General features: G+C 49.3%; 25 protein-coding genes and 2 non-coding genes across 27 annotated transcripts; 10 read left to right on the top strand and 17 right to left on the bottom strand.

Annotated features, from left to right (window-relative positions):
* Nucleotides 1-7,985: 7,985 nt before the first annotated feature.
* On the bottom strand, nt 7,986-11,171 carry EI90DRAFT_3114716 (uncharacterized protein; the record flags this gene model as incomplete). The annotated part of the gene is made up of 1 exon (XM_039062697.1): nt 7,986-11,171. The coding sequence occupies one exon, from the start codon at nt 11,169-11,171 to the stop codon at nt 7,986-7,988; it is 3,186 nt and encodes a 1,061-aa protein (XP_038923933.1).
* An 11,465-nt stretch (nt 11,172-22,636) lies between these two features.
* On the bottom strand, nt 22,637-23,379 carry EI90DRAFT_2902211 (peptidase S8/S53 domain-containing protein; the record flags this gene model as incomplete). The annotated part of the gene is made up of 2 exons (XM_039054084.1): nt 22,637-23,227; nt 23,290-23,379. Coding segments are annotated over 2 exons (681 nt in total), but the record flags the coding sequence as incomplete, so codon positions are not given.
* A 14,171-nt stretch (nt 23,380-37,550) lies between these two features.
* EI90DRAFT_t9 lies at nt 37,551-37,624 on the bottom strand. The gene has a single exon. It is a non-coding gene; the product is annotated as a tRNA-Ala (tRNA).
* Nucleotides 37,625-39,719: 2,095 nt separating this feature from the next.
* On the bottom strand, nt 39,720-39,793 carry EI90DRAFT_t8. Its single transcript has one exon. It is a non-coding gene; the product is annotated as a tRNA-Ala (tRNA).
* Nucleotides 39,794-57,359: 17,566 nt separating this feature from the next.
* On the top strand, nt 57,360-57,800 carry EI90DRAFT_3010867 (uncharacterized protein; the record flags this gene model as incomplete). Its single annotated transcript, XM_039056412.1, has 1 exon — nt 57,360-57,800. One exon carries the CDS (start codon nt 57,360-57,362, stop codon nt 57,798-57,800), a length of 441 nt encoding a protein of 146 aa, XP_038923935.1.
* Nucleotides 57,801-59,895: 2,095 nt separating this feature from the next.
* On the top strand, nt 59,896-60,753 carry EI90DRAFT_3010868 (uncharacterized protein; the record flags this gene model as incomplete). Its single annotated transcript, XM_039056413.1, has 6 exons — nt 59,896-59,920; nt 60,100-60,227; nt 60,281-60,424; nt 60,485-60,568; nt 60,610-60,622; nt 60,677-60,753. The coding sequence occupies 6 exons, from the start codon at nt 59,896-59,898 to the stop codon at nt 60,751-60,753; spliced, it is 471 nt and encodes a 156-aa protein (XP_038923936.1).
* A 3,945-nt stretch (nt 60,754-64,698) lies between these two features.
* Nucleotides 64,699-65,207, top strand: EI90DRAFT_3010869 (uncharacterized protein; the record flags this gene model as incomplete). The annotated part of the gene is made up of 3 exons (XM_039056414.1): nt 64,699-64,906; nt 64,930-65,018; nt 65,073-65,207. 3 exons carry the CDS (start codon nt 64,699-64,701, stop codon nt 65,205-65,207), a joined length of 432 nt encoding a protein of 143 aa, XP_038923937.1.
* A 6,770-nt stretch (nt 65,208-71,977) lies between these two features.
* Nucleotides 71,978-72,410, bottom strand: EI90DRAFT_2901512 (HSP20-like chaperone; the record flags this gene model as incomplete). The annotated part of the gene is made up of 2 exons (XM_039054067.1): nt 71,978-72,085; nt 72,150-72,410. The coding sequence occupies 2 exons, from the start codon at nt 72,408-72,410 to the stop codon at nt 71,978-71,980; spliced, it is 369 nt and encodes a 122-aa protein (XP_038923938.1).
* Nucleotides 72,308-73,201, bottom strand: EI90DRAFT_3028120 (uncharacterized protein). The gene has a single exon (XM_039058039.1). The coding sequence runs from the start codon at nt 73,017-73,019 to the stop codon at nt 72,750-72,752; it is 270 nt and encodes an 89-aa protein (XP_038923939.1). The 5' UTR covers nt 73,020-73,201; the 3' UTR covers nt 72,308-72,749.
* A 688-nt stretch (nt 73,202-73,889) lies between these two features.
* Nucleotides 73,890-74,643, bottom strand: EI90DRAFT_3010871 (uncharacterized protein; the record flags this gene model as incomplete). Its single annotated transcript, XM_039056415.1, has 3 exons — nt 73,890-73,961; nt 74,166-74,232; nt 74,318-74,643. The coding sequence occupies 3 exons, from the start codon at nt 74,641-74,643 to the stop codon at nt 73,890-73,892; spliced, it is 465 nt and encodes a 154-aa protein (XP_038923940.1).
* An 832-nt stretch (nt 74,644-75,475) lies between these two features.
* On the bottom strand, nt 75,476-77,505 carry EI90DRAFT_3028124 (kinase-like domain-containing protein). The gene is made up of 7 exons (XM_039058040.1): nt 77,350-77,505; nt 77,222-77,271; nt 76,646-77,101; nt 76,368-76,583; nt 76,228-76,306; nt 76,025-76,159; nt 75,476-75,965 (listed from the first exon to the last, which is right to left on the bottom strand). Exons 1-7 carry the CDS (start codon nt 77,357-77,359, stop codon nt 75,919-75,921), a joined length of 993 nt encoding a protein of 330 aa, XP_038923941.1. The 5' UTR covers nt 77,360-77,505; the 3' UTR covers nt 75,476-75,918.
* A 613-nt stretch (nt 77,506-78,118) lies between these two features.
* Nucleotides 78,119-78,943, bottom strand: EI90DRAFT_2882787 (uncharacterized protein; the record flags this gene model as incomplete). Its single annotated transcript, XM_039053933.1, has 2 exons — nt 78,119-78,749; nt 78,819-78,943. Coding segments are annotated over 2 exons (756 nt in total), but the record flags the coding sequence as incomplete, so codon positions are not given.
* Nucleotides 78,944-82,478: 3,535 nt separating this feature from the next.
* On the top strand, nt 82,479-84,352 carry EI90DRAFT_41307 (uncharacterized protein). The gene is made up of 4 exons (XM_039067583.1): nt 82,479-82,560; nt 82,608-82,700; nt 82,758-83,517; nt 83,579-84,352. Exons 2-4 carry the CDS (start codon nt 82,635-82,637, stop codon nt 84,049-84,051), a joined length of 1,299 nt encoding a protein of 432 aa, XP_038923943.1. The 5' UTR covers nt 82,479-82,560; nt 82,608-82,634; the 3' UTR covers nt 84,052-84,352.
* Nucleotides 83,944-84,899, top strand: EI90DRAFT_41219 (uncharacterized protein). The gene has a single exon (XM_039067582.1). The coding sequence runs from the start codon at nt 84,059-84,061 to the stop codon at nt 84,605-84,607; it is 549 nt and encodes a 182-aa protein (XP_038923944.1). The 5' UTR covers nt 83,944-84,058; the 3' UTR covers nt 84,608-84,899.
* A 1,020-nt stretch (nt 84,900-85,919) lies between these two features.
* On the top strand, nt 85,920-88,514 carry EI90DRAFT_41819 (SprT-like family-domain-containing protein). The gene is made up of 8 exons (XM_039067592.1): nt 85,920-86,225; nt 86,285-86,776; nt 86,829-86,993; nt 87,046-87,720; nt 87,770-87,849; nt 87,900-88,042; nt 88,101-88,162; nt 88,216-88,514. Exons 1-8 carry the CDS (start codon nt 85,996-85,998, stop codon nt 88,349-88,351), a joined length of 1,983 nt encoding a protein of 660 aa, XP_038923945.1. The 5' UTR covers nt 85,920-85,995; the 3' UTR covers nt 88,352-88,514.
* EI90DRAFT_3028139 (uncharacterized protein) lies at nt 88,246-88,671 on the top strand. Its single transcript, XM_039058041.1, has 2 exons — nt 88,246-88,532; nt 88,585-88,671. Exons 1-2 carry the CDS (start codon nt 88,348-88,350, stop codon nt 88,664-88,666), a joined length of 267 nt encoding a protein of 88 aa, XP_038923946.1. The 5' UTR covers nt 88,246-88,347; the 3' UTR covers nt 88,667-88,671.
* Nucleotides 88,659-90,365, bottom strand: EI90DRAFT_3114732 (kinase-like domain-containing protein; the record flags this gene model as incomplete). Its single annotated transcript, XM_039062698.1, has 9 exons — nt 88,659-88,868; nt 88,924-89,154; nt 89,206-89,280; nt 89,340-89,516; nt 89,576-89,584; nt 89,639-89,674; nt 89,732-89,868; nt 89,929-90,151; nt 90,231-90,365. 9 exons carry the CDS (start codon nt 90,363-90,365, stop codon nt 88,659-88,661), a joined length of 1,233 nt encoding a protein of 410 aa, XP_038923947.1.
* Nucleotides 90,366-92,900: 2,535 nt separating this feature from the next.
* EI90DRAFT_3114733 (uncharacterized protein) lies at nt 92,901-95,695 on the top strand (the record flags this gene model as incomplete). The annotated part of the gene is made up of 7 exons (XM_039062699.1): nt 92,901-92,958; nt 93,007-93,103; nt 93,154-93,468; nt 93,517-93,613; nt 93,677-94,529; nt 94,599-94,943; nt 95,004-95,695. 7 exons carry the CDS (start codon nt 92,901-92,903, stop codon nt 95,693-95,695), a joined length of 2,457 nt encoding a protein of 818 aa, XP_038923948.1.
* Nucleotides 95,597-97,509, bottom strand: EI90DRAFT_3028147 (uncharacterized protein; the record flags this gene model as incomplete). Its single annotated transcript, XM_039058042.1, has 2 exons — nt 95,597-96,764; nt 96,816-97,509. 2 exons carry the CDS (start codon nt 97,507-97,509, stop codon nt 95,875-95,877), a joined length of 1,584 nt encoding a protein of 527 aa, XP_038923949.1. The 3' UTR covers nt 95,597-95,874.
* Nucleotides 97,510-99,437: 1,928 nt separating this feature from the next.
* EI90DRAFT_41922 (uncharacterized protein) lies at nt 99,438-100,399 on the top strand. The gene is made up of 2 exons (XM_039067594.1): nt 99,438-99,964; nt 100,054-100,399. The coding sequence occupies exons 1-2, from the start codon at nt 99,527-99,529 to the stop codon at nt 100,201-100,203; spliced, it is 588 nt and encodes a 195-aa protein (XP_038923950.1). The 5' UTR covers nt 99,438-99,526; the 3' UTR covers nt 100,204-100,399.
* A 27-nt stretch (nt 100,400-100,426) lies between these two features.
* Nucleotides 100,427-101,896, bottom strand: EI90DRAFT_3028152 (uncharacterized protein). The gene is made up of 5 exons (XM_039058043.1): nt 101,434-101,896; nt 101,260-101,373; nt 100,982-101,197; nt 100,755-100,910; nt 100,427-100,696 (listed from the first exon to the last, which is right to left on the bottom strand). Exons 1-5 carry the CDS (start codon nt 101,879-101,881, stop codon nt 100,566-100,568), a joined length of 1,065 nt encoding a protein of 354 aa, XP_038923951.1. The 5' UTR covers nt 101,882-101,896; the 3' UTR covers nt 100,427-100,565.
* A 2,842-nt stretch (nt 101,897-104,738) lies between these two features.
* On the bottom strand, nt 104,739-106,519 carry EI90DRAFT_2987361 (kinase-like domain-containing protein). Its single transcript, XM_039056009.1, has 2 exons — nt 106,422-106,519; nt 104,739-106,241 (listed from the first exon to the last, which is right to left on the bottom strand). The coding sequence occupies exons 1-2, from the start codon at nt 106,493-106,495 to the stop codon at nt 104,996-104,998; spliced, it is 1,320 nt and encodes a 439-aa protein (XP_038923952.1). The 5' UTR covers nt 106,496-106,519; the 3' UTR covers nt 104,739-104,995.
* A 406-nt stretch (nt 106,520-106,925) lies between these two features.
* On the bottom strand, nt 106,926-108,930 carry EI90DRAFT_3284555 (uncharacterized protein). Its single transcript, XM_039066930.1, has 3 exons — nt 108,345-108,930; nt 107,958-108,278; nt 106,926-107,902 (listed from the first exon to the last, which is right to left on the bottom strand). The coding sequence occupies exons 1-3, from the start codon at nt 108,489-108,491 to the stop codon at nt 107,093-107,095; spliced, it is 1,278 nt and encodes a 425-aa protein (XP_038923953.1). The 5' UTR covers nt 108,492-108,930; the 3' UTR covers nt 106,926-107,092.
* Nucleotides 108,931-109,453: 523 nt separating this feature from the next.
* EI90DRAFT_3114738 (major facilitator superfamily domain-containing protein) lies at nt 109,454-111,630 on the bottom strand (the record flags this gene model as incomplete). Its single annotated transcript, XM_039062700.1, has 12 exons — nt 109,454-109,552; nt 109,618-109,662; nt 109,723-110,072; nt 110,133-110,295; nt 110,347-110,423; nt 110,478-110,606; nt 110,653-110,717; nt 110,780-110,924; nt 111,085-111,238; nt 111,298-111,396; nt 111,457-111,507; nt 111,562-111,630. The coding sequence occupies 12 exons, from the start codon at nt 111,628-111,630 to the stop codon at nt 109,454-109,456; spliced, it is 1,446 nt and encodes a 481-aa protein (XP_038923954.1).
* Nucleotides 111,631-113,172: 1,542 nt separating this feature from the next.
* On the bottom strand, nt 113,173-114,807 carry EI90DRAFT_2902436 (uncharacterized protein; the record flags this gene model as incomplete). Its single annotated transcript, XM_039054092.1, has 5 exons — nt 113,173-113,497; nt 113,551-113,890; nt 113,952-114,519; nt 114,573-114,653; nt 114,703-114,807. Coding segments are annotated over 5 exons (1,419 nt in total), but the record flags the coding sequence as incomplete, so codon positions are not given.
* A 449-nt stretch (nt 114,808-115,256) lies between these two features.
* Nucleotides 115,257-116,901, bottom strand: EI90DRAFT_2987367 (uncharacterized protein). Its single transcript, XM_039056010.1, has 9 exons — nt 116,763-116,901; nt 116,631-116,707; nt 116,425-116,567; nt 116,244-116,370; nt 116,104-116,187; nt 115,884-116,048; nt 115,680-115,828; nt 115,479-115,627; nt 115,257-115,416 (listed from the first exon to the last, which is right to left on the bottom strand). Exons 1-9 carry the CDS (start codon nt 116,833-116,835, stop codon nt 115,364-115,366), a joined length of 1,020 nt encoding a protein of 339 aa, XP_038923956.1. The 5' UTR covers nt 116,836-116,901; the 3' UTR covers nt 115,257-115,363.
* Nucleotides 116,902-117,246: 345 nt separating this feature from the next.
* On the top strand, nt 117,247-118,777 carry EI90DRAFT_3028180 (mitochondrial carrier domain-containing protein). The gene is made up of 3 exons (XM_039058044.1): nt 117,247-117,381; nt 117,441-117,693; nt 117,746-118,777. Exons 1-3 carry the CDS (start codon nt 117,262-117,264, stop codon nt 118,627-118,629), a joined length of 1,257 nt encoding a protein of 418 aa, XP_038923957.1. The 5' UTR covers nt 117,247-117,261; the 3' UTR covers nt 118,630-118,777.
* Nucleotides 118,778-119,094: the final 317 nt, after the last annotated feature.

The following is a 119,094-nucleotide window of genomic DNA, read 5'->3' on the forward strand; positions in this document are numbered from 1 at the left end:
CTTCTACCATCCAGGCTACTGTCCAGCGGAACTTTGCACTATATTCCGGGGAAGATGATCCAAGGAGAGGATAGACCATGATGCCACCATTTTCGCACTCCTACTGTGGTACTCAAAGATTCCCCCCATCCCAGATCGCAACACCCAGCTCTTCATGGTCCATCAAGAAGCCGATATGCATGGTCAGTGTCAATCTGGTGTCATTGAACTTAAGTGCATCAAATTTGTGTGCCCACTTGCACCTCGGATTGAGGGCGAATGTCCTCCTGGGTTAGTTGGCAGAACCTGTTTTAACACCATCCATTCATACTATATCAATGTCTATTCAAGCCGATCCAACTATAAACGACTTTATCCATGTGGAAACCTATAGCTTCCTTGGTGACAAATATCGTCTTATTCCATGGCCAATGCTATGCCCCCTTTGCATCCACTCAGTTCACCCTTCCACCTAGTGGACAAATTTCACTACCCCCCATTTCTCTACTAAATTGGCCTCTCGAATGCATGTGGTATACCACTGTAAAGCATCAGGATCTGATAAGATAGAGAATACGATCCAAAGAGCCCACTGAGTCTGTAATTGTCGCAAAACTATTATGGGTTCTGGCCCCAAGCTCGATACTAGGAGATATGGGACAAAATTGATGTTTTCAGGATGCAGTCCAAGATTCGGAGGCGCAAGCAGAGGTAGATGGCTGTGGATGGATATGACACCATTGACGATCAGACCATGTTGGAATTGCTCAAGCTAACACTGTACAGTTCTCCAAAAAACCGTTTCGATGTTTGGCACTTTTCACTTGATGGGCTTATAGTATTATGGAAACATGTTCTAAAATTCCCATAAAATCATGGAATATTACTTGCTATCTCATCTACAGATATACAAATTATCTAAGCAATATATTTATTTTTGGTAAAGTTATTTGATTTAAAAGGTGCCCATGTCATCGAAATGGTTTTTTGGAGTTGATTTTTGGGAGAAGAAAATAGCATTTATTAATATTTGGTATAGCCACCCTTTGCCTTAATCACTGCCTCAATTCTCCTAGGCATACTTTCAATCAAATTCTGACAAATCCTTGGCTCTATCTTGTCCCATTCCTCTTGAAACCGATCCCACAGCTCATGAACACTATTTGGAGGTTCTTCATACTCCCCAAGCTTCCTTTTCACATGATTCCATAAGTGTTCAATTGGATTGAGGTCTGGGGACTGGGAGGGCCACTCCATGACCCTAATACCATGATTGTTGAACCAGTTATGGGCCCTTTTGCTGGTATGTTTGGGATCATTGTCCTGTTGGAAGAGGACATGGGCAGGGTTCTTGCCATAATATGATAGGGTTTGTTGGAGTTCATCATCCAGGATTTGGCAGTAAAGCTCCCCATCCATCCTCCCATCAATCTTGCATGCCATCCCAACCCCATCCCACATCATACATACCCACACCATGACTGATCCACCACCAAACTTTTTGGTCCCTTGCACCAGCCTGTCACTGAGAGGCTCACCCACCCTCTTCCACACCCATTTCCTCCCATCTGAGCCCAGGCGATTAACCTTGGTCTCATCTGACCACACCACTCTCTTCCAGTCCTCCAGAGTCCACTCCTTGTGGCTGATTGCAAAGTCCATTCTGTTTTTTCTATGCTTCCTGCTCAGCATAGGCCGCTTCTTCTTCACCACTGCTTTCCAACCAGCTTCCTTCAAGTGCAGGCGGACAGTCTCAGGTGAGAGGCTCTTGTTGGTAATTTTTCGGAGCATTTGGGTGACTTGGGAAGAGTTGTCAGCCTTGCCAGAGTTAATGAGGCATTGGGCATGGTGAATGTCAGTCCCTGACAGCTTGCGTGGACGCCCACCACTGGGCTTAGGGACATCAGGACGGTGTTGAGACCAGAGCCAAGTGATAGTGGAAGCTCCATGGCCAGTAGTAGATGCAATCTGGCGAGCACTGTGACCAGAATCAATGAGGGAAAGGACTTGTGCAGTTTGTGAAGCAGATAAGGCTTGCATTTTAGATTTGGGGGCATTATAATGCAAAATCCTTTGGTATTTATGCTCCAGCGATGTCAGTCTGTTTACTAGTGTGTACAGTAAACAATGTCACATGACTTGACATGTGATATTTTGTTTTTTAGGTTGTGCCAGGTGCACTCCAAAAAACCGTTTCGATGACATGGGTGCCTTGTAAATTAAATAACTTTACCAAAAATGGACATATTGCTTAGATAATTTGCAGATCTGTAGATAAGATATTAGGTAATATCCCTTGATTTTATAAGAATTTTAAAATGTGTTTCCATAATGTTATAAGCCCATCAAGTGAAAAGTGCCAAACATCGAAACGGTTTTTTGGAGAACTGTATGTGGCATGTGGGGTGGCCTGTTGCCGGAAAAAGAGCAACCACCTGGAACACTTTGACTCACCAGACCATGCCGCCAGGGCACGGTCTCTCATAGTTCAGCACCTTGGAGATCCAAGGTCACAATGGTTCTTCAACTGGCCTGTGTGGGAAGGCCTCCCAGACCCGTTACCAGGGACAGAGGATCAAGACTCTTATTTGCAAAAACTAACGTGGCCTGGACCACCCACCTCCAGTCAAGATCTCTCCACTCTCAAGCTGGTCGAAAGGAGGCGATACCATAGAGCTTTCTATTACGTGGACATGGGACGATTCATGACTCATAATGAAGCTTCAGATGTAGTGTTGGAAGACGACACAGATCACCATCTACTACAGCCTAACCAACCAATGGTCATCGACGACGACATCGAGCTGCAGAACAAGGACCTCACCATCCACGACCTTGCTATCCCAGATTCCTTTCCTCCTTCCCCAAATGGCCTGGAACTGGTAATTTGTTGTTCATGCCAAATTTTGGGATGCCATCATCCTTGCCGGTTCCCCTTTCCTCAACCGCATCGTCCACCTCATCCTCCCTCTCGAACGCCTTGAGCCTGGCTCATTGGCAGAGACTCCCAAGAGAGGAGAGGAGGTTGAATCCTTACCCCAAGTCCAGAAGGTTGCATGTAGCAAACCATCCTGATTGATCACACTGGCATATGCTGTCATATCTGTACATACCCAATCCCAATCCGACTCCTGGACCCCCATCTTCATCACCTCTGGAGTCCTACCCTATCTCCATCTGCTCCGATATTCACCTTTGGACCGAACATCACTCCTCTCACCACCCTCCTCTTACTCCTCCTCACTCCTCACATCACCTCCACCCTTCTGTCCCTCTCCTACCCTACCTCCACCTGCTCCAATACTCACCTTCAGACCCAACACCATTCCTCCTCCACTCCTCTCCCCACTCCTCTCATCACTCTCCTCCCTCTGACCCTCTTCTGCCAAACCTCTGCCAAGTTACGACCTTCCACTGCATTCCCATACCCTGTACTCGGACACCGCTCATACCTTTGCTCCAAGATCCTGTCTTAGTCCCGACCTCGGACTTTGACTCCACCTCAGCCTAAGTCCATTGCATTGGTGACCTCATACTACATAAACACCATTGCCAACATTCCTCGGACTTTCAACCCTGCCTCCACAACCTCTGTAAGCTCCGCAACCTCCGAGCTCCATGGATCATACTTGTCATATCCGTGCATACCTGACCCCGACCCGACTTCCGGACCTCCACCCTCTTCACCTCCGGAGTCATAACCTACCGCTGCCGTTCCGATACTCACCTTCAGTCCTGGCAACACACCTCCTCCTTACCTCTCGCTACGCTTCCCCCGTCCGCTCCGATACTCACCTTCGGACCTGACTACTCTCCTCCGCCACCCTTCCACCAAGTTACGACCTTCCACCGCTGTTCCGTACTTCGCACTCGGACACCGCTCGTACCTTACTCCGAGCCTCCGTCATAGTCCCTACCTCGGACTTTGACTCCACCTCGGCCTTAGTCCATTGCATTGGTGACCTCATACTACGTAAACACCATTGCCAATATTCCTTGGACTTCCAACCCCGCCTCCGTAACCTCCGTAAGCTCCGCAACCCCCGAGCTTTGCGGACCGCCTTCGGCGCTCTCGCCGCCTGTAATGTATTTCTCGCATTTTCCCTTCATCCCTATTTGGACTACTGCTTCTTTCTATTCTAGCCAGTTAGTCATCATCCCCACTTCCCCTCATCCTCCTGCCCCTCTGGGCCTCGCCCTCCCTACCTCCTTTCGGACGTATCACAGGTCTTGCCCTATGACCTTCGGTACCGCTCCGCTCCCCCTACCCTTTGTTCCCGTTTGGACGTCTTCGTTCCGATTCGGTCACCCTTTGTTCTCTTTGTGCTTTTGCCCCTTCCATTATATATATCGGCGCTTGTACATACTCGTTTTGGTTTAGTCCAAAATCAACCTGAAATGCCCCCTAGAGACTTCCTGCTCACCTACTGTGAAATTAAGGACCAAATGGACAAACAGCAATGGCACAGCGCTCCACTTGAGTCGCTGAGGCCAAGGTCCCTCCACGCTAAGTCTCCGATTCCACTCCGGAGTCGTCCGTTTCCACCCCATTCTAACAATACTTGGCACTTTCACCGCTTGTAATGTATCTTTTGTGTTTCCCCCTCATCCTTATTTGGACTGCTGCTTCTCTCCATTCTAGCCAGTTAGTCATCATCCCCACTTCACCTCATCCTCCTGCCCCTCTGGGCTTCACCCTCCCTATCTCCTTTTGGATGCACCACAGGTTCTAACCTATGACCTTCGGTGCTGCTCCACTTCTGTCATCCCTTTGTTCCCATTTGGACACATTTGTTCCGATTCAGACCCCCTTTGATTTCCTTGTGCTTTCGTCTCTCCATTATATACAGGCGCTTGTACATACTCGTTTTGGACCTTCAGTCTAAAATCAACCTGAAATGCCCCCTAGAGACTTCCTGCTCACTGCCTCTGAAATTAAGGACCAAATGGACAAACAGCAATGGCACAGTGCTCCGCATGAGTCACTGAGGCCAAGGTCCCTCCTTGCTAAATCTCTGGTTCCCCTCCAGAATCATCCACCCTTGCCCAGTCCTAACATATGCGAGACAAGTCGTACAACTCTGGGGCCAACTCTTACCATCTGGAGGACCACAGCCGTGAAAGATCTTGGCGTCAGGAAGCCTCCTGAGACTCGCTGGTTCAGAGGGAACCTTGAACGAAATCGAGACCCCCGAGTGCAAGGGGCCCCTCATCGAGCTTAGTGCCATATTGTCAGAGACGGGATTATTGTCAGAGTCGGAAGTACTGTCAGAGGACAAACTGAAGATGGATTGGGTTTCTGTCTGAGTTGGGGTCGGAGATTGTGGCAGAGGTCTGTTGGAGCGCATGTGCAGATATGCGGGCAGAAATATGCGGCACGTCTGGAAGCGCTGTTCAAGGTTAGCAGAGTGGGATCGCAGCCTCAGCGACTCAGGTGGAGCGCTGTGCCCTGAGCTTGACATTTGGGGGAGATCCCATATTTACAGACTGACACTTACAGTGGACTTCAAACAAGACTTGCGGGCAGAGCGGACCTGTAGGAGGAGTGTGGACTCTGCGAGCACGGACTCAGAGGGGGGGAAGCCCCCTTTGCAGAAGGAGAGACTCAGACCAGACAGGGGGGGTACTCTAGTTGATTTCAGACTGAGGTCCCCAAAAGTATTTACAAGGTATAAGTAGATAAGAGAAATCAAAAGAGGGACCGGTCGGTCCGGTGCGGAAATAAGCGGAAATGAGTGGGGACTTGTCAAACTAAACCAAGGACAAGAACCTGGGAAATGGGAGGCAAGGAATGAATAAAGTCAAAGCGGATCAAGTACCAATATTGACAGATTAAATGAATGAATAGGAAAGTGCAATAGCACACAGATCAAATGCCAATATTGGGGTGAACATAATAGGCACTCGGCAAGGAATGAATGTTATGTTGCCGAGTGACAAAAATGGCCAGAGGACAAAAGCGGAGGTCAGCGCGCGGCGCCGATACAAGTCCGCAAATAAGTGGGGTCGGTGCGGTGCCAACACAAGTCCGCGAACAGAGGTTGATCTGTCAGCACTGTCACACAAGGACAGCATGAAGGCCAACAGAGGTACAGAGGGGAGTGGGAGTGTTGACCTGGCCAGAGGTGTCAAGGGCAACCAGAAGTGGCCAGAGGGTGCAGAGATGGGCAGAGGGCACAGAGTGGGCAGAGGGTGCGGAATGCACGGAAGCAGGGCATGGCTGTGACCACATAGTGGGAAGCAATGAGTGTGGTTCAGATGGAGACAAGGCTGGCATAGGAACCGGAGGGACTGAATGCCGGGAGCGCCAAGGGCTCGGGAACTGGAGGTAAGGTCGGAATGCCGGCAGGGTCTAGGTTCTGATTGTTGGCCCAGTCTCTGTCAGGGACAGCTCCGAAAGCGGTGAGGTCCCAGTGCGAGGGACTCGATGGGACAGGTGTCGGCTATGCGTAGCGGCGGTCCCGTCGTGGGGTGAGCGTCCCCGACCACTTGGGCTGAAGTGGGAAGTTGAGTTATCATTAAAAGGGAAAAGCTATGGTACTTACCTGAAGTGGGAAGTTGAGAAGAAGGCTGCTTCTTCTGTTCCCACCCCAGGCGCTATTATATACATGCGGTTAGGGTCACGTGGGAGAAGCCATGTCATCTCCGCACACAGCTGCACCTCCCCGGGTGTCTCCGCAGGAGATCCCGGAGGTGGCTGCTCAGTAGGCAGGAGTGTGCGCGGCGCGTGCGGCGATCAGGGGAGCGGGGTTAGGTACATAGTGGTACATGGAGAAAAGGGAAATCGACCGTAGAATAGAAATAGAGAGAAAGGGGGAAAGTGAGGAAAGAGGGACGGGGGGTGATAGTGGGGAAAGCGGAGTAGGGCAGTACGGTGCGGGGTGCGGCGCAGGGTCAGGCGGGTGTGCCCTGACAGTCTCACGCAATAAGGCAGGGGGCCAGACATCGGGTTGGGGGCTGGTTAGGATGGGTTTCGGGTTGGCGGATTCACCTATCGGCATTGGTTCGCTGCTGACGGTGTAAGGGGGGCAAGGGATCTACCACCCTAACGAGAAAGAGAGGGGGCCACAGAGTTGGTAGTGCTCGGGGGAGGTTCGGATGGTGAGGAGGGGGGAGGAGAAATGGTCCGGGTGCGATGTGATAAAAATGATAATCTCATAAATCTCACTGATAATCAAACTGATGGGAACTCTGTCCCTGCACTATGTCTTGAGCCTCTTTGGCTTCGTATTCGCCACTCTGGGCGCTGGTAAACTTTGCTAGAACTTCATGTTTGTTGGGGAGCACCTCTCTCTGTTGGGGGGAGTCCTTTTTTTTTGTAAATACAGGAAAGAGGGTAACTATAAATATGAAAGAAATACGTGGAAATCCGAATGATCCGACGGGTTTAGGACGGCAACAGATCCACAAGGAACAAATAAGAAAAAAGCAATATCAAAGAAATATTGATGTTGTTAAGGAAATAAAGAACCATGGCGATCGCCTCAACCGCTGAACCAAATCCGTCGCTCGTAACATCGTTCGACTCGTGTTAACAAGGGCTTTCCAACGATACCAGATTCGTCCGGATCGGTGGAGAATTGATGGAGATACAGGGGGAGCGGCGGAATATGCGGGTGACAGTTGCCCAATTTGGAAACTGATGGTTGTCCGTGGTCAGGAATGGCTTGAAAAAATCGGGAAAAATATGGGAAACGTGGAAGGGGTATATGGAACAGTGGTAGATGTGTTTCGAGGGTGGGGTGCTTGACATGGGTGGTAGAATCGCGATAATCGGCTCGTTTGCGTGGTACCGGCTGTGCCCGCCTACATCAGGCCTAGCTCTTTATCGTGGTCCCTCACGATATCCTCAATCCTCCTAACAAATCACCTCGGTCCAACAGTGTGAAATCCTGCGCAAAATAAATAGTCTTCTGGGTATCTGCTCCTGTGCCGACATGTGACATCTTCAAGTCTTTGCCCTGTCAGATGACTCTGGCCTCTTTTTGTGAAATCGCCTGTGAGCTCTAGGCTTTCGTGTACATGACTAGCCAACTGGAACACTCGGATCTCTCTGGGATCCTTCGGCTATCAAAACCGCTTTGACACAATGTCATCAATCTCATGAACCGTGAGATGTGGATCTTTGGCCACCACGCATGTGGGTCATCAAACATCGTGCTACGACTTCTCCAGATGACCGGAGGGCCTTTATGTTGAGATATACTCGCGACTGCCAGCTCAACGCTGCGATAAATTTTGTTGACTTTGCCATATGGAACTCGATGACATTCAAGGCCGGGAGGCCTTAGCTCTTTGAGCTTGCGCTCACCCGTCTCTGACTCTGGGCTACTCTGCGACTCTGTGTGCATCGCAACTGTGTTATAGCGAAGGCCGGGAGGCCTGAGCTCTTTTGACTTTGACTCTCGTGCATGTGTTCGGCCATCAAGCATGGTCAACTTTGGGCTGTCAATGCTGGGTGACTCTGGAGCGCTCAACAATACCTCAACTGACATGATATGATCACTCCCCTCGCTAGGAGGATCCTTGGGCTGGGTGATGCTATTTGACATAGCGGAAGCGACGTGGCAATAAACCGATTCTGGGCAAAACTTTGGATTTGGGCGATGGCCGGGAGGCCTTAGCTCTTTTAGCTTCAGCTCTCTCCTCGCTGATGTGGTCTCTTCGATGCTCGAAGCTTGACATGGGCACTCTGGCAGTCTGACTGGTGTGCAATCAATATGCGATTCTGGTATGCAGGACTCAGACTCGACTTGTGCTCGATCTGAGACTGGGACATCGTCCTCTGACGATAACTCTGGGATATGGACGCTAGACTTGGCTTGGATTGAGGCGCTATTCATTGAGCTGCCGTGATTTTTGTCTGGTAAGTCCGTGCACAATGTACTTCGCACGAGTGACTCTTCAACCTGACTATCTAGGTCTAGGATCGTCGTCGGTTCCTCGTCTCTGGGAAACTCTGAGACTTGAGCAATCTCGCTCATTTCGGCATCAAGTGGACATTCTGTGTCATTCAATTGCGTCACTGTGCAACCTGCAACTTGCACACATCTCTGCGGCATCATGGCCACTGCATCTGGGAGAACCACAGGTCGAATGGGAGGATCGGGAACATTGGTGTGCCGAGCTCTCTTTCCCATGACTAGCGTTTGGAAATCGCAGCTAACTTCGCTTGATTTGGACTTGTCGCCACGCAAATAGACATTTTGTCTGGAACTTGGAACTAGGCACTCCGCTTTTGTCACATCGTTTGGGTCAGCCAAAGCAAGGACTGGCTCTTCTGCTTCTGACGCTCTCATCTGAGGCGTTTCCACGGGTTCTATGCACTCAAGGTGGAGAATCACTGCTCCAGCCTTCGAGTCCGCTGGGAGTTCATACATCTCCTCTATCACTTCTGCACAATCGCACGATGCGTTCAAATCGCTCATGATGTTATCAGGGTGCTCGTCTACTCGCTGAGTCATCAAAGGATCAAGAACTTGCAAGTTCTCAGACTCCCGGGCCACGCTTGGCTCAAACTCGATATGTGTCAACGCTTCGCCAATCTCAGGCTCAGCCTCTGGACTCTGGGCCATATTGCCTTCGCAGGCGGCTTGCTTTCGCGTCGAAATACGCGTCTGGGTCGTCATCTGAGGCTCTCTGGCCCGGGTGTCATCAGGACTAGTCTGATCTATCACAACTTTGGCGCTTGGAGGCACAGTCGGTGTAGCCTCAAATATCTGTCGACTCTGCGACTCAGGGATCATCTCTGGCGGAGGTACATCGCGTCTTTCAACATCTGGATCATCCAAGACTGTTGGGAGCATCGGTGTTTCGTCAAATGAGTGATTCCGCGCATAAAGACTCGGCTCAGGCTCGATATTCGAAGCCAACACACTCTGGTCTGAACTATGCCTGTAAATCGATGGCATTTCGCCCATACTAGGCATCATGTACTCTGGGGACGTCGTACTTGAACACTCTATAGGGCAGGCATTGAACTCGCCACATTCCCAGTCGCTAAACTCGCAACTCATTGTGGGTTCACAGACTCGGTGCAACTCTGTGCGCGAAACCGTTGCTCTACGGCTGGCAATCTCTCGGATGATTGGGGACATGCCACCACTGCCGGCATAAGGCAGGGAGGATCCATCTGACAACACAATTCTGTTGTTAACATCAGTCTTGAGGACACCGCGCGCCAAGAATTCCTTGGTCTCTGGACAGTCTTGCAGTCTGTGGCCATAAGCGTCACACATGTAGCATCTAAAGCTCTTGTTTGGCGTCTCCTGATGCACTGGCTCTTGTCGCTGGAGCCATGCAACTTGGAGAGAAAGTTCTTCGATCTGCGCTGACAACTGGTCCACCAGGGACTTTGTAGGCACTCGGGTCTGTGCTGGTGCTGGAATCTGAACATCAGCACACGGCTGGGCATCACTCTTTGGGCTAGACTTTGTGTCTCTCAGCGCTGAACTCGCTGATTCACTGGCAATCGACTTGGTTCTGGTCTCTTGCATGCGGCTGCGACTCACGTTGTCGCCTTCTGAGTCTGGGCTCGGGTCAGCTATGGAGGAACCGTCCTCTGAGTCTGGATCGGACATATCTGCGTCGTCATATGTGTCTGATCCGTCAGAACAATCATATTTGTCAGGGCTAAGCAATGACTTGGCAACTTTGACAACATTCTGCATCTCGGGTGGCTTGGTCAAGTCAGACCACAAGCGCTGCACCCGAAGCTCGCTCTTGAGCTTCTTCCTGAACTTCTTGGGCAGTCCGGAATAAAAATAGTCATCCCGGTCTATAGAACTCAACCGGTGGCGTGCTTCAAGTGATGTCGCGATAATTTGGAACTTGCGACGGTATTTCTCAAGATGAGAAAGGCGCTTGATCTTGCGCTCTTTCTTGACGAATTTGCACATGTCTTTCGTGTGGTAAACGCAGTCCTCGGACTCGGAGGAGTAAAAACTGCGGAGCTCATCTTTGAGGAATGTCCAATCGTGGGTTTCATAACCATCAAGCGTTCTGATGAACTCAGCCTCCCTCTCCTTGCAGTAGGATGTGAGGTAGAGGCACTTCTGCTCGTCTGTGAGCTGCGAAGTCTTGGCTAAAAGCCGAAATTCCCGTAAGAACTTGTCAATGTTCTTCCCCTTGAACCGGGGCGCTTCCCTGCTCCGAGGGCTTGGCATACATGGAACCTCAACGACCAATGCCATGTCTGGTAGCTGTCTGGCTCGTCGGGTGACTGTCGTCGTCGTCGTGGGGACACAACAAGGAGGAAACTCGGTGACACTCTGGTCAAAAATGCGCGAGTCTGGAATGGTAGGTTCTCTTGAGGCAACTCTGGCCAAACAAATGTCTTGGGTCACTGGTGAGGGACTCTCTGGTCACCTCTGGGTACTCTGCTGTCGCCTCGCGTCGGCAGAACAGCGCTTAATGTGAACTTGGGGAAAAACTCTGTAATAACACTTTTTGCGGCAACTCAGGCCAAAACTTCTGGTAAGTATGTTCCAAACTAAATCGTGGGTTGTCTGTGCGTCTTGTAACGTCGGTAGAAATGTGTAAAGCGTGTATGAAATGAAAGTATGATGGCCACAAGCCCAGTAGGAAATTGAGTGAGCACGCAACACTGGGCCCCTGTAAGGACCACCAGAAATGTAAGGGGGGCAAGGGATCTACCACCCATGACACATATCGATCCCCTTCAATGTCCTCAGCTCTGTGCGTTGCCCCTGTTGCCCTGCCGGTGAATCCCACCTGGGTAGTGGACATCAGCTCAAACATGTGTCAGGGACGTGTCTGGGGTCGAGAGGGCCCGGGGGTAATGTCCGGCACTGAGGCCGTCGCGGGGTGTGGAGCGGGCATGCGTACTGGTGGGCCCGATCCGGGACAGTGGTCCCTGGCCACTCAGACTGAAGTGGAGAATGTGTTATTATTATTAAAGGGGAAAACTATACTACTTACCTGAAGTGGAGAATGTGAGAAGAAGGTTACTTCTTCGGTTCCCACTTCAGGTACATTTATGTACATGCAGCTTGAGTCACATGACGGGTGCCACATCATCCTCGGAGGCAGCTGCAGGCATCCGGGTGTCCCCGTGGGGGATCCCAAGAGCGTCCGCTGCATGCGCGTGTGCTGGGCACAGCGGGAAGCTGTCCGGGGTGTGTGGGCCGGACGGGTCAATAGTACATCGATACAAAGGAAGGTGGTCCGTGTAGATAGAAAGAAATAAACAGGAAGAGGAAGATGAGAAGAATGAAATAAAGAAAGGGGAAAGAAGAGGGAAAAGAAAGGGGAGGAGAGGGAGGAAGGAGGGGGGAGGGGGATAGACAGCGGGGAGCGGGTGTGGTGTGGCCGGGTGGGTCCGGGTGGACCCAGGTCAGGTGGGTGTGCCCTGACATCACCCCCTCCTTAAGCCGCTTCGCCTCCAAGCGGCCAGGGGGTTCGTTCTCTCCCTTCCTGGGGCGTGGGGGTGTGTTTGGTGGAACTCCTCGATCCGGTCAGGGGCATGGATTAGTTGGTCTCGGGGGAGCCATTCATTCTCTGAGTTCGGCCAACCTGCGAACTTTACTAAATACCAGAGCTTCTGGCGTAACCATTTAGAGTCCAGTATTTTTTCCACTTCATATTCCTCCTCTCCATCTACGAGTTCTGGGCCTGGGCGGGGGTCGGGGGGTCGTTCCGTGATCTCGTCCGGGCGGTAGGGTCTTACGTTCGTCACAGATACGACTGGGTGAATTTGTCAGGGGACGGACCCGGGTCCCCATGACCCCTCTCTACAGTCCACAGTCTAGCCTGTAAACACAGCCCATCTCAGGGCATAACTACTGTGGGTAAGAAAGTGTATAGATAAATGAAGAGTAGGCTACACTTGCCTACTGTGGGTAAGAAAGTGAGAAGAAGGTTAACTTCTCACTTTCCCACAGTGGCCCCAATATGGCGAAAACTTCCGGGGATACCCGGAAGTCACATGAGGTGGGATCCGGGGTCGGATCATGCGGCGCGCGGAGCGTGCGGCGCAGGAAGTGCGCGGGAAGTGGAGCGGGTCCGGACGCGGGTCCGGGTCCGGGCTAAGTCAGGGTATGTGCCCTGACAGAATTCCCTTTTGCCGTGCAGTGAGCTGGAGCTTGACAGCAGCTGGGGAGACGACCTTGACAACTTTGAAGGGGCCTAGCCACTTATGGTCTAGCTTCTTGGTCGGGCGGTCAGTCGTATAGTTTTGGGCGCTGAGCCAGACTCGGTCACCCTCCTGGTACTTGGGGGCTGTCTCTCGACCTCGGTCATAGTAGTGGGCCATCTCGTCCGCTGCGTGCTCCAGGGCCGCCTTCGCCTCTTCCTGCATCTTCATCATCCTGGACGAGAAGGCGTCGGCGGCTTCTACCTCAGACGTACGTGTGGGCTCTGTCCCCATCCTGGGATGCTGCCCGGTGTCAAGCTCGAAGGGGGTTTGATGGGTGGACGAGTGGACGCGGTTGTTGTAGGCAAATTCTGCCAGTGGGAGCCAGTCCGCCCAGTCGTCCTGGCGGTGGTTGACGAACACCCGAAGATAGGCTTCGATTTCCTGGTTAACCCGCTCTGTCTGTCCGTCAGTCTGGGGGTGGTAGGGCGTTGAGGGGGTTAGCTTGACCCCCAGGAGATCTGCAAGTTCTTTCGAGAAGCGCGAGACGAAGGCGCTCCCTCTGTCGCTAAGGATCTCTTCCAGGAGCCTGTGGTGCTTCCAGACGTGCTCTAGGAAGAGCTGGGCGATACCAGCCGAGTCCACGGATGTCACGGTGGGGATCGCGTGGATGTGTTTGGACAGACGGTCCACTACAACTAGGATGGCATTATAACCTTTCGACTCTGGGAGCTCTCCCACCATGTCTACCGAGATTACCTGCCAACGGTGGGTGGGGACTTTATTTGGGGTGAGCTTCCCAACCTTCCATGCGGGGAAGGATTTGATGCGGTTACAGGTGTCGCATCCACGTACGTATCGCCCGACATATTCTGCCATCCGAGGCCACCAGTAGTCACGGGAGACGAGCTCTAGGGTTTTCCATCGCCCTGGATGTCCTGTCGCCCGCGCGTCGTGGTGTAGCCGTACCAGATCATGGCGGAGTTGTGGGTCTTTTGGAACGTACACCCTGCCTCGGTAGAGGACCAACTCTCCCTGTCTCTCCCACTCGTCCGACCTTAACGTTCCTTCTCCCAGTTCCCTCATGGCCTTTACCACCTGCTTGTCATGATCTCTCGCTCCTCGTACCCTCTCTAGGATATCCGCCTCCTCACCTTCCACTGAGACTGCTTCCGTCGCACGGGCCTCGAACCAGGCCGGTTGGAGGAGGGTCAGCCCCTCATTGTCGTCCCTTCCCTTCGGGTGGTCAGCGCGGCGAGAGAGTGCATCTGGTTTCCCCATGAGCTTCCCTGGGCGGTGGACGAGGGTGAAATGGAAGCGGGAGAGGAAAAGGGACCATCTGGCCTGACGTCGATTTAACCTCTGGGCCGTCCGGAAGTAGCCCAGGTTACGGTGGTCGGTGTAGATCTCGACTTTCTCCTCAGCACCTTCCACGAAGTGTCGCCATTCCTCGAGGGCTCGGACGATTGCATTTCTTTATCGTACACTTCGTAGTTGTGCTCTACGTCCGTGAAACTTTTCGACATGAATGCTACCGGGTGGAACTCTCCATCCGGTTGGAGTTGGGAGAGGACCGCGCCGGTTGCAAAGTTGGATGCGTCGCACTCGAGCCTGAAGCGGCCGTGGTCGGTAGGGAAAGAGAGGACAGGGGCTGTGGTGACGGCTTCCTTGAGGGCACGGAAGGCATCGTCTTCATCTGGGCCCCAGTTCCAGGTTTGGGTCTTCCGGGTCAGCCTGTGAAGGGGGCGGGCCTTCTCAGAGAAGTCTCTGATGAACCGGCGATAGAAGTTTACGAATCCTAGGAAGGATTGTACTTCTTTCACCTTGGTTGGGGGGGGCCAGTCGAGGACACCCTGGATCTTCACCGGGTCCATTGCAACGTTACCCTCCAAGATAACGAGGCCCAGGTACTCGATCCGGGTTCGCTCAAACTTACACTTCTCTGGCTTAAGGAAGAGCCTCCTTCTCCTCAGCGTCTCTAGGACTTCTCGGACGACCCTTCGATGTTCCTCCAGGGTGACCGTGAAGATCAGGATGTTGTCCATGTAACAGATGACAACCTCCCGGTCGATGAAATCCCTCAGGATGTCATTCATCATGGTCTGGAAGGTTGCTGGGGAGTTACACAGGCCGAAGAACATCACCATGGGCTTGAACAGCCCCCGGTTGGTCGTGAATGCCGCCTTCCACTCATCTCCATCCTTGATCCGGACGTTGTTAAACCCCCAGCGTAGGTCCAAGGCTGAGAAGTATTTGGCGTTGCGGAGGCAGGCGAGGACGTCTGAGATGAGGGGGAGCGGGTACGAGTTCTTCACCGTGATCTCGTTCAGCTTCCTGTAGTCCTGGACCAGGCGTAGGGACCCGTCCTTCTTCTTGACGAAGAAGACTGGTGCTCCCATGGGGGATTTGGACGGCTGTATGCGCCCGTTCTGTAGGTTCTCGCGTAGGAACTCGTCCAGCTCTTTCTGTTCCGGGCGCGAGAGTGGGAAGGTCTTCCCCCTGGGCAGTTTGGCATCCGGTACCAGGTCTATAGTGTGGTCCCAGGGCTTCCGGGGGGGGCAATTGGTCAAAGGCTTCTTTGGAGAACACATCCCGGAAGTCCTGGTAGTGCTCTGGTACTAGCGTCTCAAACGACACAGGCTCAGCCTCCGGGTCGCGGGCCTCTTGGGCCATCCGCTGCGAGGGGGTCGTGGTGGCTCTCAGGTCATGGCCCCAGCTTGGGGGAATGATAGCAGCGTAGATCCCATCCCCAGGCTCCAGTACTGGGTCCTGATCATCTTGTATTTGCGGTTGTCTGCAGGAGGATGGGCAGCGGGACATGACGACTCTCTGTCGTACCCAGTCCACTTCTGGGTTGTGGTGCAGCAACCACGAGTGTCCTATGATGAGGGACTGGCGCCCGAGATTTGCAACTGCGAAGCGTGCCCGCTCTGTGTGTCGCCCGAAGGTCAGAAGGGCTTCTAGCTCTTCTGTTATAGCTCCATTTTCGTTCGGGGTTCCATCGACATTACGGACGGGAATGGGCTGGGGAAGGGGGGTTGTCTCTAGGTTGTGCTTTCGGACGAACTCGGGGCTTACGAAGTTCCCGGTGGCTCCTGAGTCCAGGAGGGCTGACACAGATACCGACGCAAGGGAGGTTAGGGCGGTCAGTTTCACTGTGAGGTTAAGGGATCTGGGGGACTGCTTGGAAAGGACATAAATGGCTGGGGGGAGACTGCTACCTCGGGCGTTGCTGCCCTTGGGGTCTTCTCGTTCTCACGGGTGGAGGATGCGTTTCTCCTCTTTTTCTTCGTGATGACTCGGTGAAACTTTGGCATTGGCATTGGCTTACACGCGCTGCGGTATTTACACGAGCTATCTTCTACGGGCGGCCGGGACGCATCCCTTACCGGTTGCCTGCCTGAAAATCCCTCTGAGGTTCTTCCTCTGGTTCCCCCTCCACCGTCTCTGTCCCTTCGGTCAACTGTCTCTTCAGCCCTTCCATCAGTGTTCTCAGGTCTTCCAGGTGGAGACGTCGTACTCGGCTGACCCTGGGGTGTGGGCATTCTCGCGCAAGATGACCCGGGGTGTTACAATTGTAGCACCGTCTCTGGTCAGTCCTCGACCTGTCAAGATCCATCGGCTGGGGGCCCGTCCCTGGTGTAGGACAGGCTGCTGGGGTGGGGGGTGGAGGTGCGGGAGCAGGTCGTGGGGGGGTCTGTGCAGGTCAGGCCTGGGATGGGGTCGCAGTCAGTGGAGGTCGAGCTGGCAGGAATGGGGGTCTAGGTGGGGGTGCACATGGTTGGGTGGCTTGGAAACGTCGCCACTGGTTGTCCAGAAGCGTGGCTTCGCGGTTCCACTCAGTCCAAGTGGTGGGCATGGGGCGGAGGCGGTATATACTCTCCCTGAGCCACAAGTTAATCGCTTGCTCAAACCGGTCGACCAGCCCGACATTGCCTAGCCTTGAGGCGGGTCCCAATATCTCGAACTCCTGGATGACCTTATCCACGGAGTCAGTCCCTTGGCGGATGGCTGCCAACTTCTGCCGAGCTGTGGCCTCCTGGTTCGGGTCTTGAAACATGGCATCGAGTTCCATGTTGAACTCGTCCATGGTTATGGTGGGGGAGCTGGCTGTCAACAGGGTGATCGTCCGTTGTGTCGCCCACGCCCCTGCGGGTCCTCCCTTCATGTAGGAGAGGACGAGGGGGATCTGGGATAGTTCGGTAGGGAACTCGGCTGCGTGGACATGGAAGTAGATCCCGCACTCGGCTTTGAAACGATCAAGGTCTTCACTGGCTCCCGAGAAGGGAGTGGGGGCAGCGACCTTCGGTGGTTTGGGTCTGGGCGCGAGTGTGGGTACAGGCGCGGGTGCAGGGGCGGGTGCGGGTGCAGGTGCGGGTGGGGGGTGGTTGCGGGTTTGGCTCTCCACAATGGCTTGGAGCTCCTGGAAGCGGGCCAGCAGGTCATCATACTGTTCTTCTGACACCATGGCTGGGGAGATGGGGGAGGCAGGGGAGATAAGGTTAAAACCTTCTTCTGCTGTCAGGGACGCGTCCAGGGTCGAGAGGGCCCAGGGGTAATGTCCGGCACTGAGGCCGTCGCAGGGTGTGGAGCGGGCGTGCATACTGGCGGGCCCGATCCAGGACAGTGGTCCCTGGCCACTCAGACTGAAGTGGAGAATGTGTTATTATTATTAAAGGGGAAAACTATACTACTTACCTGAAGTGGAGAATGTGAGAAGGTTACTTCTTCGGTTCCCACTTCAGGTACATTTATGTACATGCGGCTTGAGTCACATGACGGGTGCCACGTCATCCTCGGAGGCAGCCGCAGGCATCCGGGTGTCCCTGTGGGGGATCCCGAGAGCGTCTGCTGCATGCGCGCATGCTGGGCACAGCGGGAAGCCATCCGGGGTGTGTGGGCCGGACGGGTCAATAGTACATCGATACAAAGGAAGGTGGTCCATGTAGATAGAAAGAAATAAACAGGAAGAGGAAGATGAGAAGAATGAAATAAAGAAAGGGGAAAGAAGAGGGAAAAGAAAGGGGAGGAGAGGGAGGAAGGAGGGGGGAGGGGGATAGACAGCGGGGAGCGGGTGTGGTGTGGCTGGGTGGGTCCGGGTGGACCCGGGTCAGGCGGGTGTGCCCTGACAACATGGCCGTACCTGCATTCGTGGTCAATGTCAGAGACCAGGTTGAGACAAGGGAAAGTCTCCATGGTGGAAGGCTTCGGCCTCAGCGACTTATGCCAGGAGCGCTGTGCCAAGTAACACGTCCATGCCCTAACTTACTAACTGGCAACCAGAACTGAAGGGGGGTAAACTCTAGTCGATTTTATTACTGAAGTGTAACCTATGTACAAGTTGGATATATATATAGTTACAGCGAAGATGGGTCCACAAATGGCGGAGCCGAGCCGAGCGGAACTAACGGGGTTAAACATTAGCCGACTGAATATTACCGACAAGTTGGGTTACGGGGTTAACAGAAAGGCAGGCGATAACCCAGAAATGGAAAGGAGGGATAGGCCCGAAGGTGGGCTCTGCAGGGCAGGCGAGTGTATTGCCCAGCAGAGGCGGGAGTGCGCTAGCGGACGTCGGAGCTGTCCGGAAGTCTTTGGGGCTCCATACTTAGGGAGGCGTAGGTAATAAATTGAAAGGAGGGGGTGGTGACCATCGAGGGGTACTGAGGGGATTGCAGAATACGGAAGCCCTGAGGTTAGTGAAGAAGGAGCAGAGGTAGACTGGAGGGATCGGAGGGATCGGAAGTTGATGGCTGGGGATGGATATGACAGTCAATCTGGCTGCACCTCCTCTCCAGGCCCCATATCCAGCACCACCTTCTTACCATCACAGAAACATGCCACCTTCTGTCAGGGCACACCCCGCCTGACCCCGCGCCGCGCCGCCCTACTCCGCTTCCCCGCTATCACCCTTTGTCTCTTCTTTCCCCTTTTCCTTCTTTCTTTCTATTTCCTTCTATGGTCGACTTCCCCTTCTCTATGTATTACTAACACACCTAACCCCGCTCCCCCGATCGCCGTGCCCACCGCGCACATTCCCGCTCACAGAGCGGCACACCTCCGGGATCTCCCACGGAGATACCCAAGGGAGTGCGGCTGTGTGCGGGGATGACGTGGCTCCTCCCACGTGACCCTGACCGCATGTATATAATAGCACCTGGGGTGGGAACAGAAGAAGCAGCCTTCTTCTCAACTTCCCACTTCAGGTAAGTACTGTAGCTTCCCCCTTTTTAATGATAACCAACTTCCCACTTCAGTGGTTGGGGACGCTCACCCCGCAACGGGACCGTCGCTACGCATAGCCGACACCTGTCCCATCGAGTCCCTCACGCTGGGACCTCGCCGCTTTCGGAGCTGTCCCTGACACCTTCCTACATGTCCTCATTGCGTCCACGTGATGATCCTTATGATGATCCTTCCAGTTGGCACCATTCACGATCTAGGAGCTGTTCCCCACATCAAGACGATCGTCAACGGCGTGCCTCTCATCCATCCCAACACAGTTGGTAGAGACTGGGGGGTGATGTTATAGGAATGGAGTCTCCCATGACCGTGTTGACTGAGCATCAACCACAGCAGGTTGTCAGGGGATGGTCCCCGGGTCCCCATGACCCCTCTCTATGGCCCACAGCCTAACCTGTGAACAGCCCTGTCCAGGGCACAACTCTACTGTGGGTAAGAAAGTGATATAAAAAAAGGGGCAAGTAGATACACTTGCCTACTGTGGTGTCAGGGCACGCCCTGACATGCCCCACCCGACGCCCGCTCCACTTCCCCACTCTGCACTGCACCTTCTTCCTTTCCTCTTTCTTCCTTCTTTCTTTCTCTCTTTCTCTCTCTTACATGGACCACCTTTCCTGCTGCTCAATGTATGTATCACCGGCATGCATGCCCATTCCCCCTCCTGTATCTTACCATCCCCATATCGCCGTCACCGCCACCACGCTCACCTCGCACCTACAACAGACCCTCTCGGGATCTCCTGCAGAGACACCTGGAGAGCCATGGCTGTGTGCAAGGGTGATGTAATCGACCCCGCATGTATATAATAACAGCTGGAGTGGGAACCAAAGAAGTAGCCTTCTTCTCACATTCCCACTTCAGGCAAGTAGTGTAGTCCTCCCCTTTAATGATAACTCACATTCCCACTTCAGACTAAGTGGTTGGGGATGCTCACCCCACGATGGGATCACCACTACATATAGCCGCTATTCGTCCCACCGAGTCCCACATGCTGGGACCTTGCCACTTTCAGAGCTGTCCCTGACATGTGGGTAAGAAAGTGAGAAGAAGGTTAACTTCTCACTTTCCCACAGTGGCCCAATATGGCGAAAACTTCCGGGGATACCCGGAAGTCACATGAAGGATAGGAACCGGGCCCAGAGCATGCAGTGTGCAGAGCATGTGGGGTGGAAGCGCACATCCAGGTCCGGCTAGTCAGGGTGTGTTCCATGGCAACACTGTGGGAAACAGTCTGGACACCCCTCCAGACAGTGGCCAGCTGTCATGGCCCCACAAAGTCCCTGCCTTTCTACCACTTCTATCATCTGCACCCCCATTCTTGCACCCATTATTTGTGCCTGTTAATCGCACTGTTGTCCATCACTTAGCAGCGCCGATAGTGGTTCCTGTCTACGGCCCCATAGTGTCAGGGCACATACCCTGACTTAGCCCGTGTCCGGACCCGCTCCACTTCCCGCGCACTTCCTGCACCGCACACTCTGCATGCCGCATGATCCGACCCCGGATCCCACCTCATGTGACTTCCGGGTATCCCCGGAAGTTTTCGCCATATTGGGCCACTGTGGGAAAGTGAGAAGTTAACCTTCTTCTCACTTTCTTACCCACAGTAGAGTTATTGCCCTGTCCAGGGCTGTTCACAGATTAGGCTGTGGGCTATAGAGAGAGGGGTCATGGGGACCCAGGATCCGTCCCCTGACACATAGCGGCACCTCCTTCTTTCTCCTGCCACCACTTGAGTTCCTCAGCCATTCAGCCGACACCATTTTATTCTTATTCATTCGCTTAACTTACTAGCAGTTGATATTGTCGCCACTGATCCGCTCCTTATTGACATTTGGTTTATTCCTTTATTGACACTTGGTTATTCCTTTATTGACATTTGATTTATTCATATATTGACATTCTGATCCGCCACCATATTGGCGCCTAGATTGTTGGCCTATTCATTCTGCCTCCCAACTTCGCTGTCCTCTGTTCCATTCATTTCTTCTGTTCCATTTCCCTGGTCCTTGTCGCTCTTTTAGTTTTGTCGCACTTACCATTCCGCTCCTGTCCCATGCCGGACCGACCGGCCCCTTCTCTGTTCTCCTTTTGTACTTATACTTGTAGTTTACTGTCAATGTACCTCAGTTCAAATATCGACTAGAAATCCCCCCAAAGTACTCTCGTCTTAAGTTTGCCTCTAAGTTTCATCCCCACCTGAGTAATGTTGCCGCAAGGTCCTCCCGCTACCCTGAAATACAGGACAGCCTAGAATGTGTGGCACAACGCTCCAGCTGAGTCGTTGAAGCCAAAGTCCCACCTCCCAAGATGCCTTGCAATGGAGTTGCACATTAGCTAAGTGACCACTCATGCCGCTGCACTCTGCTCCGCTTCCCACGATCACCTCGAATACCGTTTCTGACACCAGCACTGTGCACAGACATGAGGTGGACAGCCACACTAACCCAAAGACTCACATCCAAAAAAGTATTTTGTTCCTCAATGATTTATTGGTCAATTCAATCTCAAAATATATATTCTGGAAGCTATTCAAAGGGGCTATCCATCTGTATAAAGTGCATTGAGACTGTGGGAAACAGTGCTGACACCCCTTCAGACAGTGGCCAGCATTGTGCACAGACAGTTGAGCAGCCTGAGGATTGTCATGGGAAATCAGATTCAATTGTGGCATTATGTTTTGAATGTCTACCCTGAATAAGATAAATTTGATTGAATTATAGAATCATCCCAGGACATCCACTAGTAAATACCCCCATTAGATGGCTGACTAGGCTGGTTCATAAAACTATTTTTCCACATTATTGCGAATTTCTCAGATTTTATTTGATACAGGAAACCTTGTTTTTGTTTTTATGTGGTTTTATTTGCTGTTTTTCTTCATTTTCTGGACCATCTTTTAATCTCTAGACTTGAAAGCTCCTGTGGATGTTCAGCTCATTGACTCTGTTCTTCAGTATTTTTCTGATATTTTATTTTAATTCATTTTGCTGAGTTATGATTTTATTACTGTTTTTATTTCTCGTCCGTGAGGTTGTATGATTTTTATCTAATTTTCCGAGATGATTTCTGGTTGTTTTAGTGTTGTAATTTTTGCATTCCTACAGTGCTTAACTACATCGCTAGTTTCTCCCACAACAAAATGAATTACAAACACATAAACAACTGAGTACAAGAAGTGGGTAGGAAAAGGGGAAAGTTTGAAAAGGCAGGTCCTGCAGAATGTATGTCTACTTCAATTTCAATGGGATGAAGTCACCAACTGACTACCCCCAAGTTTGTGGTGTCCTTAGGTGGATTCCGAACTCATGCAATGGCATGTCACTCCATGTTCTTGGTTAGGGCATCAGGACTTTGAGCATGTTGACCTAACTCGATGGCTAACACCCCCACAACCCCTGCAGCTGACACGTCAGTACTGCTCAGCTCTATTGAATCGGTCTCGCTATTGGTCCAGGCACTTTTAACCCTGACACCCAGGTAGAAAGCAGTGATGGCATGTCCCCAGTTGGAGAAGGTTGCGACATTGCCATCGTTGTCAATAGCATCAATGGTGTCAACTCCAGCAAGACGTTGAGGACTGAAATCTCCTGCATTCATGCTTTGATCCCCTGCACCTATTACAATGTGCAACCCATGGTTTATGAGAGATTGGATGACTTGGTCCAAGTAATTGTCCCCAACTAAGCCGGCAGATAGTACAATGATGGAAGGGCGTTCACGAAAGCCGGATTGTTGAAAAGCCCAGCTGAGGCTTCTGAGCAGGTTGGATAGATATCCCACACCACCATCGTCACAAGTCTTGACCAAAATAACCTTGGCACCAGTTGCTGGGCCATACCCTAGCCCCACTGCCTGTGTGGCAACATATGTGTCATGACCGTTATAACCATCCTTATATGGACCAAAAATCTGCATACACAAATAGGTATGAGTGAACATATATGACACAGAGTGTGTAAAGAGATATGCACCTTACCGGGAATGACCTGATTCATACCAAAGCAGCTGTGCCGACGGTCAACGCCAGCACCTAGGATATAAATATCCACTCCACTTCCATCACATCTTTTGACCAGGTTATCCCCTATTTTAGCTGCAACATCGTTGCACTCTGTCACGTCCCTCTCATTCACTTCGTGGAGGCCATGGCCAATGAAAGTTATTGTTGATGAGCGACACTTGATCTCGGAGCTGGACTATAAGCGGGAAGCTCAGTCTCAGCTAATATGCGTGAAGAACTAATATATTACCTATAAGTGGGAAGCTGAAGGTAATGTACATATTGTAAGTTACAATAGTAAAGGAAATAGTAATAAAGGAATGTAACTAACCTCAGTCTCAGCTAATATGCGTGAAGAACTGAGGGAAAAGGAAATGAATTCAAATGAATGAATGTATCCGTGGCCTGGCATGGGTTAGTCCGAAATATAAAAGAGGTGTTGTGACTATGTCAAAAACCCGGATCGAAGGGGGAAATGCGTGAGTCCGAATGCAGGTGGGGCTCAACTAGAGGGGGAATCCAAGAGCTCCGGTGGTGGACCGAAGCTTCTCCAGGAAGCCCGGTTCTGCTGGATGGTACAAGAGGCTCTAAGAGGGATGCGGCCTCAGCGACTCGGAGGGAGCGCTGTGCCTCCGTTACGTCTCAGTTAGTCCTTGTATTTCTTATGTCTGAGGTATCTTGTAGAACGGAACAGGATTCACTCAGAGGGACTTTGGGTAGCATTTTAGTCGAGATTAGAACTGAGGAGTTACAGGTTCTAATCTATGGGTATTTATAAAGGGGAGTGGAAAGGACTTAGCCAAAGTCCGAATGACAATGGGACGACACCGAAAGGTGCCGAATGATACTGAGAGGTACCGAAAGGTCCCGAACGATATCTTTTAAACAGGGAACCGAGGTGTCGGACCATAGAGGGCAGACCGGAAATGAATGGGAACGAGAAATGGGTAAGGGGGGGTTAGCCGACTGAATGGTAAGGAGAAAATAGTCATGCTAAGAGTGGAGGGTGACTAATAAGTGATGACGTGAGTGGGGCCACCGAAGGAAGCAGGTAACTCTGAAAGCGGAGTTGTGTATCCGAAGGATGTTGGGTGACTCAAATAGATGAAATGGGTGGAGAAATGGTTTAAGGGTGTGTCACGGGATGTCGGAGGTCCGTCGGGATATCGGAGCAAATCTGGAGTCTCTGAATGTTCCGACTTGGAACCGAGCTTCCGGGATGGGAGTGGCCAAGGCTCGGTGTGCCGCAACCAGACCGGAGCTGAGACAGTCAGGAGGGGAGGTGACTTGGGGAGTGGGGAGGCGTGGTGTAGGGGATGGTGAAATTGTTAGGAAGGTGTGATGTGGTGGGAGCGCACGGGGTCGGGATTCCGGGATATGACAGACTAAGTAGTCATGCTACTGCAGGAATGTGGCTGTATGAAAACTCGTCCGGCCTCCCATAGCACATAGTTCCTCCAACATGTTAGAAACCACCTCCGCCTAATGCAGGCATTTAGTGTAATGGTAACACACTCTTGGTACCTATGCAGGGTTCTGCAGTTCGACTCCCAGAATGTCCATATTTTAGCATTTAGGTTCCCAAGACCACGTGTACAAATTCCAACAGTTATGCCATCAGCTTAGCCTGTCGTGGTGCAATAATAACAAATTGAGAGAACGTTTTCTTGATCCCATTGCAGAAAACTACAAGGTAAACGGTTGAGAACTGAGGGAGATACAAGTGGTGGCCCATGCCAGCACATGTTTTGTGTGTGGGAAATAGTGTCCATGGCCTCATACAGGCTGTTTGACAACGTGTGCCAATAATATAAAGTATAGGGGACGTTTGTAGGCGTTCATTGAAACAGACCTGACGAAAAACAAACAAGACTTGACAAAGATACGAATGTACATGCTTTTTTGTTGTGAAAAATTGTGAAAAACCGTCCCACTGCCTCATACATCCTCATTCGCAATGTGCTCCAATAATACCAAATAACAAAAGAGTCAGTGAAAGCCTCTTTGCAAAATATGACGGGAAACGAATGCGAATTGACAGAGATACTTATGTATATGCTTTTTTTTGTGAAAAAAAATTCCACTGCCTCATAAACGCTGACTCGCAATGTGCGCCCATAATAACAAATAGCAAGGGCATTAGTACAAGCCCATTAAAAGAGACCCGACGAAGAGCGAATCATAATTGACAGAGATACTAATGTACATGGTCTATTTGTGGAAAAGTCGTGCTATTTCCTCATACACGCTGATTCACGACTTACACTAACAATACCAAATAGATAAAAAGTTGGCACGGGCCCATTGCAAAAAAATTTGACGAGAAACGGTCAAGAACTGACAGAGATACAAATCCAGTGTCAGTTCTGCGCATGATCTGTGCGTGGGAAACCAGCTCCAGCGCTTCACAGATGTCTTAAAAATATGTAAAAATACCTAATACTTGCGCTAATAATATATCAAATGGTACGTAAAGTTATAGAACATTTGGTGCTGTATTAAGCGAGATATAAGATTAATGCCATACAGTTTGTGTGTGGGAAATGAGCAAAATCGCCATAATCTCCTCGGGATCGCCGAACGATGAGTTGGAACAATGATACGAAGTGTAGAAGACATTGAGACGCGTCCATAAAAAAAAACCCGAGGAGAAACGGATGAGAATTGACAGAGATATGATAGGTTTATGTGTAAATCACCTGTATATGTTCAGGAAATCCACATAAGCGAATGAGTTTCACCTCCCACAACTTTTGCACACACAGACATTTGCACAAAAGTACTAATACCCCCACTCAAAACCAGCACCTCCCTCCCATGGGAGCAACTCTTTTTTGTTCCCATGTGACTTTGGCATACAAAATAGATAAAATAGGTAGATAAATAGATAGCTAAATAAGTAGCTAAATAAGTAGCTAAATGGGTTCAAGTAGTAATGTCTTGCTGTATCAGTCATTTTTTATTGTTTTCATTAATGGGTGTGGACCAATAGTAGTAGCAATACTTTTGTATTAGTCACTTTTCAGTTATGCTTTTCCTATTACAATGTACAGTAAATACATAGATAAATATGGATTAAATTAGTATTAAAATCTGGAGATTCCAAACATGGGTAAAGGTTTTAAGGTAAAAATTCGAAAAAAAATTCATGGCAACATGGAACAACATGAAGTAAAATGTCAGGGCCCGGCCTGGGACCCGGAAGTACTCTTATGCTATGTGGGCACTCTATGCGGGCACTAAGTTGAGAAGAAGGGTAACCTTCTCAACTCCCTGCATGGCGCCCATAAAAGGAAAGACTGTACAGTTCCCCAGTTGAGTGGTGTGACTATGGGGAGGGTCCGGGTGGCAGTACTCAGAGGGCATGGGAACATTCTGGGCGAGCAGCTCGCCCAGAACTGTGGCAGTGTCTGGAGGTCTTCTCACACTTCCGTGCTCACACAAGTGTACAGGGCAGTGAAACAACAACTGGTAGAGAAGGGGAGGAGGTGGTGTGGGGTCAGGGCTTGGGTGCTGGGCCCTGACATAAAAACATCCAGAAATAAAATCAAGATGTTCCATATAATAAAATCTGAAAAATTTGCCACAATGTGGGACATATCTTTTGCAGTTTTGCTGAGTTTCTTCCCCCCTCACTACTTTGTACTTTTTTTTTTGTCTTCCATGTACCAATGAAAATGTTTTCAGAGCTGTGCAGGGGACACGTGCAACGCACGCACTCTAGTAGTAGACAGGAAAATGGAAAAGATAATTGAATATTAAGGGAATTAGGGTGGAGGTGGGGGAATGGCCAATGTTTCTCAATGATTTCAAGCATTATACTCTGCCATGTGTCAGGGCACATACCCTGACTTAGCCCGGACCCGGACCCGCATCCGGACCCGCTCCACTTCCCGCGCATGCTTCCTGCACTGCATGATCCATGCACCACATGCTCCGGTCCCTGGATCCTACCTTCATGTGACTTCCGGGTATCCCCGGAAGTTTTCGCCATATTGGGCCACTGTGGGAAAGTGAGAAGTTAACCTTCTTCTCACTTTCTTACCCACAGTAGGTTGTGCCTTAGGATAGGCTGTTTACACACAGGGCTGTGGGCTATAGAGAGAGGGGTCTGTTAAAGAAATGGGTTAAGGGCAATCCATTTCTTTCCGTCCTTATAGACGACTTAGAATCGTCCACCTCATGTATGTAGGGCGGTTTAGTCGTGTAATTAGAATTGTCCGATGGCTGTGGAGCTTTTGACAGAAAGCTGAGGCCTCGCGGTGAACGGGAGTCTGTTACGACGGATACTTGGCACTCATTACGTGAGTGTACCGTGCGTGGGTGTATAGGATCACAGGTTGAGAGAATGTCCAGAGCGGGACTAGTCGAGGACATAGGGCTAGCAGGTACTTGGCGCTCGAGGGAGCGTACCGGTAGCAAGTGAGATAATGACTCCTTGAGGGAGCTTCCTGAGAATAGGTTGACAGGTACTTGGCACCCAATTGGGTGTACCGGCAACGAGTGATGTTCTAGCTCCTTGAGGGAGCTGCCAGAGGCTGGGTTGACGGATACTTGGCACCCAGATGGGCGTACTGGCAACAAGGTATGAGACCATTCATCTGGCGGACGGTCTGTATATGTGTCAACGGGTACTTGGCGCTCGTAAGAGCATACCGGTGACGGAGGGGTTAGTCGATCGTAGGTCGAACGACATGTGGTGGGTTCGACAGCTATTTGGCACTCGCGAGAGCGTACCGGCGACGAAGGGAATGGGCTTGTATCGAATACCCATCCGTCCGTAGAATTAACCAGATGCTCACCGTAAGGTGAGACAGACGTGAGTCGTAACAAAAGGTGATTGTGCATACCTGAGTTGAGTCACGCGCGAACTCGATGATCCGTGGCTAGAGTCGTCAACCTCGGCAGGGATGACCCATATAGATGGTGACCGAGACATACACAATCTTACACAGACGATACAGTGTTGGCACAAGGAGGTTTACAGTTGTTGCACAGAAGAGGATGGTGTGTTATTCGTTCGGTTCCGTCTTTTCGGCTGTTGCCATACATAAACGTGACGCTAACTATTGAATAAGAAATGATCGCAAGAAATCTCGCGAAATAGAATAAATATTCCGGCCAGCACCAAAACCCGATAAGGGAAAGCTTAGCGCAGAGTGAACGTGTAAGAAAGGGGGGTAGCGGGGAGAAGGTAACAAAGAGAAGGGAGGATATGGAGAAGGAGGGCCCGCCATGGTGGACGTTCAGTCGACACGGTCACAAGAGACTCCATTCCTATAACAGGGTCCATCCCCTGACACCATGGTGCTTTCAAGGGGATTTTTAATGCTTATAAAGATTTTGGGGATTTTACAAGCCATTGTAGATAACCATATCCAGTATGCACCTACTATGGGTAGCTTGCAAGGCTGGCATCTCTGTCAAATCTCCACTGATTTGGAAAATCCATCACTTACAAGTACATACAAGCTCTGGCTAACATTCTGTAAGGAAATGTATAACCTTATAGCTAGGTATCAGAATGAAGAACACACATGTTATGTCGCATGTAAGCATATATATTACCACATTCAAGTTTTAACATGTGTTGTCATGAATATTCACTGAACATGGATTGCATGGGAAAAGGGAAAAAGTCGACATTCAGAGTCTCTCAGGAGCCTTAAAAATATGGAAAAATATCCTGAATGCCCGTGGAGAATATTCTTCTTATAGTACCAAGTTTGAGAGAAATTGATGGCATTTTTGTCAATATATTTGCAAGTTATGCCGATTGATGGCAACACAATGAATAAAGTTGACGATCTCCACAACGGCTGAACCAAATCTCTCCGCTACAGACTAGTTCGACCCATTTTGATAACAGCTTTCCAATGATACAAAATATGTGTAAATCGACGAAGAAGGGGAGAAATGGGGGAAATACTGCTGGAGCAGCCTGATATGAAAGAAGGTCGACGCGAAACCAAACCGTCCCTTTCCATGCCTTTTTTTGAGCCACACTAACTTCTCCTCTCCTCCAGCTTTCCAACGAGCTCAATTTTATTCAAATTGGCCCAGTGGTTCTTGAGGTACCACCATTGACAGGTGCTGTCAAGTCCACATGAGATTCAGCATGGTGTTGAATCAGAACCTCTACTAATATTTGTCCATTCAGCACGAAAGTGGGCATGGTAGGAGAGCCAATCGTGCTCTATCGATCGAGCATAAGAACGTTGGGGATAAATGCATAGTTGTGGAGACTGTTGAGTAAGAAGTTGAAAGTTATGCTGTGCATGAGAATCCTGCTTAGGAACTGAAAATGGTTTCAGAAAAATAGAAAGAAAATTGGAAAGAACAAGTAATGTGGGCCGTAAATGGATGTGCAAATGGAGGCAAGACTGGGCCTGTGCGCTGTGTGGGCTACAGTGTAAAATCCATAAGAATAGTTATTTTGTGGTGTATGAACCTTTCCCTGTGAAAACAAACAGAAATATATGCTATGGTAGCTTCAAGAACATTCCAATTGGGTTTAAGAAATGGAAAACACTAATAAAAGAAATTGAAAAAGACAGAACAATAAGAAAGTTGCCTGGAAACCCAAACTTGTGTTGGAAGCCTCAACCGCTCCCCATAACCATAACCGTTCTAACTTTACACCATTCAACTATACTAAACCTTAGCTTTCCAACGCAGTTGGTCTCATTCCAAATGGTGGAGAAATGAGCAAGATAGTATGGGAGGAGCGGGGAATACATTGTGCATTTCCCCTATCTCACTGAACAGTAGTCCAAATGTCCTGAAAGTTTGTGCACTACAATACATGTCCTCAAAGTAAGCTTGACATATTTTCTCGTATTTTTTTGACATCTGAGAGGCACTGAACTTTGACCTTGCATGTCATTTCCCACACACACCACTCCCATGCGGTGTTGAGTGAACCGAGAATCACACATTTCTCCATCAGTTCTCAACCATTTGCCATCGGGATTTTTACGATAAATTTCTCTCAATCGCCTCTCTATTTCGTATTATTACTCCAACTCATGATTCTGCATGCACACAGCTCCAGAAGTGGATTGTGAATTAAGGAAATCGTTACTTGAACATTTGAATTGAAAGTGAATTGTCAGGACGTCTCAGGACATCCTAGGATGTTCCCATACCACCCCTATACACTTTGAAGCATTTAAATTGTATTTACTGGATATGTTTGTGCACAAAGCAATGCTCCATGCCCTCCTGGGAGTGCCCTGGAGTACCTGGCCAACTCTGGAGGAAATGAGCTGTTCCTGGACCAGCCAATCTCCTCCTGATTCTCCCAGTGCTCTCCATACTCCAGAGCACTCAGGAGCATAATGTCAGGGCACACCCACCTGACCCGGGTCCACCCGGACCCACCCAGCCACACCACACCCGCTCCCCACTGTCCATCCCTCTCCTTCCCCCCTCCTCCCTCTCTCCCTCTTTCTTCTCTCTCTCTTTCTTCTCCTTTCTTTATTTCATTCTTCCCATCTTTCTCTTTCTGCTTATTCCTTCTATCTACATGGACCACTTTCCTCTGTATCAATGTACCATTGACCCGTCCAGCCCACACACCCTGGACGGCTTCCTGCTGTGCCCAGCACATGCGCACACCGCAGACGCTCTCGGGATCCCCCACAGGGACACCTGGATGGCCGTGGCTGTTAGAACTGGGCGAGGGCGGACAATTCCGGAGGGGAACCGGAGACTTAGCAAGGAGGGACCTTGGCCTCAGCGACTCAAGCGGAGCGCTGTGCCATTGCTGTTTGTCCATTTGGTCCTCATAGGAGGCGAGCAGGAAGTCTCTAGGGGGCATTTCAGGTCGATTTTAGACTAAGGTCTAAAACGAGTATGTACAGGCACCAATATATATAATGGGAGGGCGAAAGCACAAGGAAACAAAGGGGATCCGAATCAGAATGAAGGCATCCGAACGGGAACAAAGGGAAGACCGAAGCGGAGCGGTACCGAAGGTCATAAGGCAGAACCTGTGGTACGTCCGAAAGGAGGTAAGGAGGGCAAGGCCCAGAGGGGCAGGAGGATGAGGGGAAGTGGGGATGATGACTAACTGGCTAGAATGGGAAGAAGCAGCAGTCCAAATAGGGATGAGGGGAAAATGCGAGAGATACATTACAAGCGGCGAAAGTGCCGAAGGTGATCCATGGAGCTCGGAGGTTGCGGAGCTTATGGAGGTTACAGAGGCAGGGTTGAAAGTCCGAGGGATATTGGCAATGGTGTTTACATAGTATGAGGTCACCAATGCAATGGACTAAGGCCGAGGTGGAGTCAAAGTCCGAGGTAGGAGATATGATGGAGTCTCGGAGCAAAGGTACGAGCGGTGTCCGAGTATGAGGTATGGGACAGCGGCGGAAGGTTGTAACTTGGCGGGGGGTCGACGGAAGAGGGCCAGAGGGGAGAGAGAGGAAGGAGGAAGGAAAGGTGTCAGGTCCAAAGGTGAGTATCGGAGCAGACGGGAGAAGAGTAGGAGGGTGACGGAAGGGTGGAGGTGTTGTGGGGAGGAAGCGGAGGAGTGGGAGGAGGAGTAGGAGGAGGGTGGTGTTCGGTCCGAGGTGAGTATCGGAGCGGATGGAGATAGGACAGGAGAGGGACAGAGGAGTGGAGGTGGCATGGGGGGGTGAGAGGAGGTGTGGTGTCAGGACCGAAGGTGAATATTGGAACGGACAGTGGAAGGGTAGGAGAAGGACGGGAGGGTGGAGGTGGCATGAGGGGTGAGGGGAGGTGTGGTGTCAGGTCCGAAGGTGAATATCGGAACGGACAGCAGTAGGGTAGGACTCTGGAAGTCGGTTTGGAGTTCCAGGAGCCCGGAGCGGAGGTTGGGATTACATGGATATGACAGCGGCTGTCTCCGAGGATGATGTGGCACTCGTCATATGACTCAAGCCACATGTACATAAATGTACCTGAAGTGGGAACCGAAGAAGTAACCTTCTTCTCACATTCTCCACTTCAGTCTGAGTGGCCAGGGACTGCCGTCCCTTTCCGGACTTGCCAGTACGCACACCCGGTTCACACCCTGTGAGGGCCTCTCTGCCAGGCGATACATCCGGACCCCCTCTACCCCAGATGCGTCCCTGACACATAACAATTTTTTGCTGATGTTCTGAGAAGAGCAAGTGAAATTGGTGCCTGGGATGGCCTGCATCATCAGCTACAAGTTATCAACCTGGGTAAAAATGAGGACTATGAGTATATTGGGATATTAATTCCTACTGTACTAGAATTGTGGGGAGGTCGGATCAAGGAACTGATAATGGATTCAGCCTGTGAGCATACATTATATCCACTCTTTCGGACCCACCTGTTAACCTGGCTTGCCCAAAGGGAAATGTGCAACTGGCAACTGGGAATTATTTGTCTTACTGGGAGAAGTGCAAGGCTCAGGGCTGCCTCTTGGCTGGTGTTTTATGAGAGCGAAGTCCAAAAATCCAAAAAAAGGTGGCAAGGAACTCATGCTTACAACATGGCTATGTCACTTCCATGATAAGTGGGGAATAACAGCAAAGGTCACCCACTCGGACAAAGGCCGGAGTGAAATCAATGCCTTCACCCATGTCTTCCCAGATGCAAAATATCAACTATGCTTCTGGCATGTCTTAAGAGCAGTCAAACAACGTCTCTCAATCCTTCGGCATCAACCTGCTCCATATGATCCAACACAGGCTGTAGCTGAATTCCCATTTATACATAAGTCCAATATTCATGCCTCTTGTCATATCCGTGCATACCCGACCCCGACCCGACTTCCGGACCTCCACCCTCTTCACCTCCGGAGTCATAACCTACCGCTGCCGTTCCGATACTCACCTTCGGTCCTGGCAACACACCTCCTCCTTACCTCTCGCCACGCTCCTACTACTCCGCTCCCCCTTTACAACACCTCCACCCTCCCATTATCCTCCTACGCTTCCCCCGTCCGCTCCGATACTCACCTTCGGACCTGACTACTCTCCTCCGCCTGTCAGGGTTCAGCACCCTGCCTTAGGGTGCCCCGGACTCCCCACCTACTTTACCCCCTTTTATTCTTTGACTGTTGCCTTGTTGTTGCCTTTGTGTGTTGTGTACACGCGCGCACGGGATAGCGCGGGAACTTTCTGAGCGAGCAGCTCGCCCAGAATGTTCCCACGGGTCACAGCCACAGTTCTGGGCGAGCAGCTCGCCCAGAACGTTCCCACACTTACTGGGCACTGCCACCTGGATGTTCCCTCCGGGTCACACTATACAACTCTAGGAGCTGTATAGTTGTGGGCATGTGACCCATTCCTTTATATAGCAACCATGCGGGGAGATGAGACCTTTACCCTTCTTCTCATCTCATGCCCCGCATAGTGTGAGGACAGGCTAGATGGGGGTTGAGGTCAGGGAGCCTCCGAGTCCGAGGCCGGGCCCTGACACCGCCACCCTTCCGCCAAGTTACGACCTTCCACCGCTGTTCCGTACTTCGCACTCGGACATCGCTCGTACCTTACTCCGAGCCTCCGTCATAGTCCCTACCTCGGACTTTGACTCCACCTCGGCCTTAGTCCATTGCATTGGTGACCTCATACTACGTAAACACCATTGCCAATATTCCTCGGACTTCCAACCCCGCCTCCGTAACCTCCGTAAGCTCCGCAACCCCCGAGCTTTGCGGACCGCCTTCGGCGCTCTCGCCGCCTGTAATGTATTTCTCGCATTTTCCCTTCATCCCTATTTGGACTACTGCTTCTTTCTATTCTAGCCAGTTAGTCATCATCCCCACTTCCCCTCATCCTCCTGCCCCTCTGGGCCTCGCCCTCCCTACCTCCTTTCGGATGTATCACAGGTCTTGCCCTATGACCTTCGGTACCGCTCCGCTCCCCCTACCCTTTGTTCCCGTTCGGACGTCTTCGTTCCGATTCGGTCACCCTTTGTTCTCTTTGTGCTTTTGCCCCTTCCATTATATATATCGGCGCTTGTACATACTCGTTTTGGTTTAGTCCGAAATCGACCTGAAATGCCCCCTAGAGACTTCCTGCTCACCTACTGTGAAATTAAGGACCAAATGGACAAACAGCAATGGCACAGCGCTCCGCTTGAGTCGCTGAGGCCAAGGTCCCTCCATGCTAAGTCTCCGATTCCACTCCGGAGTCGTCCGTTTCCGCCCCATTCTAACACCTCTCAACCAATGGGATCAGCTCCCAGCACACATTGTATGTCCAGAATACCATATTCCGGTGCTAGCTGACATAGGAATATTGTCAGAGGCATGAAGCTGACATAAGAATTGTCCACTCATTCATACCTTGTATTTCCTTTAAACTCCAAGGCCAGTCCATCAGCATCGGAGCACTGTTACCAACAAAACCACTTGATGGCACCATATGCAAAGGGGATGTGGAAGGAGTTTCTGACAGTGAGGCCGACAACAATGATGATGTTGATGATGGTAACAGCGATGGCAAGGGTGGTATATCCTCACCCAGTGATGTCTGGAACTTGGTAACAAAGGCTCTCAATGAGATGCATGCAGGTCAGCAACATAACCGATATAAATTAATGATACTTACCTCAGTCCATAGCTAATGTGAATCCTGATGAGCTGGAGACTGAGGCAGCAGATGAAGAGGATGCACCTGACTGGGCATTTGACACAAATGAGAAATGGTCCACCGACCCTGACTACGAGTTTTTCCCTGCTGCCCATCATAAACAACTTCTCTGCATCCTAGCACAACATTTCTGTCGGCACCCATTCTTTCCTACTCGAAGTGGCACTCACCAGGATGCTTCCCAGATTTGCGAAGCATGTGTACGTGAGATGTACACCTTCTGCAGAAAGTGAGGGTTAGTTGATGTTTGGGGCTATATGTGGACATCATGGTACACACCTGCAATGTGGAAACTATGGGCATGGTCCAGTCTGAAGAAATTCATGTTGCTAGCGCTATAGACTTATGTCATGAATTCAACTAATGTAAACCAGGTGACTGGATGAATGACATAAAATGGACAAGCCTGGTATTGAACCCAGGACCTCTAGTGTGCATCCATACACTACTCGCCTGTTATGCCAGGGAGGTTACTCCATCCCTGATGGTTTATTCCAACACAGTTCCCCCTCTCTTCTTTCCCACCTTCGAACAACAATGACAGCAGAGAAACATTGGCAATATCTCAAATATATGCACCTTGGATTCATGCACTGACCCCGGCTTGACCAGACAATCTATACAATGATTGTGAGTGTAATTCCAGCGATAATCGAAAAATCGATTGACCTGGATGGTGGGTGGTACCTTGGCTGAGCACCACCATTAAGGACATTCCAAACCCAAGCAAAAAAATCATGGCTTACTCTTGCAGCTTGGCAGTCTGGTGGCATGGACTATGGGATGGATGTTGTGAGATGGGTGTGTAGATGTGGGGCCCAACAACTACAAGTGCAACATTTCTGCAAGCACTTAGTTCAGGCTGTTCAAGCAACAGGCCTGCTCCCATCTAACTTCTTTGAAACTCTCTCACAACGTTGCACCATGCTGATCTACAGACTTGCACATCTCCACACCAAGTCAGCAACTGATGGTGGAGGCTCTATTTCAGATGGTGATGACATTTGGATGGATGAACGGGGCCAGTTATTGAGAGGTGCATGGAGATTTCATGTGACCCATGACTCTTCTCTCATACCCATGACTGAGATGCTGACTAAGCACCAGCACTTGCCATCTCCTGAACATGGGAATCCTCTTAACAAGAAGGTAGGGATATCCCAAATATGAGAGACTGATTGTGTTTCTTTTGTTAACATGTAGCTTAAAATATCAATATCAGACATTCCATCATCAGAGGCTGATGTTGTAGGTTATGGATCAGACACTGACAAAGTATGATAGTCAATTTACTGTGAAAATTTGCTGACTTTATTTATTTCAAATCCAGACAGCCAACAAGGAAGAAGAAATACAGGGCTTCATGAAAAATCTTGAGTGCACACTGCAAATCCTCACAACCCAAACAACCCACAGCAACCCCAAATGGGCCAAGGCCATCACCTCAACACCACTATTCACTAGTGCAGCAAAGGTAATCAGGGAGTACATCAAAGTTGTGGACAGCCACGAAGCCCAACCTGGCCAAAGAGTACCAAAGAGCGAAGGGCATCCCCATACACACTCTACCACCAAGTCTGAGCTGGAAGGGTAGCGATAGCGTGTTGTCAGGGTATTCAGGTCAGCTGGCTCAACAAATTACTCTTTCTAAGTTTTCTCATACAACATCACTTTTGACTTAGAATGCAGTTGGGCTCCCAGAACTCCGAAACTGACTCCGGAGCCCTACTTCCCTTCCGTCACCTTCTCCTTGCTGACTCCCAAGAGGTTATCCCACCTCTGGCTCCGACACCACCTTTGGTCCAACTCTGGAACATTCCGGGTCCGACCTCAACCTTGACACCTTCCAGACAAGCATGCAACACCTATGCTCCTGACTCCGGACCTCCGCTCCGGAATCCCATTCATGTCTCCATCTCCAGAACCTCCAGTCTTAGCTCCAACCTCAGACTTTGACCCCACCTCTGGTTAGCTCATTCCATTTAATTACCTTTGCCAATATTCCAGAGTTTAACTTCCAAGTTCGGACTTTCCAGACTTACTTCAGACCTTGCAACTATTGGATTGTCCCATTCAATTCCGCTATACTCCCTCATTCCTATTTGGGCTGCTGCTTCCTTTCTATTCAGTCAGCTAGCCATTCCTGACTCCCATCCTCCTTCCTTCCTCCTTGGGCCTTGGCCCTTCACTCCTCCTTTGGGAAACACCATTGAGTGAAACCCTTGACCCTCAGTGTTGTTCCTCCTTCCAGCTCCCTTTGTCTCCTTTCAGAGTACCCTTGTTCCTTTTGATTCCAGACCCCTCCTTATATACAATGTACCTAGTAACTTGTAACCTCAGTCCAAAATCGACTTGATTCTCCCCTAAGAGACTTCCCCTCTGCTAGATCCGAAATTAGGGACCCCCAGGACAACCAGCAATGGCACAGCACTCCACATGAGTTGCTGAGGCCAAGGTCCTTCCACACTAAGTCTCTGATTCCATTCCGGAGTCATCCGAATCCGCTCGATCTAACACATCTACACTTTGAAGAGGGAGCTCGAGCAGAAAGAATACCTGAATGCCAACTCATCTTACTAGTGAGAACACCTTCAATCTGTTGGAATTTGCACGTGGTCTGTTAGGGAAACCTAAAAGTTGGACATACTGGGAATCGAACTCCAGTCTTCTGGATCGCGAACTCAGTGTGCACTGCCATTACACCATACACCCTGTTAGGCTGAGGTGGTTATTTCAACACACCCCCTTCACATTGGATTGACCATGTGATCCACATTTGACCCAAACCACCGGGGTTCCAACAACCCGTGAGCCATCACCCCCTGAATTTATATTCAGGCCGGACTTACTGCTAATCTCCTACATGTCCACATCATGTGGTCTGAAGCAGCTGGATTTGGGTCCTTAGTGCTCTGAGCTACACCCCCTGAAACTTTGTCAGGCCGGTGAAGGAGTGGAGCTGGATCACCTTATGTAACCAGTTTCCTACGTCCAATAATGATATTAGAGTTTGTGCTGATTTGCATACTGACCGTGTTTTGGTTGCCAAATATATAATTGTTCACTGTCTAAACAACAATAAACACCCCCCAACGATCTCACCTGACGTATAGATCGTCTATGGATAAAATTCTATATTGACTTTACTATGATTTCTAGTCAATATTACACCTAGATATACCACTTTTCAGTAGGACGTGATTTTCCTGATAATTTACTGAAGGAAAACTACTAATTAAATAATTCTGCAATAAAAGTTACTCAATACAGGAGTGACCAAACTGCTCTTTCTATCGCTTAGAGTGCATGCTAGTTATCTAGCAGGTTCAGGATCGCTCACTTTTCTCCTGTGGTGTGATAACCAAGTATTGCTGAGAGATTATTCAATTAAGAAGTCCCTCCACCAAATTCTCACTAATTCTCACTATGACACTTTTGTTCAGCTGTGTCTAACTGACCCTAACTCACGCTTAGAGTGACGTGTTAGTTTTATATTAGCTAACAACTAATATTTGCTTTTATCTTTTGGAGCAAACGAACCAACCACTGGTGAGGAGAATTAAACTTTTATTTCTACCTGAGGTTTGAGAGGGGGCAGAAGCGGCGGCCTTTTATGCTTTTCAGAGACCTCTCTACTCCCACGCCTCGCACTAGTTACATGTGCTACATTTGTATTATAGATAGTTCTAGAATGATATAGGGGCTTGGGCTGTGTAAGCTTAATAATGGACTTAGGACATGACTCAGCAATAAGTAATTCATTTCTTTGTCTTTTGGGCCGATCTTAGCGGGATCTTGTAGCGCTGAAGCTATGCTCTACACCGCCTTAATTACGAACGGTTATCTTTAGAAATGACTCGGCTATAAAGGAACTTTCTAGACTGTTCTCTAATTGACCCCTTTTTTGTGAAGCCGCATCATTACTAATGTTCTAGAGCCTTCCCAATTAATTAACTGATCCGCAGACTTCTGAATCACTTTATGCTTATGATCCGAGATCCAGATCATTAATCATTCCTTTGTTCCGATTTATTTGAGCTTAAAATCAAAAGGTTTTGATGAATCATGGGAAAATATACAAGATCCGGTTTTTTAGCATTTTCTCCTCTTCTGATGCGATCAAAAACTGTCCGCCCGCGCCGGGGAATACTCTGTCATATGGTATTCGGTCCGCCAGACTTCCAGGCGCCAATATATTTCCCTTGAGTCACATTACTTTTTGTAAGAATTAGCAAATAAATATATATGAATTATAAGGTGTTTCGCCGTTTGAGCAATATCTCCGTCAGTTTTGAAGCTTTTAGAATGAAACAAAACCGTGGATAAGGTTAAGAAACAGTTTTTCCAGATGGTAAAAAGATTACAGTCAAAAGTTTACTGGTTCCCGAGATATTTACATTTCTTTCCCAATGTTCCTTCTTATTCTGCCGTCTATGTGCTATTTTCTTGTTGTAGGGATATATTCTTTGAATATTACACCTATGCCAGGTTCTAGGCATGCTTGTAGTAGATTAAATCTCATGCTACATGGGTGTAGATAATTTATAATGATCTTCTAATGTCTGTCCAGTCTCATAAAGATCATGAGATCTGTTAAACATCTGAACTTGTCACCTGTTTGTTGACTATTCTGATAGATCATTGTTTTCTTCTTTGAATATTATTTCTCCTACACCGGCTAATTTAATGCTTGACTTCACGTGCCCAGCTCACGTGGCAGCAACCAGATTTGGGTGTGCTTGGTGTATTCCGCAGAATGTCCACCATGTTGGAATTTGCACATGGTCTATTAGGGAAACCTAAAAGTTGGACATACTGGGAATCAAACTCCAGTCTTCTGGATTGCGAACTCAGCATGCACTGCCATTACACCATACGCCCTGTTAGGCTGAGGTGGTTATTTCAACACAATCCACGTTGGACAAATAAGCCATGACAACACACTGGTATGCGTATCTGTGTGTTCATATCTTTACAGATATATACCCTTTTGCTTTGTGTGCTGCATGTTTTACTCATTCACAATGCTCCAGCATTCCATGGTGGTAGCACCTCCCATTATTTTTGTTTCATTACTTTCTACACCCCTTCACTCCTTCACCGCACATGTTATGGAAATGGGAATTTCCCATTTTAGACTCTTATGGGTTCTGTATCACATGATTTGTATAGTAATAGAGTTTAACCAATCAATAATCAACAAAAACCCGCTGCCACACTACCTGTTCAACAACATGTTAAACCATCTGTGAAACCACCTGTAAACCCTTATGTCCAACCCCCTTCCCTATTCCTGCACCGGAACAGACAAAAATGGGCGCTTCTGGCCCCATTTTTGTAACAGTGCACGTGCGGTTACAATGTTATCTTGCTATCAACTCATACTTGCTTCCCCTATCTTCAGTGATATGGACATTGTCATATCCATCCACAGCCATCACCCTCGACCACCTCTGCTCCTCCAGATTACCTCTGCTCCTCCAGATTACCTCTGCTCCTCCGGATCACCTCTGCCCCTCCGGATCACCTCTGCTCCTCCACCACTAACCTCAGAGCCCCCAGTTTCCGCAATCACCTCCAACCCCCCAGTGGTCACCACCTCTCCAATTCAATATATTACCTACACCTCCCTAAATACGGAGCCCTGAAGCTCTCCGGACAGCCCCGACGTCCGCTAGCGCATTCCCACCTCTGCTGGGCAATTCACTTGCTTGCCCTGCAAGTCTACCTTCAGGCCTATCCCTCCTTTCCGCTTGTGGGTCATAACCCGTCATTCCATTAAACCTGCAACCCGACTTGTTGGTAATATTCAGTCGGCTAACATCTATCCCCGTTAGCTCCGCTCTGCTCGGTCCCGCTATTCACAGGCCCACCCTCGCTGTAACTATATATACTTAACTTGTACATAGGTTACACTTCAGTGATAAAATCGACTAGAGTTGATCCCCCTTTAGTTCTCATTGCCAGTAAGTAAATTAGGGCATGGACGTGTAACTTGGCACAGCGCTCCTGGTCTGAGTCACTGAGGCTGAAGCCCTCCACCATGGAGATGTATCCATCGTCTCACATCCAGTCTCTAACACTGAGCCTTTTCCTGCATTTGCTGATCTTGGGTGCATCGGTATCAGAAGAAGAAAGCAGGAAGCTCCCCCCTGACTCCCACCCGCTGTATCATATCATGGTACCTAAAGAACACTCAGCCCCTTTGTGTTATTACCAAAATCTTCACACACCTCCATCTATAGCCAAGTATATCCTCACATTGTGTAAGGGATGGACAGGGATCGGATGATGCGTGCAAAGCGCACATTTCCTTTATTCTTTATTCTTTAATATTCCTCATAATAAACAATGTATAACAACTGTATATATATATATATATATAGTGTCCAGGGTCGGGAAAAAGAGCTTAGCTCTTCTCCTCCCCCCCTATTGAATACTAGCTCCATACAGTCTACATTATCGACAGTCTGAGGATTGAGGAGTCACCAAGGCTGGTGTCAGGATCCGGACCCCAGCTGGGAGTGGCCGGAGGGCGAGGCCGAGTGTGGAAGCTGGGGTACTCTCCCCAGGTGCTAACTCCTCGAAGTCGCTGAGGGGACTGGCCTCAGCCTTCACAGGGAATGAGAAGGGTAAGCTTCTCAGCCCCCTGTGAGGCCGACACAAAAGGACCCTAGGAACTATACAGTTCCCGCTTGCTGCCGACTTTCCATAACGGGTGTGACCCGTGGGAAAGTTCTGGGCGAGCTGCTCGCCCAGAACGTTCCCACGGTTGTGGCTGTACATTTCTGGGCGAGTCGCTCACCCAGAACGTTCCCACGGGTTCGCGCGCGCGCATCATTATGTGAAACAGTGGGGGGAAGGATAAGGGGAATGGGGAAATGTGGAGAGAGGGTGGTTAGGAGAAGGGTGAGGGTGTCTGAGGGTGAGTGGGGTCAGGGCTGTGCCCTGACAGCTGGCACCCTGTCAGGAACATGTCAGACGTGTATCCAGATGATCTGCAGGGTGTGCGAAGTCGTCCGGGCTCATAAGGTCGGAGGGGCGGGACTTCAGCTTCAGTGACTTGGGTGGAGCGCTGCGCTTCATTCTTACGTTGTTGTCCCAATTTCAGACAGAAGCCTTACGATGAGGAGAAGAGTCTAGAGGGGGAATCCAAGTCAATATACGAACTGAGGTACATCCAGTGTAACCTACATGCATTATAAACACAAGTAACTAAATAGGACTGGCCCAGAAGGAGTGGTGGATCAAGCACGATATTAATGAATGAAGAAAGAGACAAATAGTTAATATCGGAAAACTTGGTCAACAAAAGGCAAGCAAGAACAATGAGTGACAAAGGAGGAACAATAGTCCGCAAGTGAACAAAAGAGAAAAGGCCATCCGGCCGTCTAGCAAGCCATCCGGCTGGTGGGCGGACAACAATGAAGCGGGCAACCTAGGTTGGAAGGTACACATGTGGGGGAGGAAGTGCAGATGAGGGTGACAGGTGGACGGATGGATGGATGGATGGTGATGATAGCAGGCAGGACGGGCCAAGTGGCACTAGGACGTGTAGATGGAAGTGACAGATATGCTGGGTCATGACACACCCCAACCAGCCTTACACATTAGGGGGTTTCACGGTTGACTAAAGTGGGCTAAACTGGATCCAAAGTGAAATCTCTAAAGTGGCATGTGAGTGACAAAACTGGACCTAAACTGCATCGAAACCGGCCACTTTGACTTGGGGCTCAAGAGCCCCAATTGGCCTAAAGTCAATTTTCTAAACTGAATCTAAACTCGGGCTTACCGCTGATAAATCTGTGAGCCCTGAGAGTGTGTCTACTATACAGTTCTTCATCCCAGATCACCTGTCCGCTTTCATCAACCCCATCACCATCATCTTGTCTCCACTGTCTCCACTGTCACCTACTCCAACATGGTCTTGGACTTCAATGGGAACTATCATAGCATAGGCTGCTAGGGACATGGAGTACGTGGCTTTTCTCTTTCTCCTTGTTCTCTTTCATGCAATTACCATGTTGCGGACACTTTGACCTCATGACAGAGCACAAACATTGCGTTCATACCACATCCATGCACTCTCCCTCAGTTCTCCAACATGAGACTGAGGTGAAAGAACATCCATTCATATTTTCCACAATCCCAACCAACCTGTGTTATGTTCATGTATTGTAGCTACATAATCATAGGTTGTAATGTCACTCATTCTCAACATCAGATTGGGCAGTGACCGGTGAGCTAGGGTGCTTCAATAAACAGGCAGATTGGATGCGGTATTGTTCATTTTGAGAGTTGCTGCAAGTGACATATGTACAATGTGAGACATGGATGAAAACAAAGGTGGAGGAAGGGTGCTGTCGGACAGTTGGATCAAATTGCAGTAACACGTGAAGGATGCAGCACTTATGCAACTCAGAGAGTTGCCCAAGCTTGTGCAGTTGTTATATAATACAGCGTGGTAACTGTCAGGGCCCGGCCTCGGACTCGGAGGCTCCCTGACCTCAGCCCTCATCTAACCTGTCCTCACACTATGCGGGGCATGAGATGTATAGTAAAAGAAAGGGAATATATACACTTGCCTATGCGGGGCATGAGATGAGAAGAAGGGTAAAGGTCTCATCTCCCCACATGGTTGCTATATAAAGGAATGGGTCACATGCCCACAACTATACAGCTCTTAGAGTTGTGTAGTGTGACCCGGAGGGAACATCCAGGTGGCAGTGCCAAGCGTGGGAACGTTCTGGGCGAGTTGCTCGCCCAGAACTGTGGCTGTGACCCGTGGGAACATTCTGGGTGAGCTGCTCGCTCAGAAAGTTCCCGCGCTATCCCGTGTGCGCATGTACACAACACACAAAGGCAACAACAAGGCAACAGTCAAAGAATAAAAGGGGGTAAAGTAGGTGGGGAGTCCAGGGCACCCTAAGGCAGGGTGCTGAACCCTGACAGTAATGGACTTAGGGGAGCTGGGACTGAGGCACTTTTGATGCACTTCAGACCAGAGCACCGTGAATGCCCTATTGCAAAGTTCTAAACTGGAGCTAAAGTCGCTCTAAACTGAGGTCTCACGTGAGCCAAAATTTGGGCCAGTTTAAATGCAATTTAGAATCCAGTTTAGACTCAGTTTAGTGTCAGGGCACACCCGCCTGACCCGGGCCCACCCGGGCCCACCCGGCCACACCACACCCGCTCCCCGCTGTCTATCCCCCTCCCCCTCCTTCCTCCCTCTCCTCCCCCCTCTTTTCCCCTTTTCTTTCCCCTTTCTTTATTTCATTCTTCTCATCTTCCTCTTCCTGTTTATTTCTTTCTATCTACATGGACCACCTTCCCTTGTATCGATGTACTATTGACCCGTCCGGCCCACACACCCCGGACGGCTTCCCGCTGTGCCCAGCACGTGCGCATGTAGCGGACGCTCTCGGGATCCCCCACGGGGACACCCGGATGCCTGCGGCTGCCTCCGAGGATGACGTGGCACCTGTCATGTGACTCAAGCCGCATGTACATAAATGTACCTGAAGTGGGAACCGAAGAAGTAACCTTCTTCTCACATTCTCCACTTCAGGTAAGTAGTATAGTTTTCCTCTTTAATAATAATAACACATTCTCCACTTCAGTCTGAGTGGCCAGGGACCACTGTCCCGGATCGGGCCCGCCAGTACGCACGCCCGCTCCACACCCCGCGACGGCCTCAGTGCCGGGCATTACCCCCGGGCCCTCTCGACCCCGGACGCGTCCCTGACATTTAGCCAACTGTGAAACCCCATATTGCCTATAGGCTTCGTTCCCTGCATTATTCTCAGGGCCCACATCCACAATGTTTTCATTGCCCAATGAGGTGATCTGGACAAAATGAACACCTTGAAAAAGGATTGTGTGTGTGAGATATTCCTCTTCTTTGGCGGCTTCTAGTTTGGCATAAAAGTCCTCAAGTGTAGGCAGAGTTTTGACAGTATTCAAAATTCTGTCCTGTGCTTCTGCCCATTCCCTATGCTGTCAGGCATCAAGACATGAGGCACAGGCAGAGGATGGGTAGGCCGGAACTGGTCAAGACCTTTGGTTTTCCAGCAGCAGTGACAGAACATTGAAGAAATTCATGTTGCCAGCACTATAGACTTATGTCATGAATTCAACTAATGTAAACTGGGTGACTGGATGAATGACATAAAATGGACAAGCTGTCAGGGACAGTGCAGGAGAGGTGGGGGCAGCGCTGGCGGCTCGGGCGGTAGTGGGGTAGCGGGGCGGTATAGCGGACAGCCCTCCCTCAGACTCATGTCCCTCCACAGCTTCTTAGGCTGAAGCAGAAAGTGTATTGTTATTAGGATGAAGGGCTAAACTGTCAGGGACGCGTCCGGGGTCGAGAGGGCCCGGGGGTAATGCCCGGCACTGAGGCCGTCGTGGGGTGTGGAGCGGGCGTGCGTACTGGCGGGCCCGGTCCGGGACAGTGGTCCCTGGCCACTCAGACTGAAGTGGAGAATGTGTTATTATTATTAAAGAGGAAAACTATACTACTTACCTGAAGTGGAGAATGTGAGAAGAAGGTTACTTCTTCGGTTCCCACTTCAGGTACATTTATGTACATGCGGCTTGAGTCACATGACAGGTGCCACGTCATCCTCGGAGGCAGCCGCAGGCATCCGGGTGTCCCCGTGGGGGATCCCGAGAGCGTCCGCTACATGCGCGCGTGCTGGGCACAGCGGGAAGCCGTCCGGGGTGTGTGGGCCGGACGGGTCAATAGTACATCGATACAAGGGAAGGTGGTCCGTGTAGATAGAAAGAAATAAACAGGAAGAGGAAGATGAGAAGAATGAAATAAAGAAAGGGGAAAGAAAAGGGGAAAAGAGGGGGGAGGAGAGGGAGGAAGGAGGGGGGAGGGGGATAGACAGCGGGGAGCGGGTGTGGTGTGGCCGGGTGGGCCCGGGTGGGCCCAGGTCAGGCGGGTGTGCCCTGACATAAACTAAGTTAGGGTACTTGCCTGAAGCAGAAAGTGAGAAGAAGGTTACTTCTTCGGTTCTGCTTTTATATACAGGTGGGAATCGGTCATGTGAGGGTGCCATGTCACCCCCAGATGGGGCCAGGATATTGCGGGTGGCTCCGTGGGTGATCCCAAGTGCCAGAGAGAAGAGAAATACAAGTAGAGGGGCAGGGTGCATCCGGCGGCACGGTACCCCTGCTACCTGGCATCGGATGCATTGTCACAGCCATGCATTCCGGCCCATTAGCCGCCCGAGCCCATTCCCACTATGCGAGCGTGAGTGCGAGCCCTGACCTCAGCCCTATTCTCCCTGAGGACTCCCTGCTCACTCCCCTGCTTGCCCCTAGGCTCCCCTGCACCTGGCCGACTCCCCCACAGCCACACCAACCTCCCTGCCCCAAGTCCGCCTCTGGCACTGTGCCCAGCGCGACTCCTCTACCCTGCCCACTTGGCCCCTACAGGGCCGCTACCATTCCCGCACCCGACTCTGGCCCAACTCCGAGTCCAGCGCCACTATGATACCATCGCCACTATCACGGCCCTACGCTCCTTCCTTTATTTATCTGTTATTGTTTGTTTTGACCTGTTAGAGATGGGCGGAAACGGACGACTCCGGAGTGGAATCGGAGACTTAGCGTGGAGGGACCTTGGCCTCAGCGACTCAAGCGGAGCGCTGTGCCATTGCTGTTTGTCCATTTGGTCCTTAATTTCACAGTAGGTGAGCAGGAAGTCTCTTGGGGGCATTTCAGGTCGATTTCGGACTGAAAACAGACGAGTATGTACAAGCGCCGATATATAAGGAAGGGGCAAAAGCACAAGGAGAAACAAAGGGTGACCGAATCGGAACGAAGACGTCCGAACGGGAACAAAGGGTTAGAGGGAGCGGAGCGGTACCGAAGGTCATAAGGCAAGACCTGTGATACATCCGAAAGGAGGTAGAGTGGGCGAGGCCCAGAGGGGCAGGAGGATGAGGGGAAGTGGGGGTGATGACTAACTGGCTAGAATAGAAAGAAGCAGTAGTCCAAATAGGGATGAGGGGGAATTGCGAGAAATACATTACAAACGGCGAGAGTGCCGGAGGCGGTCCGCGAAGCTCGGGGGTTGCGGAGCTTACGGAGGTTACGGAGGCGGGGTTGGAAGTCCGAGGAATATTGGCAATGGTGTTCACGTAGTATGAGGTCACCAATGCAATGGACTAAGACCGAGGTGGAGTCAAAGTCCGAGGTATGGACTATGACGGAGGCTCGGAGTAAGGTACGAACGGTGTCCGAGTGTGAAGTACGGAACAGCGGTGGATGGTCGTAACTTGGCGGAAGGGTGGCGGAGGAATGAGAGAGGGGAAGGTAAGGAAGAGTAGTCAGGTCCGAAGGTGGATATCGGAACGGACGGAGATGGCGTAGGAGAGGTAAGAGGAGGGGTGTGTTGCCGAGACCGAAGGTGAGTATCGGAAAGGCAGCGGTAGGTTATGACTCCGGAGGTGAAGAGGGTGGAGGTCCGGAAGTCGGGTCGGGGTCGGGTATGCACGGATATGACATGACCCTCGGTCATTGCCAGCCGCTGTGCAGCCAACCCCACTCCTTATTCATTCATGTTTGCTTCCGGGCCCTTCGGCCTTCGGACCGGGTCCGCTCCCATTCATTCTTTCCTCCTATATATATCCTGTATACTACATTATAGTACTTTAGCTCTAATATCGATTTGACCACGACCCCCAAGTCCTGACCCCAGCAAGGCAACCCCAGTAAGTCTGAAATGAGGGCCAAGAGACAGCTAGGGGGCACAGCACTCCTTTAGAGTCGCTGAGGCCAAATGCCCTACCCTTGGGCCTTGTTCACAGCATCACGACCATCGTGGCCTGCAACGGCGACCTTCGGTGCCGACCCCGGACCAGTGTCTAACATGCATCCAGGCTACAGGTATGAAGGAGAAGGTCATCCGTGTAGAGAAAGAAGGAAAGGAAAGGGAGATGGAAAGCAAGGAAGACAGACAGGAGAGGGAGAAGGAGGCAGCGCAGCGCAGTGTGCCCTGACATGTCAGGGCACACCCGCCCGACCCGCCCCGACCTGGGCCCACCTCACCCAGTACCTCTTCTCTCATCCTGCACCCTTCCTTCCTGTTGGACCTCATGTGACCCAAGCTGCATGTATATAAACACACCTGGGGTGGGAACCGAAGAAGTAACCTTCTTCTCAACATTCCCACTTCAGGTAAGTAGTATAGTTTCCCTTTTAATAATAACTCAACATTCCCACTTCAGTCTAAGTGGCCAGGGATTGTTGTCCCACATTGGGTCTGCCAGTATGCACACCTGATCTACCCCCTGTGAGGTCCTCAGCACCGGACGCTACATGCAGACCGCTTCGACCCCGGATGCGTCCCTGACATGACACAAGCCTGGTATCAAACCCAGGACCTCTAGTGTGCATCCATACACTACTTGCCCATTATGCCAGGGAGGTTACTCCATCCCTGATGTGTTAGATCGGGCGGATTTGGACGACTCCGGAATGGAATCGGAGACTTAGTGTGGAAGGACCTTGGCCTCAGCAACTCATGCGGAGCGCTGTGCCATTGCTGGTTGTCCTAGGGGTCCCTAATTTCGGATCTAGCAGAGGGGAAGTCTCTTAGGGGGAATCAAGTCGATTTCGGACTGAGGTTACAAGTTACTATGTACATTGTATATAAGGAGGGGTCCGGAATCAAAAGGAGCAAGGGTACTCTGAAAGCAGACAAAGGGAGCTGGAAGGAGGAACAACACCGAGGGTCAAGTGTTTGACTCAATGGTGTTTCCCAAAGGAGGAGTGAAGGGCCAAGGCCCAAGGAGGAAGGGAGGAGGAAGGGAGTGGGGAATGGCCAGCTGACTGAATAGAAAGAAAGCAGCAGCCCAAATAGGAATGAGGGAGAATAGCGGAATTGAATGGAGCAATGCAATAGTTGCAAGGTCTGACATAAGTCCGGAAAGTCCGAACTCGGAAGTTAAACTCCGGAATATTGGCAAACGTAATTAAATGGAATGAGCTAACCAATACAATGGGTATAAGCGGAGGTGGGGTCTAAGTCCGAGGTCGGAGCTAAGACCGGAGGTTCCGGAGACGGAGACGCAACCGGGATTCCGGAGCGGAGGTCCGGAGTCGGGAGCATAGGTGTTGTGTGCTCATCTGGAAGGTGTCGAGGATGAGGTTGGGCCTGGAATGTTCCGGAGTCGGACCGAAGGTGGTGTTGGAGCCGGAGGTGGGATAACCTCTTGGAAGTCAGCAAGGAGGGGGTGGCAGAAGGGAAGTAGGACTCTGGAAGTCAGGTTCAGAGTTCCGGGAGCCCGGAGCGGAGGTCAGGATTGTACAGATATGACACTGATGGTTATTCCAACAAACATAAGATGTGGAGAATGAGCTGAGCTGGATTTTTGGGGTTATAGCGGCAATGTACACAATGTAAACAAGGACAATTATGGATAATATTTCAAAATATGGAGGCAAATAGAGCAAATAAACAAAAGATATTCAAGAAAAAGTCCAGTGCATGTGCAAGGACATGTGACCTATTGTCTGTTCCACTATGGGGTGTTACTAGGTTTACTGGGGTCGGGGGCGCAGAGTCCAAGTCCAATTTCCCATGCTCAGTTTCTAATTTTGATTCCAGATCACGTGCACTTTGACTCCCAAGCCTCAACATGCTATCCCATGATGATGGCAAAGTGTATTGTCCTCATTGCAAACAAAGGGTTTCCTCTCATACCTTTAGACATCATCATAATGCTCATATGCCACATCCTGTCAATCCATTGGACAATTCCAGTGACATGCCACCCCAGCTTGAGGTGGATTCTGAACCAGGTTATCTCAGCCTGGAATAGCTTTCTCTGGGTTTTGGCCATTTCTTAATGCCAACTCTGGGGGTATCCCAAACCCACCACAGACTGATGAAAGCACAGCTTCAAAATAATTCCATCATGACTCCAAACTTCCAAGTTCTGGTGCTATATAGAAATACCCACGTTCATTTCATGCAAGAGAATGGTATTGTATATACACATTTTAATTGCTAGGCACTAGTCTTGCCTGGTCCGCACTGCAATCAACAATGGCCCATTGTTGAACGGTACCATATTTGAACCTACCAACCATAGCGCAAACATGAGGTCAACAAATTTGACACTCGGCCCTTGAGTGGACAATGTAACTGGATAGGATGCAGAAGATATTGCACTGTTAATCCCTTCAAGCACACATGTTACAACTGCAAGGAGATGTTGGCAAGCGGGAAGGAGGTTGTTTGGTGGAATTACACATTCAAGGATGAGTTGAAGTTGTCCGCAGTGATCATTTTCACCACCACATGTGTCCAGATTTTCGCCTTCATATCGGAATATCAACAAAAACCGTGGTTACCCCAGTCAAAGACTGCTGCACAGAATCCGAGTGCGACGACCCAAGTTGTTTGCCAACCAGGTTTTTTCCACGGAACAAAATGCCATAGGTAAAACACTGCGATTTAGTAAACAAGTTGACAGCCTCCAGCTTGATCGGCCCCCTTCCCACAGTCACTTGGGCCAGTGTACGAAACCTGCAATCCAGTATCCCTGATCTCCACATCCTCATCAGCATTCTCAGTCATTCCTTGCCCAGGAGGTTTTTTTTCTCCAATTTTTTTCGCAAAGACCCAGCAGGTGCCCTTCCCTTACCCTTATTTTCAGGATCGGGTGGTCCCATCAGAGCTCCAAACAAACGTTTCCGTTTTGAACTTGGTGCAGCAACGTTTGAGACGTTGTAGGCAGGATAATCGCCCACGCACAGACTCAGCTTGGATACCCGTTTTCACGACTATAAAACCACTTCCATTCATGCGACAACTCGGTACGGAATTTGGTACCTAAAAATATTCCTAATTCGTACGATTCTGACGATACCAAGAACGCCCCAATCGGTCGAGATTTGACGGAGTTCTGCATTGAACAGGTTAGGCACGGAAAGTCACGAGTATGTGCGGGCGTGGGAATCTCAAGTGGCAACCCAGAATTCCAGCCTCACTCGTTCCCACAACGTCTAATAAATTGGTAAAAATGCTTATCGGCTGCATGAGAGTTATCTCCGGCTGAATTTCCAGTTTCGGCTCATAATTCCGTAAATCCGTTGAGATATTGCTTATTTTCTTTTATTTTCATATTTCACCATCATTTCAGTTATTGATCAATATTCTTTTATTGATACTGTTACCCTTTTTTATTATTTCGCCTAATAAGGTATCCAGGTGCCATATGGTACCAATATTCCCCATCTATTCTTTCTAAAAATAATTATTAGATATAATCCTGTACATACCGGATTTTGAAAAGAAGTTCTCCCCTCCCCCATTTTCTCTAAGGCGCTAGGACACATCAGAGTTAGTGTGAGTGTGTCAGGAATTCCAACAGTAGGAGTAAGGGCAGTCGTCTAGCCCACAAAGAGTGGGTAGTGGATACTGAGCCCGGACCTTGCGGAATTTCTGGAGAATTTCCTGGAGTTTTAGGATCGAGGCCAGTGGAGAAAGAAGTTTTTGTGGAGAGTTTCCCCCACGAGCTTGGTTGGCGCTGAGAGCCACTAGCTCTCTTGCAACATCGGAGTCAGCCGCCATGACAGGTAAAGCACCCAAGTATGTAATGTTCTCAATCATCCAGTGAGTGCGTTTGGCAGAGTCCATCATCCATTTTGCCTGGACGCCCACATTAGAACCTGGGCAGGGAACATGAAAGTTGTTGAAATGATGATTGGAGTCATCAAAGTGCAGGCACACTTCGAAGTGCAACTGTGCCTTATCCTGAAACAAAAGTGAGTAACTTGTTAAGCTCAACCGAAGTCTTATCTACCTTTGCACTATATGTGCCCACATTTAGTCCAAATTCATGTGTACTCCCATCCGCAATCGTCCTCACTTGACCAACAAAGTGAGCAGTTGCTAGTCGAGCACTCAATGGCTCAAGTTCATCAGCCCGAATCCCGATGTTCTCTACCATAGTTGCATCAATAATCATATTAGGGCCATTGATGGCTTCTTGACCTTCATTAATGATGATCAAAGCGCTGGCCACATATGCCACTACGTCCTCCTCGGCATTGTCTTTCATGGGCAATTGAGTGTAGACTGACAGCTGTCAGGGCACACCCGCCTGACCCTGCGCCGCACCCCACGCTGCACTGCACTACTCCGCTTCCCCTGCTATCACTCCACATCCCTCCTTTCCCATTTTCCCCCTTTCTCTCTATTTCTATTCTATGGTCGATTTCCCTTTTCTCCATGTACCACTACATACCTAACCCCGCTCCCCTGATTGCCGCACGCGCCGCGCACACTCCCACCTACTGAGCGGCCACCTCTGGGATCTCCCACGGAGACACCCAGGGAGGTGCAGCTGTGTGCAGAGATGACGCGGCTTCCTCCACATGACCCTAGCCACATGTATATAATAGCGCCTGGGGTGGGAACAGAAGAAGCAGCCTTCTTCTCAACTTCCCACTTCAGGTAAGTACCATAGCTTTTCCCCTTTAATGATAATGCAACTTCCCACTTCAGACTAAGTGGTCAGGGACACTCACCCCACAACAGGACCACCGCTACGCATAGCCGACATCTGTCCCATCAAGTCCCTTGCGCTGGGACCTTGCCGCTTTCAGAGCTGTCCCTGACAACAGCCCAATTTCACACACATTCGGTTCATCCATAGGTCCTTCCCCTGCCAAACACATGACAAAAGTTGATCTCACACCGTCTAGCATAGCACCTGAGCACACTGGGAAGATTCCACTGATTGAACTGGAGGCCATTACACAGCAAAGAGTAGTAAGTGAGTAGTAAGTTTGTTGATCCTTTGCTGGATGCATTCTGCAAGTCCTAAATTTCTGTTTTATACACCTCAGACTGACCATGGTTGATTCATGAACTGTCAAGTTCACTCCACATTTGACCTGCAATCCCTATTCTCACAACCGCTGGCCCCAGCTTTCATATCCGCTGCATTGCATGTCGCACTCATAATCCATCCACACCCGCATTTGGTCGATTCATGACTTAGGCACGATCCACCTTTCAACCCCTCATTTTACTCCACGTCTCACTTGTGATTTCCCCACATCCGCGATCGGTTGATGCATGACTTAGGAACCACCTTTCAACTTCTCATTAAACAAATGCCCAATCCTTTAAACAAAATAGACATAACCATTTTTCACCACCCATCATATCTACATAACTAAATCCCTCCACTTGTTGTGTCTAGCAAGTCCCATTAATGTCAACCCAAAAGTCTTTTGTATACTACATTCGCCATGTCTGATTTTGACCCGGGCAAGAACAGCATCCCATGGGATCTATGTCGCACACGGCTTAGGGCAGTGTATAGTTGCCCATGTGCAAAGACATCTTCCCTGCAATCAATCACCACTCGATCCAGAGTCAGACCCTGGCAACTGTTAAACATAGTGGAGTAAGCTAACTTGAGTGGGAACTGTTTTCGATGGACTGTATATTTTGCATAGTTCGGTTTAAAGTCAAAGTTGATTTGGGGGATTAGATGTGTTCTTCAACTCTCAGACTGTCAATTTAGAACTTGGACTTCGATCCAACGTGCCATGGAATTAACAATAAGAATGCGTTGATTCTTGACCAAACCCCTAGGAACTGAGAGGTTCCTCATCAACACACAAATCATGCCTCGTTTTAGTCTCAACTTGTGGTTTGGTGCTTCATTCAAGGTGATCATAGCCAGATAGCCGGGGTCCGCTGCAACATGGTCATCGTTGATAGTACCATCGTCATCCACTACAGAGTCGTAGCTGAAGTGGATTGCTACAAACTAAATTGAAACGAAATTTACTCAAATGGTAAAGTACTCACATATGTTACCTGGTAGCCTCTCCAGAATTGCCATGTTGAAGTCTTCAACTAAGGCATTTAACGGAGTCAGAAACGCTCTCTGCACTGCAGTATGTGGTGTGGATAGGATCTCATCTGGAAAGAGAAACGATTGGACTGAAGACATGTCCTCAGTATGTGAAAAGAAGGTAGAAAGATCAAGTCAAGTTCCTGAATAATCCTCCCCAACACTATCTATGAACTGCGATAAACCGGGATCCAACGCACTATGCATTGGAAGAACCAACTCTAAGTGGGTAAATAAACTCCAAACAGACCAACTTAGAATCAATGTGCAAAAAGTTGCCATTTCTGTTCCAAATTTGACAATGGGTGCAACTTGGCAAAAGTCACCGACCCCAACTACAGTTTTCCCTCCAAACGGAAGGTCCAATCCCATGATCCTTCAGCAAACATCATCAATCACTTCCACCACACCCACGTTAAGCAAAGCAATTTTGTCGATAATGAAGAAAGGCGCAATTTTGATCAGATCTGTGTGTTTCGAATTCAGTTGCAGACTTGAGACAATATCACTATCATCCTTAACCACAGGGATTAAGAAACCACCATGTGCTGTCCAAGCACAATCGTAATTCAATGCAGCTAATGCAGTGGCACCGACAACAAAGGGCAAATCGCCTCGACTCCATGCATAGTGAAGAAGAGCTTCACATACATGAGTTTTTCCCCGACCCACATGCCCAGTCAGAAAGAAGAAAGAGTGCGCTTCCTCAGTATGTTCATATATTGCATTGAACAGTGCAGAGTAAGCGTTCCACTGTTCTGGCATAAAGGAAGCCACCATTTGGGTGCTTTTTCCCTGTAGAGCACCTCACAGTGGACAGAAATGATCTAGTTGAGCGGAAATTTCAGCAGAACAAAGAGTCACTTGAGGGAGATCAAAGTCAAGTGTGGATTTGCCTCTTTCCTGCAGTAATTTTTGAATTTCCAGCAGGGCACGCATCTTTGCAGATTCATTGATCGGACTGTTGACATTCCCTGCAAAGTCTCATGCCAAGTCATCACCAAATTTTTCCCAAAGGGGAATCACAGGCGAGCCTTCAGTGATCAGCAACACAAATAGGAAACACAATTGTGCTGGTGATTTAAAATCCGCCACTGCATCCTGTAAAGCACTGAGACCTTCAGAGTCGGTTGCAAATAGTCCAGCGGCTTGAGTGGCTTGCTGAAAAGAAGGATGGAGCACACCATCAATGCAGCGTAAAGTTTCGAAGGATCTTGCTGGAAAGACCAACAGTAAAGCCTGAATGTAAAAGATTTTGCCCATCCCTGGCCTCACTGATTGAATCCTCCAAATATGACATTTTTTCCGTTTCACTGCAATTCGAGGAGGAACATTTGGCAATGAGGCACTTTCCCTCCAGTACTGGATCGATGAGTTCAGCAAATCCTTTCTCAGTACGAAAACTTGTAATATTCCAGGAAATGAATGTTGTCGAAGATTGGGTCCACAGGATGATTGAGGTACAAACAATTCTTCATAGATACCATTAACAACCATAAGAGATATATTGGATCTTAGTGCAGCTGCAGTGCCGCCACCAGGATCGTAGAGGAACCAATTTGCAGGATGGCCACCTCGAAGGCTCGGCATGATGCGGTGATATGTTCGACCAGTTACACATAAAGAATAAGGGCCTAATAAAAGAAAGTCAAGATAGATCACCAGTGGTGCTAAAAAAACACACCTTGGAATGAATGAAACTCACTGGATACTCCTTGTGCACTGAGGTTGAAGAGATAGTTCAGTGATCAGGAGCCTTCACCAGCATCTGTGGGGAAATTATTTGCAACCGAAACGAGAAAATTGGGCAAAGGTGGTAGAGGAGGCAGCACTTTGGAGCCATTTCGACAACACCAACCCAAATATTCACTTTCTAGCAGGAGCACACCACAGTATTGACACAGTACTGACCACCATCGTGAAAGAATAGGATTGGGTTGATGAGAGGCAAAAAGCCGCCAGTGCTCGGAACAGCTGAGGGAAGGATTGATGGGTGCCAAAGAGCCATCAGATCCATTGGCATGATTGGGAGTGGATGAAGAAGCAGGTGGGTTACTAGGGGTGCCGAAGTTCATAAAGGACCGGTTCGAACCGGTCCCGGACCAGGGACCGAACCACGGTTCGGTTCAGGCTTGGTCCTGTGGCGGTTCAGTTCTGGTCCTCTAGGTTGAGAGGAAAATCCGAACCGGTCCCAAACCAAACCGGACTGCAGGACCGCTGAAGATTTCAATCTTATATCATGTACATATAAGCTGCAGAAGCATTAATAAAATATTTCATTTGCAATTTTACAGTGTTGAGTTTACATTCGGGGTTGGCCAAGAAATCGCTATACAACTTTGCCGTCACAACTTGTTAAATCCTACTAATGGAGACACTCTCTGGTGGTGAAAGTGGGTGGCACATGGACCCTGAAAACCCAATGCTGGGTCCAGATGGTAATTTGCGTGATGCTGCTGATAAACTGGATCAATTTTTTTATGTTGGAAGAACGACCTCGAAACCCATATTTACATATATTTGTATTGTATACCTTCCTAATTAAGAGTCCACCATATTCTTGTCCAGCCGCCCTCAACTTAGTTTTCTCTATAGGTTATGAGCCCAGGCGGCTCGCCTGGACAAGCTTAGGTATCAAGGAAGTCCGCCCGACTCTCGTGGCAGTTGGTCAAAGTGCAGTTGACCGCCTTCATAAGTCCTCAGCGGAGGCAGGGGCAATCCCCCGTATCTTAAGTCCCATGCAGCATTTGTCAAGTCCTGTACACCAGGCATCCTTTTAAGTCCTTTAAGGCATTGTTTTTGGGCACTGAAGTCCAGCCTGGCGCCCAACATTAAGGCCGGTGTGTGGCATTCTTCAAGTTTGTGTTGGGCATGCAAGTCCAGTCCGGCGCCCATTTTTAAGGTCGGACTTGGCACCCCTTCATCACCCCCTTGCTCTAAGTCCTTAGACAGGCATGCAATACTCCTTATTTCCCCTTCCACTCCTTGCCACGAAATTTGCTTCTCACGGCCACCGGAAATTTCCCTTCAGAGGGTGAAATTTTCTTCAAACTGCTTGCTTCCCACTCTTAATTTTTCACTTCCCACATGCCCGCTTCTACCCCCTTTGACAAACTCAATGACGACAATTACATGGCCTGGGCAATGTATATGAAGGCCTATCTGGTAAAGGACCTTTGGAACGTTGTATATGGTGGACAGCCATGGTACATCAATTTGGAGGCTAACACCCCAAATTGAGGGTGAGTGTTGGAATAACCATCAGGGATGGAGTAACCTCCCTGGCATAACGGACGAGTAGTGTATGGATGCACGCTAGAGGTCCTGGGTTCGATACCAGGCTTGTCCATTTTATGTCATTTGTCCAGTCACCTGGTTTACCTCAGTTGAATTCATGACATAAGTCTATAGCGCTAGCAGTGTTGAATTTCTTCAGTTTATAGCCCTTCGGACATCTGACCCCATTGCCCCCCAATTCTGAAGGCTACAACCCAAATGATGATTTGCCGACTATTCATCGCACTCCTAGGCCCAAGTGGATTGTGAAGCAAATCATGTGTGAAAATCCAATTGAGGCTTTGGAACAGCAAAAACTCACTGCAAGGAACAAAAATAAAAGGGCAACCAAGCTTCTTCCTACTGAAACATCCAGGGAATCCTCAGTATCAGATGGAGAAGTAGCCAAAGAACAAGTCATTTTGAAGAAGCGCAACAAGCATGGCCACAGGAGGAAAAAACGAGCTCGAACTGACGATGCAGCAAAGATTCCGGCACCCATGTCTGGGTCTGAAAATGAGGTGGATCGGGACAGTGATGATGAGATTGCACCTGGGGCCAATGAAGATCCAGAGGAGTTTGCCCATGGAGATGCATGTGCTGCCGAAGCCATTAAGTTATCTCAGAAAGCACAGCGGCTGCAAGACCTCGAAACTGTGTTTACTGAGGTCATCCAGGATGGGCAAGAGAGCTATCGGGTATGTCAAGTATGCCAGTAAGTCTCAATATCTATCAATCCACTAATAAATGATCACTTACACACAAAAGATCGGCTTATGACAAAGGGAGACGATCAAAACAGTTGACACCACACTTTTCTGTTGGTTCCGGCTCCAGCACACTTTGCAGGCACATTTCCTGTAGTGGGGGAGAGCACTGGGAGCTCTATCTGAAGCAGTGCAACTCCCTTGGGATCCCACCTGACAATAGAGCAATTCCCAATGCTGTAAGATTGGAGCAAAAGCAAGCTCTCATTGCAAGCGAGTGAGTGTTTGAATTCCAATTCATTTTGGCACTAATCTCTCATGTATCACAGGAAAAGCCAACAAAGAATCACACATTTCTATCACCCAGCTGATGATGAGGAACCATGGTCTGTGGAAGGCTTGCTGCGTTGGGTTGAGGACCTAATCATCGAGCATGATCTGGCAAGTGTGCTTTTTGGCTATATGGCAACTGACATCAACTACGAACAGGGCTTTGATTTGGTTGACTCAGCATCATTTTGTGGGCTAATGAAGTTCCAGGCACATGGGGGCCTCAGCACTACATCACACTACAAGGACAAGGACCTTCCTCACAGAACAAAAATGACGCAACTTGTTCTTGCACATGCAGAAACTGTCACAAAAAACTTGAAGAGTAAACTTCAGGTATGTCATCACCGCATGGGAGTCACTCATAGATATTTACTATATGATTATAGGAAGCACCTGGCCTTGTTCACTTCACCTTCAATGTGTGGACCTCTGCAACTATGAGGGGTTTTCTTGGTACAACATGTGTTAGAACTTGCGGATTCGGACGACTCCGGAATGGAATCGGAGACTTAGCATGGAAGGACCTTGGCCTCAGCGACTCAGGCGGAGCGCTGTGCCATTGCTGGTTGTCCTAGGGGTCCCTAATTTCGGATCTAGCAGAGGGAAAGTCTCTTGGGGGAATTCATGTCGATTTCGGACTGAGGTTACAAGTTACTAGGTACATTGTATATAAGGAGGGGTCCGGAATCAAAAGGAACAAGGGTAGGACAAAAGGAGACAAAGGGAGATGGAAAGAGGAACAACACCGAGGGTCAAGTGTTTGACTCAATGGTGTTTCCCAAGGGAGGAATGAAGGGCCAAGGCCCAAGAAGGAAGGAAGGAGGATGGGAGTCGGGAATGGCTAGCTGACTGAATAGAAAGGAAGCAGCAGCCCAAATAGGAATGAGGGAGAATAGCGGAATTGAAATGGACAATGCAATAGTTGCAAGGTCCGGAGTAAGTCCGGAAAGTCCGAACTCGGAGGTTAAACTCCGGAATATTGGCAAAGGTAATTAAATGGAATGGGCTAACCAATACAATGGGTATAAGCGGAGGTGGGGTCAAAGTCCGAGGTCGGAGCTAAGACCGGAGGTTCCGGAGACGAGACGTGAACGGGATACCGGAGCGGAGGTCCGGAGTCGGGAGCATAGGTTTTGCGTACTCATCTGGAAGGTGTCGAGGTTGGGGTCGGACCCGGAATGTTCTGGAGTCGGACCGAAGGTGGTGTCCGAGCCGGAGGTGGGATAACCTCTTGGGAGTCGGCAAGGAGAAGGTGACGGAAGGGAAGTAGGGCTCCGGAAGTCGGAGTTCGGAGTTCCAGGAGCCCGGAGCGGAGGTCGGGATTGTATGGATATGACAACATGTCACTTCTTGGACACCGAATGGAATGTCCACTCTGAGCTAATGTCCTTCTGCGAGCTTGATGGACCTCACATGGGCGAAAATATCGCAAATAAATTGTTGGCAGAGATCACTAAAATGGTACCAACAATGAAGGCAAGTGTTCAACTAATTCTCTACTCATCCAAGTTTGATACTAATCATTCAACGTAATTACCTCATAGATTGGGTACATTACATCTGACTGTTGGAATATGGGATGGAGTAACCTCCCTGGCATAATGGGCGAGTAGTATATGGATGCATGCTAGAGGTCCTGGGTTCGATACCAGGCTTGTCCATTTTATGTCATTTGTCCAGTCACCTGGTTTATATCATTTGGATATCATGGAGTAAGTCCGGGAAGGCAACGTGCAATTTCTTCACCAACAATGCATCAACAAATGATGCAGCAATGCATGTCATGAGTGAGATTCTCAGTGAGGAACACAACACATGATGGGATGCAAGCTGTTACCATGTTAGGTTTGTCATGTTTGTCATGCTGAACTCTCAGCTTACATAGTTAGTGCATCATCTAGATGCATGGCCCATATTGTCAACTTAGCACAACAAGCATTTATTCGTGCTCTCACTGGCAATACTGATGGTTTTGTAGAAACTCTCGGTGGCAATACTGGTGATGACGATGAGATTGAGCTGGCCACAAGCGGACTTGAGATTCCTATGGATGGGGGCACTTTGATTGGGCCATTGTTGTCCCGCATCCGGGCCCTAATTGTTCGTGTGAGTATGATTCTACTGTGACAATATCCCAATCTGACATACAATTGCAACAGATCCGAAAGTCACCTGGCGCAAAACTTTATTTGAGAGAATGTTGTGCCAAGGTATCCATTAAACCACTGGAACTCATGATGTATGGGAACACACGCTGGGGATCATGGTTGATCCTTTTGAACCGATTTATTGAATTGTGGCCAGTGCGACGTTACCTTAAGTTATTGAGTTATTCTCTCATAACCTCACTTTTCTGATGATAGGCTATTATGCATTTCATTGAACATGCTGACCGCAAAGACTCTGTACCAAAGGCAAAGGGTCGTACACCTAAATACAGTGCATGGGTGTTCAGCGATAATGATTGGAATATGATGGAAATAATCAGAGATGCGCTCAAGGTATGCTCCCACCACTTTTCTCTGCTAAACACACATAGCAACTCTTGTGTATAGGTTGTGGGTCATACCCAACAATCATTCTCTGGGACTTCGAAGGCTTCAAGTGCTCCATACTTACTCTCAGTCTATGAGGGGCTGATTACAACTTGGGAGGGGATGCAAAAAAACCCGAAATATACCTACTGTTAGAGACTGGATTGAGATGAAGGAGATGTCTCCATGGCGGAGGGCTTTGGCCTCAGCGACTCAGACCAGGAGCGCTGTGCCAAGTTACATGTCTGTGCCCTAATTTACTTACTGGCAATGAGAATTAAAGGGGGATCAACTCTAGTCGATTTTATCACTGAAGTGTAACCTATGTACAAGTTAAGTATATATAGTTACAGCAAGGGTGAGCCCATGAATAGCAGGACCAAGCGGAGTGGAGCTAATGTTAGCCGACTGAATATTACCGACAAGTCGGGTTGTGGGTTTAACAGAATGACGGGTTATGACCCACAAGTGGAAAGTGTTAGAACGGGCGGAAACAGACGACTCCGGAGTGGAATCGGAGACTTAGCGTGGAGGGACCTTGGCCTCAGCGACTCAAGCGGAGCGCTGTGCCATTGCTGTTTGTCCATTTGGTCCTTAATTTCACAGTAGGTGAGCAGGAAGTCTCTTGGGGGCATTTCAGGTCGATTTCGGACTAAAACCAAAACGAGTATGTACAAGCGCTGATATATATAATGGAAGGGGCAAAAGCACAAAGAGAACAAAGGGTGACCGAATCGGAACGAAGACGTCCAAACGGGAACAAAGGGTAGAGGGGGCGGAGCGGTACCGAAGGTCATAGGGCAAGACCTGTGATACGTCCGAAAGGAGGTAGAGAGGGCGAGGCCAGAGGGGCAGGAGGATGAGGGGAAGTGGGGATGATGACTAACTGGCTAGAATAGAAAGAAGCAGTAGTCCAAATAGGGATGCAGGGAAAATGCGAGAAATACATTACAGGCGGCGAGTGGGGCGATGTTCGGTCCGAGATGAGTATCGGAACGGACGGAGAAAGGGTCGGAGAGGTAAGAGGAGGGGTGTGTTGCCAAGACCGAAGGTGAGTATCGGAACGGCAGCGGTAGGTTATGACTCCGGAGGTGAAGAGGGTGGAGGTCCGGAAGTCAGATCGGGGTCAGGTATGCACGGATATGACAGAAAGGAGGGATAGGCCCAAAGGTAGACTTGCAGGGCAAGCAAGTGAATTGCCCAGCAGAGGCGGGAATGCGCTAGCGGACGTCGAGGCTGTCTGGAGAGCTTCGGGGCTCCGTACTTAGGGAGGCATAGGTAATATATTGAATTGGAGAGGTGGTGACCATCAGGGGGGTCGGAGGTGATTGTGGAAACCAGGAGCTCCGAGGTTAGTGGCGGAGGAGCGGAGGTGGTCGAGGGTGATGGCTGTGGATGGATATGACACCTACATCTATGATGCACTCGATGCTGGCATTGCTATTATGGGGAAATATTATGATGAAACGGATGTGTCACCTCTTGCCATTCTCAGCACAGGTATGAAACATCTTGCATAAATCAAAACATCTACTTATTGCCTACACTCTATCTAGTTCTTGATCCAACAACAAAAGATTCCTATATCAACCATTATTTTGCACTGCAATACAAATGGACTGCGATGCAAAGTGTCCAGAATGTTGTATGTTACTCCGAACATTCAGAGCTTCACTGTCACTGATGACTACAAGTTTATTGAATATCATTCTACCTACATGACTCGGTCCACTGCCTCAAATGGAACCAGGACGATTGGAGGCGACGTTGTATCTATAGCAACCACTCCCTTGACTGATGAAATACCCTATGGTCTTTCTTGCCATCTTGCAGCCAGTCAAGCTTGACGAGCTCAAGAAATAGTTAGCGACAATCCTGGTGCAGAGCTCACATGCTATCTTAGTGATCCACTTGAATTACCTGGCACTGACATCCTCAACTTCTGGATGGTAAGTATTGTTAGTTCCAATGGTATTGTTTGCTGAACTAACCTATACTGATTCCCAGAAAGAAGGCTCCGCATATCCAGTCCTCAGGTCCATTGCCCAAGACATACTCTCGGTCCCCGCATCTTCTGTCCCATGTGAAAGGGCATTCTCTGCCACAAAACACACTGACAGCGACACCTGGAGTCGTCTCACCCCTCTGCATCTCGGTGCTATCCAGATCGCCAAAGCCAACATACAATGGAATCGCCTTAAGGAAGACAAGGAGAGGAAGGCTTCAGAGGAAGCGAAGGTTCAAGAGTGGCGGGAATTTGAGGCAAATCTTATCTTGGATCATGCAGAGAGAGAAGGAATAGATCTTGAGTTTTGATGCTCAGTTGATAGTACCAGTTCCCACTATACATACTATCATACACACTCTCTTCATAATAAGATTTCCGGGATGGTCTCAGGACCGAACTGAACGGTCCCAGGACTGTAACTGTGGTTCGGTTTGGTTCGCCTACAGTTTGGTCCTGGTTCGACAGGACAGCAAAATTTGGGATGGTCCCGGTTCTGGTCCTCGAAAAATCACCCAAAGACCAAACTGAACCGGACCGTGGCACCCCTATGGGTTACCACTCACACGTCTTCATTGCTTGGAGAGGTGATCCCACTGGCAACGTAAATCCGCAGTGCTCGATGATTCAAGAGCATGCCATTTTCATGAACGGACCGCTTCAGTGTGGTTAGACATGAATGAGCACAAAGGATGAACCACTGAAGACCACACCAGTTAAGAACCCTTGCCTAAGACAACTGAGAACTGGTTCAGACTGAGGTTGAGACAGCGGATGGCAGAAGTTACAACAGGGCAAAGGCCGATCCATAGTCAGCATGGTAGGATAAGCAGTGGGAAGGAGCCAATCAGGAGCCATTGGTCAGACAGAAATGATTATTTATACTAGAGGGCATTGTAGGTGGGCACAGCCAGTACCACACAAATGAGCCGATTATCGCGATTCTACCACCCATGTCAAGAACCCCACTTCCGAAACACATCTACCACTGTTCCAGATACCCCTTCCACGTTTCCCATATTTTCTTCGATTTTTTCAAGCCATTCCTGACCACACACAACCATCAGTTTCCAAATTGGGCAACTGTCACCCGCATATTCCACCGCTTCCTCCATATCTCCATCAATTCTCCACCGATCCGGACGAATTTGGTATCGTTGGAAAGCCCTTGTCAACACGAGTCGAACGATGTTACGAGTGACGCATTTGGTTCAGCGATTGTTTCGATCGCCATGTTTCTTTATTTCCTTAACAACGTTAATATTGCTTTGATATTGCTTTTTTCTTAAGTGTTCCTTGTGGATCTGTTGTCGTCATAAACCCGTCGGATCATTCGGATTTCCACGTATTTCTTTCATATTTATAGTTACCCTCTTTCCTGTATTTACAAAAGAGGACTCCCCCAACAGAGAGAGGTGCTCCCCAACAGACATGAAGTTCTAGCAGACATTACCAGTGCCCAGAGCGGCGAATACGAAGCCAAATAGGCTCAAGATATAGTGCAGGGGCAGAGTTCCCCATCAGTTTGATTATCAGTGAGATTTACAAGTTTATCATTTTTATCACATTGCACCCGGACCATTTCCCCCCCCTCCTCTTCATCTGAACCTCCCCTGAGCACTACCAACTCTGTGGCCCCCTCTCTTTCTCGTTAGGGTGGTAGATCCCTTGCCCCCTTACAGCATGCTTCGCATTGCAATGACCTGCACAGCATTCATGGAAGAATGAAGGATAATGCAGAAAGTGCATTGAATGATATGTACAGTGAAGAAATGGTACATCAGAGGAATCAGCATCGGAAGTTATGTACAACAAAATTAAGGCTTTGTTCGGGTTGAAGAAACTGGTTTCTTCGACCTGTTTCTTCCAGTTTCTTAATCCATCATTTGCGTGTTTCTTTCTCGCTTTTTCTTCCTGATTCTTTCAGTTTCGGCAAGAAACGAGAAGAAACTGATGACTGTTCGGTACACAGTTTCTTCATCATAGATCCTTTTATAAATTTTACAATGGAATGCAGCGACATTGAGACTTGTGAATTATGCCCCCAAAGCAGAAACACATTGACACATATGTCAACACAACATCTGAAGCTCCGATCAACAGCAGCAAACGACATCGACCTCCCAAAGGAGCACCCACTCATGCAGCCACCACTCCTACTGAGACACCATCTGAGTGGGCTACTTGGAGGTCCCATGATGAGGCAGAGCTCATCCACCATCTTCTTGAAGTTAAGTGCGCAGGTGGTACTTCTAATATTGGCTTCAAGGACAAGGTCTGGAATGGTGCCTCAGCGCACTACTTGAGCAGTGTGGGACAGTCTTCAAGCCTAGTGCATGCAAGAACAAATATGGCAAGGTGAGTTGCTAGTTGCGGCATCTCAGCAAAGTATTGACTATACCTTTTCCGCAGTTAAAACAGATATATTGGGCAGTCAAACAGCTCTCGGAACAGTCAGGCTTCCCCTGGAGTAATGAAAATGGTGCTGATCTAGGACCGGAAGAGGAGCAATTATGGATTGATTTTGTTGCGATAAGTAGCTGCTAGCCCATATCTCTTATTTGCGATGACTAATTGCTAATAATGATATTCACATTACTAGGAGTGGCCTCTGGCTGCTCCATTCCATCAAAAAGGGTGGCCACTCTTTGATGAGATGGCAGAGATTAATCCTAAGTGCACAACTGGATGCCAAGCATTCCATGCAACCAAGATGCCGGAGCCTGAAAGCAAGGACACTGAACCCACTGCTGATGAACCAAAGGTATGTTGACACTCCTTTCAAGGTCATGACTTATATATGTCTGTAGGATGCTGACAAAACCAAGAATTGGTCATGTACCCCCTCCCCTGAACGACTTCGCAAGCGCCATGATCTTGGCTTTGAGGACAATATTGACCCCGATCTTCTCAAGCCATCTCCCTCCCTCTCATCTCTTCCCTCCATCCCTTCAACTCATCAGTCACCACATCCTGAATCAAAAAGCTCATTTGTTCGACATGCTGTCAAACTCAAGGCACTACCGAAACGAAAGCATACAATTCCACATTCCAATGCCACAATTGGCTTCACTGCCCTAGCTGAGTCAATGAGTGACTTCACCAAGGCATTCATTGCTTCCAGCTCTGCCTCATCTTCTACTATCCCAACTACCCCACAGCGGAAAATTCAAGCTGCTACTCATGCTCAAGAGATTGAGGATGAGTTGGATGATGAAGAATTGACGATCCTTCTCAATGTTCTTCAGGAGGAGCCATATGCAGCAGACATCTACCTCAGCCTGAACCGTGATAGCTTGTGAAAGAACTGGGTCAGGAAGAAAATAGCCTGTCTGGCAGCACCAAAATTCCAGTGATTGGGCAATCCTAGTATTTGTTTCACATCATTCATATATACTGACTTCAATGAGTTGACAAGTGCTGTTGGTAGCTAATCCACATTGCTTGAGCTATACTATCGTGAATTCCACTTGCCCGACTGCTTTCCTGCCAAGTGATAGTACCATGTTGAAGTTCCCCAAAATCACCTGAGGTAATGTCCATACTGGCCACTCCAAAAGTGTGGATTTCATCAGCATCGTAAAATCGAATGAAGTTGTGGAGACAGCAGAGTGCAGGAAGAATTCGAGCCTGAATGGCCATTGGATATGAAGGTGCATGCTGGAGGATTGCAAAGCGCTTTTTTACAATTCCAAAATTGCGCTCCACAACATTCCGAAGTTGAGCATGTCGAAGGTTGTACAATTCTCAATGGTTTTGTGGTCTGTAGGACAGCTGAGATGGGTAGTGGGGCCACGAAAATTGACTTACTGAAGTTGACTCCGCCCAAACTCTTGTAAGTGATATCTTTCTTTCCGGTAAGGAACTAGAAGTGTATTGCATGCACCAAATCCGGCATCTGCAAGATACATTTTTCCATTTGGGATAGGCAAATCTGTCATGCATGCATCACAGTACATTGCCATATTGGCAATTGACCCTTCCCATCCACTGAGCACATATTGGAAATGGAGATCAAATGAACATGCTGCCAGGCAGTTCTGGGAGACACCCCCTTTGTGGTTGTGGGATGCTTCGCACTCTTCTGTGGAAGGGTTGCAGGGAAGGTGTGTACCATCAATTGCGCCAATGACATCTTTGAAAAATGGATAAAATTTTGGATTGGCGGAAATTTTGGGTGGAGTAGGGGTATTAGGCTTGGGTAGGCATACATATTTGAGGTAGAAGGGAGGAGACGATAATACACAAAGAACTTTCTTGAAGTAACTGAAGGGTTGTTAGCCGTGCTGCACAAACAAGATTTGATAGAGACTGACATCGAAACTGTCTCAAATGAATGTTGGAACCTGTCATATCCATCCACGGCCATCGACTTCCACTACCTCCGAACTCTCCGGACTACTGTCAGAGTCTGCACGTCAGTTCGCACGTAAGGATCTCCCCAGGAAACTAGTCGTTGTAAAAGCTGGGGAGCCAACCCAGCTGGTGATAAGGCCTTATATACATAAGTCCCGCAACTCATAAGAGCGTGGCTACATTGGGAATACATGGTAGCTGATAGAGAAGCGACATGAGATAGGGAAATAGATCATGCAGATAAGGGGGCGATAACAGGTAAGGGATGACGCGATAGCGGAAATAGCGCATTGAATACAACCTGCATTCTAACTACGGAAAATCGCACGCAGATATCGACTTACGGGTACTCAACCTATCTGGATAGGGGTCCGGGCCGGCCGGATAACCGTCCGTACCCTGACAACTACCTCCGTTCCTTCTTCACTAACCTCAGAGCTCCTGGATTCCGCAATCACCTCCGCTTCTCTTGATGGTCACCACCCCCTCTTTTCAATATATTACCTATGCCTCCCTAAGTATGGAGCCCCGAAGGCTTCCAGACAGCTCCGATGTCCACTAGCGCACTCCTGCCTCCTGTCATATCCGTGCATACCCGACCCCGACCCGACTTCCGGACCTCCACCCCCTTCACCTCCGGAGTCATACCCTACCGCTGCCGTTCCGATACTCACCTCCGGTCCTGGCAACACACCTCCTTCTACCCCCCACGCCACCTCTGCTCCTCCTTCCCTCTCCTCCCCTATCTCTGTCCACTCCGATACTCACCTCGGACCGAACACCGCCCCTCTCACCACCCTCCTACTACTTCTCCACCCTCCTACTCTGCTCCTCCTTCACAACACCTCCACCCTCCTGTCACCCTCCTATGCTTCCCCCATCCGCTCCAATACTCACCTTCGGACCTGACAACTCTCCTTTCTGCCACTCCTTCCCCCTTACCTTTCTCCTCTCTCCTCCCTCTGGTACTCCTCCGCCACCATCCTGCCAAGTTACGACCTTCTACCACTGTCCCGTACTTCGTACTCGGGCACCGCTCGTACCTTTGCTCCGAGCCTCCATCATAGTCCCTACCTTGGACTTTGACTCCACCTCGGTCTTAGTCCATTGCATTGGTGACCTCATACTACGTAAACACCATTGCCAATATCCCTCGAACTTTCAACCCCGCCTCCATAACCTCTGTAAGCTCCACAACCCCCGAGCTTCGCGGATCGCCTTCGGCACTTTTGCTGCTTGTAATGTATCTCTCGTGTTTACCCCTCATCCCTATTTGGACTACTGCTTCTTCCCATTCTAGCCAGTTAGTCATCATCCCCACTTCTCCTCATCCTCCTGCCCCTCTGGGCCTCACCCTCCCTACCTCCTTTCGGACGTATCACAGGTCCTGCCTTATGACCTTCGGTACCGCTCCGCTTCTTCTACCCTTTGTTCCCGTTCGGACATCTTCGTTCCGATTCGGTTACCCTTTGTTTTCCTTGTGCTTTTGCCCCCTCCATTATATATATATCGGCGCTTGTACATACTCGTTTTGGTTCAGTCCAAAATCGACCTGAAATGCCCCCTAGAGACTTCCTGCTCACCTACTGTGAAATTAAGGACCAAATGGACAAACAGCAATGGCACAGCGCTCCGCTTGAGTCGCTGAGGCCAAGGTCCCTCCACACTAAGTCTCCGATTCCACTCCGGAGTCGTCTGTATCCGCCCCGTTCTAACACCTCCACTGGGCAATTCACTCACTTGCCCTGCAAGCCCACCTTCAGGCCTATCCCTCCTTTCCGTTTCTGGGTTATCACCTACCATTCCACTAACCCCATAACCCAACTTGTCGGTAATATTCAATCGGCTAATGATTAACTCCGTTAGCTCTGCTCCGCTCAGCCCCGCCATTTACGGGCCTGCCCTCGTTGTAACTATATATACTCAACTTGTACATAGGTTGCACCTCAGTAATAAAATCGACTAGAGTTGACCCCCTTTAGTTCTTGTTGCCAGTCAGTAAGTTAGGGCACGGACGTGTAACTTGGCACAGCGCTCCTGGCATAAGTCGCTGAGGCCGAAGCCCTCCACCACAGAGACACTCCTTCATCTTGATCTGGTCTCTGACAGAACCGCTCTGCAATGAGCCTTATTGAGAGTCCAGTTACCACAGAATAGAGAAATATCGCGGTGTGCTCTTCAACGGCAAGATATTTAGAATTTGTCATGCCCATGGACCGAAATTCAGCAACCAGATGACGGAAGACATGCTTATGGACCCCAAATTGGCTGTGGAACCGACCTGGGTGTCCATTCAGCAAATCCCAAAGCCAATCTTCACCCCAATATGGTGAGTCATGGTAAGGGCATTTGAGAATATAGCGGTGGTGATAAATTTCAGCTGCTGAAAGAATCCATTGAGATACGATCAACCCAATAAGCAGTTGTTGATGCTTGGCATGTTCACGTTGATCCTTTGTAATGCACCTATGCATAAGCGCCATGATATGATTATAAATAATAGTATTTTTCAATACAGGAAGAAACTAGCTAAGTGGAATTCCCCAGGGGTGGGCAGTTTCTTTGAGAGCGTCAAAGAAACTGCTCAAAGAAACTGGAAGAAATGGGTTGAAGAAACCAGTTTCTTCAACCCGAACAAAGCCTAAGTATAGTACATGGGGGGAGGGGGATGCTATGTACATGCAAGTTATGGTACAAGATGTCATCATGTTAGGAATAAACCCATGCAGAAGTGTCAGGGCCCAGCCTCAGACTCGGAGGCTCCCTGACCTCAACCCCCATCTAACCTGTCCTCATACTATGCAGGGCATGAGATGTATAGTAAAAGGAAAGATAATATATACACTTGCCTATGCGGGGCATGAGATGAGAAGAAGGGTAAAGGTCTCATCTCCCCACATGGTTGCTATATAAAGGAATGGGTCACATGCCCACAACTATACAGCTCCTAGAGTTGTGTAGTGTGACCCGGAGGGAACATCCAGGTGGCAGTGCCCAGTAAGCGTGGGAACGTTCTGGGCAAGTTGCTCGCCCAGAACTGTGGCTGTGACCCATGGGAACATTCTGGGTGAGCTGCTCGCTCAGAAAGTTCCCACGCTATCCCGTGCGCGCGTGTGTACACAACACACAAAGGCAACAACAAGGCAACAGTCAAAGAAATAAAAGGGGGTAAAGTAGGTGGGGAGTCTGGGGCACCCTAAGGCAGGGTGCTGAACCCTGACAAGAAGAACCTCCCTGGTGTGAAGCGGTATTGGTGACAGCATGTCATGCAGTTCGAACACAACAAACTTGCATTATGGTTACATTGTCGCAGAACAGGGACAGTGTTATATCGATTTCATCCCAAGGATACAACGGGGGAATTGAGACTGTCCGAACAATGGGCAATAGCCCACCACATGTTCAAAGAGGGTCATACAGGCAGATTGGGGTGGCAGGGAGGTGTCAGGGTTCAGCACCCTGCCCTAGGGTGCCCCAGACTCCCCAACCAATCCCTTCCTTCCATTCCTTCATTGTTGCCTTGTTGTTGCCTTTCTGTGTTGTGTATCCGCGCGCACGGGATAGCATGGGAACTTTCTGAGCGAGCAGCTCACCCAGAATGTTCCCATGGGTCACAGCCACAGTTCTGGGCACCCAGAACGTTCCCATGCTTACTGGGCACTGCCACCTGGATGTTCCCTCCAGGTCACACTACACAACTCTAGGAGCTGTATAGTTGTGGGCATGTGACCCATTCCTTTATATAGCAACCATGCGGGGAGATGAGACCTTTACCCTTCTTCTCATCTCATGCCCCGCATAGTGTGAGGACAGGATAGATGGGGGTTGAGGTCAGGGAGCCTCCGAGTCCGAGGCCAGGCCCTGACAGGAGGGTTCCCAAGTGTCGTGGAAATAGCAATCAGAGGCAAAGTCATTATAACAATGAACTTAGACATCGACATCAATGTGGTGAACAGAGTTCAAGGGCAGATAGTTGGAATATGGGGCTGATCCTTGGGAAGACTCAGACATGATGGGTGTGGTGCAAGAAATGAAATACCCACCGAGTTGCACTCTAGTGAAATTAGAGTGATATCGAAGTTCAGAAATAGAAGAGCTGGGAGAGTCAACAATTCCAGTCTTTCCCATCCAATGAACATTCGAGGTAAACATGCACAATGGAGACAAGAAAGTGATCAGATAACGATGGATGTTGCTTACGCTTTTACAGATTATCGAGTACATCGGTATGCCCTTGAGAGGGACCCTTACACCATTTAACGTGTACGTTACATTGTTCACGAAGACATTGTGCGAGACACTAGAGATGGAAGATGAACGTTTGATCGGATTGGCTGTTGGAGTCACGCAGAATTGATCACACCAACTCAATTGTATGATACACGTGATGTCACAGAAGAATCAAACACGTAAGCACAAGTGGCACAAACTACGTAATTTCACTAGGTGGAGAGTGACACTGCTGTGCAGGTAATGTTAGATAACTTGGACTGCACGATGTTAATTACCGCGATTTTCTTCCCACTGTGGAATTGAGCTGAGACGTTCGGAAACGAAAACAAATCATTAACACGCCTGTACAAAAAAAAGGAACCACAAATGAAAATGAAAAGGAGATTCGCGGAGAAATTAAGAGGCTGATTGGGGAGACAACGTAAGCCGAAGAGTCAGATTTTAACACTCTCTGAGTTAAGCAAACCGACTGCAACGTTGCAACACGCGATAAGTTTGCAGCTGTAACCAAAGCTGTTCTCATAGGGTTTCAGATGGGTAGCATACAGTATGCATCATAGGCTGGCATAAAATCATAACGGCTACAGTAGAGAAGCGATCGAGAGAATCCTCCGAGGATGAACGGAAGATCAGAAGCTAGCCAAAAGGATGACGTTGAATACAAGCTTACAAACCCTTGTATTTATAAATTAAGGAACGAAATTCGAAGCTGCAAATACCTAGACTAATCAACTGGAGATCGTAATGCGCTTTCGTCGAGGCAGTTCTGCGCGGGACGTCTTCGGGAACGTCACTGTCAGGACGCCATCTGACAGGTGCGCACCGATCTCATCCACCTGACGTAAATTTCACCTTAGTCACTTATTTAAAACAAGAAGAACTAAAAAACTTTTCACGTACCTCCGTCCCCGGTGGAACGTCCAACACCCTCTTAAACCTCCCCACTCTTCTCTCGCGGAAGATATATCCATCCCTATCCGTTTCTTCAGATAGGCGACTCTCCCCTGTGACGATAAGCTTATTCTGGTCGTCGATCTCGATGTGGACGTCCTCCTTTTTTAGACCAGGTAGCTCGAACGTGGCTACCATCGTGTTCCCCTCTCCGTCGATTAGGTCAAGTCTAAAAATCAGATCAACAACAAAACCGAAAACATCAAACATCAGTCTGATCTCTCTCAAACACTCTCGGAAGAGGGGGGAACATACTTGGGAGTAAGCGTCCAGCGCCCCCTCTGCTTCCCAGCTACATCCAGATCCTTCCATCTTTCTTTCCCGCCGACACCATGATACCTCCTTACAATCCTGTGCCAGGGTGGACTCGCCCAAGGCCACGGCGCGTGATCGAACCAATACCCAAATGGCCAGTCATCCGAGTAAGGATCATGATCCCATCTCCACCAAGGACGAACATCCCAATGGTCGTCCGTCCCGGAAGGGTCATACGTTCCTCCATCCGAATCCCTCGTCTTCTTGTTATCCGAAGGAGGAGTCGTTACTGCTCTAGATGATGAATGGGACGTTGTGGTTGTAGTGGTTGTACGAGAGGAAGCGGCAGCAGGCCAACGAAAGCGCTAAGGAAAAGACGAAAAGAGTTGAAACACGCGAATGAAGCATGATGGAAAAGTTGAGCGACGGCCTCCACACCCGAAACCGATCTTTGGCACGTACCTGACGGACGGATCGAAATGGTGCTTGCACGTCGGGGATCGCAGAGCACACCCATGAGTTCAGTATGAGTATCAAGACGATTCGATACTGAAGACGCATCATCTTTGAAGTGATACTTTGAGTCAAGAGGGAGGTAGAGATAAGCTCTAAAAAGGATGATTAACAAGGAAAGTGGAGGCAAGTCAGAAGGTCGACAACGTGGCGATATCTGAATCGTGCCCAGCTTACATTTATGGGGGAGGAAAAGGATTCCGTTCGCGATGAGAAAATGGGACGGCGGTGCAAGTAAAGAGTTGGAGTTGGAAGTGGTGGTTGAGGATGGGAGGGGGGAGAATCGAAAGTTCATCCTTTCTCATCCCGCCACGATCTATAGTACTCTAGAGCAACGCCTTCTGCACGCGACATCCTGACGATGGCCAGGTTTCAGTTTACCTTGCACGGACGTCATATAGATACGCCAGCACGTGTCGTCCCGCCACTTTGCTGCGTTCCATCAGCTACTGGAAACCAGAAGTTCGCTTCAGCGTTGGAAGTTTTTCAATTCATCAATGCTAATTCAATTTTTTCAGTTCGCTCACTTAAGCGCCGTGATCGCGGCTAAAGTAAACTCTGAATCCATAGCTTGAAGTACCAGGGCCACCAGAAAGGGGGAAAATTAATCTTTTAAGTATTGAGCAACCACTGCGCTACATTAATTGATGTGTACTCCAAATGGTCCTGGAAAAATCAGATAATGTTTTGATCCATCGCACTCCAAGTTTCCGTCCGTGATGAGCAGAGAAAAAAAGGGGGCACCATCAATATTGATATGCGCAAGCGTCAATGAATCGAACTCAGCCGACTTCCGTTACGAAACCAACCGAGATGCATTCTACACTCCATCACCACCCGACCCGCTAGTCGGCCGATGTTTGGCATGATAGAGATCATGGTCTCCGTCGTGCAACAGGTGATTTCCTCGATTCGCGCAAATCAAGTGAGCGTCTGGCAGTACTTCGCCCCCGACATTGTTCCGATTCGATCTCGCGCAAGGTTACGAGGAGGCTGCACACAACAAGATCAAGATATTGGGTTGCCTTGGGATGAATTTCGAGATAGGGGAATGAGGTTGAGATTTGGGGGATGTACTTTACGAGAAGTTGATTCGATGCATCGAAGAACTTGAGACGTTGAATGGGATAGATAGAAAATAGCATCAACGTAAATGGCAAGCCTCATGAACAACCGTAATAGCCAAATGTACCGTACCTCCAGCTGTGATGAGTGCCACCATCTCCATTCACCAACAGGGGTGGGAACGATGTAAGTCCGACACCTAGATCGACAGGAAAGCAAGTTAAAATACCCCAACGGATTTCCATGAGTATCCTTCAACCCTCCCACTTTGCACAACCACTCACTTTTCACTCCGCTCCTCTACGAGCGAACCAACAACCCCATCGAACTTGACACACCTTCCCCCAACCCACATGACACTCTCATCCCATTTGTCCCACCGCAAAGACGCAACTACATTACCAGCAATGGCGCCGCTCTCCCTAACATGTGGATTCTTGGTATGGGCAACGATCGTGGCGCTCGAAGACTCGGCGTCGGACGTACGTATGACGAGGAGTGGGACCCCATCAGGGGCAGATAGAAAAGTGTTGAAAAGGGAAGATGACGAGAAGGGGAATATGAATGGCGGGTAAGCGCCTTGGTTGGGATTCTCGTCCGACTGTATCATGTAGTGGGTTTGCATACAATCCTGCGCGAAGTAGTAGGATTTCGTTTCTGCTTCGACCAATGTGTCACCCAAAATTAACCTCGTTCTATCGAAGGGGCCGTTACTAGTGACAGTACAACTGCAAGTCGTGCCACCGCAGACAAATTATGAGGGGAGAAGAAGTGAAAGATGTGGAACTTTGCTTACGTTCTAAGGCTGTATAAGAGGTTGTGCTTTGACTTAATATTATTTCTAACGCTATGAAGAGCCGCCCAAATGAAAACACAAAAAAATAGGAGGATAGAAGATTGCGCGCGCAAGGGGTGTTGCGGGAGGAGTTTCCTGGCCGATCGGTTTTTAATGCCGCCCAATAAAAGCTTATTAAATACCAAAATACCACCAGTGGGGAACCAGTCTAATAGGTGTCTAAAGGAGTGCGTGTGGTGCGTGTGGTCCAAAGCAACGAGTTGGTATCCCGAGTGGTATAGAGAGAGAAAGAGAGACACGGATGTTTTTGTTTAAACCCTCGGAAAAAGTGGGAACCAGTCACACCGATCACCGGATGTGAAATTATGGGAAACCAATATTACGCTGAGTCTTGGCCGAGCGCATTGGGTTCCCCCCAAGGGAGGAAAGGTCCACCCAAGTGTGAATGGGAACCGCCTCACCCACCAGGAGCCGTAGCTGTTTCTAAACTTGGCTGCTGTTGCCCAGAAGGAAACTGAAGTTGCACTAAGTGGGGAAATTCAATTTGTTCAATTATTCTCACGCAAAGCTGCCGATTTCTCCAGAATCGCAAGCGAGTTGCAGGGGAGCTGAAACACCGGAGCACTCTGATCACCGAGGACGTAGCCTGGAGACGAAAAAGCTCGTAACGAATTGTGATAACAACAAAGCATGGATACAGCACAAACATTGACAAGAAAACACAGATGGTCAAGTGAATTCGAGGGATTACTGCGTGAAAGTAGAAGGGTTCGTTGGAATCTATGAAGGTCTCTGGACCTTCCGTTCGATTCTTAATTATACTTGTATTTTTCGGATGAGAACCGAGGGATATATGCAGATAGGAGGGTAAAGTGAGAATCGATAATGAGGATCTGATCAGAGTGAGAATGCATCAGGAAGTCGAATGAGCTTGAGAATAGAATGCGCCTTTCGAAATTTGAGCGAATGAAAGTGGTTTTTTATCGTAGAGAATGGAATACAGTCGGGTATGTCTTGCAGCGTTTATTAAGAGGATCTTGCGCATGGGTTGACGAATTGGTGTCAGGTGGCAGTGGATCAATCGCGAAGTCAGCGTCGGTGAAACCCGAAGCTACGCCGCTTGCGAGGACCAGGTGCTGCAACAACACGAGCAAGTTTAGTACCATCCGCTGGAAGAAACGGGGCAGGGCCTTACTTTCGGGAGCCGGGTTATGGACATCTGGTGATGCATTGGACGTAAGAGGCGTAAAGTATGGGTGCCTGAGTGCTTCTTCGCAAGTGACTCGCTTGGAAGGGTCGTATTGGAGCATGCGCTCAAGAAGATCGATAGCTAGGGTAAGTGATTAGAGGTGGTCAGGACAACCCAGGTACAGTCCACAGTCACATATATATATATACCTTGAGGAGTTGCCATCGGCAGCACTCTGCGCAGCGGAATTTTATTGTAGTGTGTTAACGGCTTCGGTTTGATTTCAGGCTGTTTATGTGAGATATTAACCTTCCCTGGCCGCCAACGGAAAATGGTACTAAATACTCACGCATTGCGTTAGAATGCTCGCAAGGGTTTTTCCATCTGGAGTGCCCATGATCTTCATGATGACTTCCATTTGATTGTTATTATCGCGACCGCGGAATAAAGCGACGCCCGAAATGATCTCCGCAAAGATGCAGCCAAGGGACCAAACATCAATGGGGGGACCGTAGCTAAGTGAACCCATCAGGACATCAAGCGGTCGGTACCAGAGCGTCACGACCTTGAGGAATTAGGGCACGTTAAAGATTCCGAAACTTCTGGAGGTGCAGAAACGAGACACACCTCGCTGGAATATGAGTTTACGGGGACCCCATATGCCCTTGCAAGTCCAAAGTCTGCAAGCTTCAATGTCGACCCGCTAACCAGAATATTCTGAGGCTTCAAATCTCGATGAAGCACCCTATTCTCGTGGCAGAATCCAACGCCCCTGACGAGCTGATACATAAAGCTCATGACCGTATCAGGATTCACCATTGTTCTTTCCACTTTCCCCGATGGGTGGGTAGGAAGACGCGTTCGATGAGAATCAATGAACCTCTTGAGGTCCATGTCGCAAAATTCGAAGACGAGCGTGAGCTTCTTTTCCGTGTGCATCACGTCAAGCAGAGAGACAATGTTAGGGTGGCGAAGCTCTTTCATGAGAGAAATCTCGCGAATCGCGGTCGATGGAGTTCCCTCCTCTTTGTCGATAATGATCTCTTTTAGCGCAACGTAGGTGTTCGTGACAGGATTGCGACCCTGAAGACACATCGAGAACCCCAGAAAACGCGTAAAGAATTGCGTTGCACCAGCATATGATGGATTCAGCGGACCACTCGATATCATAAAGAGCGTGTGATTGCATCACGTTCGCTTCACCTTAAAGACGGTAGCATAGGTCCCCTGCCCCAGTTTTCCGTGATATTCGTCTATTGAAACAGAGGGGGGGGGGACAGCGGGTTAGAAATGCATTCCGATGACTCAGAGATGTGCATGCTTTCACATACAGTGCATCATGTCGAGTTTCCAGCGAGAAACAAGCGAAAATCGAGCAGAAAATGCACACGAGGCAGATAGAGAGGAAGGGGAAGAATGGTAAGGGGGACAAGCGTAACAGAGTTGGGCACTAAATATTGACTCGAAGATAACGGATTCAGTTTCTGAGTCTGATTAATCGGAGCCCCACGTGACTGATACGATGAGTCAGACGCTTTACGGAACATCTGACTTCACGCTCATTAATAACTACACATTAGAACCTGAACGGGTCTTGCTGAGCTCTGATGAGGCGGGCTGCAAGGCATCATTTGATGAAGAAGCGTTCGTTCTCATTTTCGCACGGGATATGGCAAGTAAAAGTAAAACGCATGAATAACATGGGATAAACTAGAGCCATAGGCCATTAGAGTGATGCAACATATTCTACTATCTTGTGTAATTCGAATGCAAAAAAAAACAAGCTATGTCATAAGTGTGAAGATTGCAAGAAGTCCAAAAGAGGAGGGGCCAAAGAGAGCATTATGTCGACAAGGAGTACGTTCAACAACGGTGAAGGTTTGACGTCGGGGATGTGAGTCGCGGGGAAAGAGTCCGAGAGAGCCAGCTAATGGTACAATTGCATACGATCCATCAAGTAGGAGGATCCGTAGCGAATGATGATGAATGGGGAAGGGTAATCACGAAAACGTGGCGATGGGTTGGTTTCACACAGCAGGATCCTTTTAGTTGCGTCGCGTGCTTTTTTTAGGCCAAGTATCACCGTGTGGCCTCACTTGCTAATGTCATCGCATTCAAAAGCACACCCCATGCAAAGTCCATTACACCCCACAGCCCAGGATCCGTGATTCCAAGTGCCACGACATTTTTCCACAGACCATGGATGCTCCTTGCCTGTTCCACGAGCATTTGGATGGTGAACGTGTGGGCGAGAGCCGAGGACACGAGGGTAGTAAACTCTGAGGAAGGCGGTGTGCCAGACGACGCTGCACTATCACGACGTGGCATGGCGGAGGGGGGAAGGGGAATCAGCACACTTAACAGGCGACCACCATTCTTGGTGTAAAGGTAATCGTATATTGGCTTGAACAAGCTAGGGTTGGGAAGTCGGATAGGGACAACAGGGAGAGTTATGGTGACGGAGCTGTTAGCGCGAACCTCAGTCTTAGGAGCGGTTGAGTCCGGGGGATACGGAAGGGGTGGGAGTGAGGCGCAATGTGTAGCAAGAACAAGATCATGGAAGGGAAACATTGTTCCCCGCTTGCCGTCCATATCCATCGCAACGAATATGTGAGTTGGCAGGCGACCGGACTTGAAGTCCGGACGAACAAGGAGGGTTAATTCATCGGGGAGATCTCGGCGTCCCTCGAGTGTTGGATCGCAAGAAATGGCAGCCAGTCCCTGTTGGAGTCTAGACATGGGTGACAAAGCTACTTAGAACAATGTGGATGAAACAGGAAACAACGCTACGAACACGTACAAAGGTTCCATCCCTTTTAAGCTGTGGTGAAGATACTCGAGGGGTATTCCCTGAAGCTTTGGGTCTACAGCAGTGATTGCCTCATCACGGACACGTGGAATGCCAAATCGAGGAAGTTGACGGGGGAAATTGTACGCGATCGTATTCGGAGGCTCTGGCTCCTTGGACGACTGCGCGGGAGCGCTGGTAACAATAGTGACATGAGACCCCCTACGTACAGCCCGTTCAGCAGCATGTTCGGCGGCGGCGACGGCCGTGGACTTGGAGATTTTTGCTCTACTGGTAGGGCGTGCCCGTCTTCGGCGAGTGCCTGCGGAAGCAGGTTTTTTGTTGGAAGCCTTACTATTCTCCTTGTTGCTACCCTTCTTGACAGAACGGCGAACAGAGGAAGGTTGAGTGAGGAGACCCAAAGGCATTGTCGATGGTGTCGATGAAGGGAATCTAGTGAGGACCTCAACTGGGAGTATTCCCTTCCTAGATATAGTGCGGGCGCTGTCTCAGGAGGCTTCATGATGAAGGGTTGAACTGACACCAAACACAACAACTGAACTAAAACAACCATCTTCAACGAAGCACGTTGTTTGTTCAAATCTGGACACCAATTCCAAAGTCCTACTTCAAAACTATAGCAGAAGACCCTCTGCGAGCCTCCCCAGCGCAGAATGCATAGTGGAACAACAGATATTTCGTCGTCGAGAACATCGCGAACGGTGTACGGAGAATTCCGAGGTTTGTGTACGAGTTCACTCCTTCATCAACATCAAGACTCTAGACTACAAATTTGGTGCCTGCGCTTCCTTTTGTTCCAGATCATGAACAATCATTGACATCGCTCGCGTTGCTGTTGTGGGCGCCAACAAAGGCGCGCGGGCCGTTTGTGATGAACTCGGAAGTGACTCCCAGTTCAGAATGTCACTGTCAGTTTTGACACCAAACGTCACCCCGGCACTCTCCGCTCAACTGTAAACAAGCGACCTGAGCTCCTCTGTAAATCCAATACTGTATGGTTATCGCCCTTACCAGGGCTGCATGAACATTGGAGCTTTCTATTTACACTTCGATACCCCGCTCAGTTCAATCCCTCATCAACCCCCATATCCCACCATCATTCCTGGAAGCAGGATGTTTCCATTGGGCACTACTATCACCGCAAATTTCCCGTTTTGACTTATCAAGCTTATTGTGACCTTTCATCCCAAGTCTGTGGGTTCGTCGCGAGTGCCCATCCGCAGAACACCCGATGGCTACGATCTCTCCCCCGATTGGGGGTCACACCTGCCATACAAGCAATTGGCTTATTAGGCGTCGCTTTGAACGCTTGGTTGGAATTACCACGAGGAGTTAAGCCTCACGAAAGTGGTAATTGACACAATTGACACGGACAAGGGACTCTTGGTTTACTAGAAGAACCCAATGCCATGAGGACCCATCCGTTCTCAGGTCAAGCGAATTGTGAAAGAGCTGCGACTTTTGGCTTCGGCCGGCTTAGTTTGAGTATTACACCAAATCGATTCTTCCAGATCCCCTAGAATAGATTGCGTGGCTGCGTGTTATGCCACAGCCGACTAACGGCGGTCACCTCAAATAGGGACCTTGTGAAAGGGGAAACCCTGGTGCAGGCACGTACGTAGTGCGAGTCAGTTCAATCGGTTGATATATATAGCGCCCGTGTTGTTCCAGACGCTCTTCAGTCGTGATAGCCGCGTCGTACCCCCATTTGCGTACAGTCAGCGTCTATGCCCGAGCGTCACCCGGGAGCGTCCTAGGCCTAGCCTTTTGTACTTTGGCGCGCCCAAACCCCGTGCTGCCTGAGCTCCTGGTGATGGATTCTGATAGCAAAGGTCTCATCAATGGGTAGCGGTAGTGCCAATCGGGATCTCATCAGTTCTTCTAGAAGTCCTTCATGACTCATCCGTGCAATCGGACATGAGGCGCTTTGCATCGCCGCCGCTGAGGGTTTGCGAGTTCTGGACTTCACAGCTTCCCCTTAGACCACGTGTGTGGCTACCCGTCGTTTGTTATTCTATGGTAGCCCCTTTTACAAACGCGCTAAAACCGAGACTTCGTCTGGCTGGCAGACTCCATGATGAACTACCTACTATTTCACACATGAAATTTCATCCATCGCTTCAATGCATACGCAAATAGCGGTAGACCCTGGGCGTGCGGCTAGCGGACTCTAGATGTTGTTCGCTTCATATGTATCCTCACCTCCACATGGAGTTCCAGGTCGTAAACTCGCTTCACAGTGCCGATTGGGCCTAGCTCAAAATGCTGGCAATTTCAGTCGTAGTGTTGCAGAGCATGGCACGTGTATATTAAAGATACCTTTGAGGGAGAATGAAATGAGACAATCACTGCGTGGTTTTCATTATATTTCAAAAGATACTCTTGCACAAACAAAGGTGAGCGACCTATGTCTTTTTGTGCTGACCTCACAACACGTGTGACAATTGCGGGGTTTACCGAATATGGTTTGTATCTCTGTGCATTTGCGTACGATACTCCCCCTTTCAGGCTCGATATCGTCCAATTATCCAGTCTGGGGAGCGTTATCTTCCTTTGTCTCTGCTCGAGTCACCAGCACTGGTTCCGTCGTGCGGATCTTGCCATATTAAGTCTATCAGGTCTGAATCTCGATCATTATTACCACAGTTATTTTTTTTTCAGCCGGATCATTCTGTGCGCGCAGCTCTAGTCCTTGTTCTCTCCCAACTGTGCGGCGATCTCATTTCCATCGGACATTCACCCATCTCGCGTGATTCCACGACAACCACTGGTTTGGGTACAACAGGCCTTTTATCGTGCAACAAAGGGGCCACTTCCTATTCAACTTGGTCGCTGTGTGTTCATGTTTACAAGATCCTAAAATACTTTTCCCGCAGTGCTTCAGTGCTGAATCGAGTCCGTTGGCTAGATACGAACCCCGAACCCATTTCATAACTCTTCCACCTGATGCCTACGCCGTTACGGCGGTACTTTCATTGTGCATATGTATTGGAAGCTATGTTCATTGAATTAGACACGCTGCTTGGTCGGTACCATCCGTGCTAGACACCCCATCTGTATCTCGTTAGGTTCTAGGCTGTAGCTTGTTGTTAGTTATTGCTCCACGTTCACTGAGCTGGACAAGATGACGGGCAAGAAGAAGCGTTCTCGCGAGGAGTCTGCGGATGTGGCAAACCGAACACTTAACCCAGGTCCTTCTCGTCCGCGCACGGTTCTCCGTCGTAAATGGCTGATGACAGCTGTCATGTTCGGCTGAACTTCCCCCTAGATCTCCATCAGGACTCGAGTTTCAACACAGGGATGCTCAATATTTCCTCCCATTCTGATCCCAAAGATGCGACTTATGCTGTAGAACATCTTCATTTAAAGTGCGCCCTGAGCTGTGATGTATCTATGCCCGCAACTTAAACCTAGAGCCCAGAGAAGACTTTAGTAATCAATGTGGGAACATTGACTTTTGGAGCCTGATTGAAGCTCTCTTTCTCGACAAGGATCGAGGCCACATCGATGCGGTAGATGCTTTTGATAAGATTACAGAACATCAGTGGGAGCAGCTTAGAGTGCACATGTCCGATTATCGGAAAACACCCCACATCGAGAAGACCCTCTACCCACCATTCCAATCGCTCACCAACCTCCTATACGAATTCAACGATATGCCATTCCGTATCATTGACGCTCACGATTCAAAAGTCGGAGTGGATAACCCCTCGATTGGCGATCCTTTTAGAAAGTGAGCTATTGTGAGCCATAACATGCAACGTCGATACTTAGTCCTAGTTTCCTTCTCGCAGACCAGACCTCTTGATGACTATCCCTTCCGAAACATTCAATAATCCCATGGTCCCAAACCCGCGTATATTCTGGTCAGAGGCATGTCAGATCTGTTCTTTACTAAAGTCATCTTTTACTCACTTGAGCTTCAAACAGGTCTTGATTCCTGTTGAGTTCAAGAAGTCCAAGAAATCAGAAAAACATGGTGAGGATACCGAATTATGCGAAGATCCCCCTATGAAATCGGTACAAAACTATCTGGATCCAAGACTCAAGGCCATAACCGTCGAGGACATGTCGTTCTCCGGGTCCTCCCTCACTAGAACACGTAACCACTCGCGAGAGAGGCTAAGACATAGCTTCTTTAGTAGCACCCAAGCAAGCAAGACCCCTTTCCGCCTAGCCGATGTGCTGCGTAAGGAGGGCACACCGGAAAGGCCTTTAAACCATGGGTTCTCGTATGCAACATCTATGCACTCCGCCAGCGCATCGTATAGTACTGGGAAAACGCTCTCAGACCGGGCACAGCTTGCAGGATATGCGGTTGAAGTCTTTTCCGCAAGCGGTCTCAGGCGGCACGTACTTGGACTTTTTATAGAAGGCACAAACTTTGAGCTGTGGTACTTCAACCGTTCAGGCTCCTACGGGAGCACTCCTATACCATTTGGAGAGAACTTCAGGAATCTTATAATGTTTCTGTTAATACTGGGGAATGCTAGTCCTGCTGAGCTTGGATTCGAGCCGTTCATCCACCCGCCGTCTACAAGTGATGTGACAAATAGTACACGGAAACTGAAACGGGGAGAAAAAGAAGGTTTCCTACGATCTGCAGACAGAGCTTACTTTGTGATCAAGGGAAAGACTTACGTTATAAGAGGAGAAAGAATCAATAGAGGAAGAAGTATAAAGGGGCGTGGTAAGCTCATTTTCAGTCGCCCGGAAGTAACGTGTCATCTGAACTCGTTGGGTCGTACCAGGAACAATGGTTTGGGCCGTCGAAGAGGTCAAACAGCACAAAGCCGTCACAGTCGTTGGTGGCATGGTCGTAAAACTCTCCTGGCAGCTATCGCGACGCAGATCGGAGGTCGAGCTGCTGAGATTCATCAGGGAAAAAGGGGTTACTAATGTGCCTGAGGTGTTCAACCACGATGATCTTGATTCGCTCGCTGCTGGAGCCCACGGCCGTGTTCAACCTCTTGTAAAGGAGGAGCAGAGGAGAGCAGCCGATTTTGACAATCGCATCCTTCGAGCAATAGTCCTGGGCCCGCGATTACGTCCGATCACTTCTATTCCCTTTGGAGACTTCAGGGCGGCATATCGTGATCTGGTCGACAGTGAGTTGCAATTAACCCAGAATATCCACCCTACCGATCTTTGTCGCTCACTCTCACTTAGTCCATCACGAAGTTTACACCAAGTCTCGTCTTCTTCATCGAGATATTCACCCTGAGAATCTCATGGTCCAGGAGGTCTTTTCGGATGGCAAAGGCCAATACAAAGCATATCTGATTGATTTTGACTTCGCAATCGAGGCTGGAGCTCGGGAACCCGGTTTCTCCCCTACCCATCGGACCGTCATTACCCCATTCCTAGCATTGGAGCTGACGACAGAGTCGGAGCATCGTCCCCGCGCTTTGTATCGGCATGATCTCGAGTCCTTCTTCTGGACGTACTGGTGGATTGCAATATATTATGGTGGAGACTTTCGGCGTCCCCTAAAGCGCCGAAGGTTGTCGTCTTCCAGGCGCAAAGACGATTTTGTTGATTGGTATGTGGGGACTTTTGGGGCCATTAGACGAAGAAAAGCAGCCTTTCTCGATGACCCTTACTCGATCCACCTTTCCCCTGGAATGGAATCCTTGCACCCAAACATACAAAAGTTGCGCGAATTATTCAACGACGCTAATGATTGCCTGCGTCGGCAAAGGCGGAACCCTCGCCCAGATTTCGATCAGGAGACTATTGACGGTCTAATTACTTACGAAGGAATCAGAGCCCTTTTATGACTGAAGGCTGCGAATAGCTGCTCGTGAAGTGGATTAAAGTGGGGGGATGTCAGAGTGGCGTGTAGCCAGAGAATTATCCGATCTGCTTCCCGGACTGTGGACGCGTGGTCTTGCCACTGATCCACTCACGATTGGAGTGCTTCTAATTATGCCTACCCTTGCCAATCAGACGCATTGTTATATATTGATCATACCTTTCCTCATACATGATCATCTTGTCGCTGTCAGTACAACAAGGATCGCCATCGCTGGGGAATCAAACGGTATATAAGTCGATCTGTTGGGATGGACAAGCGTCCGGGTTCTTAATTGGGTAGACGGCTCGAAGCAACGAGAGCCATCAGTGGCATGGACAGAAGTCTCAATGTGGGCACGCCTATCAATATTGTGGTGCCCAACTTGGGTGCCCCCGGTAGGGTTTCCGCACCAAGTCTCCGGTGTTTCGCGTTCTTGTGGCTGGCCCGATATAACCGTAGCGCTGAGCGGCTACACTCACGTTATAGTGCATCGAGGCTATGATATGAATCGATGGACACCCAGACGCGTCGGGGAGGTGGTATCGAATTAGTGGGATGCTGAGTGCTAGCACAGCGTGTGGATCCATGCTGCCGGGCCGGCGCCATGACTTGCATTCCAACACACATTGCGGTTTGCTCATCTAAACTATGCGCAAGATGAATTTCCTTTCGATAGGTTTAAATTCTCTGGGTTCTTCCACTCAGAAGCAATGGTTTAGTATGGGACCTGTACTGATCACACACCAAGTGACGTCCTAAGAGACGATTCTCATGTTTTTGAGAAAAGATTCGGACCACCGAGCCTGGAATGGTGCGTCGGATTTAGTAGCACACTTGCTTCTTCATGTATCCTTACTAGGGGGACTGGGGGGCTTTTAGTGGGCTCCAGAGAACAGCCGGTCCTCCGGGAAAGTGGCATGGATGTATGATATCTGACCTGAGCTGCGGGTCAGGTTTGCATGATGGTCATTTCCCGCGCGATATGACATGTGGAAAGGCTAGATCCAATGACTATCCTGTGTGACACAAAAAGTTGAGGAACCCTCCCTTTTCGTGATAATCCACATGGACCTCCGCCTTTCTGTTTCCGGAGACTCACACAATCATTGCAAGCGACAAGTCGGTGGCGGAGCCTGCAGCGATCCAGTTCGATTAAAGTACCGCTGCTCAATGGGTCCAGTTGTTGGGCCCCTTAACTAAAGGAGAGCATCAGAAAGGGCCTCGTCAAGTGGCTGGTGAACTATGCCAACAGGCGGGGGTTTGATTTATTTGTAGTTGTTTATGTTGTCGAAACGCGCAACAACAAGGGTCAATAACACCGTGGACGCGTTTTCATCATTTTCCAAACCCAAGTTGGTTTTGCTTTATTGCATGGAGACACCCAGGCGGAGAGCTAGAAGGAAGTTACATCCGAACCAGTCAACTGAATGGCAGGAAAATCTTCAGCAACGCAGGAGCCCTCTTAAGCCGGTCAAACCTGACTTGAATAAGTTGAATCGCACTCCCGATGACATCCTTTCAGGACAGAATGATTCAGACAGTGACCTAGACCGGAATGTTCTTGAGATTCTTTCTCCCGTGCGTGTTGGAATCAATACGGGGTAAGTCGAATGATGTTCTTCTTCCACTCAGTATGGTTGCTGCATTGCCGTTCCTCCAGAATTCCAGCCACCCCACCGACTAAATATCCCCGTGCACCACCTTCTAGAGAGGTTTCTGGAGTCGAGATGACAACTGCGTCCCCCCTCCAGAAGACTGCTGCACACACCGCTGTTAGAGCTAAGAATTCAGACAGATTGGGATGCCAGGCGAACAGGTGTCCCGAATCCCATTCTTCCCCTTCCATCCCATTGACTCCTTTCGCTCCATCAGCCCGCGCTACTTCTCAATCCCCCTCATACGATGATCATTTACGAACGTCATGTCCAAACGACCGACGTGTGGGGACTGGGATTGAACCACTCCATCCTGAGCCACCTGCCGCTGCTCTGTCTGGTTGCTCCGAAAGGGGGGACAAGTTGTCTGCGTCATTGTTGGAAATATCTACTAGCTCTGATTCTGAGCCATCCAGGCTGCACTCGTTGACCCGTAAGGCAGCCAGAAGAGTAGCCGTCATATCGTCAGATGATTCATCAGAAGACAAGCCTCCAGGGTAATCTAATTCATATATTTATGCATGTGCTTCTTCATAATTTCACGAATAGGCATCGTTTATCCGATTCCCGTTCTGGCGCAGAGCGGAATGGAATAGTCGATGATCAGTATCAAAATTCTTGGAATGGCTCTGTGATTTCTTCCAAGGAGAACCTACCGCACTATTCCGATAGCGAGCCCTCGGAATATTCTTCAGGAGCCGGCGTTCTTGCTTTGTGCGTTTCAAAGCATTACTATCCTCAATAAAGCTCATCGTCAGGATTGCAGAAACCTCCCAAATGGTTTTCGTCGCCCTTTCTCTTGTCGTGAGGATAAATCAACTTCAGATACAGAAGATCCTTCTGTATTACGTGACTTTGGCTCATCTACTGTACTGCCTACGGATGGACGTGGATCCTTTGTCGTTGCCCTTGACAGCGACGAGGAAGATGCCTTAGAGGTAGATCAGCTTCTGTCTCATCGCTCGCCTCGTAAACGTCCCGGAAAACGGATGTCGACTTGGTCAATGGTAGATGGTGGGGAAATAGTCACGATTTCGTCTGATGAGGAATCAGATTTCGAGTGCACATCAACCCCGACTCACACTGGTATCAAGGACGGTAGTGAAAACAAGTTGAGGCTCACTGCTTCGACCTCCTATGGACTACCCAACAAACAACCTTTGCTTTTGAAGGATGGGAACACGCCCCGCCTTCCTGCGACTCCGACTCCGAAGACGACTGCACTTGCCAGGCCCAATATCGTCATGCATTCCAAACGAAAGCACGCAACTGAGCTTCAAGAATATGCGCTTAATCTGTATAATTCGCTCAACCATCAGGTATTTGGAAACAATTTACCTCAGGGTTGTCATTCGGGCAGCTTCTCGTCGAACCATAAATGTTGTGAGATCATCTGGAGCAAAACTTTGATGACAACGGCAGGGCGCGCTGTGATTAAAAGGTAAATTGACGCATCTGATCAAAATTTAAGAGTTGACAACCGTCTACAGATCAATATATGGGAGCGACAGCACGCCACCCCAAAGGAAAGTCTTTATCGAATTAGCCACAAAAGTGGTGGACTCCGAAGGTTGTTAGGCATCCCTCCCAACGCTGTACCCGTCTAACTCCTCCATACAGAACGTATCCGCAACACGCTATCCCATGAGATGTGTCACTTGGCTGTGTGGCTTATTGATGAGGCGAAAGATGGGGGACATGGCCGTCCATTTAATGCGTGGGCAAAACGGGTAATGAGGGCTCAGAACGACATTCATATAACGGTTGGTGGGATTTTCCTCCCACTCCACAAGCCCACTCATGCCTGTCTTTGAACTCCAGAGCAGGCACTCGTATCAAATTGTCTACAGATATGAGTGGAAATGCGTAGCCTGCAACCAAATGTGAGTGACTTTTGTACGAAGGGTGATGATACGGACTTATCGTGTTATTTCAGATATGGCCGTCATAGCAAATCTATCGATACCTCTACACAACGTTGTGGTGTATGCAAAGGAGAGCTTAAAGCTCTGTTTGGTGATACTAGATCAACCGGCTGGGCTGGTGAGTGCTCGCCTCTGCCATCTTCATGATTTCAACTTTGGCTCTGGCAGCTTTCCTGAAGGAACGGCTCCAGCCCTTTAAAGCATCTAGGCCCGATCTCTCGCATAGTGAGGTCATGAAAGAGCTTGGAAAGATTTGGAAATCCTCAACAACTTCCACAATCAACGATCAGCTTGATGAGACTCTAGTTCAACTTAGGGCGATCACACTCTGACCAACAATGAAGGTTATGAAACATCACGGTGACTGGGTGGTAACATACATCAGGCGCCAAGCGTCCATATCGTCCTGGAGAACTTTCTCATGGTCCTGTTATTCGATCTGCCCAGAAGGCCGCTAGATAGCCTTTAGCTCATGGAGCAGCTCACTAATTATGGGCCGTTCCTTGGGGTCCTTATTGAAACATGCACGTACTTGGCTTTTCAGCTTGGTTGGCATTTGACAGCGATCGATTGCAGCATCAGTGAATGGTTTCAGGCCTTTCTCAATCTTTGTGAATATAGCTGCTGGTTTCGCTCCTTCCCATGGTGATTGATTACTGAGCACCTAAGTGGAACAGGCTATATCTGAGGTTTAGTTAAGGATAGCAATTATGGCTTACCTGAACGATGATTATGCCAAACGCCCACATGTCGCTGGCGGGAGTGCGTGCCTTCAATCCTGCTACTTTTGCTTCTTGGGGTTCTGCTGGTTCGAAACACTCCGGTGCTTTGTATGCAGTGCACCCATGTTCGTTGCCAGACGTGGAATAGCCAGTCCTCCCTCCAGGAGGGAGAGCCAAACCAAAATCCGTCAATAGGGCATATCCATCATCGGCCACCAGAATATTCCCCTGGATGACGTGGTGAGCAGAACATTTATGTCAAGCTATGGAAGCCAATACCATCGAGAGATCGCCGTGAGCCGTGCCATTCTTTGTACAGTGTAAGTATTTGAGTCCTTCAGCCACGTCAGCCAGCTAGAGGGATGAACGGATCGTATGTTGGCTCAATATTCCATTGGAACTTGGCCGCTTACCAGGCGATAGCGATGTTCTAATCCGACTTCTGTTTGCGACAAATATGCCCCCAAGTTCCCATTCCTGTAAAATGGTGTCACCATAGACGCAAGCCCACTGCCGTCGATAGTTGCTAAGAGGGGTACAAGTTTGGGGTGTTGCACTTTTTTCCAGACATCCAACTCGTTCTCGATACGCTATTGTCAAGATTGCCGCTTGATATCAGATTTGGATGCCTCATGAGAAGTGGTCTTACTTTAGGGGTCTACTGGCCTTACAATCAGCTCAACACTGTGCATTGGACAGCGTTAACTCTTACCTGCGGATCTTGCGGTATGGGCTTCTTGATCGCAACCTGTCATAATTGCGTCCGTTGAGCTTGTCCTCATGTGTGTACGTACGAGTTGCGAACCTCTTTAAGCCCCCATCTACCATGGTAGATTTCTGCAAACCCCCCGGAACCTATCGGCTGGCCGGTGACATACCAAATTTGACTAGGAAGGCCATCACTCAGCCCCTCCGCTTTCCAGTCCGGAGAAGCTTGGTTGTCTGAGGCAATGGTTCAGCTGGGGGCATATCGTTAGAGCAACCCTCCGACTCATAGCTTACACTTTCCATGAGCCAGGCAAAGTTTCTTCAGCTTGCCGCAGCAGGTCTTGCATGCATCGTAGGGGCATTGTCGGTTACCTTCCTTCGTACATCCAGGCCGTGCATGTGGACAAGTGGCCTTATTAGCTTGTCTCGCAGCTGCGTTTTCTTTCAGGATCCTCTTCTCGTCCTCTGTAGGTTCGCCCTTGATTACGAGACTGAAACACTGGGCTTTGAAAGCGCACTACAGTCGGGCATCATAATTAGTTATCAATACTCCCATATACTTCGGCGGAGAACAGTAGGAGTACTTCACTACTCACACAGACTCTCCCATACTGTCTCGGCTTCCCTCCAGCATTCGGATCTGCAAGGCAAAGAATCATTGATCCGCACTCGCACGTATCGCCATCGAAAAGTCGAGGTTGAGAACCGTTAAGATGGCGCTGGTATACCATGGACGTTAAAACTTGCTCAATCAAGTGTTTCCTGGTCTCGAATTCGGCCGCTCTGGAGACTTTTATTGCCCTTGCGTGGCCTGAGCGCCTTTCAATCTCCCCAGGTAATCCTGAATCCCAAAGCAACCGCCACTGAGCCTTTTCCGTGATCCCATGAGACCCGTCGGAGTGTTATTCTAACAGGACCGCCTTTTGGGAAACTGGTTCCATGCTCTACCAATTCGATTCTATTGGCAGATCGTACCAGATAAGTCTTGTTTGGGTCAGATGAAAAGGAAGTGTTTGAGTCGTTTCTACCACCTTTCTTTCGCCCATGACACCCACGTTGTGTTCTCCCAGGGAACCAGCATGATGCTCCATCCCTGGTACCCCCGACTCGGAAACCAGTGAACCACTGGCACGGGTTGGGTTGGACCCTTGGCAAATCCTCTTTATACAAACGTGTTGACTTCGTCCACCCGGTCCTTCAGTCGATAGTTCAAAGGCAGCTTGAAAACAAGATTGGAGTGGCCGGTCCTGTTGACATCGAACTCATCGATCTACAGCGAGCTGCACGCCGTACATTGAGCTCATTTCGTTTGCCTTTTTGGATCCCAGCGTTTCGTTTCATTGAAATCTTCGCAACCCTTGTAGGTCAATAGGCGAATCATCCCCAGTTGAGCTAAGCCCTTGCTTCGTTCTCACACGGCACAAAACCCGAATGCATACGCGTGACACAACCAGAATTTAGACGGCCTGTGGTCGCAATATGTACAGGTAAGCGCGGTGCACGTTGATTTTCGACAAATCAGCTTCTTACTATATTATGCGGTATATAGTGAACATCCGGTACGGTGATCATAGAATCGGCTAGTGCCTGGGAAGGCTCCCATCGCTACAAGGCAACACCGAGCTCCCTCGGAATAGCCTACCTGTTGGCCAGGGCGCCAAAGCAGTGGCCATACGCCCAACCTCAATCTCCTCCCCTCCATATACATGCCGAATTAGCATCCACAATCACGGACTAGTTCTTCAGTATTAGACGAGTAATGGTCCTGTTACCATAAGTCCCATAGCAAGTGAAAGCGCAGCATAGCTGACTTAATTCGCACTAATGAATGGGGACTACAGGCTAGTCGATCACTGAGAGTCACAGGCTTGTGGACACACCATTATCGTAGAGGCTAGAGCCCTGCCCACTACTGTCACTTTTCTGAGAGCGGATACAGCAGTCCCAATTCTGTGAAAATACACTGTGCAAATTAAAGGGTGCTCTCGGGGCTGAATGTGGCATCGTTTAATTAAACAGTGGTCCACTCGAGCGTTTCACGGAAGACGAGCCAAATGTTGTCCTCCACTTCTTGTTCCATTGCACCCAAGTGACCTGACGGCGATTATCCCGAGTCCCGTCGACAAGGATGCCTGGTTCAGGAATGTTCAAGCAAACAGATTATTGGACTTGTCGGCACGACCCGGGTCTGAATCACCCGTGTTAGCGGGACCCAACTTCACTAGCGGAGCCAATGACTTCTTTGGTAAGTTACTGGTAGTTTTTTGCACCCAGGTCTATAGGTACTAATTCGGCTTTGCGTACCCAGATTAGCAAGTCAGCATGCCCGCGTCTCCGACCTGACCTCCGCGTTTCCATATTCTCAAGACCATCACTGACCGGTACGTATCTCAACTCACGATCTGTCTCGACTCGAAGCATTAGACTTACGTATCGTATATTCTTTGAATTATGGAATGCACACGAGTTCTCGGGCTAATTTGCCTTCATGGCCAAGTTTGACATGAAGCTTGAAAATCTGAGCTTCTTTTGACGGACGATCTTGCCGCTAGCGATGGCATACTCCGACTTTGCTCATATTGGTCCAATTGCTGACAGACCGTGTGGCAGTACCCATGATTTTCCCGTTGAACCAATTGTTGAGGCTTGAACGATTTAATGCTATGCCCTTGATCTTTGCACGATTTCCTGGGTCCACGTGGTGACACGCTGAACGGAAATTGGATAACGATGAGCAAATGGTGCGTTGGTGCAAATGGGGCCAATTGTCTTGACATGAATGGAATATTTCCGTTGCATTTGGACAGTTAGAACAAAAGACGTCACCTTCTCTACAAGCAGTTTCCTGTTTTCTCGATGCTCAGCCAAACAAGGGATTTTATATCGCATGCCCCAAATGGCATGAGCGACAGAAAGTGGCAGATCTTGCCTAACGTAGTCACAACTCACTGTGTTTCTTATTGGTTTGACCAGTCCTGAGGTTGGAACCTCGGTGGGTGAACATTAGTCTCGGTTTCTGATCCATAATTGATTATTCCTTCGAACTCACGGGCATTGCGACACCCAGCTAATGTAAAAATACTCAATGAAGGGTGTAAGTTTGACGGATCTTCACATTCACCTTGCCTCTTCTGATAGTCCTTTATGCAACCTTTATGGTGACGGACTAAACAAACGAAATCAGGTACCGGTCCAGCTGGTTAAAAGGCCTTGTTCCCAAGGTTGCCAAAGCTCAGAAATCGTTCCAAGTGGCTTGAACTTGAGCAATGCCACCCTCTTTGCTGCCAGCCATCCGGGTCAAGATTAATCGGAAACACGACGCTGGTGAGCTATAGCTTGTGCAAGACAACAACTACTAATTTTAGAGTGCAGTTTACCAAGAATCAATCCCTACCACAGGAATGTCAAGCGTTTCGATGTACACGCACCCTAATGATGCTAACCACAAATCGGAGCATTTGCATGTGAAGTCCGTTCTTTATTCACCACCCATTGTTTCACCAGCTGAAAACCAAGTAGGGAAGATTTTGGCAACGGCGAGCCTGGTATCAATTTTTGGGGGATGGTCACCGCTCTACTCGGGGACGAAGATGGTCTGCACAAAAAGGCTCGGGACGTCATAGATCTGCTCAAGAAATCGGAGCACTGGGACACAATTAAAGCTCACATTGACCAATATAATGGGAACCCACACATCGAAGAGGCTCTGTATGAGCCGTTCCAGAATATGGGAAATTTGTTATTCGACTTCGCCAAATTGCCCTTTCGCTTCGTGGATACTCATGCAAAGAAAGTCAGGAACGATGACCCTACCATGGGTGATCCTTTTCGAAAGTAAGCCAGGAAACAGCAGGATTCGAGCCACAATTTATCATATACTAGACCAGACATCTGCATGATATGGCCAACCCCGAAAAACAGAAAGATTAATTCACGAACGAAGATAGGTACTCCACCCAACCGCGTGTATTGGTCTCAGGTATGGCCTCTCAGGAAATTATTTTTAATACTTATGTAGGTCTTAATCCCCTTTGAATTCAAGAAATCGTCCAGGAATGCAACCGCTGATCCAGTTCAGGTCGCGCAAATCGGACATAAACGTCTGAAGCTAGACAACATGGACATGGACCATCCGAACAGTGGAGGACCTGTCATGAACAGTGCGTGGGATCAAGCTGCAACGCTACCGAACAGATCACAACAGCATACGTGTGCCGTCGACGCAAAACGTCCGACGCTGGACAATTCTAGTCTCATGGACTTGGACGATCCAAACAGCGGAGGACCTGCCATGAACAGTGTGCCGGATCAAGCTGCAATGCTGTCGAACCGATCACAACGACACACACGCGCCGCCGGCTCCGGACGAGCGAACCACATCCCATCTGAGCGCCATTTCAGTAATATTTCGTATGGAAAGTCTCATCTCTCGAAGGGCAACGGGTATTCGAAGAATGAGCGTCTAACGGACCAGGCACAGTTGGCTGCATACGCCATGGAAGTGTTTTCGGCTAGGGGTCTCAAGCGACACGTACTTGGGTTCTTCATCGAGGGGACGGAAATGGAGTTATGGTATTTCAACAGATCCGGTTCCTTCGGGACTAAACGCATCAGCTTCGGAAGTAACTTCGAAGTACTCTTCGTTCTTCTCCTGATGTTAGGACATGCAACTCCTGGAGACCTGGGGCTTGAGCCATGCATTGCGCCCCCATTAAGAGGCATGCCACGCCGAGCTACGTCGTCTTCTAGGCCTGTGACCAGACTCTCTTTAACGGGATGCGAAGCGTCTTCCGATTTTCTCCTCTGTGCCAATGGAGCCCGAATCAAGGTGGACGGAGCAACGTACGTCATCGACGGTGAGAAGCTCAATAAAGGGAGGTGCTTCAAGGGCCGGGGTGCGTCTCGGACCGCAGCATTTCAATCGAAATTGAAAATCGGACACTGACGCACCAGGTGATCCGCAGGCACTATGGTGTGGAACGTGGACGAGTATCGAGATGGGAATGCAGTAACACCCAAGGATGGTCTTGTGTTAAAATTATCTTGGCAGCTAGTCGCCCGCACATCTGAAGTCAAGTTTCTCAGGGATCTCAAGAAGTCCGGAGTCCAACTCATCCCAGATATGTACAAGAGTGTGGATTTTGACCAACTTTCCTGGGGACCACATGGCAAGATTCAACAGCTACTAGGGAACAGCCTTGAGTTCGACGACCGAGTTCTTCGAGCCATCGTTCTACGTCCGCGGCTTCAGCCCATTACTACTCTGCGCTTCAGCCGGCTCCTATCCGCATTTGTTTCCCTTGTTGACAGTAGGCACACGAAGTATTACGCAGTGTTATCGACGTGCTGATCCGTCTCGTTGTGCATAGCCCATCACCAGGTGTTCGAGGACGCTGGTTTGCTTCACCGGGATGTTCATCCTGAGAATCTGATGTTCTGGGAATGCGGAAATAAAGGTTGCTACAACGAGAAACTATGCAGTCATCGAGAGGGAGAAGGCTTTAAGCCGTATCTCATTGATTTTGATTCCGCGGCTCAGGTGGGAGACAGGAGCCCGGGGCACGACCCAACTCACCGCACGGTCATCACACCATTCTTGGCAATCGAGCTTGCTAATGATCCACCACCCCCAGCTCAATATCGACACGATCTTGAGTCATTTTTCTGGTCTTTCTGGTGGATAATGACGCATTACGAAGAGAGGGGGGGTCAGGTTGTTTACAAGGAGCTGGCAGCGGACGAGAAAACTGATTATCAGGATTGGCACGTTGGTACGTGGGATCAAATCTACAGAAGGAAATTGGGGTTTTTGGGAAGTGAAACCTTTGACAAGGTTCCATTTTCGATTGGGCTGGAGGATTGTCAGCCGAAACTGCGGTGTTTGAGCATTTTATTCGATGAACTATATACTGCAGTCCGAAAGCTGGAGGATAAGTCCCCCTCAGAAGATAGGCAAGAGAGACAGGCGCGATCCAACCCCGTGGCGGACAACATCATTTCATACAGAACTTTCCGGGAGTGTCTTACTGGCGCCGCGAATAGCGCTGGACTGCTCAAATAACATCCAGCTACTCGTAATCTTATGGGGCGACTTGTATATGAAGTATTATATATGTAATATCTTTTATTTGGTGCCAATCCAGTCAAACGGTGGTGTTTCGATCGAAGGGACCGCATTACAAAGCACTTCGATATCAAAATAACACCTCTTGAATCACAGATCACGAACAAATGGTCCGCTTATCGCTCGTCGTGAGTGCTATCTTCCACCCGTAGAATTTCTGAACACTGCAACAATTCGACGATCTTCTCCGCTTCGGGAACTGAGAACTTTGCCAAAGCATCATTCACATCCGTCAGATCCTTGGATGCAAGAGCTGCTTTAAGCCCATCGTCGAATCGATCGTAGATTTCCCATGGTGTTAATCCGGTCACTGAAATGTTAGCTGTTATTGTCCCAGGGTGCGCAGGAGGCGGTCTTTCTGGAACATTGAAAGAAATTATCGTCCCTGGCTCTGGCACCAGCTGAACTGTAGCGTCAATCTCAGGCTCGGGAAGGGGTTTCTGGAGTTGCTCCATGACGGTCTCGAATGTAACAAACCCTCCGAGCGTCTCGTCCTCATAAGGGACAAGGCCAGCAATGCACTTCGCTCTGAAATTATAGCCACTGTAGAACAGGGCTCCCAGTTCAGGCATCCAGCTTTTTTGTAGTCTGCTGAAACGAACAGGTCTGAATCGCTCCGCTTCTCTCAGAAACCCGCGTTTGGCTAGAAATATGTACTTCTTTTCGCCAAATATCCAATCATCGAATGCGGCAGTTTGGTGGACTTCATTTCCGTCCTCGTCAAAGCGGGATAGAATCCAGGCCAGGACGTAGAGGAAGGATTCTAGATCGTGGCGATACCATCTCTGCGTCAGGGGTTCGTCCCGGAAGAGATCGAGAGCAAGGAAAGGGTAAGTCCCAACAGTGGATGGCCTGATACCCAACACTCTTTCCCCGTCTCGGACTTGGATAGCGAGATCCAGGTCAATTAGGACGCCACGTTGAGGGTTGGTCTCGTCCACCATCAGGTTATTGATACTTATATCCCGATGGAGAATGCCTGCTTTCTTATACAAGCTATGGTGTGCTAAAACAAACTGTCAGCGTGCTGAATTGGGATCCAGCCGGCTACTATTACCGGAAATCAAGGATTTGAATGCAGCCGCAAAATCATCTTCATCAACCACTCGATACAGTGGGATGCAAACTGGACCTGTCACTTGAACGTGCAGTTCTCGGTCGACATAATCAATACCAACCTTCAGACCGAGTTGTTTCCGATGCCCATCTGAAAGTTTTCGCGGAGAACTGTACCTGTAAAGCGTTGCTATTCCTTCAACATTGAACTCCTGAGCGCGACGGAATAAAGCGATCTCCAAGGCTTGCGAGGTCGATTGCCATGAAAACTTAATCACCGCTGCTTCTGGGATCACGGTTTCCTCCCCCGCCTCCGTCACTTCATCGGTTGTTCGCCCGTCGGGGGCAGTAATCACCTTGAATACAGTGGTTCCACGGCCATCTAGCTCTGATGTAATGTGCAGCGTCTTGGAGATAGTGAACAGAGAACGCTGAACAACGAGATAACGTTGCAGCACAGACCCAAAAAGTTCAACATCTTTAACGCCTGATTGCTGAAACATTGGTTCGAGTCCCAGCTCCGTGTTGTTAGCCAGACAGAGAGACATGAGGCAGCGTATGAGGTCGGGAAAATCGCGATCGATATTGCATTCATGAGTGAAAACCCCTCCCCCCCGATCAAAGCACCAAAAAGACGCAAACGATCCATTAAACAAGATGCCATGAACGCTTTGGCGATTTCCAAGAGAACACATGACTTTTTTGGCGTAGCGCACGAATCTTTTCGCAGAATGGGGTAGCGCGTCTCGGACAGATGACTGAAGGTGACTGGGACTTTCTCTAGGATCGACCTGCTCCGACCGCCCTGGAGCTCGGGACCCCTGTCCGGCATCGGTATGTCCTAGCGCAGTGCGTCGAGCTTCGACGACTACAACCGCCAACACATCAGCCCATCGCCAAGTGGACAATTTCGAGACAGGAACAAGAACAATGGGATATTCGTCATCTGGCGAAGGTTGTGCGCGTAGCTGAACAGTCCCCAATGAGAAGCAACGTTCAGAGTGGACATCATCCAAGTCACCTCGGACGCATTGTTCAACAATATGATTAAAAAGGTCTCGAACAGCGCCTTCTTGTTCCCCATTCTCCCCTAGGGACGAAACGAATTCACGTTTCAGGTGTTGATATCTTGGACTTTGAAGCAAAGCCGACACATCAAACCCAGAGAGGTATGTATCCGTACTACTGAAAAGTGCATTGCGATAATGATGGAGGTCGACTGGGTGATAAGTGATCTCAGGCGGTTCGGGCAAGCTGCCCTCAGATACTGGCTCGGGAGGGATAGATGATACGATTGGCATCGCCAGCCCTGGCGATGGCGGTGATGATCGCGCGTTGCAAACCGTTTGGTTTCCCGTGTGGTGCTTCGTCTGAACTGTGAAGGAGTGATACTCAGTAAGAGCTAACGCTGTGGTGGCTTGCAAAGCCGAGCCCCGTAAACCAACTTAGAATGTTGTCGCCTTCAGTATTGTAACGACAGGCATTCTACACCAGAACATACCATCTCGATGTCTTGTGTTGGAAGGCTTGCTGGAGACCCCTCCTTGCATTCCGGATCGTTCTTCACGTCAATTCTCCAGACCACATTCAGATCACCTGCTGCAGCCTAACGCAAACGGAAACCTGAGTATGTTGGTCCTGTAAACAGGGTACAACAAGTTGGTGTGTCCGATGCCGATGTCTAGCAGCCCGAAATCAAACATCGCTGTCCAACGGCCATGGCCAATCAATCATTCCTGGATCACGTTGCAAGCCCCTTGCAGTGAGTCAGATAGAATACTAGCCGAGATTATCGAATTCTTAGGTGTAGCGCGTTCATTGATTCGACATCTGCTTATGAGGATTCCGATGTCTCTAGAATATGTCATTCACTGGGCCACCACGTTTTCTCCAGCATTTCCCAGTAGCCAACATGACTGATCCAGTGTTCCTCATATTGCGGCCATATTTAGAGGAAGTGTCTAAATATGTAGTGGTGTCAAGGGTTCGATTCACCTTGGGTGTCCACCACGGCCGCGTACGAAGTTTCATATCACAATGTAGCTCACTCGTCCTTCACAAGAAGAGTGCCCCCAGTCAAAAAATAGTAAGTGGGATTTCACGAGCTATGCTAAAAGCCTCTGGTACATAGGTTTCATATGTTTACCACTATTGAGGCGGTTGCGCAGAAGATTTCTTGACAGTCCTTCCAGGAATGCTAGGTGTCTCTTTGCACTCACACTCAACCGACGCAGCCCACAAGATGGAGCGTCTCCGCCTCAAACAGGTTCATTTCCCACCGTGCAGCTGCATTCCCGATTCCCTTCAATTCCATTAGACCGCATTTTGCGAACTGATGTGTCAACCCCAACTTTTAGAGGACCATTGCCGTCGTCCGGCGGGATTCTTCTCGAAAGCATCCGGGGCCGGCTTCAAAAGTATCACTATCGGCCAGTAGCTTCACTCCAGCCTAATCACGTTAGCACGCTCACACTATGTGGGCCCAGCCACTGGCTAATACCTTGTATGGGGTTCCTGTTTGGATCATCAACATATAGTTCGGGAGTGTCAGTTGATCCAATTATGGGGAATGAAGTCGGTATAACCTCCACATCGAGATGTGGATGTCACAGTAGATCTTATGTGTTGACGAAACGGACTGTCGTCGACATGACATGATCCCTGCACTGGGCTGGACTCGTATACCAGGACCAATGCCAGGCCCCGATCGCTATGCGAGGTACCCATCACATCGGTGATCTGGTACATTCTCAAACCCTGAATGACAGGTCCTTTCATTCTTTGCTTTACATGAACCTTCGCTGGTCATTCTTGGTTTCGCAAACGAAGGGTCCCTCCTCTACATCAAATCCTCTAGGATTGTTCGAACGGGACACATGCAGGCGGTCCCATCGGCCAAATCCACTTTGCTATTGGCTGCTGACAATGTACTCCCGTACACCAGAACCGTATTCAATCCATCGTAGCCGCAACACGTCGATATGTCATCAATTAACATGGCACCATTCAACTTTGCCAGTGCATGAGCTTCCACTGCACCGATGGTCAGTAATTGATAACAGATGCCCTGCAAGTCCGGCCAATTACATACTCGATACCTCAAACTCGTCGGGACTGGAATATGTCGCCAAGATTTCCACCAGAACAAGCGTAAGGCAACAGTCACATTAATGGCACCGTAACAGGTTCTCAAGTAGAACTACCCAAAAAAACCGTGACAATTTTCCCGGACTCTGAAGCTTTCTTGGCCACGACCGCTGGCAAGTGGCAGGATCCGAGTGACGCTTGCGCAACGCGAAAAAACAACCAAGTCGCAAGGTGGCGCAATCCCATATCTCATGCAACCCCAACTCAAGGCCCAGCAAACGCCAGCTACATGCGCGATGTAGGCCATGAGAAGCCGCTCTGCGCCCACTTCAATGCCGGATGACAGGTATCAGGACACAGTCAAAAGTGCATCAAAGGGGACACGGCACAAGCGGCTAGATTTGCCCTTCCCCAGAGGCTAGTCCATCGGGCGAAATAGCCCCGAGCACCTTATTCCTTCCTCAGCCTCCTTTAGTACAATAGGAAAACACATTTATGCTGAGATGGTCGACTAACAAATTAATGAATCGATCGATTGCTCGTCGTGAATGATAGTTACAGATGAACTGGTCCGTACATGATTAATTACATGCTTCACAATCTCTTCATAATACAGGAACAATCAGATGTCCTTCCGAAATAGAGGCATCACAGGATTCAGGGTCTACGTAAAATCCTCAACAAACCTACCCCATTTTTCAATAACAGGGCGCACTATCATATCCCATTCCTTGCCCTTCAGCCTACCATTTTCTATTTTAGTAAAGGTGAAAATTTCTTTATGAACCTGACCACCTATGATTCCAAACACTCGTGAGCAAACAACAAAAATCCAGACGAAATTTCTTCTTACAGTCAGAGCATGGCACTCTTTGAGACTTGTTTGCTGATGATGATTCTCTGCGAATGTGCGGTGGCACCGAGGGAGCACCATTCCGTGTTTTAAGGAATTCGGGTCGTAGATACACCTTGTTAACCACCAGGTCTGACAGCTCGAGATGAATCAATCCTGGTTCATGATTCACGTGGGGAAATGAATTATTCGCCCTGGTTTCATGTTGGCAGTCAGGGGGAACTTACGTTCCAAACGATGACAATGTTTTCCTTTCTCTCCGGCTAAGACACGCCCCTTCAGTAAGCTTGGCCCGGTGTCTCCATTGTCAACGACGCTTCCGGGCCACCAGCCTCGGAGAACGACTTCTCTGGACCCACACTGTTTCGACCACTGATCAAGCCTCTTAACAAGATTCTCGGCTCTACCAACTTTTATGTGGATCTCCTTTGGTGTTTTTGGATCTGCAGGATGGTCTCATGAGTACCAATTATAATGGACACAGCATAACCGAACTCTTCCATACCCCTTATCTCGTAAGCGTATATGTACCCCGGTTTATCACTAACGGATATGGGGTTCGTCATCTGGTTCATTAAGTTTGCTCGTGTGTCATCATCCAAATACGAGGGGATCCAATCTTAGCCATTGTTCGGCATCAAAAATTATACAATAACTACATGCGTATAAGATGACTCACCACTGAATCCTACCCAGTTTCCTTTTATATTATGACCAGACGGCTGGACGACTTCTTTGATATGTTGAAAGCAGTATCTCTGGAATTCTCCAGCAGGGAAGATAGAAGGATGAGGGGCTTTAAGCATCCGCGTGCAACGCTTCCCAGCTTTGGTGACTCCACTGCACTGATATTCACTACCAGAACGACCCGAGCTAGATGGTGCCGGTGTGGGGGGAGCAGAGGAAGCTCGATGGTGACCGGCTTGACTGGAAGGCGGGCTAAGGTTCAATGACGGTCGAGGCGGTCTAGAACCCGCTGGAGGAAAAGCGCTAGGAGTTGGAGAAGACCCGTAGAGAAATGAGGGTGTCGAGTGCGACGGATGATGAACGACGATTGGGGGCGAGGAGGCAGCGTGGAAATCAGACAAAGTAGTTGCTACATTATTGTTAGGGACGGGCATGCTCATTGGAGGGTGTGAAAGAGCAGGGAAATCATAAGGAGCTACGGCTGCTGGAGGTCGTGAAGGTCGAGGGGGTGCAGGGAGCGACGGTGAAGGTTGGCCTGATTGACCATGCCCAGAATTAGGGCTCGAATCCCTCCTCAACTTAAGCTTGAGGCGGCGGAAACGCCTAGTAATTTCATCCATAAATCCCCCGTCGTCCATGTCGTTTAGGGGTGCCATGACTGGGCCAGGGGAGTCTTGGGAGACCCGCACCAAGAGCGGAGCCGCAAACAATTGCAGTACTGCCACAACAACGCGATTGTATAGATTATGTAATCGAGCGTGGGCAAGCTTACTTCCTGGTAGCATCTCGCATGGCCTCGCTTCTCGATTCGCACCTTCCTGCACACCTGATACGTGGCCCTTGAAGGTGCCCCGCCAAAGCACTCAGTTGGTTGTCGTTCAAAACTGCGCTGCGCGGGGGGTCAGTCCGCGGTTCGCCTCTATCCACCACAAACTTCATTCTCCGATCCACCCTCCTTGGACTAATCTTCATTCGGCGGTGCTCATGGCTTTATATGTCTCATTTGTGACTGCCTGAATGCCTTCGGGCTACTATAGGCTAGCTCCTCCTCTGCTATCCCGCTGTTTTGAGGATGCCTTTCCAATCTGTCCGTGCTGGGTGCTCTTGACTTCTTCTGTCTACGCTCCATTTTTGGCCGTATGGTACCAGGTCCCAGTCTGTGGAGGCTTTCCAGGACTTCGCGGCCCACGCCCCCAGCCTCTCCACGGTTGGTGCTTTGACATCAGAGAATGTTGTAGGTGCCAGTTTTTAACAACAGAGAGGTAGAGGATAATCGATCCAACCCGGCCTCAGTTCAAAAGCCTAACATGGAATCACTGTTCGCCGGATTCAATCATGTCGAGGATATATAGATGCTGTTGAAACCGATCCTTCCGTACCTACGGCACGCCCGTTTAAGAATCAATCTGCGATCTCCGCTGTCCGAGAATCAAACATCAAAATGACTTGAATGTTTATTCTACTAACTGGTCATTCACTAGATCCACTATCGACCCAGCCATTTTCCCATTGCAATCGATTAGACAATGAGCCCTATGCTGACGTCCCTCCAGTTCAACAGTGTACCAAGAACTGAGGCACTCTCATGAGTACGTTAAGGTGAATTGCAACATGGGCCACGCTCAGACTCAGATGCAGTGATCTCCAATCACATCATAAGTACGGCCCAGATAATTCCGTCAACGTCATTGATATCATATTTCTCCTTCTTTGATCGCATCCTAGAGAGGGCTTGTTCTTGCCTCAGCCACGGTAATACCTCATCATACAGATTCCTAGGAACATTCTGTCTTAGATTTTTTGGAGTACATTTATTATGCACGGTCCAAACAGTTCTGTCTTCAGCTTCGATACAGTGGCAGAGGCAATGACAACGAAGGGCTCATGAGGAATATTACTTCGGAAGATGTAAGTTCCTTCTCCGGACGTCATCGCTGGGAGATAAGGGATCAAGCGCGGGACGAGGTCCGATACTGAGAATCGCAGGTTATACTAACAACCCTGACCCCTCGAGGCCACGACAGCTTTCGAAAACCCACTTCCAAAGATCCTTCGGGAAAAAGGCCGCTCCAGGACTCCGGTTGGACAAAACTGATCTGATAGAAAAGGTCGGAAATATGTTTCAGCATTGTTTGTGGGGTCCATTGTCTCATCTGGCCATGTCTCAGGTTCACCATCTGGAAGTGGAGGTTGGCGAAACTGCAAGAGGTAGGCAAGGCAAAAAGCGTAGTGTTCCTAATCGTGGAAGAATTATTCCTGTACAAGTCGAAGATGAGCAGCCATTCTTCCTGAGCGAATTTTGCCTCTGATGTCATGAATCTATAGGTCCCACCGTGGGAGAGATTGCGCCACTGCGTCCTCCACTGACTCAAATGAATGCCTTGCTTCCCTGTCAACCTCTAGCTCAACTGCAGTGTCGATCCTGGCCCCTGAGGTGAAATCCTACGCACGAGACTACTTCGTCATGAACTATAGCTACAAATGAACTTAGATAATTAATCCCATGCGGCACGATGTCTATGCGGGATCCCAGCCTTAAAGCACAATCTCTTCGTGATAGTCCCAGAGTTAGGAAAACAAAAACAGGATCTGGGGCTCTAAATGAATTCCTCCACAAACATACTACCCCACCTTATGTGTGGTGAGACAATGTTCCGTATGTGAGAAAAAAATGATGATACATGCACAACGAGATGGGTACTTGCCATTGTAGCTCACACTCGCCGAGGGGGGAAGCGTCAGGAGCTGGTGAAGACCCACAGAGAAGTGGGGTTATCTAGCGTAGCAGTTGAAGAATGCTGCTAATTGAGGGTAACAAAGAAGCGGGGGGGTGGTCGCTGCGTTGACATCGCCAACGTCATGACCGGCCGGCCGTTGTCGCTACGGGAGGACGCGAGGAATGAGGGATAACAGGGGGCGACCAGGAGTTTCAGTTTGATCGGCGACGACGAGGATGACCAGAGTCGGGGCTTGAATCCCTTTGCCATTTAATTAAGACTGAGGCTGTTGAAGACCCTGGTCAGATCATCCCCGTCTACGTCGCTTCGGGGTGTCATGATACGATTGAGCCCCCGAGTGCTAAGAGGCCCAACCTCTTTATAGAGGCTGGGACCCTGCCATCCCGCCCTGCATCTCTGGAGGCTGGAATCTTGCCTAACACCGCTGCCCGCCGAAGGGCACAACATTTCCAAGCGCCTCGATAGTGCAGTCTGAAAATTTAGGTCCTTCGAGACTCTGACACTTGCTGTGCATTAGGATCTCGTCTCTTAGGAGGAAAAGAAGTGGTATCAATAAGCAACTACATGTAAAACCAATTGTCATTCTCCGAGGCCACCTCCTATAACATCAGTATTTCAAATCAAGATCAGCCAAAATGATCTAGTCGTAAGACATGAAAGTGGGAAAGCAATTAAATGTAATGGACAAAGAAGAGGTGAAAAATTGCGCTCCACAAAGAGGAAACAAAGAGAGGAAATTACACCTTAAACCAGATAGCAACCAGTGGATCCTTTCAAGTCCAACGCAAAGGAAGATAACGCATCCCACAACGTGAATCACCCAACAACAACACCGAGCTCCTTGAGGGATTCTCTGAACGCCAAGGCTCTCCCGCGAGAATAGTTAAGGTAGTCGAATTCCCCAACACCCCCAGCAAGAACGTCGTCCCTTGCCTGAACGAGTCCCCAAACTGCCCATTGTGCGAGGATAGCAGGCACCCAGACTCGTACTTGCTCTTCAAGCTCAATAATATCCTGTTCTTTCACTTCCCCTTCTATAGCAGTCACAGATGTCTCGGGTGAAGTCATGGGGGCGGGAGATGTAATGAGGGATGAAGAAGAAACGCCGTTCTTCCCAGTCGAATATTGTACGGGGGATAGGTACGCGCGATAGAAGTTACGACGCTCAGCTTCGGACGGGTATAATTCGGGATTTACGACATGGGGAGTATCACTGTGGTAATTCGCTGTCCATTCAAGGAAGTGATTAGCAATGTCGCACGCAGCAAGATTGGGGCCAGCATATTCAAAATCGACCACGATGATGTTATGATGATCTGGTTGCCCCTTACGGGGACGAGCAAGTCGAAGCAAGTTCCCGCACTGAGCATCGTTATGAGCAAAGACTCGTGGACTGCGCTTGTGCGTTTTCTCCCACTCCTTCATCCACGCCATGTAAGCCGTCCACTCATGAACGAGTCGCGGCAGATCAATGTCATTCTTGAGATTCCACCAAGGGTGTGAAGAGTCGAATCTGGCGATCGTGAAATTCTCAATAACAAGATCGAGAGCTTCGGCAGCTGGCGCTAACCAATCCCTGAAATTCTTAACCGATAGAATGTCTTGGCAACCCCGGCGCTCGCCCCACACGACGGGGATATCCACCCAGTGGAGTTCCTTCATACGACGGGCAATCCATCTACTAGTTTGTGGGTCCCTCAAGTCATTCGCAGTCAGTGCGGACGACTCGAGATATTCCTCGACGCGCCCGTTCACAAAGGTACCGAAGACGCGTGGTCCGATCTTGTATACCGATGAGAGCACGTGCAACGTCCGCAGCTCATGGGGCCGGGAAATAAGCGCAGCAGAGGATGGACCGTAGATGCGAAGCAGGATGGTGCGAGGACCCACAGCACCCGAGGTGGAGTATGACACAAAGAACACGGCATTCGTGAAGGATCCAGCAGCTTTGGTAATCTTCACGCCAGAAGAATCAAGAAGAGGCGAATGCCAAGATGGCACGTGTAGTTCGTCCCGAAGGAGGTGCAAAAGGTCCACAGTAAATTGGGGTGACTTGTAGCGTCTGCAATATGTCAGCAATAAGAGAAGTTAAGTTAGTACTAAAACAACATGGAATACGAAGAGAAGAACGGCACAGGTTCAATGCACAATCGGGATCGACGATGCGACGAGGATCAACCCTATCCTGCAATTGGGCCCATTCCGCATGAGAACGGCGGCCGTAGAAAGAACGACAACCCACCTCGCATCAAGTCTCACTTCCGAGTGTTGAAGTCCTTGTACTTTCATTTCATCCCCCTGATCTGCTCTTGGCATAGCGCCTGTGGAGCTGACGAATGATTCGACGGAAGACTTGGATCTGAGGGCAAGGTGCGGCCGGGTTGGCTTCGGCGCGAGGGTGGAAGATGATGAAGTAGTGAGAATCGATGTGGAGGACATCGCTACTGTCTTAGAGGACAGAAAATTGATGAGCTTTGAGACGATAAGACGGGTGTCGCAGAACGAGAGCATTATAAAGTAACACACAATGGAGAATATTGCAAAGGTGGATCGGTTGTTGGCTGAGAGAAAAGGAAAAGACTGTCAGCTTTGCTGCCCCCTTATAAGCAAGACGGTGATTTGGTGGTGGTGTGTTCACAAGTCGTCAGATCAGGGGTAAGAAAGCGGTTGTGTTCGTCAGCACAGCTTTTCATTTCACCCCCCACTAATTTAATTCCGGCTCACACGACTTAAATTGGGGTTATACGTGAACAAAGTTCTATTTCGCTTTGCAAACAGATCTGCACAAGAACCCAAACATGGAATCTACCTAGCGATGAAGAAGTCTAGAAGAAGAAGTCTAACAGTGCAAATAAAGATAAGAAGATAACACAAAGAAGCTAAATGTCCGGTGGGGGTGGGGTCATGCGGAGCTCAAGCGTCCTCTTCTTCGCTCGTGGCCTCGGCCGTCTCGTCGTCAGCATCCGCATTTGAGGTCCGGTTTGCAGGCATCCCTGAAGGGACAAAGTTGAACTGACCATCCGTCGAAGGCACGAAGACCATCTCAACGGCTTGGCTTCCGCCAGTCGTCAAGTTGCCAGCAGTGAGAGTAGAAAACGCAGTGCTCTTAACGCAACCAGGTAAATGTTGAGTCTCGCTAGCATTCCACAAAGGACGCAAAATGCCCGTAAGCTGGTTGTATGCCAAAACTTGGCTTACAACAGTAGGTGCGGTGAAGTTACGGCAAGGTTGGGCAGTAAGCGCAGAGGGAGAGGACGAGGTACTGTTATAAGTCGCACACATCACCGAGAGAGTATTGTTGTTGATGATAGGGATAGCAACCATAACCGGTATTGTCGTAGAGTTGGCGCAAGTCGGGTTGTTAAGCTGGTAAGGTAGCTTAGCGAGGAACATGGTAGCTGGCGTAGTATCAGACGCGTCAATCTGATATGCGAACGACTGAGGACCAGAGCCACTAGTGACATATGCCGCACTAGGGAGGGGTTTCCCAGCAAGAAGAGCGCCGATCTTTTCACCACCGACGCTACTAATGGTTGACGTGAGTATGTCGATGATGCCTCCAACACATGGAAGGCCGCTAAGCGCTGGAGCCAACTTCTGCAACAACGGGCCCACTGGAGCCAAAATGTCCGCAATGGGATCAAGAAGTCCCCTAGTCTGAAGATGGTGATACGGGGTCGTCTCGACGTCTAGCGAAAAAGAAATCATGGGACGACTGTCGTGCTAGAGAACAGGCGTTTAGTAACGATGAGCAAAATCCAAGCAACTTGATACATACTGAGTGGACAATGTAGGTCCCCTCTCGCTTGTCATGATGATGATGATGATGATGATGATGGTGGTGTCCATGGTCGCGTTCGTGAATGTGAACGTGCTTGTGTACGTGCTCATCGTGATGATGATGGTGGTCACGTCGGTGGACATGGACATGCTCATGAAGATGCTCATCATGGTGGTGATGATGAGGAGTACGCTTGTGATGATCGTGGTCGTGGTCGTGGTCGTGGTCGTGGTCATGACCGTGATCGTGGACATGCTCATGGTCATGAACATGATCGCGCTTCAAGCTCCAGGACTGAGCTTTATTTGCACTTGGCACCTGAACCCACAAATGATAAAACATTAGAAAAAAAGAAAAAGATGTATGAACCGAAACATCACTCACTGCGCCATTACGAACACGCATGCCGCGAAGCGTTTGGTGGGGAGCACCTTCAAATATCATTTGCTGGCCAGCAGGTAGAGCAGCAGCCTCGACAGCGATTAAGGCAGCCAACGCCCCAGTGGTCAAAGATTGCGAGAAGCGAACCATTTTGAAGTCAAGTGGATAGAATCGAAGATGAGTAAGTGTAGATGTAGGCAGGAGTTGTGAAGCAACCGACGAAGGTGATGATGATGGCCCTAGGGAGGCAGAAAACGTCCCGCTTTTATGCTTTGGGGAAGAGTAAGTCGCTCAGAGTTTCACTTTGGTTTAGTCTGGCATCATTGAGGTCTCACCCAGGGCGACGCCAAGTTCGACGCAGTTAGAAACAGGAACATTTGAGACATGTCAAACTGTAGGACTCAAAGTCTCAGTCGGACCAGTCAGAGCAGTCAGAGCAGTCAGAGCAGTCAGAGCAGGCTGAATGAGCCTGGAAAGGGAAGATCAGAGATGACCACCTGGTTGCGTGGAAGTCATAGAGGCTGGAGTCCTGCCTATGGTTGCGTTGGCCGATCTATCTGTGGGCAGCTGCAAATCGGGCGATGATCACCGCGAAGCAATTTGCATCCGTCGAATCCACTGGCATTGAATGATTGATCAGCGCAAAATCAAGTTCTACAGTATTTCTCCCAGATACAACGAAAGGATAGGTAGAGTCCTGCAGCCGCGAATAGGCTACGTAAAGAAATTGTCTGCTTGAAATGGAAAAGGGGGGAAATAGTGCACTAGTAAGCGAATATGGCAGTGATTGAAGAGATGGTGAAAACGAGCCCGAATTATGGTACAATTAATTGGAAACCAGACGGACGGCTCTCCCACAAAAGCAGTGACCACGAGAAATTCTGCAGGTGGAGGAACGTCGCCGAGAATGTAATGAATCGTGAATGACATCGAGAAAAATGTACGTGAGACATTAATGGTGAATAGTAGTTGATATGGTGGCTTGGTGTGAAAGTGAGCAACCAAGACGGACAAATAGAAGGTTGTTATGCGCAACGCAATGGAAATTCTGACGGCTTGAACTTGAAGCCTAGGGCACCCAACGAAGCGGAAAGACAGAATCAGGTTAAGTATTATACTGGAGGTTGTTTGTCTCCTTCATTGCAGACGGACGGACGAATATCGGTCAAGAAGTGGCTAACATGATCGCTAGCGATAACAGCAATGCACAGCTAAGGAAGGAGGGGAAATGAATTTGTATTGGTCAGCCGATCCACATGATGTGATTATCACCTACCATCGCTGAGAAGGCAAGTAGTGAGGAACAAAGAACCCACACAGTCTTGCAGGTGAAAAACTCAGTGAGAATTGTGCAGAGCTGTGAACGGCCATCAGCACTTACCGAAAGGGATGCGGCCAGAGCGGCCAGGACAGATTCTCGGAGCTGAATGTCCTGGATCTCGTGCAGTGCACCCCAATCCACGGTATGGGGGTCGATTGCTGAGTTGAGGGGTAGGAGCTTTGCCCATCTCATGACAAAGACTGTATTTGAGATGGTGATGCCCACCGAGCATCCCGTAAAGCGAACGAAGAAGAACATAGAGTTCCCATACGTCAGTTTCTTGTCTTGGAGGGTATGAGTCAGGAGATCATTGGGGAGCTTGAGGAGGAATGCGAAACCACACCCAACCACCACCGCCAGAGTGACAGAGACGGCGTCGGAAGAATGATAGTCCAGTGTAGCAAAACATCCTAAAGTCGCCGTAATAATTAATGTGATCGTGCAACAATGGGAAGAGCACGAGTACGTACCGATCCCGATAGAGCACACGCCAAGCCCGAATGTGATTGGGTACAGAAGAGAATGATGAAAGCGGTTCTGGAAAATGGCTACGACTGCGCAAAAGCCGGCCGCCACAGCGGAAAACCCCAATACACGGGCACCAGCCTCCTTTGCGTTCATGCCCAGGACTCCCTAGAACGTGTCTGTGAGGATCAACGGGAAACAGAGTCAAACACGACGTACTTGGTAATAGATGACAAGAAAATATGTGACAGTTGTGTACCCGTAAGTTTGAAAGAAAGAGAACACCATTATTACCACTGCATGCGGGGTCTTAGCAAACATCTCCCTTGCACCTGCAGCAGTTCACTTACCGATGGTAGGATCCCTAAAGTATGAGGCCGGAATGACACCATTTACAGCACCAAACGCTTCGTACAATAGTGCAATAAGTAGCGTCGCGAAACCACCCAAGAACACGGGAAGAGTTGTCAGACTTTCCCCTACAAAAGATCAGTCAACCGAATCAACACGAGGGAAAGTACCTACAGCCATACAAAGGCGCAAACGTGAGACCCAGAAGGAAAAGAATTGTTCCACATGTCAGGAGAGTGCTGAATCAACAAGCAATCCCATGGTTAAGGAGTGCTTTCGCATCATGCAACCCGGAACTCACAGTCCAAGAAGATCTAACTCGCGCAGCATAGAATTGATTCCACGGCCTTTCTTCACCTTTTCATCATCGTCATCTAGGGGAACTTTGTATAGAATGAGAGATCCCAAGATCACGGCAACGCCGGCGATGGGAATATTGATCCAAACTAGATAGCGGTAATCTTTTAGTACGGAGATCTGCCAAATGTAGACAGTGGGAGAATCTCTCACAGCTCCAATGCCAAAGGCGATCTGTGGGGGGGGGGGGGGGGGCGGACCATCAACCGAAGTACATTTATCGGCTCGAAATCAAATTAAGTAGCGAACCTGTGCTGAATGCGCCCCCTATTGCCGGCGCGGCGGCTGCTGCGAAGATCCATGTACCGCTCTGGAAAAATGTGCATTGTGGCTTTTGATCTTCGTAGACAAGGCGGGTCATCACGGTCCACACGTTTGTGACAATACCCCCGGCGGCTGCTCCCTAATCGCAACGGAGAAAAGTTCAGGATAGCAATCACCGGTGATAGAACTGCTACGTACTTGAAATGCTCTATAGATCACCAAACTTGTCATGTTATGCGCGCCACCGCACAGGCCAGAAAACAGCGCAAACTGCAGGACAGAAAATAGCAGAGTTGCCTGGACATTAGAGCATCATAAGTGACGCTCTTGATGTTTCAGCAGCGCGAGGCCATTTACCTTGATTCCGAACAAACCCACCAGCTTCGGGAAAAGGGGCTGAACGACAGTCTGCATTGTAGGCGTGTCGGTAGCTTTCAACATGGGCGTGCGGCGTAGGCTTACTTGGGCGATGAAGTATGACGACGATACCCACGGATACCATGCGCTTGACCCATGGAGGTCAGCAGCCATGGTAGGCAGTGTAGTTGATACAATAGTCTAGAAGCGACGCGATTGGTGGCATGAGGACGCATACATTGACTGCACAGAGATAATACACAGACACCATCCGCAGTTGCAAGAAACAGGCACAGCGAAAGACTGGAAAGGGAAGCGAATAAGCATACGGAGATCCGGAAGCAGTCGGATGAAGCAAGTACCTGAGAAGGGCTAAGAAAACTTTATAGGCATTCAATCCAAAACGATAACTTGGGGGAACAACTGTAGTAATTGTAGCTAAGGTGAATTTCAAGTGGGGAATCAGACAACTCCCATTCACATAGAATCAAGGCGGCGTGATGAGGGACCAATGCGCATACCAGCATCGTTCACTGTTTCTTCGTCATCCGAGTGAAGGGAGGGCGCCCCGGACGTCGGGGGATACCGGGAACTGCATGAGGGTGCAAAATTGCGTTCTGGTCTGTTAGGATTTGATTGGCGTGGGTAAGAGAGACTATCGCCTTCTCGTCACACATTAGGTGCAAGTCAAGGGTTCAAGATGAACGGAAGCCAAATTTTAAAGAGTTTCCAAAGCTTAGACTCGCAGAGGGCGACGAAAGCGAAGTAAGGGGCGTTGATGAGAAAGCGGGCGCTGAGGGGCTGATGGGAGACATTCCTAGGCTATTTAAGTGCTGCCGACGAGATCCAGAACGCCCGCTTGCTCTTTCCGCCACCCATAGAGTTGTTATGACAGTCTGAAGCCATCACGAACATGCAACACAACAATGCTAACAAAAAACCAAAAGTTTAAAGAAATTCGCAAGTCAATTACGAATTATTCTGTGGAATACAGCAATTTTCTTATTATTCCGCCGAAGGGGACTTGGAACCGAGCTCGGTAAGCTAACGCGCGGTAGAAAGTAGGCGCTAGGCGGTGAGATAAACCGCGATCGCAGGAAGAAATGGAGGCGGAAGATACCCCCGGGACGCATCAATGTCTAATGACCGGTAACTGGACATCGTCGGAGACAGCGCCCATAAACATCTGAAAGCAGCAATTGGCCGGACCGTCGGCCGCCGCAATTGTCGGGGGTGCGAGCTTTGGATGGGGCGTCGATGAGAAGCCAGCATACGGATTTAGGGAGAAGTGTTGATGCGGAGTTAATGAATCATCCCCGAGTCCAATTGAGTCGATGTCTCCTCGAAGAAACAGACATTGAGACAAATGTGCAAATAGAGAACATTGACGGAAAAGTCATTGGATTGGAGAAGGTACGTATGGTTGCTGACGGCAACGGGAATCGGATTACGCAAAGAAAAAAACTGATATACTAGTGAGCTGCTGAAACAGAGCCCATGTATAACGTACATTCTTCTACAATATATGCCCTCGCCCAGAAGCAGCTTTCTTTTTCCTCCGCTGGCTTGCGACAGCGTCGTCCTCGGGTTGATCAATCGAAGAAGCGCCATCAGATTTACTCTCACCTGTTCGAGTAAGAGCGGAGAGCGGAATTAGCTCAATACTTGAAGAGGCAGTTGAATGATTGGAACTTGGCAGGGTGCAACTGGACTGCCTCAACGGGGCCTTGTCATGGCATCCTTGAGCCGTCCTAACCAGCCCAGCCAACCTCCTCCGCCACCTGTCCGAAACGCAGGGGGGCATCGGAGTCCATGAAGACGAACAAACAGGCAAAGAGACTCACTGTTGTTAAGCTGGTCCTCCAATGGCTGTGTCTCCTGTGACTCGGCTGAAGAATTCGTCGTATTTGAATGGGATGAAGTCGATTCGGTTGTCGGTGGGGAACTTGGTGTAGATGATGACCCTGATGTTGATGACGTACGCCCCTCCAGTTCATCAGCAAACTGCTTCAGAATCTCCCTTTGACGGGACGTCAATGATCTACGGACACGCGTTAGAATCCAGCCACGCGCCAAGAACAAATTTTGCAATACCGAGGCAATTGTACGGCAAATGAAACATAGAGATCTCCCTTGTATCCATCGCGTAAGTGAGGAACACCACGACCTTTTAGAATAGCTTCCTCGCCAGGCTGAGTCCCTGCTGGTACCTGTAATTCAACCTCGCCATCAAGTGTTGGGACGCGAACACGGCCCCCCAGCAACGCAGCGTGCAACGGGATTTTTGTCTGATGGAATAGATTCATTCCTTGTCTACGGAACTGCTTCGAGGGGACCACATGCACGCGAACAATAAGGTCTCCCGGACTACCTCGGCCTGAGAGAGGCATGTCACCAGACCCCGTCACTCGAATTGCGGCCCCATCTTCCACGCCTGGGCGAAACATTGACTAATCAGACACAGGATCATGGGAGATTGGGGGATGCATACGGACCTGGTGGCACCTGGACTGTGACCGACCTACGCTCCTTCACTTTCCCTATTCCATCGCAAGAGTTGCACTGTGAGCCCTTTGGCAGTATCTGGCCTGTGCCTTGACAGGCTGTACAGGTAGCAGCCATTTGAAAACCGCTGGAGATGACAAAAGTTCGGGTCCCCGTCCCACCACACACCCCGCACCGGGCTTTCTGAGCACCCTTCTTCAAACCAGACCCGTCGCATGTATGACAATCCACTATTGGGGTAACATTGACCGTTTTCGTAGTGCCCTTGCATGCCTCGGTAAAGCTCACGGTCAACTTCGCCTCTAAGTTTCCGCCCTTTGAAGCCTCACCACGAGGCCGTCCTCCACCACCGAACTGGCCACCAAATAGTGTTTCAAGAATGTTCTCGGGCGCAGATCTACCACTCGCACGACCAAATGGGTTAAGAAAATCGTCGAACCCATTGAAACCAGCCCCGAATGGATTCTGGCCACCGAACGCGTTGGGATCGAACCCTTGCTGCTGAGAAGCAGCACCGTATTGGTCGTACGTGGCGCGTTTTTTCTCGTCGCCAAGGATCTGACGAAACGACAATTGAGTATTGGACTAGAGAACGCACAACAAGCGCATACATCCCAAGCCGCTTGTATCTCTACAAAACGATCTTTTGATTTCGGATCTGGATTAGTGTCTGGGTGGTGCTTTCGAGCAAACTACGACCATGTGTAAGCACTGACGCGCATCAGGCGACGTAATCAATACCTCATAATATTTTTTCTTAATGTCAGCCGGGCTGGCATCTCTCGGTACCCCCAACACTTGATACGGGTCTTTTGTTGAGTTGGGTCTACTTGAATGGAATTTTCTCTATGATGTTCCATTCCTATTAGGAATCGTGCACGGATGAGTGTAGGGAGACTGAAGCACCAACGCTCTGACTTGGTGGAGTTATACTGCGAACCCTATCATAAAACCGCGAAACAGGTCTTTTCTGTTTTGTAGCATTCGATAGAAGGCGAGTGTTCGATGCAGAAACGCGTGATAACTGAGTGCAACTCGTGGAGGCGAAGGACAATGGCATTTGTAAGACCACAGCATTGAGACCAGACCTTAGAGTATTACGGGAGGGCATTATAGTGCCCTGCAACCATATAATTACGTATCCAAGGAGAACGAGTACGTCGAGCCCAGCGTTAGGTCGCAGTGAGAAATTTTAGATCCCACTGGAACTTCCCGGAGCAACTGTCTGTGCATCCTCACGTGACTGAACCAAATCACTCGCCCCGATAATCAGCACGTCAAAAGTGTGTCATGAACCGGTAAGACGTGCCGCAATGCAGATCCAAGTGCCAGCATGTTTAATGGGAATGTGTACAGAAAAAACATGACCGAATGAACCTGCAAGAAAAGGCGAGGAAAAGTACTAGGCAGAGTCTTGGTCACTCTCCCCATTCATGGCCGCTTCTTTTACAGGGTCTTGGAATGAAATGCGCATGGTAAACTCTCTGCACACACGCGCATCAAATGACATCACTCACTGAAGTACGGATGATCTTGAGCCTCTGCAGCAGTGAGACGTTCTTGGTGATCGTAACGGAGAAGCTTGTCCAAGAAGTCTATGGCCTCATTCGAGATATAGCGCTGGTTTTCGGAAGTAATGAACCTTGCCCACGGTTTCCGTGGGTACCTATATCCGTAACCATCACCTCAAGAACGCACGATAGATGATAAAGACTCACCTTGACAAGATCTCGTCATACTGGGCATCTAGCTCAATGTCGTACTTCTCCAGGTATAGATATAATTCATCCGTCCCGAGCACTTTGGCGATTTTGACTAGCTGATCATAATTGTCGTGCCCATGGAAGAAGGGCTCTTTGCGAAATATCTAAACGAGTCCAATAAGTGACGCGGTAAAACGCCATCTAGTGGCTTCGCTTTACCATAGATGCGAACATGCACCCTAGACTCCACATATCAAGACTATAGTCGTACTCTTGGAAATCGACAAGGAGTTCAGGTCCCTTGAAGTACCGTGAAGCCACCCGCACGTTGTATTCGGTCCGCGGATGATAAAACTCTGCCAGGCCCCAGTCAATCAAGCGGAGCTGTGGGAAAGGGCTTCGTTCAGTGCATACTAATGTTACCCTACGCATGACACACTTTACGTCGGTCGTGATCGATCATCACATTGTGAGGTTTTACATCGCGGTGCATTATGCCTTTTGAGTGACAGAAATCAAGGGCCTAGCGGGATTAAAGTGTCAGGAAGATCAATGGTGACGACGAGAAACGGTACTGACTTTCAACAGCTCAAAAATATAATAGCGAACGTCGAGGTCTGTGAATTTTGGGTATAGGACTTTGAAATCTACATTATGGACATATTCCGTGACGAGACTGGGAATCTTCGAACTCGGATCGCGAACACTAAATGTCTAAGGTGAGCCGATACTCCTCACAGAATCGAAGTTAGAGCCTTACACGTCAAGCAGGTTTATAATGTTGGGACCACCGGCAAGGTTCTGTAATATCTTAATTTCTCGCTTTATCTTCTTCTTCTTGACAGGTTTCAAGACTTTGATGATGCATGGCTCCTCGGAAACAATGTGGACACCCTCGAATACCTTCAAGCATACACGCACGCAGCGGTTAGTGCGATCCATGCTCAAAACATAAGGATGACCAACCTCCGAATACTTCCCTCTCCCAACCTTCCGTACGATTTCATAGTGATCCTGCTGTCCCCACTGTACCTGAAGAGTGTCTGGCCGGAACCGTCGATTGAGAGTCCCATGGCGCCATATGCATAGCAAACTCACCATAGTCGAACCACGACGGTCCAAGCTTCTCGTTTACATTCGCATAAACCCTCGATATGCTGTGCCTAGTCATCGTCAATGTGCAAGACCCGCCTCGCTTCAAACGCGTTGAACTGACGCCGGGAGCCGGATGCAAAATCCCAGCTGACGATCCCTTCATCCAGTTTGGGCGGACCAGAGCAAAGAAAGCCGGTTGGCATACATGTCAGGCGAATCGCATCCACAGCGGCCGACGTCGCTACGGGGTCTCTATTCACCCCCTGCATCCGATTGGGCGTTTAACTCAGCGTCTAACGTAACTCCGTCCCAATCATCCAATGGTCCGACATCTGCTGCCTGGTCAACCCGGCCTCCTCCATCTAGACCTCGCGTCCTGGATCTTTCGCCCTATCCATATGAAGAGCTGGATCTCTCTCCCGAGGGAGCTATTGACCTCAAAATGTTCCTTAAGTTGCTCGTTGGGAATGCATTACTTCAATACGCGTCCACCGGCATTGCGATGCCATTTGAGGTTGCGAAAATTCTCATGCAGGTTCAGTGGATTCCCAGGGATGCTGTTGCGTTTGTTCCAGAAGAGGTCATATATGGAGAGGATGCTGAGAATGGGGAACAAGACGCGGTGCGTCTTCATTCAATGCAGAACTGGATTCAGTGTCCCATTTATATCATTTATTCCAGATGAGTGATACGTCTTCAGAGTCCTACTTCCATGATCCTGCTCGCGAAGCATTCTCTTCCAGTGCCCGTCTGGTACCTGAGACACCGACACCGGCCCCTACTGATGATGAAGGGTACTTGTTGCGTCAAAGCATAAACGATGATGGAACACGTCCCGACTATGTTATCCCAGTGGGCCCGACTGATGGTGTTTGGGCTATGGTTAAGCGCATCAGAGCATGGAAGTCGGAAGGTCTCAAAGGGTTGTGGAAGGGTGAGAGAAATAGTTGCATCCCTCAGGCCTCCCCTACTTAACTCATCTCTAGCGCAACTTACATCTACGCTCATTGATGCAATGACCCCTACTATCCAAACTGGTATCCAAGAACTGCTTCTCAGTACCTTTGTATCGTCACAATCTATTCCAATTTATCCCCTTCCCGCGTTCCAAACCCCTGGCTCTCACTTAACGATTGCTGTCGCCTCGCATGCACTCACCGGATTCATACTGTCCCCTTTAGACCTTGTGAGGACACGGCTCATAGTGCAATCCTCACATCCCTCCCATCGAACGTATTCTGGACCAATCGATGCCTTCAAAAGAATTACGAAGAACGAAGGAGGATTTTATGCTTTGTATATGCACCCTAATCTCCTAATTCCAACCATCCTTGACACAACCATCCGCCCTCTCCTCAGCCTCGCCGCTCCACTCGTAATTCACCGCTTTTTCGGCATAGCAGAGGATACGCACCCCACTACCTATGCAGTATTGCATCTCCTGTTCTCTTCCGCTTCGTTACTCATCACTTTACCAATTGAGACCGTTCGTCGCCGGTTGCAAGTCCAATCCAGAAACTCTGCTCGACCACTGCGTGCTTGTGTTGAAACACGACCCACTCCATATGTGGGTGTAGTTGATGCCTGGTGGAGAATTCTGTCAGAAGAACGTTCAACAGTAACCTATGCAGGTCTTAGGCAAAGGAAACGGCGTCAGTCTTTTAAGGGCAAGGAGAAGGCTGCGGATGTCTCTTCGTTCGATAAGGATGACGAGGATTTACTGGCCCAGGAGGAGAGCCGCTTTGGTGCTAGTGGTCTCGCACAATTGTACCGAGGGTTCACAATGGGTCTCTCTGCCAATGCTGTCTTTTTCTTGATGTCCAGCGTTGGAATCGAAACCGATCCGTCGAGCGGTTGGACCGAGTTATGATTTTGGTCATAATGTTAATTTCGTGCTTCCTATCCCTTTGTCACCAAGTTAACGGTTCCCAGCATATACACAGTATTCACCCAAATTTGTACTTACTGTCCCGCTAATCCCAAATTGAAATCCATATTGCATGGAAGGTGTGGGATACCTCACAAGTTAATTACAACTTTGGTTATCGTGTTCCCAGGAACAACACAGCTATCACCAGGCTTACGGGACGCCCACCTAGAATCTGCAAGCTGATGTCAGACATATTATATAAATACGAATAAATTACCCGTAACTGCCTTTGCGACTCATATTCCCGACTGTTTTTGTCCGCCGCTGTAGCTCAGCTAAGTCATTGCGAATCTCTCTGCACGTTGGGTATTTGATATCGTGCTCCATCAACAGTACTTATAAGGCACAAAATAACAAATCGTGTAGGAGATTCGAATGGCAATTATTCCCTGCTGCCCTGCAGTT

Source organism: Cantharellus anzutake (genome assembly GCF_015039405.1).
Source record: "Cantharellus anzutake strain C23 chromosome Unknown EI90scaffold_1, whole genome shotgun sequence".
NCBI classification, from domain to species: Eukaryota; Fungi; Basidiomycota; class Agaricomycetes; order Cantharellales; family Hydnaceae; genus Cantharellus; species Cantharellus anzutake.

What these genes read in the sequence shown, in the direction of transcription:
- EI90DRAFT_3028180 (XM_039058044.1), top strand. Translation starts at nt 117,262, where the DNA reads ATGCCATTTGAGGTTGCGAAAATTCTCATGCAGGTTCAGTGGATTCCC. An exon ending in AGAATGGGGAACAAGACGCG is followed by an intron (nt 117,382 to 117,440) that starts GTGCGTCTTCAT and finishes CATTTATTCCAG; the next exon opens with ATGAGTGATACGTCTTCAGA. An exon ending in TCTCAAAGGGTTGTGGAAGG is followed by an intron (nt 117,694 to 117,745) that starts GTGAGAGAAATA and finishes ACTCATCTCTAG; the next exon opens with CGCAACTTACATCTACGCTC.
- EI90DRAFT_41819 (XM_039067592.1), top strand. Translation starts at nt 85,996, where the DNA reads ATGGAGACACCCAGGCGGAGAGCTAGAAGGAAGTTACATCCGAACCAG. An exon ending in GGAGCCGGCGTTCTTGCTTT is followed by an intron (nt 86,994 to 87,045) that starts GTGCGTTTCAAA and finishes TCAGGATTGCAG; the next exon opens with AAACCTCCCAAATGGTTTTC. An exon ending in AGAACGACATTCATATAACG is followed by an intron (nt 88,043 to 88,100) that starts GTTGGTGGGATT and finishes TTTGAACTCCAG; the next exon opens with AGCAGGCACTCGTATCAAAT.
- EI90DRAFT_3028120 (XM_039058039.1), bottom strand. Translation starts at nt 73,019, where the DNA reads ATGATGCGTCTTCAGTATCGAATCGTCTTGATACTCATACTGAACTCA.
- EI90DRAFT_2987367 (XM_039056010.1), bottom strand. Translation starts at nt 116,835, where the DNA reads ATGACTAGGCACAGCATATCGAGGGTTTATGCGAATGTAAACGAGAAG. An exon ending in GGAGAGGGAAGTATTCGGAG is followed by an intron (nt 116,568 to 116,630) that starts GTTGGTCATCCT and finishes GTATGCTTGAAG; the next exon opens with GTATTCGAGGGTGTCCACAT. An exon ending in TCGATCACGACCGACGTAAA is followed by an intron (nt 116,049 to 116,103) that starts GTGTGTCATGCG and finishes CCTTTCCCACAG; the next exon opens with CTCCGCTTGATTGACTGGGG.
- EI90DRAFT_2987361 (XM_039056009.1), bottom strand. Translation starts at nt 106,495, where the DNA reads ATGCCAAGAGCAGATCAGGGGGATGAAATGAAAGTACAAGGACTTCAA. An exon ending in GAAGTGAGACTTGATGCGAG is followed by an intron (nt 106,242 to 106,421) that starts GTGGGTTGTCGT and finishes GACATATTGCAG; the next exon opens with ACGCTACAAGTCACCCCAAT.
- EI90DRAFT_3284555 (XM_039066930.1), bottom strand. Translation starts at nt 108,491, where the DNA reads ATGGTTCGCTTCTCGCAATCTTTGACCACTGGGGCGTTGGCTGCCTTA. An exon ending in TGCGTGTTCGTAATGGCGCA is followed by an intron (nt 108,279 to 108,344) that starts GTGAGTGATGTT and finishes TTGTGGGTTCAG; the next exon opens with GTGCCAAGTGCAAATAAAGC. An exon ending in GGACCTACATTGTCCACTCA is followed by an intron (nt 107,903 to 107,957) that starts GTATGTATCAAG and finishes CCTGTTCTCTAG; the next exon opens with CACGACAGTCGTCCCATGAT.
- EI90DRAFT_41922 (XM_039067594.1), top strand. Translation starts at nt 99,527, where the DNA reads ATGCGAGGTACCCATCACATCGGTGATCTGGTACATTCTCAAACCCTG. An exon ending in AGATTTCCACCAGAACAAGC is followed by an intron (nt 99,965 to 100,053) that starts GTAAGGCAACAG and finishes CGGACTCTGAAG; the next exon opens with CTTTCTTGGCCACGACCGCT.
- EI90DRAFT_41307 (XM_039067583.1), top strand. Translation starts at nt 82,635, where the DNA reads ATGACTATCCCTTCCGAAACATTCAATAATCCCATGGTCCCAAACCCG. An exon ending in CGCGTATATTCTGGTCAGAG is followed by an intron (nt 82,701 to 82,757) that starts GCATGTCAGATC and finishes AGCTTCAAACAG; the next exon opens with GTCTTGATTCCTGTTGAGTT. An exon ending in AAGAAGTATAAAGGGGCGTG is followed by an intron (nt 83,518 to 83,578) that starts GTAAGCTCATTT and finishes GGGTCGTACCAG; the next exon opens with GAACAATGGTTTGGGCCGTC.
- EI90DRAFT_3028152 (XM_039058043.1), bottom strand. Translation starts at nt 101,881, where the DNA reads ATGAGCATGCCCGTCCCTAACAATAATGTAGCAACTACTTTGTCTGAT. An exon ending in ATACGCTTACGAGATAAGGG is followed by an intron (nt 101,198 to 101,259) that starts GTATGGAAGAGT and finishes ACCATCCTGCAG; the next exon opens with ATCCAAAAACACCAAAGGAG. An exon ending in ACATTGTCATCGTTTGGAAC is followed by an intron (nt 100,911 to 100,981) that starts GTAAGTTCCCCC and finishes ATCATGAACCAG; the next exon opens with GATTGATTCATCTCGAGCTG.
- EI90DRAFT_41219 (XM_039067582.1), top strand. Translation starts at nt 84,059, where the DNA reads ATGGTCCAGGAGGTCTTTTCGGATGGCAAAGGCCAATACAAAGCATAT.
- EI90DRAFT_3028139 (XM_039058041.1), top strand. Translation starts at nt 88,348, where the DNA reads ATGATTTCAACTTTGGCTCTGGCAGCTTTCCTGAAGGAACGGCTCCAG. An exon ending in CAACTTAGGGCGATCACACT is followed by an intron (nt 88,533 to 88,584) that starts CTGACCAACAAT and finishes GTGGTAACATAC; the next exon opens with ATCAGGCGCCAAGCGTCCAT.
- EI90DRAFT_3028124 (XM_039058040.1), bottom strand. An exon ending in TAAACTCATATTCCAGCGAG is followed by an intron (nt 76,584 to 76,645) that starts GTGTGTCTCGTT and finishes TAATTCCTCAAG; the next exon opens with GTCGTGACGCTCTGGTACCG. An exon ending in GCCGATGGCAACTCCTCAAG is followed by an intron (nt 76,160 to 76,227) that starts GTATATATATAT and finishes CACTTACCCTAG; the next exon opens with CTATCGATCTTCTTGAGCGC.